Below are 139,355 nucleotides of genomic sequence, written 5' to 3' on the forward strand. Positions count from 1 at the left end.
GGCTTGATGACCCCTAACAACAATCCCAGCGTGAAAATTCTGTGATCTTCTGAATGTTGAGGGGAATAATTTACCGATACATGGGTTGATAGGATGGGGACTTGAAATCGCCAGTGTGCGGTCATGCGGTCACAACGGCGAGAAGCTAACGAGACTAACGGCAGTGGGCAAACGTCTACAGTTACACCATACCTCGATTTATAAAACTGCAGGAATATTGAAGGGGGGCTCCGCCTTAGCGTGCTCGATGTGACCCCTCTGGGCAGGGCCTAGGGCTGCTCAGGGCTTTATGTTCACGGCGGTCTGATGCACAGTGGGAAGGGAGTTCAGTGCCAGGCTGCATGGATGGAAACAGAGTGTCCAGATCAGGAGCCATCACAGCCTGTAGCCCTTGCCATTTTCGGATGCCGCTGAGTGTGGTGTTCAGCTCATTCATTGACGGCTCTGTCGTTAATCTTTTACCTGTACCTGCTAAGTGCTGGGTGCCAAGGTGCGTGCTGGAGGCTCTGTATTATTGATCAGATGCAGTGGTCGAGGGAGGGCATTGGCAGCCCAGGACCGGCCAGAAGGAGAGCGGGCGGGGCCGCAAAGACCTGGAGCTTGCTGCCAGTGTGACAGCGGGAAGAAGTGGGGATGCTCTGCTTGGGAAAGGGAAGGCTCAGGGGCACACGATGCTGCCTTCTTGCTTAGGAAAGGCTGGCACCTGGCTGAGGAATCAGGCCTCTGCTTTACTGCTCCAGAGGGAAGAACTAATTCTATGAGCCAGAATAATGATGATGATGATAATTAAAAGAAATATTATCTACTATTTATTAAGTGCCAGGCACTGAATCAGGCCCTGTGCACAGATCACCGACGCTGCACACTGTTGGGCATTTATTGTACTCATGACTCAGATCAGGAAACTGAGGCGCAGGGCATTTAAGTCACTTGTCAAGAGGCAGAGCTGGGCTTTGATACTGATGGGACTGAGTTTGTGGCCCTGGTCTGCCCCATACCCCATCCACGTCTCGAAGGTGGGGAGCAGAGGCGGTTGGGTGGGGCTTTTAAGGCATGGGTTTATGGGAGTTAGAGCTGCGAGATGATGCCTGGGTAGTGTCCAAGCAGAGCTAGTTGGCTGCCTTGCAGGGTCTTCCCCAGGGGGCTTCAACCGAGGGACAGAGACTGGCTTGCTCTTCTTGGGCTCCCTGGCTCCTAGGACAGCCCTGGAGGGAGGGAGGCAGTGTGCCCATTTTGCAGATGGGGAAGCTGCGCTCACAGGGGCTGAGCGGCTTGCCCAAAGTCACATGGTCCCTAAAAGATAGATCTGGGACTCAGACCTGGGTCTTGTGACCCCATCTCATGTATCCTTCCCACTGCCCCACTCTGCCCTCCAGCGCTTTGCAGCAGTCAGACCTTCTGTGGTTTACATCAGTCTTTTGCCTGGATTCATGCTGCCTGCTTCTCCTTGCTCCTTTGCTGAATCTGACAGGTTGCCTGGGATGTCCCTTGGGTGCCAGAGCTCAAGACTGGCCTCAAACTAAGGCCTCAAAACTGAGCTCAAAGGCAGCCAATATCCAAGCCGATGGAGCGGTGGTACCACAGTTGGTGCGCACGCACATGTGTATGTGTGTGTCCTGGAAGGGCCGTGAGGGGGGCTTGAAATCGGGGTGGGGGCTGTTCGTGATGTGGTGTAGGCTGGGATTCCTGGCAAGTTGGGGCTGGTGGAGAAGGCTGACGGATCCCGAGGGAATAGTGGTCTCTCTTCATGCCCCTTATCAGCCCTCCCCTGGGGTTCTGCTATCCCTTTCTGGAAGGCAGGCAGGGAGGGAGCAGATTAGGGAAGTTAATTACTCACATAATTCACCCAGATCAGACAGGCTTTCTGCCTAGGAGATGCTCTGCTGATGGAATGAGGAAATGGCTGTATTTGCCAGTTCTGGTTACTGACGGAGGGTATCGGAGGCAAGGGAAGCTATCGGTACAGCCTACCAGGCTCCCTGGGGAGCTGATGCCTTGTTCTTGGCCTTATGTAGTGAGCTCTTCTCTCTCTCTCTCTCTCTCTCCCTCTCTCTCACCCTGTGGTTCACTCTCCACAACCCTGTCCGCTCCCAGCCCCCCGCCTTTTTCTGGAAGCCCTGGATCCAGCCAGAGGAGTTGGCTGGGGCTAGATGGTCAGACTTGGCTCATTCACTCAACAAGTGCTTCCTGAGTCACAGGCACGTGACTGGATGCTAAGGGGACACAGCAGGAACTGACTCGCGCTCAGCTCTCTTGCAGCTGACGGTCCATTTGCAAAGATGAGCCCTGCCCATTAGGGCTGCACAGGCTGAGTCAAGACCAAGTGACCGGGGATGGGGAGGGTGGGAGGGCAGGTGTGTGTCAGGGTCACGAGGAGGGGGAGACCTGTAACTGGGCCATCAACCCGAGGAGCCTCCCTGCCAGGGGAGGGGATGCTGACGGAAGCCTAGTAATCAGGGCAGGCTGGTGGAGAGCTGAACAGGGCCATGGAGCCCTCCATGAGGCTGGGACAGCCACTTGGGGGCCGGGTCCATGACAGAACAGGGCACGCAGGGTCAGGACAGATGATGGTGTGCCGTTTGGAGCCGTCTCCAGGGCTGATGGTGGGAATGCTGGGTATCTACTTTGTCAGCTCGGCCGGGGAGCGGGCATATCTGAAAGTGAACAGTCCAAGGCTGTATCTTTGATGACACACGAGGCAGGGAAAGAGAAGCTTCCCCGGAGTGACCTAATCCTACATTCTGTTCTGCCTCCTGCTGGCCCCTCCCTGCGCACGTCTGTGAATACGGGCTGGGGCTGACAGAGTGGTTTTGGCAGATAGGTCCCTGCTGGAGAGGGGAGCTTTTGGCCAGGACTGTCTTCCCAGCTGGTGTGACTTCAGATTCCTGACAGAAATGTCTCAGGGTGACTTTGGTGATTACGTGCACATGTGTCTTCAGGAGATGAACCAAAGGGAGCAGTGGGGGTCTCGCGCCCAAACAGTGTCTGGGCCTGGAGGGTTTTGCTGGTCGGTCTTGTGGTGCTGCTTGAGTCGGGAAAGGAAGGGCTGCCAGGGGCCCTCCGAGTTCAGCACGCTTTAAGAATCCCTTGGACGTTTTATTAACAGAGGTTATCATGGTCCTGCTTCCAGAAATCCTGACTCCACGAGGCCAGGGTGGGCTCAGGAATTTGCCTTTGGTCTCAGAATGCCCAGGGATTTGGAAGTAGGTGGCCTGGGAACCTTACTGAGAGAAATGTGTTTGGAAGGGAACTTGGCACTTGGAAAGGGCACGGGACCAGGGCTGTGATCCCAGTGTGGCCCCTCAGTGACGGGCCTAGTGCAGGTCTCGTCCCCTTGGATACGGTGATGTGTGTGGCCCTTCTGCCTCCCAGGACTTCAGTGAGGGCGAAATCCTGGCTTAGGTGAAATCCCTTTGTACAGTATATACTTTTCTGTAGATGTAAGTTGCTATCATCGCTTTTACAATTACAATAAAAATGTTGCGAGGAGTCCGCCTGGGTTGACTGAAGCCAGGGAAGGGGAGGGGAGGAGAGGAGAGAAGTGAATTGGATGATCTCCGAAGACCCATAGCTTCTGGGATCTTTTTCCAGCCAGAAAATTCAAGGAATTGCCCTCTCCCTCCCCCTAATCCAGGTCGCGAATCTATTTCTTTACCATGTGGGTGGCTACTTCAGTCTTGAGATAGATGGGTAGCAAGAAGAGAGATCCCCGAGCTCCCTAATTACAGCAGCTTCTGGATCCCCTTTCCCCTTTCTCTGGTGCTGATGTTGCTTAAACTGAGAAATTAGAGCTGTGTGGCAAGCTCCTGGCACAAGTGACCCAGCCTGCCCTGGGTGGTTTTGCTGATGTCCTGTGGCATGAGGCTGGGATGGGGTTAGCCTCTACTCAGAGTTTCCTTTCTGTGTATCACCTCTCAAGCCAGCTCCTGGCTGCTGGCTGTTCCATGGAAGGGGGTGGCTTAGAGCAGGGCCTCCATGTTGCACAACGTCAGGGGACATGCTGCCCAGAGAACACAGTGTCACTCTTCCCTTGGAGGTGGGTGGTGGCAGCCCTCTCAGGAAGGGTCGCAGCCTGGAGCATCCTTGTTTTGTTGCTAAACTCTTCTGCTTCCTTTCTCCTGTGGTCTTTATTACCAGTTTGGGTGCCTGATGAGGTCACTTGAAATGTATATGTTTTGTGAAGAATGATAATGGTAACAGTGATCACGACAAGTTTGTCCCCTGACCACACTTGGTTTAGGAATACACGTGGAAGCAATAGTTCAGTAAACAAGTGTTTGTCGAGTGTGGCTGTGTGTCCTGCAGTGTGTAGAGTCACTGAGGGGGACTGGAGTCGGGGAGAGGCGTGGAGAGAGGGACCCAGTGAATAAGCCATTCTCAGATAACAGGATGCCAGCTCCCTTCATTCGGTCTGCATTTTTGGTGTCTCCTTGCAATGTCTGGTCCTGGGAGATGGGTACCGTGCTAACTCCAGCTCTGCTGGAATTTCGAGGTTGTCCGGGTGGGGCAAGGAGTTGTTTTAATGTGGAAACACAGGGGGTCATGTTCAGAAATGGAATCTGGGTGTGCCTAACGCAGCTCTTGACTCACTTTCCCCGTGGCTGGTGGGTTTGAGGGTGTGGACCGGGAGTCTCCCGTCCCTCCACGGAAGGTCTGGTGGTACGCAGTATGCAGGGTGGCCGACACTCCCTTTCTGAGCTCTCCAGGTCAGCACTCTTAGTGAGTTAGCTGCTTCTACCTTCAGCCCGGGCCTCCGGCCCGCTGTGGCTACGTGCTACAGCTGGGCCCGCAGAGCTTAAAATAGCAGTATGAGCTGGCTGCTTTGCATGTGGGGAGCCCGCCTGAGGCGTGATGGGGCAGCTGCTTGGAGTTGGGGCTCCACTGGCTCCAGCCACTGGGGTGGAGAGTACTTTTGGGGAGTTTCTTATAGGCTCAGGGATGGGGGAACAGGGGTGGTGGTTTGGGGGCTCAGGTGTGGGTGGTGCAGAGGGGAAGCAGGGAGCTTGTCTTTCCTAAGACCTTTTAAAGGAATGCCTCGAACCTGACCACAGAGCCTCCTACCACGGAGCTCAGAGGCCTTCGGCTTGGTGTCCTGTCTGGCCTTCGCCCTGGCCCTTGGTACTGCCCAGGGTTAGCCATGTAGGGCCCCATTCTGGCCTAAATGAGGGGAGAAAATGAGGCTCAGAGGTGGGGTTGAGGGTGCTGCTGTGCCTGGTCATGGTGGCAGGATCAGCACAAGAATGCAGGCATCCCGAGCCCAGTCGGGCAGGCGCTGACCACTGGGCTCCCTCACTCCCTGGCTGCCTCCTCTTGGGAAACCAAGATGGCACCCAGAGGATCGGGCAGGGGCGTCCTCCAGGCATTCCTTGGTCCAGCAAGTGCTTACTGAGTACTCGCCCCAGGGGAAGCTAGCGAGGAATGAAACAGACCCAATCCCCGCCCTCACGGAACTTCATGGGGAGAGAGATCATAAGCAATCAGTTAATGGAAAAGTAGAGGCATACCCTGTTCAGTTGTGTCGTGCTCTGGTGCACTTTGCAGATACTGCATTTCTCACAAATTGAACGTCACGGTAGTACAGGAGCTAATTTCAGTTGTCTTTCTCTTGTGATTAGGCCACCTGTGGGACACCCCAAAAGACCAGACAGAGGGCTGCTCCATCCCTTCCCCGTGACGTGTCTGGCCAGCATTCCAACTCCCACACCATAATCGTGGGACTTTTCCTACCAAGGGGGAGGACAGGACGGGGCTGGGTTTCTTCTCCTGGCCATGGAGTTTTTTCTGGAGGGAAGGGAGCTGGGCTGTGGTTTGCTGGAGCCCATGGGCACTGGCTCTCAAGAGCCTATTAGTAAATGATAGGAAAATTTGCCAGCTGTTAAGGCATGGGTAGCCTGAAACTGGCCATGATAGGAGGATCGACACTGTGGAAATTGGCAAGGACTACAGATCATGGCTTTTCCCACCATCTGTGGTCCTTGCCAGGAGAGCTGGTTGTTACATATTTCTCAGCCCACCCCCAGCTTGTCATCTCCCCTCTGTGGCTTTGGAGGACTGGCCTCTGTTTGCTCTCATTGGGTAAAGCACATACATGTGTTCCTGCTGTGTGAAGTCAGAAAGAACGAGGGACATGCTGGCTGAGGGTGTGATGCGAGCAGGTGTTGGCCATGCTGGTGTGTTACCCAGGGTTGATGGGGCTCGTCCCCCGCTGCCACGCTGTGGGGCTTCTCTGTCACTCCTGGCTGGACCATCCCGATGCATGAGTGCTCTCTCATCTCATTCTGTCCCTTCCCTTGACCTCCTCCTGTGTACAGAGCACACCATGTGCGGGCCTCCGTAGGGGTCAGCTTTGTGTGGCAAAGTAGGTCCACTCGCTGTAAGGGAAGATCTGTAGGTTAGAAGTCAGGAGACATGGGTTCAGTCCCAACTCTGCCACTAACTCCTGTGCCTCTCACGTGCGCTCTTAAACATGAAAACCCCTTGAACTAGCTGGGTCACAGGTCTCTGCTCACTGTGTTCGGGCATCTGGGACCCCTCTCCTCTGCCCTCCTTCAGCGAGGATGGGGGCTTAGCATGCATCCCATCTTTTCTAAGAAGCCTTCCCACATAGGCCAGGCCTCCCTGGGCAAGTCCTCTGAGCACTCAGTCTGTAATCCCTACTCTGGCATGTGTGTGTGCGCTTCTGTTGCCGGCCACCCTTTCATTTTGTTGCTCTTTCCCCATATGGACCATTAGGTACTAAAGGTTAATGCTCCCCAGTAACACCCACAGCGGCGGGCCCAGGATGGGCATGTCAGGGGAGCTCAGGCAGTCATCAGTGATTAGTAACCAGTATAGCGTCCTTTGTGGAGTTCATATGAAGCTGGGATGGTTCCAAAGTGTGTGTGTATGGATGGCAGGTTCTGTCCATTGGATAAAGCGTTTTCCCAGGCAATGCCTCATCTGGTCCTCACAATTGTATCCAGCCCCCTGTTCACAGACGAGAAAAGGGAAATGTGCTTATTCACTTATTTAGACAATATGTACTGTGCTCAGAGAGCTATAAGCCTCTCACCCAGGTCACACCAGTAGTCAGTGCCAGAGTGAGGCCCTGGGCCCCAGCTCTTCATCCTGCCTGGCTCCCTACAGCACGAGGGTTTGTCCTGGGCTCTCCCTTTGGGAGGCAGACAAGGCTGCAGAGTCGAGTGGAGCGTGCATTCATGGAAGGATCGGGGATAAGCCAGGTTGGATGCTGGTCAGATCCAGGCTTTGGGGGTAGAGGGAGAGAGGGGCCGTGCCAGTGCTCAGTGCCTGTCCCCGCTGTGTCCGGCCGACCAGCTGAGGCTGCAGGCTGGCATTTCCTCTGGCAGTGGTGTGGGGGAGGGGAAGAGCAGGTGTGCCCTGGCATCTGGCCCGACTGGGATATGAAAGCGCCCCTTGGGGCCAGAGCTTGGGGGATGAGTGAGACGCAGCCACCAGACACACTGGGCCTCGTGGAGCACAGCCGCATTCTCTGAGCTCCAGGCTGGACATCCGAGCCCTCCCCTGCTTCAGGAGGTGGCCCAATCTGGTGGGTGACCCCATAAAGGGCCTCCAGGAGGGAGGACAGATGCTAGTGATTTAGCAAGGTGAGCCTCTACCAGAAAGGCTGAGGGCAGTGTCAGGCGTGTCCAATGCATGGGTTGAGGTAAGTACGTATGGTGGAGGCGGGGGTGAGGCTTGGGGCCATGTGGATGGTGTTGAGGGATTCGGTTAATTTGTCTTCACATTTCTGGAGTGTTCTCCACATACCAGGCTAGTTCTGTAAGAGGATCACAGGAGTGTTCATCCCCTCAGGTCTTCCTGTTGTCTTGTTGGAAGACTTCGATGCAAACAGCCATGGTACAAGACAGAGTGAGATTAGTGCCCCAAAGAGAGGTTAAGAACAGAAAGAGGGCCTCTTAGTTTGGGGGATCTGTAGGATCAGAGTTTCATTCATGGAGGATGTGACATTTGAGATGAGTCCTGACCCGCCTACTACAGACAGAGATGGGTGGGGGAGCCGTCCTGGGTGGAGCCGTCCTGGTCTCCACCAGAGTGTGGAGACGTGTCCAGAGAACTGTGAGGAGCTCCTACTGCTGGGGGAATAGGGCACAGGTCAGAACTCATGGGAAAAAAGGCCCGCAAAGTACAGTGTAGAAGGTCTTAAATGCCAAGCTCGAGTGTGTGTGTTAAAGCCCCAGGGTGCAGGCAGCAGATTTGGAGTGGGTGTGAGGGGGCAGTATGGCAGCCCGGAGCCCTGTCTCTGGTCTGCGATGGTGGCAGCCTGTGGCAGGGGCCATTAGGAGGAGGACGGGAGGCAGTAAGGGCACTGTGGCAGGTGGGAGGCGGAGTGAGGCTGGCAGTCTCCAGGAGGGGAGGTCGTGACGGGGAACGTGTGTGTGTGTCAACTGCATGCTGGGCATGTGTTGGGCAAGTCTGGGTCAGGGGCCATGGCTGGGTACGTGTCACGGAAGATTGGGTTACGGCAGCTCTGCTGGGACAATCTGGCAGGCTTTGGAAGCACATGCAGGACTGCAAAGAGTATGGTTCGTGACCATTCTCGTCTCCGCTACTTGGGAGACGAGAGAGGTGTGGGGTGGCTGCTTCTCTGAGGGCCCTCAGCTGGAGGTACCCTGATGGACTCGGCTGCACAGATGTGGGGCCACGGGCAGAGGCAACAGAGATGCCCTGGGGTTTTGGCCGGCGCTGCTGCCTCACTTTACCGAAGTGGCTGATGGGAGTTTGGGGACCACCAGCGGCTTCATGTACCATGAGACTCGTGAGTCCTTCGACAGCCAGCTTCTGCCCGGTGGGGTTGCCCAAATATGACTTCCCTCACCCATTCAGCACACAGCGCTCCCTCCTCAGCTCAGGTGGAACTCGTGCAAGCTCCCTTCCTATGAGGGGTCAGAGCCGGCGGAATCGGGGCGTGTTTCCCCCATCTTCTTTAGAGCATCCCGAGTGCTCCGCACACGCTGCTCTTCCTGACAATGGTCCTAGGCCCAGCGGAGGGGTGGAGGGATGGAGGGAAGAGAGGAGGCAGCAGGTGGCCGTTCCTCAATCGGTGGATGGGTCCCAGCTGCAGGGGCTGGCTTCGCAGGCGGGCAGGACGCTGGGTCAGAGAGAGCTGGCCCGGCCGGCAAGTCAGTGCCCTCCATGGGGTGGTTCAGGAATATTGGATTTGCTGGGTCAGTGAATTTCCACTGGTGCATGGCAATAAACCTCAGGCTTCATCACACTTCCCTGTGCCTGGCGGTCTGGCCTTATCTCATGCTCCCGGAAGCCACCTGCCCTCTTTGATAAGTCCTTATAACAAATCCTTTCTTTCTCTCCGTCTCCCTGGAGTGAATGGCTCAGTGTGTGCGCATGTGAGGGTCCGGGTACATCTGTCCAGCACAATGCCTTGCACACCAGGTCCTTTTAGGGGATCTCACAGGGATGCTGATGGGGCTTAAAAGAAAGATGGTGCTGGTTGGGGACTTTGTTGGGAAAAAGGGCCTGAGAACCTAGGGTGGACAGCGCCCCGGTGGGCCACCAGCCTGCGATTCCAGGGCTCGGTCTCTGCTGTTTCCTCCCATTCTGTACACCTGCTCAAAGAAAAGACTGTTGTCCTTTGGAACTGGCCATTCTTGCTCTTTGCATAAAGACTTCCCTGCTCTAAGCCAAGGTCCATTTTTCTACAATGTGGCTCTCCCTCGCTCAAGAGCCCTGCTGAGACCCTTGCTGCTTCCCTCACATGCTCGGAGGTGTTTAAGAGCTCCTGTGTGGGAGCCACTGTGCCAAGGCACAGCTGGTGCTCTCAAGGAGCACATAGACTCGGGCTCGGGGAGGTCAGTGAACAGGCAGTGCCGTGCTCTGATGGACTCTGGAGCTCCAAGGATGGGCCTCAGACTTCAGGAAGAGGCCACATGGGTGCCACGCGGGCAGTGAAAGCCACTCAGAGCGTGTGGGGAAAGGGAGTTCCAGATAGAGGACACAGTGACTTTGATGTGTGTTCATCTTGGTGGGCATGTAGGTGGAGGAGGGTGCAGGGGTTGGAGGTGACAAGAGGAGTGGGGGGTGGCGAAGCCCCTAAGCATCCAGGGTCATCTCTGCTCCAGCCCCACCTCCCTCCCATGTGGACTTTCTGCGAAGCTTTGTTTTTGCTGGACATGTGGACATGCCCTTCCCGGATGTCTGGGGCACTCTCTCCCTCTGGCTTTCTCTAGCCGTTTCCCCTTCCAGCAAACTCTTCCTCTTACCTCTGCCTGTCTGGTCCTGCCCATCTTCCCATTTCACAGGTGGGAATAGCAGGGCTGGAAGTTGGAAAAAGCCTTGAAGCACCAACTAGTCCAAGCTCCTTGTTTTGTAGTTGAGGAGCTAGAGATCACATAGGTAGCTGGTATCCTGAGGTATTGTTGCTTAGGTGGCCTGAGGTGACCATACAACCGGAAGGCCCTTCTTTGTGATCCCGGCTTGCCGTGTGCACACCCTGCGATGAGCTCCCATTCATTTGTTATCAAGTGTTAATTGAGTCCCGCTGCTGGTCAGGCGTTGTACTGGGTCTGCAGTAGTGAGAACAGACCCAGTCCCTGCCGTCCTCAGTTTGTGGTCAAGTAGGAGAATCAGGTCGCAAACTGTCACTCAAGGAAATGGGCTTTCAAACTGGGACAAGGGCTAGGCAGGAAGAGGCGAGTGATGCCAAGACTGTACCATTGATGGGCAGGGGAGCTGCAGTGTAGTAGCCTGCAGGGGCAGCCAGCAAACCGGAATAAGCTTCCTTGAAAATCTTTGCAAGAGCTCAGGGATGAGTAGCAGTAGGTTGGGCAGTGAGTTGAGAAAGGGTGTTCTGGGCAGAGGGACGAGCATGGGCAAAGACTCTGAGGAGAGGCGAGTTCCGAGGGTTCACTGACAGGGGCATAATGAGCACGAGGAGAATCCTGGCCAACGGAGCTAGACAGGTAGGCTGGGGCCGGGGGTGCCAGACCTTTAGGCTGGATCAGGAATTTGGACTGCAGTAGTAAAGTAGACTAATACACACACACACACACACACACACACACACACACACCCCTAATCTCAGGAAACAAGGGAGCACAGTGAGGGAGAAGACAGTGTCAGCTGCCCTGTGAAGAGGACCTTGGGGCCAGGGTGGGGCTGAGGCTCTGTCCCAGGCTGCAGCAAGAGCCCAGGTGAGACACGGGGTAGGATGGGGTCAGGGCAGTGCCCGTGGAGACAGAAGTAGAGGGTGGCTCATTGGATAGGACTTGTGTTTGATCAGAGGGGGAGCAAGTGGCACTAGGGAATCATGCGTGAATCTTGGGTTTCGGGCATAAACAGCGGGGTGAATGTTTGGCTGTTGATCTAGAAGGGGAGGCTAGGGCAAGGTCAGTTGGTCCAGGGCATGTGGAATTGGAGCTGCCTGGGAGGCAGCCAGTGGGGCTGCTGGATGGGAGCTGGGTACATGCACTTGGGGCTCAGAAGCTGGGACAGGCCCAGGTGAACATTTAGGGGACATCAGCAGGTGAATGGCCCTGGAACGGATGGGATGGCAGGTGTGTTGGGCAGAGGAGAAGGGGGCCCAGAACTGAGGGGGAGGTGCTTACCCCTAGAATTGGAGCCACTGACTATTGTGCATTGATTATGTGTCGTATCTTTGTTCCACTGCATTGTACTTCAGTGGGGACTGGGACCGTATTTACTCTAATAATTATGCCAGTAATCATAAGAGTGCTTCAATTCCTTTGAACATTTCTGTTTTGGACATTGTGCTGTGTACGTTGTGGTTTTCACCTTTAATCTCTGTCTTCTTCCTGCCTGGGGGAGTGTGCATTATCATCTCCATTTTGTGGTTGGGGAAACTGAGATACGGGGGGAAGTGGTTGTTCTAGGTCACCCGGCAGTTCTGGAGTCACCTGCTCCAGAAGGGGTTTGGACACAGATCCATTTAGTCCCAGAGCCCCGAGGGTTTCCACGCCATGACTTCGCTAGAGCCCGGCCCTCCATGGCGGGGTGGGATGGCAGGTTTGGACAGGGGGCATTGATGCCATCTGAGCACACGCCATGGCTTCTCACAGAACCGGGCCCCGCTGGCCCACAGCCACTCGGGCATGTGGTATGTGCTGAGTGGTGCTGGTGTTCCTGATGGCCCAAAAACACCTTCCACCTGGTTCCTCACGATCTGGAGGCCTGACGCGCAGCACTCCTGACCGGGTCATGAGCAGTACAGTTGGTCGACAGCCATGACCCTGTCTCCTCAGAGCGAACTGCCCGCAGGGTCAGCAGCACATGCTCTGACCAGGGTGCTCACCTCACCTCTTATGTGTGGCGTGTGGACACACAGCTAAGGGACCCTTCACAGTCATGGTTTCTCAGTGGCCAGGAGTGGTCCCGGACAGGGCTCCTCACAGCCAGCACTTGGACTCTGAGACGTGACCACAGCTCTGGGGAGCTCACATGGACTAGAGTTCAGCAGGGACTCAGCTGGAGGGGGACCTGCATGGTCCTTAGGGCTCCTCCAAAAGGCGTGGCCCGCCGGGGATGGAAGGAGTCCGTGCGCAGCTTGGCCTCTGTCTGGTTCCTGTTGGTTTTTCCTGTTTTCGCCCTCTTGCCTTTCCCCAGTCTTCCTCCAAAATGGCCCCCGATCCAAAGCTTCTTTATCTATCTGTCCCTTTCCTCACCGTCCCGCCCTGCTCTGTGTGTTGGGGATATGGCTGTGAACAAAATAGTTGACCTTGTGGCCTTTCCAGTCTGTTATCTGTAGTGGGGAAACTTAAATTTCCTGAGTTCCCTCGTCAGATTCTGATGGCCTCAGATAGCCTGCTTTCCAGGAACAATTCCATAGATTTCTGGCTTGGGTCCCATCCTCTGGTTAATCAACTTGGGGCTTTCAGGCTCTCCTTAGAACTCAGGACTTCGGTATGGTGGTCTTCCCTTCCCCTCTACCTGCTGACATCCTGAGTACCAATCCCGTGGTGGTTCCTGTGATAGGCCCCCGGGTGGTGGGAGGTTGGGGGTGGTGCAGGGACGAGGTGATTCAGACACAGCCCCTCCCTCCTTCAGGAAGCCCAGTGGCCAGAGCAGAGGCATGTGGGCAAACTATAATTGCAGACTGAACAAACATCTGGGGACTCAGGAGGGAGGATGAGCAAACCTCTCCCCAGAGAACGAAGTACCAGGTCACCCTTGGTATGCTGTCCTGAGCCATTCTAACGGTAGACCCTTCCTCTGCAGCCAAACCCTCTTTGCTTGTGTGTTTTCCTTACGAGTCTCAGAAATTAAACACATAAAAAAAAAAATAAAACTACCCCTAGTTCTTTTTTTACTCTGATCTTTTCACTGGCATTGTTACTGTCCTCCCTGAATCCTGGCCAAGTATGGGAACGCATGACCTTGTAGCTATTTAATTTCCCTGGCATAGAGCCTTGCTCTGGCCTCAGGACCCTCCTAACCTTTCCTTGCCTCCTGAGCCTTCATGCACACATTGTGGGATATGGGCCCCCTGCTTAGGGACATTCTTCTCTTTTGACACCATTGGTAAATTGTTTGTTTAGCAATTAAAGCATTTTCTGTATTGCTGAAAAAGATCCCAATTTTGGAGTTTAAAAACTGGGATGGGCTAAGACTCCCTTCTCCTACAGCGGTGGTCCATCTCACATGTTCCTTAGGATAGCAAGTGCCACCTCGTGTCTAACCTAAATTCTCCGCAAGGCTGCCCCGTTTGAAGCTTAGAGGTACAGGATACCCCATGAGCCATGCATGCTGCCGATCACAGAAATATTCAGTGCAGGTCAGGAAGGGGATCTGTGTGGGCCCATGAGCTCTGATTGCGTGTGGGTGAGTGAGAGACCAAAGCTGAAAGTTCTGGCTCACGCTGCAGGCCTGAGAAACTCAGGAAGAGGCAGAGAGAGCTTGGCATTTACTCTGAGCCCACATGTCCCCGGTTGCCAGTCAGCAGAGACGTTGCATGTTGATTTCCCCTATTCACTTCTCTTTCTCCCCTCTGGGAATTCTGGATTTGCTTCACTTTTTTTTTTTTTTTTTTTTTTTTTTTTTGGGGTTTTTTTTTAAAAAAAAAAAAAAAAAAAGGCAAGGCAGCTTGGCCCTGTTCACATGCTCAGAGATCCTCAAGGGCAGGCTGTGTCTTCCAGCTCCCCTGAGCATGGCGAGTGGCTGAGGCTCAGGGGTGGGCAGGAGACATGCGGACTCAGGCCGCCTTTGCTCTCTGGTCATTACTTCTGCACCCACAATCTCAGAAACTGGGGCAACCGCAGTGGCTGATCTTCTCACCTCTCCATGCTGCAGGCCCAGCTTCCTAGGGCACCGGTGTTGTCATGTGCTTCCACTGCTTGGGAAGCTCCAGGATGAAGTCCAGACTTTTCCTGTGTCATGCAAGGCTGTGCCCAGTAGCTCACTTTGACTCCCAGGCACCTTCTCCTGCTCCAGGCAGGCCTGGCTCCTCACTGCCCCTCAGTGTACCAAACCCACGCCTTCCGGGGTGCCCTTACACCCCTCTCTCCCTGGCCACACCCACTCCAGGGGTAATAAGGGACAGCTCTTTGCTGGTCCTGTCATGGAACTGGCTGTATCGTTCTTCTCTGAGCTTCTCTATGTACAGTCTTGGAGTGGGGGCAGAAGGCTTTTTTTTTTTTTTTTTTTTTTTAGGTCCTTTTTTATGAAGTCCTTTTCTCTGTGACCTCTCATCAGGACATGAAATTTCAGATTCTCTGTTGTGCTTTTAGATTCCGTCTTTTAGACTGGAAGATTCCCAAGGTTGGGAACTAGGTTTTGAGTCCAGGAGAGTGAAGAAATGGGCTTTGAAATCATACAGTTTACTTACCTGTGAAATGGGAATAATAACATCACTATTCTATAGGGTTGGCAGGAGGACTCAGTTGCTGTGTGTGAAGCTGGGTGCCTGGGATGTAATGAGGCCTTGCAATTCTCTGTTGTTCTTATCATCCTGATGATGACTAAGCTGGGTGCCCTGATGGGACATCACTGAACTTTGTTAATGGACTGAAGACCAGGCCTTCAATGCCCTCCCAACACGGGTGGCCAGGAGTGACCAGAACTCTTATACTGAGCAGCCTCCTCTTCTTACCTCCTCTTTCATCCTGGCCCATCAGGGCCTCCACTGCTGAGGAAATAATTACTGGCCTGAATCCACTTATAATCAGGAATGAAGGAGGAACGATCTAGGGACAAGGCAGACGCTATTCTTACTGAACAAGGTGTGAGTTGATGAAAGAAAAAAAAGAGAGAGAGAGAGGAAGACATTAGGAGGGGGCCAACCTGGGAGGGCCCGTGCTGACACCGAGTCTGTCTGAGGCTAGTGACACCAGGCCCTTGAACTTGCTCAGTGATTACAGGGCTCAGATTGGTCTCGCATCTGCCAGCTCACTTTATTCTGCCGACACCTCCCGGGGGGTAGGCTCTATTAATCCCCATTTTAAAGAGGAAGAAATAGTAGCTCAGAAAGGCAAACCACCTTGTCCTTGATCATACGGCTCAACATTGAGCTCAGAGTGAAAAACAGGTCTCCTGACTCACAGTCCAGCTGGTAAACGATCTCTCCTGCATCAAAGAAGTAATGTTATGAGAATGAAGTGGCAGCCGGGAGCCCCTGGGAGCCGGTCGAGGCTGAAGAGGACAAAAGGCGTCAGCCATTCCAGTCAGGTGGCAGTGGGGTCAGTCGGGAGCCAGCCAGACACCTGCCTCTCATCTGTGGATAGCATCCAGAGGGCTGCTGTGCCCAACCAGGAGACCAAGGTGCCATGGCCATGACACTCCCTAGGTTTCACTATTGGGCTGCCCTCTAAGTGGGGAAGGGGCTTAGAATAGTAACACCATTGCAGGTCCCTTTAAAGAAGCTGAGGGCCAGCCCCTGCTGCCTCTGAGCCAGAGAGGGTGCAGACTCCATAGAGGGCCACCCCAGCCGACCTGTGATGAGGGTCTTCAATTCGTGGGAATAAGTGTCCCTCTCTGCCTCCACCATAGCCAGTTATGTCCCTGCTCACCACCTTGGACTAGATTGTGTGTGTCTGAAGGGCAGGGAGCAGCACACCTTGTATCTGTCTCCTCAAGGGCCTGGCCCCACTCTCAGCACGTAGCAGGTGTGGAATACATGTCTGATGGGATCCAGGTTGGACATATCACACTCCTGCTCCCCAGGGAAGGCAGGAATTCTTCTATCCAGCCATCGTTGTCTAGCGCCTGCTAGAGGCCAAGCCCAGTGTTGAGTGCTGGGGTACTGAGCTTCATAAATACGAAGCCCCTCTCAGGGGCTCTCAGCACTCTCTTCCTGCTGGCAGAAAGGAGACGTGGGCTCCTCACCGCACCCCCCCCTAAGTCTCTTAGTTTTCTTTGTTTGCCAACTATGGTCGCTCCTGATCAGCTGTGCAGACTTACGCACAAGCCCAGGGGACACAGGTGCAGTGTTTTACGGCAGGGTAAAGGGCTCCTCCTGGGTGTTCCCTAGCCCCTAGCAAGAGCATTCTTCGTGCTGTTTCCCTTGACCAGCCCCTTTTGTGCAGTCCTCACGGGAGAGGACCCAGCCTGGGTCCAAGAGCACTCCAACGTCACCCTTGGCACAGGCAGGATTCAGAGGGGCAAGGCAGGACACTACTTCTGCCACCTACTCTTCTCAGCCCAGCTGGGGTCCCAGCGAGCACCGCATCCCACCCGGGAACGCGGGGGCGGTGGGGGTTGGGGGGGGCTCGCGCAGCTGCAGGAGTCTCGCGGAGCCGCGTGTGTGCTGGAGCGTGCGCGCGCGCGCGGAGGGGGCGGGGAGGCGCCGCGCGCCCCGTGGAGGCCCCAAGCGCCTTTCCCACACCTCGCGCCTTCCCTGCTGTCTCTTTTCCCTGCGTGCGGTAGCCAGATCCACGTGTGCAAAAGCGTGTGTGCGTGTGTGTCTGTGAGTGTGCGCGCGTGTGTAGCGGAGGGACCGTGTGCCTCGGGTCGAACTGGCCCCGTGTGCACAGGGGGCGGCGGCCAGCTCGACAGTGGCCGCGCTTCTTTCCTCCTCCTGTCCTCCCCAGCCCTCTCCTCTGGTTTCCTTGGGTCGTTGGTATCTCCAGCCATTCCCTTTCTCTCGCCGCCCCCTTTTCTCCCGTGGAAGAGACCAGCGCCTTCTGATGAAGGTTCTGGTTCACCCCCAGCTCCAGAGCCCTTGACATTTAGCGAGGGCTCCCGGCGCACTGGTATAGGCACACAGCAGAACGCTAATCCTATTAAAGATAATGTGTCATTGGGGAGGGGGAGGCTGCCCGCCCCCTGGCAGGCCCAGTGCTCATTGGTGGAATGCAAAGCAGGGGGGCGGGGCCGAGGGCCCGGGGAGGGGGCTCCGGGCGATTTCAGAGTCGGGAGTCGGGGCTGGGATTTCGCAGGGAAAGCCCAGCTGTGGCAGCTGCGGCGGATCCCTCAGCACTGCCCGCCGCGCGCCCGGGCAGCCAAGGGCCGGCGAGCAGCTCCGCAAAGTCGCCGAGCGAAAGGAGGCGGAGCGCCCGCAAAGTGGCCGGGCTCAGCGCCGGGGCTGGGCAGGGAGAGGTGTGCCCGGGGACCTGGATCCTGGCGCCCTTGTGCCTCGCGTGGAGCGGCCGGTGCACCAGGAGGCGAGCTGACGCGCTGGAAAGAGAAATCAAATTGCAGCCTCCCCAAAGACGTTAAGTTACGCAGGCCAGCCAGTTCCCGGAGAGCGTTCGCGAGCGCGCGTAGAGCCGCGCCGCGCCGCGCCGCACCGCAGAGCCCTCCCGGGCCAGTCGGCTGGGAGCGGGGCGCCGTCCGAGAGGCAGCGGCTCCTGAGCACGGGGTCTGGCCGGGAGTGCGCCCCGGTGCAGAGAGGGGGCGTTCAGGGTTACGCCAGCCCACCCGCAGCCCGTGCCCGACTTGGGCGCCCCCTCCGTCCCACTCCGGGAGCGATGCCCCCCGCCCCTCGCGCCCCCCGGGAACGACGCGAGCATGGAGAAGTCGAGTAGCGAGGATTCTTCGATCCACCGGAGTCCATCTTTGGACAGCAAGGACTCGGACTTTGCCAAGCCGTCCACCTCGGGCCGCCCGTTCGGCCGCGGCTTCACGGCCGGCGCTTTCTATGGCACCGCGGGCTCCCGGGGACAGAGCCGCGCCGAGGCTGGCGTCAAGACTGACAAGTACAATGCACCCAAAGGCAGCAAGTACGTGGTGTTTTACCTGGACCTGTCCTTTGTTTTTCTCCTAGAATTTAAGAAGTGCAACATGGCCAGGGGCTGCCTCTGCTGCTTGAAGTACATGATGTTCCTCTTCAATCTGATATTCTGGGTAAGTCCTTGCCTTTAGCTAGCTCTCCTTTGCCACCTCTCCTCTTCGGGGCTTACCGTAGCGTCTCCCCTCTTCCTCCGTGGTGCTGCATTGCCCTGCTTTCTGCACAACGGTAAGTGTGTTTTTAAAAAATCGCCCCCCCCACTCTTTCATTCATCTTTCTCTCTCCTTGGTGGCTGAATGGAGGCTCCGAATTGCCTGTCTTCCAGGAGAGACTTTACTCCTCGGTGGCTGGCAAAGTTTGCCACCACCTCCTTCCCCTGGCGCAAGTGCCCCCACCGGGTAACCTGCAGAAATCGGTGTGGGGCCAGAATTTTTAACAGCTGTGACCTTGAGTGGAAGACAGGCACAAATGTGGATGATTTTCAAGTTTCTTCTTGTATTCTTCTTGAATATACAAGAAGACAGTATGCCCGGTTTTGGGGGCATGAGGTGGGGGCTGGGAGGGATGGCAGAGATCACTTCCTCTCCCTCCTTCAATGAGTCTTTGGAAGAGGAGAGGAGCCCTTGTCCCAAGCCGGGAGATGTGTTTGTTAGCCTGCAGATCTGCCCCTGAGTTAGGGCATGTGTGGAAAAGGAGAGTGAGGGAGGGTTGCTGCCATCGGGCGGCAGGCAGCTGCTTTTGAGGGATTGCAGTGGACTGGGCAGGGAGCGGGCTGGCCACGTGCTCCCACCATGGAACACCAGCCAGCCCTCCCAGGCTCCCAGAGCCCCAAAGACTGGAAGGGACAAAGGGAGTGCCCTGTCCTCGGTGAAGGATGATTTTCTAGAGAAGGGGTCGGTGAGTGGGGCAACTTGGAATGGCTCTCGGTTCTCTGTGCTTCTGAAGGCCATGGGCACACACGTGTGCATGTGTGCAAAAAGGAATACAAGTTTGGCAGATTTTAAAACTTCTTAAATTCCTATCTCATGGCTCCTTCGTCGTGACTGCTGCCTCCGGTTTTCTTTGCCAGAGCCCCAGCGCAGTCCGCACAGATGTTTGGCTCTGCCCCACGGCCCGTCAGCCGCCCATGGTCCAGAAGAAGTGCTGGGGGCAGGAGAAAGTCATTCACAGTGAAGCTGCTTAGAAGCAGTTGTGCTTTGATGTTGAACACTTGTGTGAAGTGACCAGCTTTAACTGACAAAACTTTTTTGGGCGTGTGCGGGGGGCGGTGACTGTTCCCACAGAAGGGGATAGCTCAGGGCTGGGTGGGAAGAAGAAGGAATCTAGTCTTGGTTCTGTGTTAGCTTCTCTTGTGACCTTGGGCAAATCGCTTTATCCCTTAAGAACTGGGTTTCCTTTCCAGTCTCAAGGTAGGGGAGTGGAGGCTGTTGTGATGATGGCCTCCCTCATGTCTGACCTCATTAGTTATGGGATGTCCTGCATCCTTTCCTTCTCTCTGGGGAGGGAGCCTCCTTTCCAGCTTGGGGCGCAGGCTGCTACTTCTCTTCTGGGGAGCCCAGTTGGAGATTGTTTGAGTTGAATTTCCCTGGGTGCCTGCGTGGTCTGGGGCCCTGTGGGCACTGCTGTTAGGGTGTTAACCTGTCCTGTGCTGAGGGTTTTGTGGAAACTGGGGCAGAACCATTGGAATGTCAAGAATGATTTCATGGCCTCCTTGGGCCAGGTGCTCCTGGTCAGTGTCAGCCAAGCAGTGGTGGGTATTTGATGTCTATGATTTACACGAATGCTGCCTTACTCTCATCGCGGAGTTTCCCTCTCTGCCCTTGTTCGTAGTCTCAACCCACCTTTCTGCCTTGCCCCCACCTCTGCATATCTTACCACTCACTAGGAAGCCCTTGATAGGGAAGCGTTAGCAGGGCCTTGGCCAACACCTCCCACTCAGCAGCCCTCCTCCCCACCCCCACCCCGCCGCCTGCTGGCCAGAGTAGGTATAGCTGCTTGTGGCTCCTTCCTTTTCCAGCTCAGTTCCTACTTAGTTTCCATCCCCGCACCCCCATACATGGCCCAGGGGTCGGTGCCCTGCACGTTGGAGGCACTCATTATAAGTTTTTGAGTGAATGAATGGATGGCCAGAGTGGTAAATCCACATCTCATTGTGTGGTAGGGATTCCCGAGTCCCGCTCGATAGGGAAGAGAAGTTAGTTCTCAAACTTGCCTGTGTCGAAGGCTCTCCTAGCAACTTAGCTGTGGGGTGACAAGCAACTCTTTTCATCTTCCCTTAAGAGCTTGGCAGAAGTTAATGAGCTGATTGATGGAGTGGCTTTCTTTTTTTGGTTACAGCGAGAGACCTTGCTGTCTCTTCCTAATTAGGAGCTACCTACCACCACTCTTTTACCAGGCAAGGAGTCTCTCTCTCCAAATCTTTGACTTTTCTGATCACTTAGTATTTTCAGAATTCCCGTGACATGCTACGAGCTGGGAGACATTGGATCTCAAAGACCCAGTTCTTTTATGCTAGTCACTCGTGAGATGATGAAGTAGGAAAGGTGGAAATTTAGCAGAAGAGCAATGGAGGCTTGCACGTGTAAGAGGGCCTGCTGTTGTGTTCCCTGGGAGGTGGAAGGACGTAGCGGGGAGTTAGCCAGGATTCGGGCACAGGGCAGGTCACTGCGCTTTACTTGAATGAAGATGTCCTGCAGGCAGGTGCTGGGCCTGATATGAGTGAGGGAGCAGAGGGAAGAGCCAAAGCAAAAGGGTGAAGGTGTCTAGGCCAAGGGCAGGTGGGGTGGGTGATGAGGCAGGACCACTGGGCCAATTGTTTTTCTTTCCAGTGCACACATGAAGACTGGAGGGGAGTGAGAGGGTCGGGGTGAGGAGGGATGCAGGGCTGGTCAGAGCCCAAGCCCTCTGGGACCCAGAGCAATTGTTAGGACTTAAGTAGCGATCACTTTTTCTAGTCTCATGGCTCAGATCCCCCAAGGAGGCTTTTCCGAGGCATTAGAGTTGAACCTGAGGCCCACAATCAATAGAGATCTTCCTATAGATCCTGGAGCCTACCTGGTATTTCTCCAAAGCCACCACTGCTGCCACACCCCCCTGCCTCCTCGGAGCCTGCTGGGAGGATTCCCAGGGCCCAGGAGAGGTGCAGCTGTCACCCTGCACCCCCTCACGGGCGGGAGAATCCTGGGTCCTGGCCACTGGGCGGAGCTTCTAGGGTTCTGCGTTACTGAGGGCCCGGGTGACATCACCAGGGGCCGGTGGGAGGCGGGGCTATGCGGCCAGCGCTTCTCCTCCTTACCAAGAAAAAGACAGGTGACTTACCAGCTGCTGGGCACCTGCCTGTTGGGGGCAGCCCCCTGAGGGGCCTGTATACCAGCAGTCAAACCCACACCCCAGGGTGTTCCCCCAGCAGTGGAAAACCCCGGGGCGGTTCCCTCCATCAGCTCCATCCCTGGGTCCTCCCAGGGCCATCTGGGGGATTTCTCTAGAGAGAGGTGGAGTGAATCGGAACCTCTCCAGGAGGGCAAAGGAGACTCAGAGCTTTAAACCCTGGACAGGGCAGAGAGAGAGCGCAGGGGTGGGCTTTGGGTGCTGGGGGCCTGTGTCCACCTTCTCCACACAGCAGATTGTGATCCCAGCCCAGCTCCTCCCAACCCAAATCCAGCTCTTATCTGACATGGAGGGGCCAGGGGCGGGCCTGGGGTTGCTGGCATAATTGCCACTCGGGATAATGGTCACTTTTCATGGTTGCCAGCAGAGCTGTCCCATCACTTCAAATCAGGGCTGGCAGAACAGTGACATTCCGGCTCCATTGGAAAGTCTATTCCTTGTGGATTGCTTTCTTAATAAAGGCCAGTTAGCCTAGGAGGCAGTGTTCAGTGTGTCTGCTGGAACAGGGGAAAGGTTGGGGCAGGGCTGCCGCGCCTAGGGTGCTGGGTGGACGCCCTGATTAACCTCCCCTAAGTGGGGTCAGGCCTTTGCGGCTCGGCCCCTCATAGGCTGTTCACTTGCTCTCTCGGTGGTGGCCACTTGGTTAAGGCGGTCTAGCCACAAGGGAGGCTTACGTTCGCTACTGGCGTGGCTGCATCGTGAGTTCCTCTGTGGGCTCCCTGGCTCCCCGCTGCTCCGTGTGGCCCAGGAGCAGAGCTGGATGGCCTGGGTGTCCTACTGAGCCTGTGGGATACTTTCTGTCAGGGAATGGAAGTGGTAAGCAGGCTGAGGGGTCTGAACAGGGTCTAAATGGGTCTGGGACGTGGCCTCTCCAAGCAGGAGACTGGCCGAGCTGGGCAACAAGAGTTGGAGGCTTCCCGAAATGCTCGGGCGTGAGGCATCGGGCTGTTTCCCCAGAGCGCCCCGGCAAGTAGGCCTTCTGGGTGGGTCAGGCAGGGCTCTGCGTGGGGAGAGGGGGCTGGTGCTCTGAGACCCCATGACGTGGCTGTGAGGGAATGCCAGCTCTGTGTTCACTTCCTTTCCAAAGCATTAAAAATTAAACTTCCATGTCTTAATATCTATTTTTAAATGATGTCGGAGCCAGCACTGGTGTCAATCAAGAGGGGGCGGGGAGGAAAAGGATGGAAAAGAGGAAGTCCCAGCTGCAACAGGGTGAGCGCTGTCCCCACCTTGAGGGAAGGGCCACAGGTCTGTCCTCCCTTTGGCTGGCCTGCCAGGGAAGAGCCCCGAAAACGCCACCGACCTTTCCTGAGGATGGGGGCCTCGCCCTCCCCCTGCCATGCCTCTGTGTGCCTGGCTGCCCTTGGCTGAACTTGGCAGCGGACTCTGGGGCTTGCTGGGCTCTTGGGGTCCCAATTGAGCCCATTCACTCATGCCGCAACTATTTACTGAATGCCCGCTGCGTGCACAGGAGCCTCCAGTTGGTGAGAACAGGCTGACTGGGCTCGCGGAGGGCATATCAGCTTTCTCAGGCCAGGAAGTCGCGGAATCGAGAGGTCATCTGGACTGTCCTCCACCAAGCATTTGAACACAGGGCTAAGGGCTACTACCCAAGGCAGGGGTTAGAGTCAGGCCATCTCCCCCTCCCCAGAATTCTAGGGAGGGACAGCAGCAGGCCTGGACCCCACCCCTGGGTGGCCTGACTTGACTTGTCCTTCCCTCTCCCCCAGCCCTGCATGGTGGCTGCCCGACGCTCCCTCTCTAGAATGTTTGCATCCATCAGAAATAAAGGGGAAGGGGGAAAAAACTGTCTGAGTTTCCTAGTTTGGAAAAAAGACTTAGTGAATTATGTGTCTTTTTGTTTCTTCTACTGAAAGGGCTGACTGATGCACTATGGGTACTGGGCCCTGCGTGCACTGATCGAGCGTCTGCTGTAAGCCAGGCCCTTGAGCTGCTCAGAGTCCCATGGAGGAGTCAAACGAACAGTTCTAGTTCTGAGCAGTAGGTGCTCAGTTGAGTTACTTAATAGAAGTAGTTAATACTGCTTAGTAGAGAGAAGATACACGAAGATATCAGGGCAGATTCAGTGACACCTGGATTTTGCAGGATGGGTAGGAGTTTGTGGGCTAGATGAGGGTGGGGTTCCAGGCACAGGACAAGGGTGGACACAGACGGAGACAAGTTGATCCAGAGCCTGTGCCTGGGGAGAGCTTGTAGCCGAGGGGGAGAGACAGAGGGTCCTGTGCCCGTGAAATGGACTGAACCCAGAGAAACAAAGGGCGCCATCAGTCTGGGTGGTGGCTTCCGGGTGGTGAGTGTGACGTGGCTTCTGACGATGAGGGGGCCCTCCCCTGCTGTGAAGTGTGCACCCGAGGCTGCGGGTGCTCTTGACTTTGTCCCCAGGGGTCGGAGGAAAGGGGTATTTGGTCTTTCCGGCAGTGACCACCATGACAGGCCTCGCTGTGTCACTCAGGCTGCAAGCTGTTGCTGTAGGTAATCCAGCTTACAGCCATGCCCCCGTCCTCCCCCTCCTTCCGGCCTCTCCCTTCCAGCTGCGATATGCCCGCTTATTTGGTTCCAGTTAGGAAGCTTTGAAGCTGAGCTAAACCCGTCGGGCAGAGTTAAGTCTTCTGAGCCAGCTTTGTCCCTGCTCACATTTGAAAGCTAATCTGCCAGCAGAAGTGGGGCTGGGGGGTTGGGGCAGGGACAGTACAAGTGGCACGTGGTCCAGGGGATGAGCCGGTCCGTAGCCGGGGGGCACGGGACAGGATGGAGGTAGGCTGTTGCCCCCCTACTCTTTCTCTAAGTAGTCACGGGGCTTCAGGGGATACCTAAAATATCTTTTAACGTCACGAGTCTGCGGTTCCGTCTGGATGGACTCTGCCTTTTCTTCCTTTGGGCTCCAGCAAGCTTTGAAGTCTCCCAGGGGACCCGGAGAAGCCCTTGGAAGGGAAGCCTGTGGGGTTTCAAGTCTTCTCCCTTGTGTTGGGTGGCTTAGTGCACTGGGGCCCGCAGGGAGGTCCTGCTGTAGTGGGTTTTGGGGCCGGGGAAGGGGACTGACCAAGAACAGAGACATGGCTACGGCCTTCAGAGCTTTCTGTCTGCTCTGAGGTTCTTCATGACACTGTAGATTCAGATCAACCAGAGACCTTTTGTACATGCACAGAAGCCATGTCCCCTTGCCTGCCTGTCCCTCCCTCCCACCTACCGACCTACTAAGTCAGAGTCTCCAGGAACAATGCCTGTGGTTTGAAGGTTGTCATACCTCTTGGTGCCTGGTTTTCTTTACGCTTGATGGTATCAAGTGTCTTCCAGGTCTGTGATGAGGCCCAGATGAGGCCGTGGATGCATTCTGTAGGAATGCTGCTTAGCTGGGCCTGCGGGATGCACAGGGAGCCCCTCTCACAGCGTCGGATGCCCAGAGGCTTGAGCAACAGTGCTGGGCAGGGCTTTGGAGCCCTGCAAGGGGCCCCACATGTCTCTTTAGGCTGGGGATTTTTCCAAATGTCTTCTGGTCTTAGGGATATGTGCTAGAAATGGGGATCCATGAAGTTTAGGAAGATCTGTTGGGAAGGAGGATGGGAAGGGAAGGCGGTGGGGGAGGGGTGTGGTCTCAGCTCCCAGGGCCTGCAGTGGCACCCACCACCCTGTACACTTACCTCCCACCTTTCTGGGCGAGGTGGCCCACACTCTGCCCCTGCTTCGCTTTGTTGCTGGTGCAGTGAATTAGGTCGGCAGCAGGCCAGCTGGGCCCATGGTCCTAGTGCAGGGTCCCCATGGGCCTTTGGCTCTGGGTGCTGGAAGGGTGGGTCCCTCCCTCTGGCACACTCAGTGTTGGACTCTGTGGGGCAGATGGGCCTGTGACCTGAGCAGACTGACAGGGCACATGGGGTTCCAGGTCCAGGTCACTTTACTAACCAGAAAAACAGCCACTTAAAAATTTTTAAAAAATGTTGGAATACATCATATGAAATTCATGTAGTTTAAAAAATTACATAAAGAACACATACCAACCATTCAACTTAAGAACGAAAACACCAGGGGCACCTGGGTGGCTCAGTTGTTGAGTGTCTGACTTCAGCTCAGGTCATGATCCCAGGGTGCTGGGATCAAGCCCTGCGTTGGGCTCCCTGCTCGGTGGGGAGTCTGCTTCTTCCTCTCCCATTTCCCCTGCTTGTGCTCCCGTTCTGGCTGTTTCTGTCAAAAAAATAAGTAAAATTAAAAAAAAAAAAAAAGCTAAAACACGAGCTATATCCATGAAACCTTTGCGAGCCCCTTCCTGAGCATGCCCCCAACCTGTCCTAGAGAGAGCCATTATCCTGACATTTTGTGTTTGCTATATTTTTTTGTAGTGCTTCCGCATATGTGAGCATCCTTAAACACTGTATCATTTGATTTGGCTTGGCTTGTTTTAAAACGTTTGTTAGATGGAATCATCTGTTTGTTGTTTTTTAATAGAGAGCAACTGCAGATGAGAGGCGGGTGGTGGGGCAGAGAGAATGGGACAGAAGGAGAGAGAGAATCTTAAGCAGTCTCTGTCTCATGACCCTGAGATCGTGACCTGAGCCCCATATCAAGAGTCAGACGGTTAACCGACTGAGCCACCCAGGTGCCCCTGAATTTTTTTTTTAATTCAGTATTATATTTATTGATTGGTTCACGTTGGTATGTGTGGCTGTCATGCACTTATTGTCACTGTTCCATAGAGTTCTGTTGTCATTCTTCTGATGATAAGCATTTGGATTACTTCCTTCTTTTTAAACATACTTCCGTGAGTATTCCTGTACAAGGCTCTTGGTGTATGTACGCAGGGGTTTCTCTAGGACATGGCTTGTGGAAGCATCTGTGAAGGAGCAGCTTCATAACTTCCAGTTGTCAGTCATGGCTCTGCTGTGGATGACCACAACTTAATACTAAGTCTTGGTATCAGTTGGGCAAATCCTCTCATCTGATGCTTTTGCAAGAATATTTTGGCTGTTCTTGGCCTTTGGTTCTCAAAAGAGATTTATGCAAACATAAATTTTGGGATCAGTTTGTCTAGTTTCACCAAAAATCAATTGATCGATCAATCAACCCTTCTCCCACCCTCTGCCAGGCAAGCAGCCCTGTTGGTGGTTGGACTGGCTTTGCGTTGAGTCTATTGATCAACTTGGGGAGAATTACTATTTTTGTATTTCCATTCATGAATATTAGTTGTATTCTCGTCATGTGTTTGTATTCATGGACATGGTATACTTCGTATATGAGGCCTTCTTTAATGTCTTCTGTAAGCTGTCATAACGTTCTCCATGAAGGCCTTACATGTCTTTTGTTATCTAGAGACTTTGATCTTCCGTCCTTTGACATCACGCCACCCTCCCCTCAGAGTGCAGCAGAACCCCTGTGCGCAGGAGGACGAAGGCAGGGCCCCAGGAGGACACCAGCAGGCCTTCTAGCCACTCCTCCTCATGGCGTGGTGGGGCTTCGTAGTTGGCCAGGCATGGCACTGGGCACTTCCCTAGTTGCTTTGTTCCCTTATCAACTCTCCACAGCAGCTGATGAGGTATGAGGTGAGGTAGGATTTTTCATATTTTGTCTCTGAGAAGTTGGAAGCTCTAGCAGGCTAGGGATTTTGCCCCAAATCAGAACTCGAAAGCGACAGAACTGGGATCTGAAGCCAGGTTCAGAGCACCTATTCTTTCTACGACCTCTCTGGGAGGTCATCCCAATCCAGCTCCTTCCTCTGCTGACTTTAGATTGTGCTTTTCTTGGATCTGTGCTTCCAATCTGGCTCAGCACAGCCCTTTAATAACAGGATCAGAGTTATGCATACTTGGATATGACCCACTGACGATTTGTGCCTTCCCTCTGCCAGTCCCAGCGCCAAACAGAAGCGGGTTAGAAGGTGACCACTTAGTGATGATCAGGGCCTTTCTCAGATCGGTAGATGGTCAGTTCTGTACAGTCTAGGTTGTTCGAGCTATTTTTGTGCAGTTAGGAGAATACCCCAGAATGAAGACTGTTTCCTTCACAGCTTCCCAGTAGCCTGACCCTGCATATCGTGCCACTGAGTATTTCAGATTCTGCTCACCTCATCATGGCAGGGTTTACCATATGGCAGGGTTCTAACCGTATGGCCCTGCTTGTATGTTTCGTATCTGGTCCCTCCACTCTGCTAGCATCTTCTAGACACTTTAAATCCTTGCAACTACCACGAGTGGGCAGTGGTACGTATGTGTGGATGAGGACCCTGAGGCTAGAGGCATTGATCACCCAAGGCCGTGAGCAGGAGGAAGAGGGTGGGAGGGGCCTTTGTCTTATCACCTATGCCTCGCTTGCTCGTGATGGGTGCTCAGTACATGTGCGTTGGTCTGTGGGCTGACCGAAGTGCACAGGAATGCTAGGTAAGGGGGCTTGGGCAGGCTCCTAACGGATGCCTTTTGCAGGTGATACCCTTTGATTATAATTGGGGTTTATCTAAAGGAAAGGCTCCATGCTGTGGGGGCACATACTGGCCCCCGGATGGAATATCCCACGTGGCCAAACAAGACCATGCAGCCACACGTGCTCACTGCCTTGGAAGGCGGCTTTGCGACCAGCAGCCTATCACAGCAAGCCCTTGGAGGATGTCCGCCTGCACAGTGGTTCACCAGTGTGCTCTTTCCTGCATGTGTCACGTTCTCCCCGAGGGCTCTGGAGAATACTGTTGCCTCCATTACTCTAGTTCCCAGAAATGCTGCCCACTTACGGGGTTTGGTGCCCTGGCCCTTGGCTGGCCATTTTGTCTTATGATGTGGTTCTGGGTAGGCTCGTGGTGGTCTTAACATGGTCGCTGCACGATGAGTGATGAGCGCTCGGAAAATTCCATTTGTCACCCTACGCCTCAGTTTCTCTTCCTGTTGGGGAGTTAGAAATTAAGTGGGATGGTCTGAAAATTGATTTCTGGTGTGAGGGAGAAGTGGGAAGAGCCTGTGAGAGGAAAGGCACGATTAGCTTTGTCCTCTGGCAGGAAAGGAGAGGAGAGCGCATGGGTTTAATTGTGTTTCTGCCCGTGTCAGAGCCTGCAGCTGGTGTGAGGGGAGCTGCCAGCCACATTGGAGCAGAACCCGAGTGCAGTCCTGCTCGGTCATGGCAGGCTTGGCCCGTGTGCCCATCCGGGGGCTCCGTGTGGTGCGTGCTCAAGTGGGATGGCCCTTCCCACTACTCGTCCTCCCCCAGGATCAGGGCGGGGGTCGTCCTTTCAGACTTCTCCGGGCTTGAGACACCATGGTGGCAGAGGACATACACTGCTTGCCCGTCGAAGCCAGAAAGTGTGGAGTTGGGGCAGTCAGCCGGTGTCTGCCTCTGGGTGAGGAGTCCATGGGGGGCAGGGACAGTGGGCCAGGTTCTTGTGGGGCTTTAGTTCCTTTCCTTCTTCTGGTCTGGCTCTGCACTTGTGTCTTCCCCTTGGGTCGCTAAGTTGTGAGTTCTCAGAGCTCCACTGCGCTCGCCCCCTAACAGTGTGCATGGATGTGTAGACGTATATGTATATGTGTGCATATGTGTGTGCACATATGTGTATAAACACACATCTGGCGTGTATATATACATGTGTATATGTGTGTGACTATATAAACTTCAGAAACATTTTCATGATATGAGTGTGTGTGTGTGTGTGTGTGTGTGTGTGTGTATTTATATACACAGTTCACCCTTGAACAACATGGGTTTGAACTGTGTGGGTCTGTTTATAAATACATTTTTTACAGAAGAGTACTATAAGTGTGTTGTTTTTTTTTTTAGCGTTTAGCACATTTAATTTTTTTTTAAAGATTTTATTTATTTATTGGACAGAGAGATCACAAGTAGGCAGAGAGGCAGGCAGAGAGATGGGGGGGAAGCAGACTCCCTGCTGAGCAGAGAGCCCGATGTGGGGCTTGATCCCAGGACCCTGAGATCATGACCTGAGCCGAAGGCAGAAACTTAACCCACTGAACCACCCAGGTGCCCTTCTCGTGATGTTCTTAACATTTTCTTTTCTCCTACATACTTTGGTGTAAGAACACAATATATGACACATACAACATACAAAATGTGTGCTGATCCACCCTTCATGTCATTGGCAAGATTTCCAGTCAAAAGTAGGCTATTAGTAGTTAAGTTTTGGGGAAATCAAAAGTTATACTCAGTTTTTTTTGTTTTATACATGTGTAAAATGCATTTCTATTAATAATAGCATTTTGTTCTCTGTGGGTAATAGTTCTATGTAAGAAATTAATAACCACAATGTGCTATAATTAATACGCTCTGGAAAGACACAAGTATAAAAGATCTTCCTAAGAAATCTAGTAGCATATTTGAATATGCAGATTCTTGAGTGGGACAGGGGTCGGTGTGGTTCCGGGGTCAGTTGTGAATTCGGTTAGATTCCCTCCGAGGGTGTGTGACCCTTGGGTGTAAGCTGGCATCCCCGTTTTTAGCTTACTGTTTCCTGGATGGCTTCTGGGGCTCGTGGGTTGCAAACACCACACCCCAACTGTGGCAAACTCAAGGACACAGAGACCTGCCTTTTTATCTCTCTCGGTGACCACAGCCTGGTAGTGTTGTTTGACATTTGGGGGTGACCCACTCTGGTGGGCATCTGTTGTTTTCACTGGCCTGGCTTTCTTTTCCCTTCTCTTGCTGTCTGCAGCCCTGTGTTTCTATCTGCTGAGCTTTCAGTGTCTGTGTGGAGACAAGGTTAGCTCATGGGTTAGGAAGGAAAGCTGAGCAACAGGCCACACACAGGGACAGGAGCCAGGGCTGCTCTTGGTGTCCAGGTACCACAAGCTAATGATGACCTTGGTCATGTTGACTCTGTCCGTTTTTGGCCCCTGGGGCTCACTGCTCAGGAATTGGCTTCCCAGGACAGAGGGTCTGAGGCTGTATTTGGCCAGGGCTGAGCAGAGCACCTTGACCAATGGGACAGGGCTGTATGCACCAGGGAGGAGGGGGATTCCCCAAAAGAAAACAGGGGTGCTGACACCAAAAGAAGGGGCAAAAGCAGAAATGGTAGATGTCTGCTGAAGGGTTTTGCCTCCCAAATGCCAGATGCCACTGCTGGGATTTGCTTATCCTCTGGAAGTATCCTCCCCACCTCCTGGGGAGAGAGGTCAGGAGCAGATGGGGAATGGGGAGGCTAAGACCCACCCCCTCCTCCTGCCGCCATCCAGCAGCTTAGGCTGTGTTTGCCCAGCCACCACGACAGCCTCTGGTGCCGAGATTTGGCAGCCTTGGTGCTCCTGTGATCTGCTCTGTGCCTGGCTGGGCCATCTGGGTATGTCTGAGTTGGTCGGGGATAGAATCCCCGGAGCCAAGACCCCTTTGGGGCATCTCGCAGCAAACCATGCGTCTCTATTCCAGTGCATCAGCCCCTTTCCACGTTCCTCCGTCCTGAGCCTCCGAATTCCCAAAAAAGGGATCAGCCAGTGAGTCCTGAGTTGTGTTCATGGTTCACTGACCCCACGCTATGTGTTGGAGGGGAACAAGAGCCCACTGGGTCCCTGCTCTCAAGATGCTCGCAGTCTCACTGGGAGGAGCCGATTTCTGGCCCAGAGGGATGTGAGAAGGCAGTGGAGCGTGCCCGGGGGCGCCCATGTATGCAGCCGGCGTCTCCAGGTTAGTGCATCTTATAGACGTCCTGCATGTCCCAGCCGTGGGCTCCTCTTCCAGGATGCTGAGGCAGCGGGGACCGCACTGAGTAGGTGATGTCAGGGTTCCCGTGCACGGCCTCTCACAGTAGTGAGCACTTATAAACAGTACATGTTATTCCATAATCTAGTGTGTTTCCCGCTTGCCTTGGCTCCCGGGGAGCATGCACAGTGGCAGCACCCAGTCGTTCGGGTGGGGGGCTGGGCGGGCAGGGAAGGCTTCGTGCAAGAGGCAGGACTGGAGCTGATCCTCCACAAAAGAGTGGTATTTCGACACGTGGTGAGGAGGAGGCATGGCCTTTCGGGTGTGCTGGAACATGGGGAGAAGGGGAGCCAGAGGTCAGCAGGACCTCGCGGTCAGGCTCACCGCGGCCGTGTGTACAGACCCGATGAATGAGATGAGTGTGGAGGGCAAACTCGTCCTCTGACAGATGCACGTTGGGGTGGCTGCCTCTCGGGCACGGGAGAGGACGGTGCATCCTGAGTAGCCGCTGTGGCCCAGCCCAATGCTCAGTGCCCTCCTGACCGTGGAGGGCGGTGTCCGTGTGTCCTTGTCCAGCACCTGCCAGCTGTCTTCTGAGCAGGGTGGGCTCGACGGAGGGGGCGGGCTCTCAGGGAGTGTTTGAGGGCAGAAAGGAGAGGGCTGGAGGACCCAGAGTGTAGGAGATGTACAGCTGGGGAGAAGGCAGGCGAAGGGGTTCTGGGTGAGCAGAGGGGGGATGGGGAGGGTGGCGGAGGTGGTGGCAGGAAAAATGAGGTGATATTTGATGCCAGAGAAAGGGACTCAGACAGAGGGTTTGAACCAGATCGTGGCGGGCAAGGAACGGCTCCAGCAGAGCAGTTTGCTGCTCATCGAGGACCCCTTTGATGACAGCACTTTACGTGGTACCTGGCAGAATGTTAGAGGCTGCGGGGTGGAAGGTCTGCGTAGGTAACACCCTGGGGTTTGGAGAACGTGGGGAGCCTGGCCTGGGCTGGGCAGGCGGGGGGTAGGGGGATCCAAGGAGATTACAGTGGCTGGTGGAAGGATAGTGGAGCCTTTTGTGCTCCATCCAGTGTGGAGCAGCTCCTAGTGTGTTCTCTCTGGGAGGTCAGGTGTGCTTTGGGGCCTGATGGTGCCCCCTACCCATGCAAAGGAGGCTTCTTCCCCTGCCTGTGGGCAAGAGCTCGTGGGATCCAAATCAGAGTGACAGCTTGTCAGGCTGATGAGCCTGGGTTCTGGGCCAGGGCTCTGTGATGTCTGAGCCATTTGGGATACCCATCGTGACCGTTCCCTGGGGCCTAGGGGGCCTGGTGGGGAGGAGACTGGGGGACCCTCAGGAGGGCGGGGGGAAGGAACGTTGATGCTATTGGAAGAGCTGAGCGCACAAGGTGCTTGATTTGTTACCATTTATGGCAGCCAAAGAGAAGGGCGCGAGGCCCCCATCCCCTCCCCTCTCTGCCTCAAGCCCCCCTTCGTCTGCCCCTTTCTCAGCCTGCCTGGTGGGAGGAGGGAAGTCTGTGTGAAAAGTGCATGTTTCATAAAAAGCCGCTCTGTAGAGGGTGGCGGGTCTGAATCAGGAGCTGTAGGAGGAAGACTGACAAGATTCTCAGCGTTGCTGATTTGTTTTCTCTCTTAAGTGGGGCTTCTCAGAACTTGCTGGGATTGGGGGGCAGGGTGGGTTGGATGGCCCCTCCAGCAGCCTGGAAATTCTGCTGTACCCAGCCATGGATCCTGCATTTCCTCCGCATTTCTAGAAAGGCAGAAATCCTGCTGTTCATGCAAGCCACACACTGGCGAATTCTTGTTGCGCTTGGGATCAAGGGGGCAGAGTGAGAAAGAGCTGGGGATGGGTCACAAACACCCGAGTTCTGAGTTCCAGCGGGGTTGCTGACTGGCCATGTGACCCTGGATAAGTCACTTCCTTCCTCTGGGCCTAAATGTCCACATCTGGACAGTGACAGACTTGGACCAGCCTGTCCCTAAGGTCCCTTCGGGCTCTGATATCCTATGATTTTATACATTTCTTTTGCTGCCTTTGTGTTTTCAAAGAGCTGATGATTCTTGAGATACCTTATCTTCCTTTCCCCATGGGAGCCTTGGTAGAGGGGGGGACCAAGGAGGGTTCCTTCATAGCTCACAAGTGGGGAAACTGAGGCTGGAGTGAGGGAGGACCCACTAAGCAGGGCTGGGTGTATCCGTGGTGTGCTGGAACTCACTGTCTGAACATCACAAAACAGCCCCAGATTCTGCTCCACCCAGAGGGTCATGTGCTGGCAGCCAGTGGCAGCTCTGCCGTGGGGCTGGGTGTGTGTGGCTGCAGGTGTTCCTGGGTTCCAGACCGAGCGTTTACTAGGGGGCTCGGACTCTGTGGACCTTGGTTTTCCTGCTCAGTGGCAGGGAGAGGCTCTCTACTGCTCCCCATTTCCTGCTTCAGGGTCATGGCTGAGTCCAAACAAGAGATGGGGACAGCCACAGCAGCTGGCTGGTTTTGCCTGCCCGCCATCCCCGCCCCCACCCGAGAGGGCTGTCACCCACTAAGCAGGTAATGAGGGGTGGGCCGCTTTATTAAGCACCCTCACCAGGGGAGAGTAGCTCAGCACCTTGTTTGACACACAGAACTGTCTCGGCTCCCTTCCTATTGTTAGAAGCCTTAATTACGATTGTTCCAATTCCGCCCTCCAGCATTCATCATTAGGAAGAGCTTTCTTTTCCCTTCCTGCATTCCCCGCAATCGGCTGAATAGTGTCTTCGCTGTTCCCTTGCACTACGGTGCCTCCCACCTCTGTCTCTCCCCTCTCCACCACCTACCTCTATCTGGGGCAGTCCCCAGCACCAGCCGCCTGCCTCCCCGTCCCCCGGCCCAACCTCACAGCCCCAGCTGCCAGCCTTGGAGAAAACAAACAGCCCCCTACCCCACCCCACTGAACTCAGGGCTCCAAGCTGAGGAGGCTTTCCCTTCAAGGGGCCTCTTGATGGTGAATTCAGGAACCTGCCTGCCCCTCTGTGTGGTCATGAGGATCGGCGGGGTGGGTGTCGTCAACTAGAGAGCATGCACACATTTCCTGGGGGCTCGTTTTCTGTTTTGGGGACTCTTTGCCGTTGCTGGCTGTACCTCCATTTCCAGCCCAGAGCCCCTGGGTCTGTCTTTTCTCTGACTTTGTTTGAAGGACCCTTGTCTGGGGGCGGCAGTGGGGGGATGGAAAGAGCCTTGACTAGGAGCGTGGGTTCCCCTCACAGCTGTGCCATGGCCCCCCGGGAGGATCTTTGACTTCAGTTTCTCATCTGTAGAACGGGGACGCACCTCAACACATGGTTGGCCAACCTGGAGGAGTTGTCAGGAGGATACCTTGAGATGGCGTTCATGAAGGTTCTCTGAAGTCTGTGAAGGGTGATGCTAATGTAGATTGTTTTTCTCTTCCTGACTCCCATCGCCCTCTGCTTCTGTTTCGGCCACCCCCTCTCTGCCTTCCTGTTTGGGAGTCCACCATCAGGCCCAATGGTGGTTTCTACCCTGAGGCTCTTCTCCATCCAGGCGGCCACCTTAGGTTTGTGGGGTGTGTGTAATCGCTAAGTACGCGATTACAGCTCCCACAGGCTGCCTGCCGAGGCACCCCACCATGGTTGACACCCCAGCAGAGCCGACTCGCGGCTGTCCAGGAAGTGTGGCGGTGGGAGGCGGACCCCCTCTTTATCTCCAGCAGCCCCTTCCGGCCTTCCCCAAGTTCTGTGGTGGGTCAGTGGGGAGAAAATGAGTCGGCTGGATAAGAACCACATCTGCCTCTCCAGATACATCTAGGACTGCTCTGTCTGGCTTCGTTAGGCTCATTCCTTCTGTGGGGAGTTTACAAGATGACCTGTATCTCAAGATCCCAGAGAGCTGGTTTCATTTTCCCAGTGGCTGATTCATCAGACCCACTGTTGCCTTGCCCTTCCTGAGGGCAGCTGTGGTCTCTGCTCCCCTCCAGGGTCTGTCTTTTCTCTGGCTTTATTTGAAGGACCCTTGTCTGGGGGTGGGAGTGGGGGGAGTCCTGTACTGGGGATAACCTCTGGGGAGGCCCTTCCCCCACTGGGCCCTAGGGCTGGTGTCTGAGCCCAGCTGGTAAGGCTGGCGCTTTGACTGACAGGAATTTGAGCAAATTTGCTTGCTTGGGTTTATCTGCCCTGTGGGGATGCTCAAGCCAGGCCAGTCATCCTCAGAGGGACAAAGCCATCTGGTTTCTACTCTAACCATGGAGATGTGGAAGTAGGTTTTGGGGGCAGGGCGCTGAGCAGAGCTCTCACATTTGCCCACATCACTGGGGATGCCTACTGAGGAAATGAACGGCCCCTTTCCTTCCCCAGAGGTGTGGGGTATACCCACCCTGGGCACTCAGCCCGGTTAAGGTGAGTCTGTCTGGAGGCCGGGGGCTGGACAGGATGAGTTGGAGAACTTTCCAGCTTCAGTCCTCTCTGTGGTCAGTATTTTACACTGTCTCTGAGGAAACTGAAGAACATCGTCTCCTCAGGAAGGTTTACCAGAGTGTCAACAGCCTTGTTTTGCTTGTAGGGAGACTGAGCTGTGGAGAGAGAAGGTGTTACAGTGAGGGTCCCGGTCACACAGGGAATACATGAGGTTGCTTGTCTGTAGTGGAACGTACTGGAATGTGGAATGCCCAGGTGGGCATGGAAACTGATTTGTCTTAGGTATTGTCAGGGGGTAGCCTGGCTTCTAGGCTCTGCGGATCTTTCTCTGCTTTCCCAAGAAAGTCCACTGGGGGCCGGTTTCTCCACAGAACTACAGGCAGAAGTGTGAACCTCCTTCGCCGAGGCCCTCACCTCCAGCTTGTCGACACAGACATCCACGGCCCCTTGCTTCAGTGGGCTCTGGGGTCTCTCTGGGCACACGGCGGCTCCCAGGGCCCTTGGGAAACTCCGGGCCAGGCCACTACCCCAAGGGCCCCCTTGGGTCCTGGGTGAGGGTAGGCTGCCAGAATGGGCTTCTGAATGTGGCTGGAGAAAGGCCTGGAGAAGGAGAGGGGAATGGGCCCAAGGGCTGAGAGATACTTCTGGAAGGGCAGCTTGTTACCTTGCTATTAATGCTTAATTTGCGGGGGTGTTCTTCCTTGTCTTTCTGTTTGGTTTTCCAAAACTTGTGTTCATAATTCTCTCCCTCCCGGGTTCTCTTCATTTTGCTGTATTTTGGAGATAACTAAGCGACCTTTCCACGATGCCCCTGACCCAATGCCTCAGACATCGAGTGCCAGGACCGAGGAGGCAGGGCAGACCTGGGGAACCCTGCTGGGGAGGCAGTCGTGGGTCTCTGTGCCGATGTCCTCTGACTCGGTTGGGGGGTTGGGCTTAGCTCTTGCCTTCTAGGTGATGGGAGAAGGAATTGGGGAGCAGAAGCAACCCCACCACAGCCCGCACCTGATTTCTCTGAAGTCTGTCTGCCTCATTGAGGCCGTGGTGAGGGGCCATGGTGTGGGTGGATGGCCTGGTGTTTGAGAGGAGAGTGAGGGGCGAGCCTTGGCTCCAGACGCTGTGCTGATGTGCAGACACGTCCCTCTCCCTTCTGCCAGGAAACTGGAAGAGGCTTTTTCTTCTGAGAGGGAAGAAGATCAGAAGCCACGGAGACTAATTTCGCTGGCTTTTAGCTGTCCCTGTCTATCTCTGTAGCCACCCTGCCCTCCTGCGCCCTGCCTTCTGCCCGGGGTCCTCTAGCTGTCTGGTTGGCGAAGTGAAAGGTGGGAGGGTGGCAAGGACATTGGCTTTACAGACAGACAGTGGGCTTGGCTCTTGGCATCAGTGTATCCTGTCTGCAGGAACCTTGCAAGGGGCTTAATTAACTCTTGGAGCCTTGACCTCCTCATCTGTAAAATGGGATAATAATAGAGCTGGTTTCTAGGTTGGCTCCAGGAGTGACAGACACACATATGAAGAGCTTCAGCCCATTGTCTGGCACGTGGTGGCTGCCTTCGGGTCAGGCAAGGTGTGCATGGGCAGGTATGGCTGCTGGGGTGGGGTAGCCATGCTCCTTGGCAGGGCGATATGGGGAACATGTGTTCAGAATTAGAGTGTGGGTGCCTGGTTTGTGTTCTCAGCCCCCACTTCCTCAGCTGGGCCCACTTTCTCTAGGCTTTGTTTTGGCTCTCTCCTCAGCGGAATGAGGCGAGTCATTGTGTCCCTTCTTCTTCCCCCAGCCTCCGGCAGGGCAGGGAGAGCTGGACAGATGAGGAATGAGCTCCCAGCCTGAGTGCTTGGAGATCTCAGCCAGAGATGGGGGAGGAAATTGAAGGTAGGCTGTTCTGTGCTTTTAGGATACTCTCTAGGGACTCTGTGTTTAAACTAGGGTTGAAACCTCTTACTGAGCTCTCAAAAGAGGGGCCTGGAGGACACCTCTGCGGCCTGCATTAGCCAGAGACCCGGGTAGGCAGAGACCTCCTGGCTGGCCTTGCTGGTGGGGTTGAGGCAGGTCTATGGGGAGACCCAGTGTCCCACTTCGGGCCATGGCAGAGACAAAGTGAAAGACAAAAGCAGAACCTGAGCAGGGAGGGGGGGTGTGGGGAGGAAAGGAGAAGGCACAGGGACAGCTGGCGGGGCGGGGCGGAGCGGACGCCGGCAGAGCGCCTCAGGTAGCCAGCACCAGGGACTGAGCCTTCCTGGTCCCTTCCTCTCCGCAGTGATTAAGACATCACCAGCTGCTGGTGTTCTTATTTCCACTGGCTCTCCGCTGCCAATAACAAATGCATCTGGCTAGAATCTGGGTCATTAGAAAAACAACCTGATATTTCTCTTCTTCCTTCACTCCTTGGCAATCCGTGTCCTGGAATATAGCCGGGATCCCCAAAGGAGGGGTCCAGAGGTACAGGGAGCCAGGGCAGATATTTGGCTGTCAGGGCCACTCAGCCCCACAGACAGCCATGCTCGCTGGCTGTCCGGGTTCTGTCGTGGTCAAGTGCGGGCCTTCAGTGGAGAGTGATGGGCAGGGAGCGGGGGTTTTTCAGGTGGATTTTCCTTCCCATTGGCAGGCTGGGGGGCGGATGGCATAGTGGCTACGGTGATGACATGAGCACAGAGTCGCAGTCGGGTTTGGAGGTGATCTAGTGAGATTCCCTAGCTGCTCCAGGCTCACCTTGTTTCCACCATGAATGATGACAGTGACGCGCAACCTTCCCCGGGGTTGTCGCATGGGGTTGTCGGTGGGGGGTGTCCCAGCACAGCGCATGAGGAAGGATAACTCTGGCTCAGTTTGCCATCCTGATGATGTTGCCTCCATGGAGTAGCACCTCTGGAGGGAGCTGCGTTGATCCGCCACGGGGCCCTGTGTTGGGCTGGGCACCTCACCAAGGCTGACCCGTGGGAGAACGGATGGAGAGAGGCCTGTACCTCCCATGCCAGGAGCAAAGGATCGGCTGGACAGGTAGCTCTCCTAAACTGAGACCTCTTTTAAGATTGTAAGGGTTTGTTTGTACATTGGATTTACGCATACAGATGAGCAAGGAGAAGTTGAGGGAAGGTGGAAAGGATGGGTTACATAAAAGGAGTAAATCAAGGAAGTTTCTGGGGCTCGGCCTGAATTCTAGTTATCTGCAGCTTCTGCTTGTGGGAGCTTACCTGTGCTGGGCTCTCTGTGGTCCCTTGTCTGGTTGATTCCAGAGGCTCCCTTGCTCCTAACCACTCCACAGGCTTCCCCCGCTATCCAAAAGTAGAATCTTCCTATGAAACCTTTCACAGGCAGAAGTGGTATAAAGCGGAGAAGCAGTTACCATTGATTTATATGGAAATAATTCCTGAGCATTCCCAGATGCAAAAAATAGCCTCTTAGGCTTTTCTGATACCTTAGGACACATCTTGCCAACGGATGCACAGAATAAATGGAGATAAAGCACAGATGTTCACAGATAGAGTTCAAAGCCCTGGCAGCTTGATGCCAAGATGCTGAGTATAGTCCCAGGGATGGACTCGGTGGGGCCCCTCTCGCGGCTCCAGGTGTGCTCTGTCTCTGGGATGGCTGGCTGCAAGACGAACCCTGAATGCTATGTTCACTTCTTCTTCTTCTTTTTTTTTGTAAAAGCGAAAAATCCTCTTTGGATTTCTTTCAGTTAGTGAAAATAGGTTCTGATGTAGGTCTTGTATAAAAGCTAAGTGGCACGCTGCGAACTTTCAAAAAAATGGGATACGTAAACTGCCCTTTTTCTGTTCCAGGCTGGTAATAGACCAAGGATTGTGACTTCGGGTAAAGCTGTCAGGGTTGGGAAGGTCCTGGATGTCATTGCAGTTGTCCTCTAGTGGCGGTGGGGTGGCTGGGTGGCACCTCACTGGGAGGCTGCAGGTCTCACGGGTGGGGACCCACGTGGCAGGTGCCCCTGCCCCAGGAGCCAAGACTCACTTTGCCCGTCCCTCCAGCAGAGGGACACACCAGACACACCCAGAGCTGTGTCACAGAGCAGCTCAGCAGGTGTCAGCTGGGTGCCTCTTTGGAGTAGTCAGAGGTGACACTTTTGGTAAACCTGGGCTGTTTCCTGGGAAGTGGCTTAATGGCCATCTGCAGAAGAATCTGGTATGGAGGTGTTTTCCTGGGACTGGCAGGAGGGCCCAAGCACCGAGACTTAGCCCTGCTGTCCTGGCCTGTGGGAGCCATTCCTGGTCTGCCTGGTGGGGCTGTCTCTGTGAGGCCAGGGTGGCCACACCAAGCCACCAGCAGAGGGGCCTCAGGTGGGAAGGGTGGGCCACTGCCGGGGTCTGCCCTTCAAAGGACAGGGCCCTTCTGGTCATAGATCTTAGAGGAGGGACACGCTGGCCTTTTCCCGGGAGATCGTTTCTGACTCCAGAGCCATCCTTCACCCAGTGCTCTTTTCTGAAGATTCAAAGAGCTATTTCAAGTCCCCTTTCATGGCTCTGGGACAGGAGAGCCCTGGAGACTTGGCATCAGGTTGACCTTTTGCAAGTGGAGCCGCTCTTGGTGGGTGGGGGAGGGGGGAGAGAAGCCCTGGGGACACGGGGACCTGTACATCACCCTGAACACACAGTTGGGGCTTTCTAGGGCTCCCTTGCCTGCTAGCGGTTGGAAGGATGCTCTCTTGTAGGACTACTTCCTAGGATTTTCACTCTGTCCTTAACAGCTCTTTTCCCTTGTTTGTCGGTTCCTTTCTTCATTCGTCCAAGTACCTCCTGTGCCGGGAAAGACAAAAATGGGGCTGGAACACAGTCCCTGCCGTGTCATAGTAGACTGCCTTGACGTATTGAGACATTATTTTTTATTAAAGGGAAATATTAGAGATATCTGAGCACCTAATTGAAGCCTGTCTTTTGACGTGGAAAAATGTGTTGTTTAAAGACCCCTGAATGAGAGCGTATTGGAAAGAGAGTGAGCAGCTGTCTTAGGTGCTCTGTTAGGAAGACATTTCCTTAGAGCCGTGTGGGGTTCTCCACTGTCTTTTCCTGACAGTTCTTCCAATAACATTATTGAACTCCTGTGCCCAAGGCAGAGCCTGGGCTTGGCTCTGCTGAGATGCAGAGGGGAGGGGCATGGCCATGATTGCCCTGGGAAGAGGGGGATGTGTGCATGGGGATCCCCACTGCCTGCCCCTAGGGCCCTGGCGCCATCCCGGCTGAGGCCCATTTGGCTTTGGTATAACTTGCCCTTCCAGAGTCAGTAGCACCAGTGGCTGGTGGGCTCCAGAGCCCTGCCTGGGCTGGACTATGGCAGTGGCAAAGGGGTGGGTGGCAAGTTCTTCCTGGGCATTTACCAGCACAAGTCTCCAAGCCTAATGCTTTCCCCTTGCCAGGCTAAGAGTATCCTCCCACCCCACCCCCAGCACCCCACGGATCTGTATCTGGGAAGAGTCACAGGGGTCTTAGCTCTTGGCCACATCTCCTGAGCCTGATGCCACCAAAGTGACCCCGATGGGATCATGTGTGGGTTCCTCTGTGGTGGATGGCTCATTTTGTATCTTGGTGCCGGAGGCCCACATTCCTGCCAAGAGCATGCCGGATCCAAGGGCCCTTTCTCTAGTGGGTCCTCAGGAAATATTAATTGACCAGAGAGTCAAGTTCACCAGAGCTGGTCTCTGGGTCCTTGTTCTCCCACAATTTATAGTTCTCTTCTTAAATCATCCTCAGGCATCGTGCTGGGATGCAGGACAAACCGACTTCTCTGCACTGCGGGTTTTGTCCTACAGCCGAGAGCAGAGGAGGGCCTTAATCACAGCTTTGGCTCTTTGGACCTGGGGAGCTGCTGCTGGAGAGGCACGTGGAGGCCAAGGCTGACAGATGGGTGGGGCCTGGACAGGGGAGCACGGGTCCACCTGGCGGAGATGGACCCGCAGGGGCCCAGTGCCCGAGCCCCCCCCCCCCCGTCTATTAACTTCCCATTAGCATGCGGCACTGGCGTTGCCTCGAACAGTTTGATTTATGCCACCGAGGTTTTGCTTACAAATTAGAAGCCGCTATTGTGCTAAGTCGGCTTTAAAATCGATGCAGAGTAATTGCAGTACACGGGTAGTTGGATGATGTTAACATGAGAAATGTGCTGTCATCGTTATCCTCGGGACAAACACGACCAATTACGGTGAAATCCCGCGCCCTTTCCCTGGCTAATTTGAACATAGCTCAGTGCCAAGCCCTCCCCTGGCATGGCCAGCCTTCAGTGGAGACATGTCCTGAGTGGATTTGTTGGGAGTGGGGCCGGGAGTGATCGAGTTGACGTCCCGTGGAGGCGTGGGGCGGGGACCCCGTCTGCTTCATTGCCTGTTCTGAACTGGCTTTCGTGGCGTGTTTTCTCTGTGGTTTGCTGCCACGATGCTTTCAGCCTGGAGCCACAGCACTAAGAAGCTTCATGGATGTGGTGTGTGTGTGTGTGTGTGTGTGTGTGTGTGTGTGTGTGTGTCAGTCCTGCCTTAGAGTAAAACAAAGTGCTTGTGAGGCTTGCTGGGCACTTTGCACCCCGCCTCCCTACTGGTTCCTATGGTCACTCCTGTCTCCTCACCCATAAACTGGGGAGATGGCACTGCATTCGCACTGGGATCCAGTGTTGGAAAGGAGAGTGGGAGTCCGAGTGCGGGAATGCCGGAGTGTGGCTCTGCCAGTGGCAGCAGCCGTGGCTTGTTAGAATGATTTCCCGGTGGCTGATGGGGCGGCCAGACCTCAGGAGGGTTCTCCGTCTTCTCTGCACGGCGGAGTTGCCCAGTGGATTTCAGGCAAAATGCCGATGCTGACTTCCGTCTTCAGAAACTTTGGTTTAATTGGGCTGAGGCATGCCCTGGCCATCTGGATATTGGAAGATCCCCCCCGACCCCCAAAAAAGGATTCGCAGGTATAACCAAGGCTGAAAACTGCTGCTTGTCCACTTCTCTATTTTCAGATGGGTGTGTGCTGCTCTAGGTAGGACCTGTACTGATCATCGTTACGGGTCTCTGGAAGAAAGAAAGGTTTTCTAACTGACAGGTAGCAAGTTCTTCCATCTAACCAGAAGCCCCAATGCTTTGCATTCTCCTGCCTCCTCCTCCCTTAGCTGAGTGTGCGTACCTGACCCCTCCATCGCTCTGTCTACTGTCCATGGTGGGAGCATCTTCTTTTTCCTGGGACTCTTGCTGACTCATAAATGGGACAGTGAGGCTTTCCATGGGGAGTGTGTCACTGAGGGTTGTCTTGCTCTCTTGGCCGTTGTGCTTGGCACCTTCACAAACCAGTGAGGTGGCATTCAGAGTTCTCAGGGTCCATAGGGTATAGGAGGGAAAGAGCCCAGTGAGTCCAACCCTCTCTTTTTATACAAAAGGAAGCGAGGACCCAGAGAACGAAAGGCACTTGGCCTGTGGTTCAGGGCAAGTTGGGGGCAAAGGCAGGACTAGAACCCCAGGCCCAGGCTCCTAGTCACAGCTGTTTTCCTGCACCATCCCAGCCCTGCCTGGAAGGAGGTGGCCCCTGGACCCTGTGTCTGGGGACGCTGTGCCCAGGGAGGCAGGATCCCTCCGCATGGATGGCTCCGAGCAGCCATGCGTCTGAGACAAGGCTCAGTGCCCGCTCCCTCCCAGACACATGCATTGCGCCAGGATGGCCGCGTGATGGGCTGGGGGAATGACAGCTGTCGGGTCTGGTTTGACGTCAGTGCAGGCCCCCTGACAGATTCCCCAGTTCTGTCAGCTTTGCTGTAGCAGCATGCTTCCTGTTTGGAGAAAGCAGGTCTGCCTGAGATCAGCCCACTGGGCGGGTGGGAGTGGCGGCTGGGGAGCAGAGTGATGGTCAAGTTTACAAGGTGGCCTTGGCGGGGCGGGGAGGGCGGTGATGCTCATCCCCGTGTGGGAGTCAGGACCTCAGAAATCATTTGCCATGGCTCAGTCCTAACTGAGTGTGAGTGTCACCTTTTCCTAGTTCTGTGCTGGGCACCCAGGAGAGGCACCCAGCCTAAAGCTGGGGACTCTTGGAAGAAGGCGTTCATCTGCACCCAGAGTGAAGGGAGGAGAGTGACTTCGGGCCAGACAAGGCTTTGTCAGCCCTCCCCACTGGGAGGCCCCCCACCCCCAGCAGTGTGGGAGTCTGGAGGCGCTGGTCAGCAGCTCTTTGCGTCCCTGCCCCTGAGGTGAGGACAGGGTGGTGGGCAGGACGGCACACCCGAGACGGGCCTGGCAGCTCCAGGCCGAGCAGCAGTCACGTGTGCGCCACGCTGGTCTGGGGGCAGTTTGCTGGCAGCTGCCGGCAAGGCAGGGCCCCGTGGGATGTTGGCCAGTGTTGCCTCCTCATGAGAAGATGAGCAATGTCTCCCTGCGCACTGCCTGACTCATGCTTGGTTCCGGAGCGTTAGAAAGGTGGGAAAACAGCCCCCTCCCCTCTACAATAACAGGAAGACGGGGCAGAGGGATTGCTTTAAGTCTGGGCAAGCGGGGCAGAGGGGGGCTTCTTTTCCAATAGGTTATGTTCATCAGAGGGACTGGGACCCGGCCAGTCTATAGTCCCGGTCACCAGGCAGAATCCCTGGGAAAAGTACAGCAGTTCTTTCTCGTCTGGGAGAATAAGCCTGGGTCCTGGGGACCCAGAGGGACGGTTCTTCTGTGCTCCTTCCTGCCGGGCCACGTGGGCAGCCAGCTGGGAACTGGTTCTCATTTCTTCTGACCACAGTAAAGCATGACAGGCCCATCAGCACACATGGGGAGCTGGAGAGGGCTCAGAGTCACCTGTCTGCCATCTCTCCCACCACCGTCCATGCTGGCGCGACACCAGAGCGAGGTGGAAGCTGGGGTGAAGGAGGGCGCAGGGGGTTGCTCTGGCCGAGGGTTGGGGGAGGAAGTCTATATGTGAGGAGGAGAAAGTGGTAGCAGGAGGGGATGGCAGGAGCAGAAGGGAGGGCTACTTCTAATTCCCAGAATCTCACATAAGGGGAGAAACTCCTTTATAGGCCAGAGAAGATAACCATCCGTTCTTGGTGTTTGGGCTTTGAAAGGAGAAATGTTTCCAGTTTGTCCACAAGTTCAAAGATACTGGCCAGGATATTTCTTAGGGAGCAATGAACTCTTGAAAGGTCAGATCCACATGTCAACAGCCTTAGGGGGCCCGCCTCTGAATCCTCTGGTCATGAGGTCCTTAGGGGCTCACCTAGTCTCTCCTCCTCTCTGGGTAGAACACTGACCACCCTTTACCTAGATGTAGAGAGTCCCACGCCTCCCAGCTGTGTTCAAGTTTTAGGGCTCCCTCCTCGTTTGTGACCTTAATCCTTTCCAAGGAGCTCAGAGGTTTCCCACATGGTTGCCCTGACAGGAGAGGGGGCTGGGTCCTCCCCCCCATGATGGGCAAGATCCTGAGGGGTGGTGGGGGCCACCCAGCACTTCCCCAGTGGGTCCAGGTGGGTGACGGAGGCCAAAACGGAACCCACTTGCGCGGTTCTCTGCCTGCGGATACCGTCTGTACGCCAGCGGAAAACACCACCATGGGCATAGCCACATGATGGTTTAATGGTGAAAAATTAAATGCGAGAGCTGAGGCCAGCAGTAATTTTAACCAACACAGGGAGACTAAGAGTCCCAGAGCAGCATTAGAAGTCGTCTGCCATGCATGTGTCCTGGGTTTTTTCCGGGCCCAAATGTGTCCCCCAAGTATACACAGTCTGGGCTTCCTTGCACTGCTGGGGGAAGGTCTGACATGCTCGCGGTGCGTGGTTCCCGTGGCCTGTATGCTCCTGGGTTCCCTGAGAACCCGAGGGGACAGAGCTGTTTTCAGGGGGCAGGGGGGAGGGGTGCGGGCGAGTGGGCATGCGGCACGCTGCCACCTCCTCCCTTGTTCTCCATGTGCCCTTTGCTCCAGCCGGGCCTGTCCTCCCCACACCAGACCCCGTGAGGCAGGTCCTGCTTCCCTAGCATCTGGGGCCCTGCGCCCTGGGGGCTTCATGATCGGGAGGGATCGCGCCCTTTTGTGTGGGCCATGGTGGCCATAAGCTCGGCTTCCACCAAGTTAGACCTACCCACAGCTGCCCCTTGTGTGGTGGCTCCGTGTGCAGCAGACATCTCCCATTGCCCTTTTGCTTCTCATGCGGCCTTTCAATGATATGACAACGGCCGCTGGGGCTTAGTAAGCAGCTACTATGTGCCAGGCACTGTGCTAAGTGCTTTATAAGCATTAAAAAAAAAAAAAATTCTCTCCTTACAGCTGCCTTGGGACACAGTGCCAGTACAAGCCCATTTTCTCTGTGAGGAAATGGATGCCCAGAGATGTAGGGGAACAGGGACGCACAGGTTATACCTGAGCCGTTGGGCTCTGGATGCCACACCCCATCCTGTCCCCATCTCTCTAGCACACAGGCTTGGAAGGAGGTGCGTCTGACGCTAGTGCCTGCCCAGAGCCCTGGCTGCTGGTGGGCTGCAAGCGGCACCTGTTCCCAGGTGGCAGTGCCCATGTCCAGGTGGCAGTGCCCATGGCCACGTGACAGCGCTGTTCCCAGGTGGCAGCTCCTGTCCAGCACCATGTGGTAGCACCTGTGTCCAGGTGGCTGTGCCATTCCCAGGTGGCCGTGCCATTCCCAGGTGGCAGCACCCATGTCCAGGTGGCAGCACCCTTCCCAGATGGCAGCATGGGTGTCTGGGTGGCAGTGCCCATGTCCAGGTGGCAGTGCCCGTGCCCAGGTGGCTGTACCATTCCCAAGTGGCCATGCTGTTCCCAGGTGGCAGTTCCTGTGTCCAGGTGGCTGCACTATTCCCAGGTGGCAGCACCCGTGCCCAGGTGGCCATGCTGTTCCCAGGTGGCAGCGCCCGTGTCCAGGTGGCAGTGTCGTTCCCAGGCGGCAGCACCTCTCAGCCTGGGCACAGCTGATGCCCAAGCAGGTTTCTTGATGAAAACTTACTCCAGTTCCCTTCTAGGATTTTCAGTGGCTACTGTAACAAGTTACCACAAATTTGGTGGTGTGAAACAGCAGAAATGTCTTCTCACACAGTTCTGGAAGTTAGAAGACTCTATCAAGGTGTTGGCAAGGCCACACTTCTCCGGAGGCTCTGGGCGAGCCCTCCTCCTTGCCTCTTCCAGCTGCTGGCGGCTGCCGGCGCGCCGTGGCTCATGGTTTTCTCACTCAGAGCTCTTTCTCCATGTCAGAGGACTCGGTCTCCGCTTCCACCTCCACATCACATTCTCCATGTGTCCAGTTTCCCTCCTCCTCTCTCTCGTGAGGACACTTGTAATGCATTGAAGGGCCCAAGAGTAATCCAGGAAGATCTCCCCATTTTAGGATCCCTAACCTGACCACATGTGCAAAGACCTTTTCCCAATAAGGCCATGTTCACAGGTTCTGGGGATTGGGCTGTAGACCTGTCTGTCCACTACCCGGGGCATCCTCAGGTGTAGTGAGCATGGGAGGTAGGGGTTTGTCCTGATTCAGACCCGGGCAGAGGGGAGCAACTGCAGATCTGTACCTGCACCCCCCGCCAAGGGGAAGCCAGTAGAACCAGGAAGGTTACTCTTACCACTCAGTCTCCTCATGCCATGGCCTCTTGGCTTGGCCCTTGAGCGTGCCTCAGACTCTGATTGTGCCCTGGGCGTGCAGCCTTGCTCTCCCTTTTTCCCTTCCATCTCTAAACTCTGGAACCTTGGGGCTGGGGGAAGCACCCATGGGTTGTCTTGCCCTGGCAATCACATTCTCCTTACCTCCGGCCCCATTGCCCTCTACAGCCTTCCTGTCTGGGGGCTTACTGGCAAGGGGCTTTCACCAGGACCTGTCTATGCAGTGACAGCTGTGGCCAAACAGAAAACATGGTACAGAGGGCTGGATGTGTGGAGTGTTTTGCCTCAAGGTTGAGCTGGGTGCAGGTTCCCTGCTGCATTTTGCTGAACTCAGAAAGAGAGGGGGAAGCAGGCTTGTGGTGGCATCTCTGTCCCGCTGGCCACAGCCCGGGCAGAATGCAGATGCGGCCCCTTGCTGGACTCCCAGACCCAGCCCAGCAGCCTCTGCTCTAGCAGGCAGGCCCTGTGGTATCCACTTCTATTGTGGGAACATTTGGGAGCTCTCTGCTGTGGGAGATGTTAGAGCCAGTCCTGAGCCCCATGGGCTAGATGAGTTTGCCTCTGGAGGTTCTTGAGCAGGAGATAGGGACCTGACTGTAGGGTGTAGCTCCTTTCCTCATTCTCAGCTCATTCTCCTTCCTTCCTGCTGTTGCTGCCTCTCCCAGCAGCTGCCCCTGGGGACCTGCATTGCCCCCACCCCCACACTATCTGTGCCCTGCCCAGGAGTGCCCTGAGCCTGCTTGGCCTTTGGTTAGAGATGCTAGGGACCTCAGTAGAGGTGGCAGACATCACAGGTTGTCTGAGAGGGTGAATGGTTTTGTGGATTAGGAGGCAGGGTCAAGTCCCAGCTCTTTCTGTGTGTGCCCTGATGAATAATCCTGCAGCCCAGCTTCCCTGTCCCTTGTGAGCCTGACCCTGCTGTCCCTGTCTTACCATCTCTTCTCTCCCCGGCCTTCTCCTGCCACCCACCAGGCAGCCCTGTCTGTTGCACTGTTGTGTGCACTGGGGTTTTCCGTTCAGACCCTGGAACTGAATGTTTCTAGAGAGCAGTAAGGCACTTGCCTTGCACCTGCCTCTGCAAACAGTAGGTGCCTACTGAATGCTCTTCAATGCTTTGGACTATAGTCTTCCAAATGGGGTTGGAACAGTGGTTTCTCAGCCCTTGAGGTTTTTCCCAAGCTGCTGTGGGAACCCAAAGGGGCAGGGGTCCTACCTTGTCAACTATTCCCCCATCTTCTCCTTCCCTCTCCAGCACACTCCTCTTCATTATTCAGCCACTGCTTCTGGTTCTCTGAGCAAGTGCCAGTTTGTTGGAAGGCTTGCTTATTCCTTGGTCACCCTAGAGAGCCCTTAAGGGTGCCATGGGGCTTCCCTGATCTTATTTGGAGGCCCTAAAACAGTAGGATCTCTGTGTACCCCTCTGTGCCTACAGATGTTGAGATGGGGTGGGACCGCGGGGTGTGTGTTCTCAGGGCCCAGCTTGACCTCCAAAAGCCTGCTGTCCCAGAGATGAAGGACACCTCAAGCTGGGGACAGTTCTTGGTCAAGAGAGTGTGCACTGGGTGTGTAAGGATTGTGGGTTTTTAAAAGTCCTTTAAATTTCTCACCAGGTAATGCCATACATTCTTTCTCTCTCTGCCCTGTGGAGCCTCTTATGCCTGCAGAAGGCAACAGGACAGCAGGTGCAGAAATGAGAGAGGCAGATGGGAGTGAAGGGGAGCAGGGACAGTCCCAGGTTCCCTGGCTCTGTGACCTAGGGCCAGGCACCTCTCCTGTCTGGGCCTTAGGATTCCTATCAGTGCCCTGACCCTTTGGATTCCTACAATTGGAAGATTCTAGTTCTGTTGCCACCAACGCAGATATTAAACATGACTAGAGATGGGGAATGAGCAAGGCTGGCACTCCTAAGCCGGGCCTCATTGTGGCCTTGGCTGGCACAGAGCCCCTGGCTTCGGCCCTGTTGCACCAGGGAGACATGCCATGGGTGAGAGCTTGGAGAGAGTTCATCAAATCCAGGCGTTATAACCTGGCCTGTCTCTACCCCATGCCAGGCCCACCCTAAAGAGGTCAACCTCAAGGGGCAAAGACAGGAGCTGGGAGGGGTGGGGCGGGTGGAAATTCACGTGGAATTGGCCAGCCTTGGTGCCAGGGCAACAGATGTTCGCTTTGGAGCCTGGATGGGGTTCGCTCCAGGCCGTGGGCGGGCGGCGCCTTCAGATGATCTCCTGGGTCAGGTTTCTTGTTGGCTCTGGGCAGGGCCTTTCACTTTGGGGGCCGTCTGGCCTCCAAGATTCCTCCCACCCCTGCCTTTCCACCCGCTGTTGCGTGCGTGCCTAGCCAGCAGAGTTGGCCGCTGTGCCCCCGGCGCTGTGAGCTCTCTGAGCTTGGGGCCGGCTCTGCTCCGGGCTGTCTCTGGCCAGGAACGCTGCTCCCCTCCACCCGGCAGCTTCCTCCTCACCCTGAATGCAGGAGCACAATCACGTGCGCCGCGGGAGGGCCCTGGAAGTCTGCGGGACCTCAGCCCTAGCTTCTCCAGAAGTCACCTTCATCTGGTCATTAGGGGCACTCCTGGATCTCCCTCTTTGGCACCGTGCTTGCGGGCCTGAGGGCGGTGAGCTTCGGAAGTGAAGTGCACACGGGCTTTCCAGCTGCCGGAATGCCCTGTGTAACCGGGTACCTGCTCCTGGCACACGTTCTCTCCAGACCCCCAGTTTCCATCATAAGCTTGCTTCTCTTTTTACCATGAGATTGATTTATTTACTTGCTTTTAAAATCCTCTCAATAGCCAGAGGATATGAAGCCTATGTAACTTTTTTATTCATCAAGGGACCAGAATGCTGGAGTGTACGGGTTTGGGTTGGACTGTCAGAGCTTCTGAGAACCAGAGCACGGCCTCTGCCCCGACTGCCTGCCGCCTGCTCCATACCATTGGTGCCATTGGTCCAGAGAATCCTGAACTAGAAGAATTCCTTTTTTTTTTTTTTAACTTTTAAAGATTTTGTTTATTTATTTGAGAGTGAGAACACATGAGCAAGGGAGGGACAGGGAGAAGGAGAAACAGACTCCCTGCTGAGTGGGGAGCCTGATGCAGGGCTCGATCCCAGGACCCTGATATTATGACCTGAGCCAAAGGCAGAGGCTTAACCGACTAAGCCACCCATCAAAGGGCATTAAATCAGGCTCAGATGATTCAGCTCCATCTTCTCCCCACAGCCCCCTGCGTTGGATGCCCACGGCCTCCTGGGGCTGCTTGCTCCCTTGGAGGACATGTTAGATGTAGCTAATTCTCTCGTTGGCCCTTCTCTGTCCTCCAGAGCTACCCAGAAAGGTTCCCCTTCCTCTTCTCAGGTGGTAACCGCTGTCCTCTGCAGTCTGCATGCCCCTGCTGCTCCTTGTGCTTCTCAGCCACCAGAGCAGGGAGAGGAGACCGAGGGAGAGGTGCCCTGGAGTTGGTGCTGAGAACCCACATGCTCAGGACCCCCCACCCCCACCTTTCCCTGTTGCTACGTAACATTGGCAGGTTGGCTCGCTGACTTCTTGAGCTTCCACAGCCGCGTTAAAGTATTAATCCGATAAGCTCACAAGCTCATTAAGTTATGTCATGAAGTAGTATTTGATAAATATAAAACACATGTATGAGTTATGAAGCTAATAGAAGTAACACCCCTGGATCCACCGCCTGAACTGAGGCCAGGTCCTCGCCACTACATTGCCCCGGTCATGTCATCGTTGGTCCCCGTGTTCCCCCGGCCTCTCCCCTCAGAGGGGACCCGTCTCCTGACTGCCTTGGTTTGGTGGTGTTGCCACATGTGTGTGTCTCCAAGCAGCACATCTATCGTTTTGCTCGCTTTTGAGCGGTATTCGACGGCCAGGAGCTCTGTGTAGCTTTCAGTAGCTTGCCTTTCTTTGACACAGTGTTACACTTCGCAGATTCATCCTGTTGTCTGTAGCTGCAGTTCGCTCATTTTCCCCATCTTCGTGATACTTCACCGTGCCCTGTGTGATCTGTCCTTCGTTACCTGTTTTGGCCGTCAGGGGTTCCTTCAGGCAGCCCTGGGTCTGAGCTCGCAGCCGGCTTCAGAGAATCACGGTCCCTTCCCAACAGGGCGGGGATGAATGGGGGGTGTGAGTTGTGTGTGTGTGTGTGTGTGTGTGTGTGTGTGTGTGTGTGTCTGGGGCTGAGACGTTCTCGCAGATCTAATTTACTGCTCCACTTTCCCATCCCGGAGCCTCTGCCAAGTGCCTATAAAAAAGATGAAATATTTAGCTAAGATCGGGGAAGGAAGGAGTGAGGCAGTCTTCTTCATTAGCCTTGGTGTTGAGGACGTAGTTTGGGTAATTTCCTTCTGTCCCATCCCAGATCTAAATCCTGGCCATCCTTCTACATCTCCTTTGTCGTAGTCCACGGTCTGAATGAAATCATTCTGTTCCCGGAGGCAGGAGCCTTGCGTCCCTCTGAACGCCTCAGCAGCAGTTACCGTCCGGGCCGCAGCTGAGACTGCGGGACTTCCTGCCTCATCAGCGGCTTCTCTTCCCAGATGTGTCTCCTTCCCTCAGCCAGATCATCGGTCCCCTAAAGGCAGGACCCTTGTCTCCCAATCCGTGGTGCCCCCTGCAGCCCCGGGCATGGTGGTGGGCACTCACTAAATACTGTCATTAATTGCCTAATTAATTGGCTGGATCCGCTTTAGCCACATGCGTGTCCCTGTGAGCCAGGCTGTGTTGTCTTTCCCATTCCTTACTCCATGCCGCCTCCCCAAATACCATTCCCAGAGCCACTTCTGGGATGTTAAGATACCTTTTTTTTTTTTTTTTTTAAAGATTTATTTATTTTATGGGGGGGGGCGGGCAAAGGGAGAGAGAGAATCTCAAGCAGACTCCCTGCTGAGCATGGAGTCCAGTGATGGGCTCGATCGCACGACCCTGAGCTCATGACCTGAGCTGAGATCGAGAGTCAGACCCTTCACCGACTGTGCCACCCTGGTGCCCCTGGGAGGTTGAGAGGCCTTATGTGTGGGGCTTCTGACTTCCCTGTGCGGTGGAGGGGTGAGTTCCAGACCAGGGCTGCAGGCAGGGCAGAGCCTGGAGCAGTGTGCTCTGTTCCCAGTGCTCACTCTGCGACCAGCTGCTGTTTGCTGTGTACTGCTGTACTGCTCCGGGAGGGGTGCATTCCTGGCAGGTCCGCAGGCGAGAAAAACAGCACTGTGGTCTCCCCATTTTCTCAGGCAGCAGGGGAATGTAGTAGTGGATAAATGACCTCGAGGGTCAAAAATGTAGGCAGAGTGAATGAAGGATGGAGTGGAGCAAGGGGAGAATGAATGAGCAAGAGAGCCCATGAGCAGCATGCTGTTATGGAAAGAACCCTGGCCTGGAACTTGGAGACCCAGGTTTTCCTCCTAGCCCTTTCTTTACTATTTGTTCAACATTGGGAACATTGCTTTATGTTTTCTTAGTTTCCTCACCTGTAAAATGGGGCAAAAGTATGTACTTCTGGGGTGGCCCAGAAGACAGAAAGAGATCATGTCTGTGAAAGTGCCTCCTTCCCTAGAGGTCATGTCTAATGTAACCGGGGTCTCGGGGTCGGCAAGACTGGGTGGGATGGGTGCATGCATGTGATTGTCAGCAAGTGACCACTGCGTGCCATCTCCCAGCCTCCGGTCACTGATGTCTGTTTGCGGATAGAGAAAGTCTCCCTGGAGCTGGGTTTGCATGATAGCCAGAGTGTTGGAAATAGTTGTTTTCCCATCATGTGTGAAGGCTGATGGCTGATCGCACCTTCCCGGTTCCCGCTTGGGGCGAGCAGGTGCCTATCTAATCAACTGTGGGGGTTCAGCCTAGCTGCTGGAGCAGCATTTAACTTGGGGGAGACCAGCCAAGCCTCTCAAATAGAGACTCGCGAAGGCCATGCCTCAACTTTCAGGGGGCTGCTGAAGTCAGAGAGGAGTGGAGGGACCCGACCCAGGGTCCCCCAGCTACTTGGTTCTCATGACTTGAGGCTGTGACCTTCCCCAGGGATAAGAACACAGCCTGCTACATCTTGGTCCTTTTAGTGTCCTCGGCAAGCCCACGCTCCTGCCAGATCAGTGCGCCCGAAGGCAGAAGACCTGAGTGCAAATTCCCCATCACCGTCTCTTTAGCAGCCGCTCTGTGCCTCCGAATTGCGTTGCCTGATGTCTCTGAGCTTTGCCCTCCTCGCTGGTAGAGAGAAGACGGTAACGCCTCGAGGCGTCGATGCGATAATATTATCCTTTATCAGGAGCTTTCTAAGAGTGCCGGCCACTTTGTAAACACTTCACAGACATGGTTTCAGCAGCAAACCTGAGAGAGAGGGAGAGATGGTGTGGACCTCCGTTTTATGGAGGAGGCAGCTGCAGCTCAGAGAGGTTAGAGAACTAGTCCCAGGTCCCACAGCTGGTGATTACAGAGTTGGTTCACACCCAGCTGCTGCTTGAGCTCCTCCCGGCCGCCACATTGCTCCTCTCAGTAAATAAGATGATATGTAAAGAGCGTCTGGCATGCGGTTGGCTGGCTCTGAATCTGACCAAGCCTGTGGTATTTACTGAGAGATTAGCTGGGGCTTTCTGGGACCGGAAAAAATGGGGTGGGGGCAGAGAAAAGACTTGTAAGCCTGGGTGTGTGCTCCCCAGCCCTTGTAGGGGAATCATCTGTGCGTCCCGGCCTTGGCATATTTTTGGTAGTGGACCGGTGACTCTTCTCCCAGCTCAGCAGGAGGCAGAGGGCCAGTAACATCGTGCAGGCGTACGCCTCATGCTGCAGGGTTGTAGGAAGCTCTGCGTGCTCGGATCCCGTCACAGAGGTCGTCGTGGGGCACACTCTGGGTTCCTCATACTGCAGGGAACATTTGAGAAGTGTCCCACAGATAAGGTATGAGATAGCAGTGTGGTGTGAGGGCTGCCATGGATGGCCCATCAGGGAGGGCTTCCTGGAGCAGGTGGGACCACTCTTAAGCATGGATGGAGCGTGCCAGGAGAGGAAAGGGGCTGAGGCAGTGAGCTGTGTGGAGAGAGAGGGGGCATCTTGAATTGGGGCCAAGGGCTCATTGATTTATCCTGGTCAACCTTGTCTCCTTCAACACATGTGTAGAGTATTTATGTTGACTTCACAGATAGTCCTGGGACCTTGCCTCCTCGTGGCTCACCATCAAAGACAGATAGGCCGATGCCTGCTTTGGGGAAATGTGACCTACAAAGCCCTCTGCCAAGCCACGAGCAGGAGAGAAAGTTCTGGTCCCTGCATTTGGCCTCAGAGCAGGGAGAGACCTCAGACGGGCTAACCCCCTCCTGCCAAGGACACTCCCGGAGATGGACTGCCAGAGCAGGCTGGGCTGTGTCCCACCCTAGGAAGCCTCCCCTCTGAGGGGCTCCTGGGCACGCACGTTCCTCTGTCAGGCCTCCTTGTTGGGCAGGAATTGAAAGCCTGACTGATCTCTCTGGAACAAATGGCAGGCTTAGGGTTTCACTTTCTGGAAGTCTCCTCGATGTCCGGTCAAGAGAGGGTAGGGTCCATGAGCCCTCCATTTCCAAAGCCAAGAGTAAGCATCAGCACCCCCTCCCCCACAGCTGTCCTGAGTCTCTACAGCCAGCTGCTGACTGCTGCGGAGGGACATTACTGCCGCCATCTGCAGCCCGTCCCCTTGCACGAACTTTGCAAACAACCTTTTTAATCATGTTTACAAACTTGGCACGTGCTTGCCGCAGGTTGGGTTCCTGTGATGACAGAGGGCTCGGCAGTGAAGCCGGCAGGTTGGGTTTCAAACTCTCAGCTTCCCTGAGGACCCTTCCTCTGTCTTCCCACCTTCCCTCCTCTCACCAGCCGTGCCCCTCCCCCACTGCAGGAAGTCTAGGATATTCCCCTGTTTTTGCGTGATGTTTTCAGTTGACACTGTGATTGTCTGTCTCCTGTAGGGAAGGTGCATTCTTATTTCACAAGTAAGAGAACACAGTGATTGGCCTAAGGCTGATGGTTAGAGGTAGCCGAGCTGAGCTTCGAACCCACGTCCTCTGTCTGTATCCTTTGCTCTTCTCACTTTGCTGGACTCCTCAAATCCGGCCCACATGACAGCCTCCTTCCCTAGGCAGCGCTCAGGGATCCCTGTGGTTCCACCCCCCCAGGACACGTGGGGCCGAGCACGGTCTGCAGCTGCTGGCGCGAGGGGGAGTGGGGGTGGTACTGCTTTGTGCTGAATTGTGGTTGTGGCTTGTGTTTGTTCCCACGTGCCCTTCGTGAATGTCATGGCACTACCAGGACCGGCTCCTTCCCATTGCGAGCAGGAAGACCCAGCCCCAAATGGTGCTCTTCCCAGGGAACTGTGTCAGCTTTTTATGTCTCCTGGGGAGAGCCTTGGCTGGGAGTTGGGACTGCTGGGTTGAGACCCAAAGCCAACTGTCCTTTTATGCCCTGTTCTGGGGCAAAGTCACGTGCCCTCATTTCCCTGCTTTAGGGACGGGGCTAAAGATTATTACTTCAGACCTCAGTCCCTAGCTGGGCCGTGTATGGATGCATTGGTTGATGTCTGCTAGGGCCATTTAGAACACAGTTGCTGATGGACCAGTTGATGCTTAGCTCCTGGGGAACGTGGGACACCAATGGCCACCAGCCCCTGGGCACATAGGCTGCACGTGTAATACCTTCGTCCCCAGGGTGTTTCCTGCTGTGTTTTCTCTCTAGTGGCCTCAAAGGCCTGGTACTCCCTGAAGAAGGCCAGGAAGCGCCCGGAGAGAGGGAGGTGGGTTTCTCTGCAGTCACCCACATGGCAGGACGCGGTGGAATTAGACTGGAGGGGTCCCAGTTCATCCTGTGATCCTAGGAGCCTCCTGTTTTCTGGGCCTGTCGCCCATCATTCTGATGGGAACGCTGCCTCCCTGCCTCTGGCTTCTTGTCTGTGAAGGAGCACACTCACACACTTCCGGGAAGGGGCACACCCCTCGCCCCCTCTTGGTTTTTGTTTTTATCCCCTATCCCTGTTCCTATGCTTATTGGGCCCGTGTTCCCATTTCCCTAACCCCTCCCTGTGGGAGGTGTGTTTGCCGTGGGAATCACCTAATCCCCGCCCCATGCCTGAGTGTGACACCCATGGGCAGGCTCCAAGAAGGAGGTAGGGGGTTCTTTTTAGCCTTTGCAGAGTAGCAGCAGTGGCTGTTAGAAATCTGTCCCCTGGCTCTGTAGAGCTTCCACTGGTCCTAAGTGGAGAGAGGTTAGCTGTATAGGTGAGTACCAGCAGCAGTGTGGCTGAGGCTGAAACCCATGTGTTCCCGTTCGTCGTCGGCTGCCCTAGACTTGGCCTTGGAGGGTCATCGGGAGCTTCCAACAGCATCTGGTAGGGAGGTGTCGCAGAGGGAGAGTGGGGGAGAGGAGAACAGCTAAGAGTTTGGAAGTTTTAAAATGGCATAAAGGCAAGAGAATCTTGATTATATTCTAGGGTGTGAAGAAGGAAGGCGTCCCCAGCATCGTAAGAACAGAGAAGAGGTCTGACCAAGTGGGGCCAGGTATTATGAAAGAGCTCCTTGTTTCCTTCTAACTTCATTGTGGAAATTTTCAGACAGGTGCAGAAATAGAATAGTGTAAGGAACCCTCATGTACCCATCACCCAGCTTCAGTGGTTTCCGGCTCCTCTCCTCGTTTTCCTTCTGGGGTGTGTTTGGATTCAGAAGGCCCCACTGCAGGCTGAGGTGTGGGTGGTGTGGACAGGGTGGGAGAGGAGCAGCCCCAGGAGGATCGTGGACAGTCCACAGGAGTCAGAGCTCTGCCCCGGGGGCATTTGCTGTAATCTCCGCTCCCCAGCTCTCCTTGGTGAACAGCAATGACTTTTACTAATTGAGTGCTTGCTATGTGTCAGGCTCTGTTGTAGGCTCTTTGCATGCTTTACCTCACTGAATCCTCACCATGATCCTATGTCAGCATTCCCATTTTATGCTGGCTGTGGAATGGGGGCTCAGAGAGGTTAGGTCACAGGCCTAAGCTCACACAGCTGGGCAGCAGGAAAGCAGGGGGATTTGAATCCAGGCTGCAGGCCTCCAGAGCTCTTGTTCTTGTGTGTTGTTACACGGCCCCTCAAGGGTGTGAGGGTGGGCAAACACATCAGAATTGCTTTCTGTGTGGCCCCTGTGTGACTTTTGGGGTAGCCCAGTGTTCTGCCTGGGCAGGGGTGGGATCTCTCCTGCCCATTAAAAGGCTTGTTTTTATGCTTAAAGGGGATGGTTGATGGATCTCTTCTGCCAGATGGGCGGGTGGCATCTTCCCCCACCTGCCTGTGTCTGGGCTGGTTGGCCTCATCTGTCTGTGGCCCTGGAATGACACTTACATGGTGGGAGGTGCAGCAGGAGGGAGGCTCTGGGCTTCCTGGCATTAGCAAGGTGCCAGGTTTGTGGAATAGACACTTTCCACTGCCAGCCTTCGGAGAAGGGAGTTGGGGAGGCATCTAAGCCATAAGGCTGTGTCTGAGGATTGGGTGATGGTTTTCTTCTCTTGCCCTAGCCTGCATGGATAGCACCCATCTTTCCCCGGAATGTGGTGGTGGGGTGGTGTCTAGGCCACCCAGCCCGCAGGCATCTCTCCTTCCCTCTGCTCTACTCCATTAGAACTGAGCCCCTAAGTCCGAGAGAGATCACTCTGGCTTCCAGCTGCCCTTTGAAGCTTATCATGACACTGATATGATTTTTTTTCTTGTCTCCTTGGGAGAAAAAGTTATTGGGTCTATTCCCCTGCTTTCCCACTGATGACCCTCAGATGGTAAGTGCCCTGCCTGTAGAGCGTAGTTGGGAAGACCTCCTTTTGAATGCCACTCTGCTATTTAGCCTTGTGCGTTGTAGCCCGTTATCATTGGCATCTCCCTCTTTACCCTTCTCATCCCAGGACAGGCGCCCAGCATGTCGGGCCATTCGGTAGCATCCGTGGTGGCCACTGTCTCTGCTTGTAGAGCACCCAGGGGTGTGTGGTCTACACTGAATGGCTCACCTGATTTGCGTGGGGATCCTGAAAAGTAGTTATCATAGTTTCATGTTCTAATTCCAGAGCAGATGAAACTGAAGCTACAAGAGATTAAGTAACTTTCTCAAGGTGACACAGCTGGTGCCTGAGGGTGTAGGCATTTACACTCAGGGCTGTCTGGGTTGCTTGAAGTCCGGTGTTCCCAACCTCTGCCCCACACCTATCTGTACTGTACTCTGGTATTAAATACGAGCATAATATTAACTCCTGTGATAGAATGTAGATTTGATATAACAGTAACACCAAAATGGCATGGACGTTTGAGAATTGTGGCTTGCTGGCTGTTGCTGTAATTAAGTTTGTGTAAGAAGAAATATTAGTGATCAATAAGCATGAGAAGGAACGTCACTAGTCATCAAAGAAATCCAAACTGTGACGATGACACACTCTGTTCTTTTTGTGTTTCTGGTGTGCCCAGATTTTCACACCGATCACTGCTAGTGTGAGGCAGCCCTTCAACACAGAGCTGGGGTTGGGGCAGAGGGAGGGAAGGGTCGGGAGGAGGGCAGCATAAAGTTCTGCACCCTTCGCGCTGGACAGCTTGGTAGGGCAGTATGGAGAGCCGTCCTCTGACCAGTGAGTGCACTTCGGAGAATGCACTCTGAGAAACTGATCAGAAGCGCTGTCAGATGTCGAGTGTGAGTGCGTTCATTACAGAGCAATTTGTAGTAAAGGAAAATTGGGAACAACTGGAATGTCTTACGTCAGGGGAACGGTTAGACCGAGTACAACTGGGGGTGAGCGTGTTTGGGGAATGATTCCATGTGACGGGGTGGGCGGAGATGTTCTCGGTGTGGTGTACTTCGCACACTGTAAAATGGGCTCTTTGGCGAATGGCTCTGAGCACCACCTAACGCATGCAGTCTCGTCACAACCACTGCACAAGGGGGATTCAGGTGAGGAGGGATCGTTCACTGCCGTGGGTATACAGCGAGTTCCAAGATGTGAGGCGGGATCGTTCACTGCCGTGGGTATACAGCGAGTTCCAAGATGTGAGGCGGGATCGTTCACTGCCGTGGGTATACAGCGAGTTCCAAGATGTCAGAACACGTACGTGTGTGTGTGTGTGTGTGTGTGTGTCCGCATAGGACCGGAATGGCTCCACGGAATGGAGATCAAGCAGAGGAAGGGATGGCCTGCCTTCCTTCAAGGAGGAATGGGCGGCCTGATTTGGAAACCAGGGTTGTCCTTCGGTTTCTTGCCTACAAAATGGTGATGCCGGGCGCTGGAGCTCTGACTGGTGCGCTTAGCCCAGCCCTGGTCCGCTCCGTGGGTGTGGCTCCAGGCCTGTGACAGGCCCTGACCTTGGGTGGAGGTACTGGCCTTGGGGTGTGCCCAGTGGGGCTGGGGAGGCGGTTGGCGCTGCCAGCCCGGGGCTCTGCTGTGTCACTGGGCTCAGTATAGAATGGAATGCTGCTAGCCACGGCCGTGTCCTGACCAAGAGCCGTGGAGGGCAGAGGCTCTCCCCTGCTCCCTCCTCACGGCCTCTGCCAGGCAGCTGCATGGAGTTGTGGCTCTGCATGTGGGGGCTGCTGGCCTTGGTGAAGAGGAGAAGCCCCGGCCTCCTGAAGACCTTTCTTCTTCTGGGCAGGGAGCAGTCTGAATCGAGAGAGAGAACGTTCTGCCTCCCTCCCTCTTGCTGCCTCCCTGCCCCCTCTGGTGTTACTCAGGCCACCTTCTGGGGGTCTTTCTCTCCGGTCTCCATCAGTCCCCTGGGGTGGTGTTATTATGAATTTGATCCCAACCAGACTGCTCCTCAGCAGGCCCGGAGGAGCCTGCATATGGGACACTGACCCCAGTGCTTCGGAGCTGCATATGCAAAGCCCTGAGCTAGGGTGGGGGAGGTGAGGGGGCAGCCTGGGAGGGGGTCTGCCCTGCATTGGGGCAGGCGTACCTTCTGCCTCGTGGCCAGGCGCTCTGGGATTGTGCCCAGCCTGCCCCTTGTCCCGGAGCTTCCTCTCCCACCCATCCTAGTGACTACAAGGGCAGCTCCTGTTCTGGGGAGGAACAGCTCCTGGGAGTGGGACATGGCCTGCTCAGGCTCCCACCGTCAGTTCTGGGGAGGGTCCCTGACAGCCAGGTGTTCTGAACCCCACTCCTTGCCTCCAGCTCCCCAGGACAGGGACGGTCCCTGCCCTTCTCTGATGCTCAGCTGCTGGGATGGGACTGCACGGGGAATGCAGTGGTCAGCAGGGCTTGCCTATGCCCTGGGTGGAGGGGCAGGCTGCTGTGGTGGGGAGCCCCAGCTTCACCCTGAAGGTGCTGTGAGGTCTGCTGAGCTCTGCCTGGGCCTGGGCACCCAGTGACGATGCATGGGATCTCCAAGGACCCTTTGTGCTCAGTCCTTTCCTTGCAGGATTTCCAGCAGCATGGACTGTTGGGAATCATGTGTCCCTCTGGGATGGCTGCTCCCTGTACCCTGTGTCCATCCCCTGTTGCCCCAAAGTGACATGTGAGCCTGTCCTTAGAGGTGAGGCATCCAACAGGAACTCTGGAGGAGGATGGAGAGTCCCTGGGCCTCTTAGCACCACCTCGGAATCAGCTTTAGAAAGTCTGGGTTTGGGTGGACTGGTATTTTGGGGGATGGAGTTCAGGATGGGCCTTAAACCCCAAAGCAAATAAAGCTGACTCATTACGGAAGCAGCGGTCAGGCCTGTGCTTCTCCCTATGTTAGTGTGTGGCAGTTGGCTTCTGCTTCTCATCTTCTGCTGGCCTAACCACCGTGTCTCCTCCCTGCTGCCCAGCATCCGTAGAGCAGCTCTTGTGGGCCAGGCATGGTGCTGGGCCTCTGCCTCCATGGCCTTGTGGAGTTCCAGTTCCAGCCCGAGGTGGCCGGGCTGCCGCTGTCCTTCCTTTTACACGTAGGCTCAGAGAAGCTAAGGAACTCGTCTGGCGTTCAGAGTAGCTCTGGGCACGGCAGCTCTGTCTGGCCGGAGGCGCTCACATCTCCCAGAGTGGCCCCACTCCCCTCGTGCCCAGACAGCTGAGCCTTGAGCTGCGGAGACAGGGCCGACAGCTAAGCCACTTAGTGCAGGTCCGGATCCCAGCCAAGGCAGCATCCGTCCCGGGCATCTACGAGGGGTGAAGCCTGGCTTCAGGCCTTGCCTCTGCTGTCCCCCACTCCAGCTCCCCCTCTGTTGGCCCTCCTTCGCCAGGTTTGGGTGAACATGGACATGAACGCCCCATTGCTTTCCTGGCCCCTCTGATACGAGTTCTCAGGCTGGCAGAGAGAATGGCCCTGTGGCCTCTGATGGGTGGCAGGGATGCAGGAGATAATTGGGTTCAAAGCCACTGTCTCTGAGAAACATTCTGTGATTGAGTTACCCCTGCCAGCCCTTAGGGGTCCCCAAATACCCTCTGGTTCTACGCTCCTGGGAGCCAAATTCTTCCTGGCCAGGCCTTGGCGGGCCAGTCGAAAGCACTCTGGCCTCTGTTTGCCATTCCTGGGCCTCAGGCAAGGCTGTGTCCTCCCAGTATGCTAAGGCTTACACCCAGCAGGGCCTGTGTGGGGCACTTCACCCTACACAGCGTACTCTGAGGAGACTGATGCTTCAGTGACGTGATATTTTACCCCAACGGTCTGCTTGGAGGCAGGGAGATTACTTTGTCTGTGGTTCAACTTTCTTGCCCCAAACTCTTATCTTGTCTCCATGAGACTCTGCCGCAGGGACCGTGGTCCCCATGGAGGAGTGAGTTTAGGCAGGTCTCATCCCCACCCTGGGCCTTCCTGTCTTTCCCCAAACCTTCATAGCCTTGTGACAGCCATTCCCGCAAAGAGATGTAGGGAAGTCCCACCTGCTGCTTCTCGGCACTGGCTGGGGAGGAGACCAGGGCTGGCCGGCCACAGCCCTGGAGCTGGGTGCCAGTCCTCCCAGCCCTCCGTGGAAGGAGGCACAGGGCACAGATGTGGGGGCAGGAGAGGCTGCTGCTGGTGTGTGCTGGGGCTGCGGCCAAACGCCCACCGAGGTCCACTTCGGGAGGAGGGACTCTCGCACCCCCTGTACCCCCTTGGTCCCTGTGCTGCAGACAGACAGCATCGGTGGCAGCAGGGCTCACCAGATGGTGAGCCCCCAGTGCCCCCCCCCAAAGGGGACCATCTGCTTGATGGTGTCTTTAGTCATGGGTGTGAGAGCCCGCATAATGGAGGAAAAAGCATGAGTGGAGCCAAATCTTGCTGGAGTTCTACAGCCGAGAAGGGAGAGTACGTGGTTCACTAGGTTTGCGCCGCCCTTGACAGACTCTGGAACATTCTCCCTCTGAGAGTGGCTGGTCTCTTCCCTCTTTTTCCTGACGACAGTTGACCCAGCTTTGTCTCTCGGTATCCAGCACCAGGCTCTTGGAGCTCCATGGGCCTGCTTCTGCCAAGTCTCCCTCCCTCCCAGCGCCTTTGCTTCTCCACTCCATGGCACCCAGGCTTCTGGGGCAGACACATGTGTGGACTGCTTTGTTCCTGGGATGGAGGGAGGAGGATAGACCTCCCTGAGCCCAGGTGCCATCCATGCCCCCTTCCCACCCCTGGGAGGGGCTGCCCTCTCTGCCTCTCGCTGGCGGCGTCTGGTTCTGGAACTCAGCACCACTCTGATCGGACCGTCCTGAGGCGGCCAAGCGAGCGAGCAGATTCCTGGACCAAGGCACGTTTCTTGCACCTGCTAGCCGGTGCAACAGCCCCGGAAGGTGCCAGGCCCATTTCCAGTTCTCGGTCTCCTGCCAAAGGGAGGTGCCTGGGGGGTGCAGGAAGGACAGACGGATGTCCTCAAAGCTGCTCCTGGGCTTCCGCCCTGAGAATGGAAAGGGAAAGTTGACTCTTGCCACAAGAAGTGTTTTTCAGTTTTCTTTTTATCAAGCCACTTTCGAGTGTTGCAGAGGAGGGGAACAGGTTGAATGGAAGCCTAGTTGTGTCAGAGGGAAAGGGAGTGAGATAGGACAGGGTTTGCCCTCGGTTTGCTCTATGCCCATGGACAGCCTCTCTGGGCCCCTGCGGCCTCTGTGTAGGGAAAGAGCTGCCTGCTCCCCTGTTCTCCCCACTTTGCTTCCTTACAGTATGTTGGCTGCCAAAAGAGTCACAAGGGGGGTGAGGGAGGCCTCAGCTGCATCTCCCAGCCCCCAAACATCCTTTGCTGATGACCCCAAGCTGCAGCAGGAGGGGCCGCGCCGCGTAGCCGACATCAGGATCGATTCTGTGTCTGTCTTGTGCACTTCAGTGATTGGTGGGGGCGCTCCGGTTTTGTGTACTTGAGTTTCTGCTGGGCAGGCTGGGCCGTTCTCCTTAGAATCCAAGGAGCACGGAGGCTGTCCCCCTGCCCCGGCACCCTTCCTCTTCCCAGCTTCAGTGACCCCTCCTGGGACTCTGATGGGCTCAGTATAGCCAGCCTGGGGATAGGAGGACTATGTAGCAGGAGGGATTGAACCCAGGTTACCTACTGAGAATGCTCCCTGGAGTGGAGAGGGAAGAAGGCACGTGGACATTTGGCAAAATCTCCCACTTGGAAGGTCTGGGATTCTGAGTCCGTTCTCCTCTCAGCGCCAGGGAGTGGTAGCCCAGTTGTTGCAAACCCCTGTTATCTGGGTCAGTGCACCCACATCCTTTCTGACCATGCCCTTCAATTCTGGCCTTGTAATGGCCTCATTTGGGGCAGGGCGGAACCACACTAGGATTGGTGATTCTTCTGAACAACCCTGGGGCCTTCCCGGCTCCCCTTTCCGAGTGCTGCTGGCCACCCTTGCCGGCCTGGTGTTGGGTGGCTCGCGGAGATGGCTGTGGGGCTTGGTGCTGAGGCGGTCTCTGCTCCCGAGGGTGTAGGTAAAGAGGCTGAGCCCTGCTCTGCGGGAGTCCTAGGTGACATGGGGCAGCCTCCAGGATAGACTTGTCTGCGGCGTGCGTAGGGCTCCTGGGTGATGGTGGTCTGAGAAGAGCGTGGTCCCAGGGTAATACTGGGTGGAAGGAAGGGTGTGGGCTCGGCCAGAGCAAAGAAGAGGAGTGCAGGGCTCATAGAAGGTGTTTGAGAAATGTGGATTGCTTTGGACACTGATGAGTTTATTGAGAGAACATCTTGGGAATGACTGTGGGCCTCATCTAGGACCGGCCAACGGGCAGTGGGAGAAAGCAGAAACAATCTTACCAAGGCCCATGAAATTTACTGAAGGTGGAGTCAGAGAGAGAAGATTCGTTCTTCCGGTTCCGGCTGATGGGATTTGCTGGCCCACGTACCCGTCCGGGAAAGAGTAGAGTGGCCAGTCCTCTGTCTTGTGGGGGTGTAGGTAGGTCAGCATGGAGGCAGGAGATGGGCCCAGAAGCCCTCTAGAGGTCTTTCTTGCTTCAGTTCTCTAGATCTTCAGAGCAGAGAAAGCATGGGGAGGCCTGAGAGGACATCAGGCCAAAATGACTGGCAAGGTCTCAAAGCCTCCTCGGAGACAGACTTGGCAGGGGAAGGAGACCCGGAGAGGAATGGGGTGCTCCAGTGCACAGAGAAGCACCCTGGGGTGGGGGGCACCCATGGAGCAGGTGCGGTCAACTCCATTGCCCATGGCGTTCTCTCTTCTGTTCTGGCTGGGGGGGACGGGCTGGTTTGGAAGGTTCAGATCCCCTGAGCTGGCACGTCTGCGTAGCTCCTTCTGCACTGCTCCTGGAGCCAGCCCACGACGAGAGGAGGTGCTCACTGCTGTCTTCTTGTGCGCCGCCCCCTGCGCGGTTCGCTTCCCGCCGCTGGCTCCCGGGCTCACAGAGAAGCCCCTTCACTCTCTTGCAGAAATCCCCCCCCCCCCCGCCGGCCTCCTGCAGCCCTGCTGCCGGTGGGCTTCGGTTGCTGGAATGGGTGGTGTGTGCAGTCAGTGCTCCCCTGCCGGCCTGGCCCCTAGAGGACGCTGGAGTAGAAGTCTCCTCTTACTGGAGTAACAGCCCGCCCGATTTCCTCCCCTCCCAGAGCCATTCGAGCAATAGCCACTTCATTATAATCAGGGAGCAGACGGCCTCTCCTCTGACCTGCTGTCCCCAGAGATGTTGATGAGCAGTCCCTTACTGGGCACTCACACCTGTCGTTTCTTCTGCGGGAGTTACTCCTCTGAGGGACTGCGGTTCTCCGTGCACACACTCCACTTACCTGTGACATTGTCCTCCTTTTTAGGCTGGGTCAAGGGCTCTTGTTCCTGGTGGGACCTTGTGGGGTGGTGGCTGGGACTGGCAGTGTGGCTGCGTGAGCCTGGGCTGTGGGCAGCCTGTCTCTGGGGAGAAGATCCCACTCTCTTTCTTTGAGTTTTGAGATGTTGGGCCCTCCTGGTTTTTCTCCTGCTGCTCTGCTTTGTCTGTGGTTGCTTCTCACTCTGAACTCATGTCCCCGAACATTACACCTCTGGTCCATTACACCTCTGGTCCATCCTCCCTCTTGCTCTTCCCCCTCTCCCTTGGCAAAGCTGTCTAGCCCCTTGGTTTTAGCTGTGAAGCCCGAGAGTAACATCTCGCGTGTATAAAGTGCTTTGTGGTTTGTAGTGTATCTTTATGTATGTTACGTTTGCCCTTTACGACAAGCCTGTAGAGTGGAATAGTTCCTTCATCTTTTTCTGGATGATCAAGCTTGGGCCCGGCATGCTGAAGCCACATTTGTTTGGGTTACACTTGGAGGCCACAGAGTGCGTGGCCAAACCATGTCTTCTGATGCCGGCTGCACAGCCCTCCCTCACCATGCTTCCCACCGAGTGCTGGGGTTTCTACGTGCACCTTCCACCGGTTCCTCAAACCAGTTTTGTCTTCCTGCTTCAGAAGCCTTCCTTTGTCCTGTTGCTTGGCTTGGTAACAAGTCCCACCACCTGCCCAGCTCTCAGACCCAAAATTCTGCCTGCCCCCGCCCCATCTGTCCTGCACCTGTCTGTTTGTACTGCCATTTCCATAGGTCAGGACTCCTTCACTCCTTGGGTGCTCATTAGGTTCTTTTCTGATCTTCCTCGTCCCCACTTTCTCTTAGATCATTGTGTCACAACTGCTGGGTTCTTCTTCCTGGTGCCTGAGCCTTGTTAATAGCCCCCTCTCCACTTCCACGCAACATACTGCTGCTGTCACCATCCCTCGGAAATCAGCAGAGACCATGCTCCCCATCCCCATCACCAGGACCTTCTGAGCTGGAGTAACACTCTCTTAGTGACCTCAGGCACCCTGTGGACCACCGCTCCCTGTCTCTGCTCTCTCTCTGTCACACAGCACCCTGGGTAGCCCCTAGGAAGCACTCAGACATCATTTCCTGTTCTGCTTCCTTCCTGTGTTGCCGTGTGGCTCATGCTTTCCTTCTTGTCCACGGTTCTTCCCATCCCGCTGATCTGTACACATGACAACCCCATCCCCACTCCCTTGAAGATTTGTGCTACTCCTCTTCTTCCGTGAAACCTTCCCAAGCTCCTCCAGACAGAACCTCTGAACTCCTTCCACGTTCTGTCTGTCAGCAATCCTTACTGCTTTCTCCTCGTGCTGGGTTATTTACGTGTGCCTCCAATCTTGCTGTGGGCAGAACCTCGGCTGATTTATTGGTGAAGTGAATGTGGATTCTTGTTAGTGGCTGTTTCCTGCCCACCTCCCACCTAACATGCACTGTCCTTGGGGTTCACGTATGTTATGTAGTATAATTCTCAGATCATCCCTCCGCAGAAGATCTCCTTCTCTTTATTTTGCAAACAAGGGAACAGCCCCAGAGAGGTAAGGTACTTCACTCAGAGCCTCTAAGTGTGAGTGGTGGAGCTGGGATTTGGACTCTGGATGTCGGACACCAAAGCCTGTGTGCTTTCCTCTCACCCCGTGCCTCGTGGGGGAGCAGTGTTGATTGCTTCCATGGCACGTGGGGAGGGCTTCCCGAGCTCGGTGAATAGCTCATCTGTCCGTTTGCCGTAGGGCCAGCCAGCGTGAAGGTCAAAGTGCTCCAGCTACCCTGCTTCCTTTAATGGCCCGGTGTGGTTCTGTCACCCTGGGTTTATGAGTGGCCTTGATCTTACCCATATTTTTGTCCTGTGCCACCTGCATGGTAATGAGCCCCTTGCCTTTGCCCAGGTGTAAAGCTGAATTGCCTTTTATTTGTCCTGAGATAATTTTTTTTAAGCTTCGAGTGATGCCTGAGTTTCTATTTCGGGATCTGTTGGACAGATCTGTGTCGGCTGTCTCATTGTCCTTCAGGATTTTTGCAAAGTTTGATCTAATACCCTGCAAGCTTTGTGTTTCCAGAATGAGGAGTTCGCTGCTTTTAGAATCTCCCCTCATGCCTCACCTTTTCACTTGCTTCTTGTGTGTCTGCTGTGTTGGGTGTGTGCGGGTGAGTGGCCCACCACAGTCAGGCATACTGGGGGCCGGGCTCTCGTGTCCCTTCCCCAGCCCTGCCTGTCCCGGCACAGGCCTGCCCTGGGAAGCCTTGTCTCTGCTCCCACTCCTGGGCCCAGCCTGCCCATGCCGAGGCCAGCTTCTCAGCAGTTGTGGAGGTGGCCCGTGCCAGGGTAGCTGGCTCACAGCATTGCGCCTATGACACCAGAACCCATTTCGGGTGCTGTGACGGAGCACCTGAGGTATGCAGTGCTCGGTTGTGGGACTCCTATGCCGATCACAGGCTGCCAGGCCCAGGGACAGCCAGGTTCATGGCTGCAATGGGCACGGCGACCTGCCCCGAGAAGGGGCTTGGCGCCCGGGAGGGATTAAAGATGGTGCAAAGTGGACGGGGTGGCAGGTGGGGATGGCCTCCTGCTCCAGCCCTTGGGTTCCCTTGTCCCCTTTCGGCCTTGCCTTCCCCCTCGGCTCCCTTTCTTCATCTTTCTTGCTCTCACTCGTATTTCAGGAGTCACCACAGTGATGAGTATGCTGAGAAGAGAGCCTGGGTGTTGGCTCCGTACCCTCGTGGATTCCTTAAAGAGGCTGCCGGCATATTAAGGGTCAAAGGCTGTCTTTGGAGATGGTTGTGGGGGCTTGCTGGTACGCAGAGCAGCAGCAGGGGCCCCTCCAGGACAACGGGGAGGAGAGAGCGTTCAGCATGCACCTGCTGTGCCCCATGCCAGCAGCAGGTGTCCCGCACCCGAGAAACGAGGAGATCTGGTGCTGTGCTGTCCCAGCCACGATGAACGGCACTTGCATGGGGACATTCTTCCCTTGCGGGTGTGAGTGTGCCAGCCCATATGGGGAAAGGAGGGTGCAGGTCTCTCACTAACGATGGGAAGGGTCCGAGAGGGAAGAAGGAAGTTGCTTCATCTTCCCAAAGTTTATTTCTGGTTATAAAATTAATATGTGATTGTTGGAGATGATCGGAAAGGATAGAGAGATTAAAAAATACAGCATTAATTAAAATCACTCATAAGGCCATTTTTCAGAGATAACCACTGTTCACCTTTTGATGAGTTTTTAGGCGGGTTGGGTAGGCTGGGGTGGGGTTGGGTGAGGAGATTTTTGTTGAAAAGGACACCTTTACTTATACAGAATGGAAAGACATGGAGGCCAATGGGTTCTTAGCCCCCATCATGCCCCTGGGCTGTTGGGGTGCCCCACTCTGACAGCCACCACTAGCCGAGTTCCCCTCGGGATGGGGCAGCCACTCAGCACCACGCTTGAGTACTCCTGGGCTCAGTAGTACTCAAAGGAAAGAGGACACTGCTCTGGGAAGTTCCTAGTTAAGGGGGGAGTGGACAGTGACTGGGACAGCAACAGGCTCATAGGACAGCTTCTGCCCCAAAGCAGAGGTTCCCAGCCGGCAGCCGTGGCATCTCCTCCTGGACTTCTGGGGGGCAGCCACCGTGTCGGTCCGCTCTGGATCTCTGGGTGAGTGAGGCTAAGAACTCACCTTGTAAGTTCCAATTCTGGGTGCCCGTTCTACCCTGCAGAGCTTCATGGAGTGAGCTGGACAACGTGGGCCGTAGCGGTCCTTCTTGTCCTTAAAACCCGCACCCATGTGCCTTGCCACATGTCCGCCAACCCCCCGAGCCTCCACACCCTCATAGGTGACATGGTTTTTACACGGTCTGGTACCGGCGTGGTCGGGGAGAGGAAGCCTTGGGCAAGGCTTCTGGGAGCAGGTGAGACGAGAATGGTGTTTGGAGGGTACGACGATGGCAGTGAGATGGGGAAGCCCATTCCAGGCCAGGGAATGGCACGCAGGAATGTTCAGCCGCGGCAGGTGTGCGCTCATGACTGTGTGAGCGGGAGCTCTGGACGGGGCCAGGCAGAAATCCCAGCCCCCTGGGCTCCCCCCAGCCCCATACCCTTATATAGCCTTCCTCATGCTCCCAGAGCTCGGGTGTGGGGATGGAGCCCCTCCCCCTACTGTACTCCTGTGGGGAGCCCGCAGCTAGCTGGGTGGGAGCCCACTCTCTCAGGATCATCTTGTCATCACAGCCGGAGTCAGCTGTTGGTTTGGGAAGCCTTCCCTGGTCCAGTGTTTCGCCGTGCGCAGCCAGAAATATAACCCTCCTGTTAGCCAAGAGCATTGGATCTTGGCAGGCATCCGTGTGGCCTATTTTAAACCAAAGGGAGCCGAGAAAGGTGCCTCCCAGGCTGAGCCGAGGACCCTTTTCTTACGGGCCCAGTGGGGCTATGGGGGTCTTGTCGCTTTCTCCCTCCACGGGCTGGTGGACAACAGTCTTGTGGGGAGAGTGCAGGGGATGGGAAATAGGGCTGTTTCGGGGCCTCTAGAAGAGGCTTTATACGATTACATGGGGAGCCCCAAACAGCCCCTGGGAAGTTCAGTTCGTTAGCTCCCCTGTGCTGTTGTGGCTATGTATGGGTGACCTGTTTGTCACCTGGAGAAAGGGGGCACACATGGACCTGCCCTCTCTCTCAAAGAGCTCCTTTGACCTCGGAGAGTGGGACATCTCCTGAGCCCCTGTCATCCTGCTGCACTGGCCAGAGTCCCAGGCTGAGCCTTCTCGAAGCAGACCCAAGTTTGTAAGCAAACCAGATAAAAAGACAGCAGGATTCAACTGCTTACACGGCTGCCCGCAGGGTCTGTGAATGCTCCATCATGATCGCTTGTGAAGGATCCGGCAGGGGCCAGTGCTGCGGATCTTAGCATCTGCATCTAACTGCCTGAGCTTCCCACTGGGCCAGTTTCTTAATCTCTGGGAGAGCCTCGGTTTCTTATCTGTAAATGGGGATGATCGTGATCCCTACGTCATTGATCTTAGTGGGGTGCAGCGCATTAATGGGTCTGAGGGGCGGGCACCTGCTGCGGAGACGGGCCGCGTGAGCTTGGCCACCCCAGTGGCTGCTGCTGGGACTTCTGTAGCCTGTGCGGCATTCCCAGAGTATCCCCATAGACCGTGCTCACAGTGGGGCTGCAGCCTGGAGAGGACGGGCCACTGATGGGCCCAGGATCATCTTAGGTAGAAAATAGGCATCCTCCATTAAGCATCCACAGAGCAACACGTAAGGGTAGGAATCTGGTTGCTGTCCCCAAGGAGTTCCGTCATAGGAGGTTGGATGTCAGTGGTGGTGGCGACGGGGTGTTCATGCCAGACCATACATAGGGAGGGGCCACAGAATGTCCCTGGGGATCATTCTGTCCACTGTGCTCTCGGCGTGGCGTGCTCTCGGGTGGGCACATGGACGCTTAGAGCCCTGGAGATTCTGATGCATGGGTCTGGGGCAGGGCCTGGGCATCTGCGATGTCACAGACCTTCTTGGGTGACTCTGATGCCCAGCAGGGGAGTGGAGGGGTAAAGAGGGTGGAGTCGCCCAGAGCTGGGGACAGAGCCTGACCGCTTGGTCTCAGGTGATGGTGCCCACCTCCTCGGGCTGGTGTGGTACTGAGTGGACTTTCAACACCCAGCCCAGAGCCTAGTGCATAAGCCTGTTCTCCAAACAGTGACAGCGGGGGTGATCTTGAAGCATGGGCATGGGGTGGGGGGCAGGGGGCACTCTTCTGTCAGGCCCTGCCTTGCCTTCTTTGGACCAGGTGCTGCCTGCCTCCAGGACTCCAGCTTCTTTCCCGTACCCCTTCAGTCTTAGACACCCTCTTCCTTGTCCCCACTGCAACTTCCCCACATTGGAGGCCCAAACGCGGGGGAGGGGTGCTCCTCATCTTAGAGGTAAGGAGGACGGGGGCCTTGGCCCCCTCCTGGGTCAGGGCGGCAGCTGCCTTCTCAACTGGCTTGTGCCCGAGCTGCAGGCCCCACAGCGGCACTCAGCACATCTCTCCACCAGAAGGAGAGCTAGCGTGAACGGGTTGGGTCTGGCTCATGCATCTGCGACGACGCTGATGACTGCGGCAGTGACGATGATATTATCCAGTGCCTGTGGGACCTTTACTGGGTACCAGATGCTGCTTGAGGTGTTTTCTGTGCCTTAACTTATTTTCGCTTTGTGACAACCCTGGAGGAGGTACCGTTAGCGAACCCATTGAACAGATGTGGTAGGTTGGGTCACCAAGGAGCTGTTAACTGGGGAGGGCCTTGTATCCCTGTGTGCCTTTCCCCAGTCTTGGTTCTTTTCGTATCGAGTTCAAACCCGTTTTCAGGAGTGGCCCGTGGCCGGGGACAGGCGTGGACATTTCTCTTGGCAGTCTGTAAGCACCGCGTGGGAGGGATGCTGCGGGCATGCCTGTGGAGCGACTGTTGAGCGAATTGTGTTTGCTGGTTTCCAGGTGACAGGGGAGAGGTGGCAGCTGTCCCATCATCAGGAGAGCCGTGCTGACGCCAACCTGCCCACCCTGTGGGCTTCCTGCTGCCGTTGTCAGCTCCCCTTTGTCCCCCAGAGCCCAGAATAGCCATCCGCAGTCAAGGGAGACAATGAAGAGGGAGGCATGTGGCTGGGCTGGAGGGCTGATGGGCGCAGGACGGTCAACCTTGGGGCTTCCGGCCTGGCTTGGGCTGTTCCGCCAGCTCCGGGCTTTTTATAGCAAGGCTGCGTTAGGCGAGCCCAGCGAGTTTGTGCATGGGCCGCGTCTGATGGCAGCATGTGGACCCTTTGCAGAGGTGGCCTGAGGAGACGTGGCCCCTGGGCTGACCTGGGTTTGAGTCTCTGCAGCAGCTGACTTGCCCTGCCCATAGCCAGTCAGCCAACTGAAAAAGGAAACGGGCCATGCCCTACCCTGCTCTATTATTAAACTTTTCTCCAGCACTTTCTCTGCACTCAGCCCTTTGCCACCATATTTGCGAGATTGTCCTGGTGCCACCCCAAGGCGATGTGGCCATGGGAAGCCAGGATAGGGAGGATAGAACGGGTGCTGGGTTTGGTTTCCTGGGAGCGTCATTGGGATTTCCTTTTTTTTTTTTTTTTTTGGTGGCGGAAGCATGACTTGTTTGCAGAAGGAACTTCTTCAGGAACCTAGCCCCATAACCCAAAGTCATAGAGCCTTTCCCTTTAGGTTACTCTTAGCATAAGGCAAGTGTCGACTAGACTGGACGGACACGCTGTTGGTGAAATCTTGGTGCAGGCCAATAAACATACCCTTGAGGATACGCCGGTACTGGGAAGTCTGAGTGTTCTCATGGGCCCAGAGCAGAGTGTCCGGTTCAGTGGACATGTGGCCTGTGCAGAAACAAAGCTGGATTTCCCTTTCATATCTCCGAGGCGTGGCCATCTGCTCTTACTCTTTCCTTGAGTGGAAGGGCGGTCTTTCCCTCGCCTATCACATCCTTGAGGGCTGGGCTGTTAGCTGGTCACTCACCCCTTCCTTCCTTCCTTCCCTCCATCCCTCCCTCTCTTCCTCTCTCCTTGCTTGCTTCCTTCTGTCTAGGAAGTTGAGGTTTACAACAGAATTGAGAGGAAAATTCAGAGCTTTGTAGCGTATCCCTTGCCTCCCACACATGCAGAGCCCTGCATCACTGACCAGAGTGGTGTATATGTATTTTTTTAACCAAGAATCAACCTGTGTTGACTCAACAATCATCCAGAGTCCATAGTTTACCTTAGGGTTCACTCTTGGGGGTGTGACTTCAGTAGGTTTGGGCAAACACACAATGTCACATAGCCATCATCGTGGTATCATACCGAGTGCTTTTATTGCCTTAAAAATCCTCTGGGCCCCACCTGCTCATCCTTTCACCCCTGCAACCACCCATCTTTTTGCTGTCTCCATAAAGAACGTCGTATGGTTGGAATCACACAGTATGGTCTCAGATCGGCTTCCTTCACGTAGCGACATACACGTTAAGTCTCCTCTGTGTCTCTTCGGGGCTCAGTAGCTCGTTTCTGTTCAGCACTGAATGCGATTCCATTGTCTGGATGGAGACCTGTCCCCCAACTAGACCCATTCCCCCATCAAGACTCACTTACACAAGTGTCTCCACTCCCACTCTCTTCGTGGTTTTGCCCTTGCTTTCCATTTGTTGGGTGTCAGGAGCTGGGGAGGTGATGAATGAGGAGGGAGGAGAGTGGTCGGGGTGCCGGCGGTTGGAGGGGGCAGGACAGGCAAGCCTGAGGCCTAGCGGTGAGCTGGTGAGAAGCCAGGGAGCCAAGGCCCAGCCAGTGGGGGGCCTGGTGCTGCCCAAGGGGTGTAAGACGTTGAACACAGCCCTTGGTGCCTTGCAGGGCCACTCGGAACCTGGCAAGGCCCCCCTGCAGGGGTCTGGCGCGGCCGAGTCCCCAAGGCCGAGGCCATAGGCCTGGTGCTCGGCACCTCACTGTGACGGGAGGTGTCTGGTTCCCTGCAAAGGCGAGCAGGTTATAAATAGTGGATGACGGGCTGCTGTAGTGTAATCGTCGATTTTGAGAGTGCCCTGGCGAGGGTTAGGAGGGATGGACGAGGTTAAATTCGGTCCCGTTGGCTGATTGGCATTTCTGGAGCGGGGTGCTAATCCCTTCAGGAGGTCAGATAAGCTCTCTCGCGGCGCCCCTGATCTTGACTTTGAGGCCAAGTTAACTCTTTCAGGGGGACTGCCAAAGAACCCCAAAGTCATGACCACTTCACGTTGCCTAAAACAGAGCAGAACGGGGCTTGGGCAGGGCCCATCCCAGGCAGGGTTGGTTCCTGAATTACAGAATGCACTTTGCTATGTGGCCATGACTCCAACCAGGCCATCCAAACGGAGGGCTGTTCTGGGACAGCCTTGTGGTTAATGAGGACAGAAGTGACTTCTCCCTGGGAAGTAGTGGAGGCCTCAGGGAGCCTGACTTTGCTGAGTATCAGGGGTGAGGCAGGTGGAAGGCTCTACCACCGGTTCTGTGTGCCAACAACCCCCATAGTCCGATGAGTTGGGAGACCCCTCCCAGTCACGTTTTCTATGACCCGTGAAAGTAAAGGCAGAAAGCTCCCCTCCTACAACTCATTGGGCTTTTGGGGGTTTCCTGCCCCTGCCTGGTCTGCTGGAGGCACCATGCCTCACCCTGAGTGCAGAGTTAAGGGAAGCTCCTGGCCCTGCTTTTGCCCCCCCAGGGGCTCTGGGGCAGCAGGTGGGTAGTTCTTTGCAGCCAGCTCTGGGGGTGCTCGGTCCTTCCTCTTCAAGTGCATGGGGTTCTGGCCCAGCTTTCCTCTCCGAGTCTGACCTGCTTCCCTCCCTAAGCTGGGGGTCCCGCTCTGTTTCCTTCTGTGATGGATAGGCCATGCTCGCGGGTTTCTTGGAACCTCCTCTTTCTAGGACCATAAAACCTGGTCCCCGTGGAGTGTCACGGCCCCCAGTGGGCCGTCTTCTGCTTTATGGCTGCTGGATCTCGGCAGCGCTCACTCCCCCGTCACAGAGCTGTGGCATCCAAGAACAACAGCAACCGCTTGTTCCATTATAAACTCAACTAGCTGAAACCCGCTGAGACGCGGGGGGAATAAATTATCCCCAACAAGCTCTCCTGTTAAAAGCCAGGGCCCCCTCCACTGCTCCCACCCGGCTCCCCTTTGCGGGCATCTCAGCAGGGTTTCTGGAGCCTGCCTGCTGGCTGTCCCCTTCCAATGCCCTTCCTGCCTGCTGTGATGGCTTCTCTCTAGCCACCGAGTGTGACAGTCAGGAGGCTTTGGGCAGAGGACTAAAACTCCCGGTGCCCAGAAGTGGAGAGGATTGGATTTTATTCTTTCAGTTTCTTTCTGTTCTTTGCCCGAGAAGGATACCTCCAAAGCGGTAGGATCTTAGCTGGTCTTACAGGGTGACTCAGGATGGGGGGATCATCCTGCCAGACAGGGGCTCTCCGGGTGACGATGAGTTGCTCACAATGGGTGTACTTGGAGATGAACCTGTGGTCAGCTCGTGGGGGACCGTGGCTGCTTGGCCAGAGGAACTTGGGCTCCTCATGCACGCAGTGGGGCAGGCTGGGGGTGTAGCTGAGCTCCTGAGCGTAGAGATGACATGGTAAAAGCCGTCTTAGGAAGAAGAGAATAATTGCGGCAGGGAAGAGAGGGGTGCTGGGGTGGTGTTGGCAAGTATGGGGGTGTCAGGGTCCATTTGAGAGCTGACCATCTACGTGCAGCTTGACGCTGTCTTGGGCCGAATCTGCACCCCCCTACACACTGTCCTTGCCCACAGACTCCGGGGGTTCGGGAAGGGAGAGCCTTTGTGGCTGAGTGCTGTGGGCCCAGGATGTGTTCTCTGGACCCGGGAATATAGTCTGGGGCTCACAATCTCTGCTGGGATGGGGAAGGGCAAGGCAGGCCCTCCTTTCCTAGAGGGAGGCAGACCTCATGGAGCATATGTGGTGTTGCTTGTCATCTCCTTCAGTGAGCAAGGAAGGGCAGAGGGAGCCATGGCTCCTTCCCTGTGGTTCGAGCTGCTATTTGGTATTTGAGATCAAGATGTCCGGTGAGTTGGCTCTTATCCTCCATCTTCCTCCTCCCACTGAGGTTGCAAGCAGCTTGGGGTGACCCCAGATCCCGAGCACTGGTGGGTAACACCAGTGACCTTTCTCCTGGAACCCCAGTGCCTGCTCCATGGCGTTCTGCCGTGGCTGGGAATGACAGGTCGGTCCGGGAATGACAAGCGGCGTCCCTTGGTGACTCCCAGCTGCAGTTCCCTGGAATCTGAGTGCACCTGGTGTCCGTGGGCAGTATGGCGTGCTCCCGGAGCCCTGCGGCAGCTTCGCCGCTCCCCTCCCCACTGCCTCTTGGGCTTCAGGTGAGGTCCCGAGATGAGGTGGCTGAGGCGTAAGTGATGGTGACACCCAGACAGCCCAGCACCTGAGGAGAAGGAGGATGAGCTCATTTAATTAGAAAGAGCGTGTGGGTCTGATTAGCATCCTTAGAAAAAGAGAATTTTACATGAACGTCTGCTCTCTACCCAGCCCTGTGTTTGTACAGCCTTGTGAGTTTGGCCTGGCCTCCGTTTTGTAAATGAGAAGTTAAGGGCCAGAGAGATTAAGTAGCTTTTCTAAGGTTGGTGGCCAGGGTGCGGATTTTAACTCACTCGAGGCCATCGGCTTTATAGCCCCTGTTTCGTCTTGTTCTTGTTTGTGGGGGCTCTTTACATCCCATGGCATTCTCTCAGCACCCTGCCACTGCTCCCAGGATCTTGGGGATGCCCCAGAAGCTTCATTCATGTGTCCTAAATGCTACTTTGGAGGAAAGTTCTCAAGGACAAAGGATTTCCAAGTCCTGGTCTCCTCTTTCCCTTCCTTCCTCCCGTCCCCAGATATTTATGGAAACTTTATGGCGGGCCTGCCGCAGTGCGGTGCCCAGCACAAGGAAAAAGTCAGAGCTCCCTCATCTCCTAGAATTCGTGTTCTTATAGGGAAGACAGACATTCTAAACAAACACTCCAAGTCATAACAGATTGTCATACAGGATGGGAAGGAAGCAAGGGAAACTTGAAGGGTAAGAATAAACCAACCACGTGACTACCTAAGGAAGAACATTCCGGACAAAGGAAACAACAAATGCAAAGTCGTGTGGGGCTCTTTGGGAGCCGACAGAGGTCGGTATGCACAGAGCGAGGACGCGAGGAAGGCAGAGGCCAGATCCCTCCGGATCTCGCAGGCTGCGGGAAGGATTTGGAATTGGGAGTTTGAACGAGAGCCGTTCTGGCTGCTCTCTGGAGAAGGGGTTAGAGGAGGGCAAGAGTGCAGGCGGGAGAGCAGAGCAGGTGGGTGGTGGTTCAGGAAGAGATGGGAGCCGTGGACACGGAGAGAAAGGGACGGACCAGAGATGAAACTTGGAGGCAGAACCGGCCACATGGGGGAATGGAGGGCGTGAGACATTAGGTAGGGCAAAGAGCCAGTGGTGAGTCTTGGGTTCCCCGTGGTGGGAACATCAAGATTTCTCCCTTGAAGCTATTAAGGGAGAGATGCCCGTGAGGCATTTGGGTGGAGAGAGCAAATAGGGGAGTGGGCACACGAGCCTGGAACCCAGAGAGGGGACGCCCACTTCTGCCCTGCAGTGGTCCGGCCAAGCCCTCTGGGGTCCTGGGATGCACTCAGTGCCGCTTGACATCGTTTCTGTCATCATCTGCTTAGTGATGACCATGGAAAGAAAGCAAGATGATTGCGTGACTGAATCACACAAAAGAAGAACCTTGGTAATCCCTGTGGTCACGTGCCTTGGGAAGGGGCGTGGAAGTAGCCGCATTTGACAGGACATGGCTGGGCTACTGAAGAATTCGGATGCATCTGGTATTCATGGACGGGGCTTGCTTGACCCCTGCGGTCCTTGACAGGGTGAGTGGAGAATCGGCTGGGCACCAAACAGAACAAATTGTACCATCTCGGTCCCATCCTGCTGGGAGCTTGCCTTCAGAAAAACATAGCTCTGACTTGAAAAATGTTGCCTTTTGGGAGCCTACTCTCTGTGAGGTGCTGTAGGAGAGGCGAAATGAGAGTTGGCTTCGGAAGCCACAAGAAGCGAATCACCACAGGGCACAATGTGTCGGGTACCGTGAACTGTCGGGTGTTGGAGAGCACGGATGTGGAAGGATAAGGGAGGGGAGGGCAGAGACCCTTCCTGGGAAGGACGGGCCTTGCTGAGCAGTAGGGGGTGAAGGGAAGGGCATGGTTGGTGGGGGAAGAGCTAGAGGAGAGGTATATGGGTCAAAGGCATGGGAATATTTCACAGAAGGAGGGGTACCCACATTGTAGGGGACAGTCGTGCACTAATGACGAGAAAATGAGCCCATGAAAGGTCTAGAATGAACACCTTGCCAAGGAGTTCTAGCCACCTCGTGGGGGCTGCAGAAGCCCTCCAGGATCTGCACTATGGGGCACCATATGCTCCGGGCAGAGTGTTTATATTGTGGTGACAGAGGAGGTGGGGTGACCAACAGGGGCGGCTCCCAGTGTTCCAGCCGAAGGGGTGAGAGCAGGAAGTGGGCTCTGGGCCTGGAGAGGGCGAGGTGGTAGCAGGAGATGGGCAGGGATACGGCCGGCGGGTCTGAGACGGATGAGATGCAGAAGGGCAGCGATGACCGTGACCGTAGTGCGCCTCGATGATGTGAGGCTGTGCTCTTGCGCTAAGAGCTTTACAGTTTAGCTCTATTTAATTTTCACAACCACCTTGTAAGGTAAGTCGACTGCAACACAGGTGGATGTTTTTGGAGCTAGCACTCTTCGCTCCGTTCTACAGCTGAGGGTCAGAGTCACAGAGGCCAACCAGCCCCGTTACATTTGGGAAGGGTAGAACTGGGGTTCACAACCCATGTGTTCGCTCCAGAGCCTGTGCTTGTAGCCGCTGGCCACAGATCCAGGTTTTAACTCCAGAAGGGAAGAAGGGGTGAAGGAAACACGTCCCCAAGGCGGGGGACATGTGTGGAGAAGCACATTTTCAGGAAGGCAGGATGGACACCCCGATCCGGGAAACATTCAGAGCACCAGCGACGCCACGGAAAACAAGTACCGTGGTTCAGGGCAAGCAGAGGCTCTCGGGTGTTCTGTGGCCCAAGGGGCGGGGTGGGCACCGGCAGAGGGGGCGTGGTCCTCACCTGAGTCCGGGGTTTCCAGTGCACCCAGCGTCATACCCACAGACAAACACTGGGGAGCCCCAGCATGGACTCGCACCCCTCCCAACCAGCAGCAGTTTGGGCGCTGGCTGAGCACCCCTCCTCTCTGGGCCTTGGCGACCCACTTCTGCAGAAGGGGTGGCATCTGTAGGACGACCTGGGAGACTGCTTTGGCAGAGAGGTCAGAATTTTCCTGAACCGAAGCCAGGTTCTCGCTCCCCTGAGCAGCTGGTACCACGGATGTGAACGGTTCTAGCTCCGAGTAAATTTTTCTTTCTTTTTTTTTTTTTTTAAGTAACTTCCACTTCCGAAGATGCGAAGCTGCCATGCAAACGGGAGCGGCACATCTCCCCGTTAATTTGAGGGTGTCTGTTTTGTGGGTGCTCCTGGTGGCAGCACCCTAAACCTCTCCACTCACAGTGTTATTTTTTTCTATTTCTTCTGACTCTCGTGTCAGCCTGTATCTCAGAAAACGCTCTTTGGAGCGCTTAAGGGAGGTGTGGAGACACAAAGTGCAGGCGTTTGCATTCTGCTGTGTCCGCGTCCCTCTCCGGCTCCTGCTCTCTCTCGCTCTCTTTTTTTTTTTCTGTTGAATAAGCAAAAGCAAGAGCAAATTTATTCCTCGGGATCTCGTATGAAAATGCGTAGTAATTGTTTCTTTTTGCTATTGTCAATGCGTTTCTGTTCTGTTTGCTGAACTTCATTCTCAGCATCCTGCCAACTCACAGTTTAACGTGTAGGTCCTTCCCCTCTGTTTGCTCGTTATAAAATGGCATCGTTTGCCTCCTCCAGGTCTTGGTGAAGGGAGCGCTTATCTGTGTGTGTGAGGGAGAGGGGCAGGGGTGGGAAAGGCGAGGGAGGGGCCCCTGGGATTTGGGATTTGCTTTAGAGCAAAGCCTAGACTTGATCAAAGTCCTCCCTTTACTCTGCTCCTTCCAGGTATGGGACGCGCCTGAGCTCAGAAGTGATCGATTCTGATTTATATCCAGGTTGGGGTGTAATTAGCAGTCTTGATTTAATGTCACTGTGGCCTGAAACCTTGCCATCTCTGCCTTCTGTTTGAGTGGATGTACGTGGCGGGTTCCTGAGGCACGGTGCTGAATGGGCATCCGACTGAATCCTTGGCAGGGGGTTGGGGGTGGGGCAGTAAGTCTTCTGTCCCAGTGTCATCCATTTCTTTAACTGGGGGTTTAGATCACAGAGTATGGGTAAGCGTAAATGACACAGCCCTTCTTGGGCCCAGCTTGGGGTCTGGCACCTTCCCTCTATGCTCCGTTCTGCGAGAGAAGTGGCGCCCCTCTTCCTGAGGTGGGGGGCAGGAGGCAGGCCCCGCGGTGTGTGAGCAGGTCCCACAGCCTCGAAAGCCTTGGCCTCTCCCCCCAGAGAGTGGACTAACCCCGACTAGAGGGAGGCTGGAGCTGAGATGAAATCCCAAGCTCTTAGGGCTGGGAGGGATTTGGGATATTATTAAGCTTGGGCTTTTGTTTTAGTGGTCGGGGGGCAGAGAGAGGCTGGGAGGACAGATCCAGTCACCAAGGTTCGCAGGTGTCCCGTGCACCGTGGTGGGTCCTGTGAGGTCGGGCTCACCACGCGGCTTCGACTACATGCTTACCTGTCGACTAACTCCTGAACACAGGCAGAGCCGTGTGCCTCTCCATGTGTGCTGGTGGACAGACAGCTGGCCTGTCTCCCGCCATATGCCTGGCTTGCAGACGAGTGCCGGGACTGAAGGGGGTTGTATACCGTCGCACCAGGGTTGGGGAGGCACTCCTGTTGCTGAGCTGAAAACAGGCCTTGCTTCCGCGTTCCCATGGCCCTCCCTCACTCGGGCTCGCTCAGCCGGTATCATCCTGGCTGTTGATAACGGGGCCCTCTCTACACCCAGTACTGAGCTCAGGGCCCGGGCAATGCACAGAGAGCTGTGACGGGAGGCACCTGTGAGCAGCTGTTGTAGGCTGGAACACACACCCGGCAAAGGTCAGCACTGGCAAGGTGGGAGAAGGTCCTAAGGCTGATGAGTTGTCAGACCGTGGAGCCACTGTAGAATGTTGTGGTCAAGGCGGGAGGGGAGGGGGTTGGCCAGACTGGAGGAGGAGGCGGGACATCAGCTGGGCCTTGAAGGTCCTGGGTTGGATCGAGAAAGGTGAAAAGGAACCCAGTCTACCTGGCTGTAGGTAGGGAGGGGGAGAGGCTGTGAGCAAGGCATGGAGGCAGAGGCCTGCACGGTACACTTGGAGGGGCTTGGTGGTTCACGGGGGGTGTGGGGAAGCTCCACAGGAATGATGTTTTTGCTTTTAGAGGTGGCTCTCTCATGTTAGTGATGGGGCAGGCCGGGGTCTGATTAGATTTAGCTCATCTCACGTGGTGACTGGAATCATTCTTTTGGCTCTGAGCATTGCTGAGAACCTGATGTTATCAGTGACTGACGCTTGCTTACCCGCCCTGAAGATGGAATGGGTCCCAAGAGAGGCACGGTGACTTCCTGTGTCTCCCCCTTCTCTGAGAAGTCTGGGTCAGACAGGGCCCTAGAGATCCAGGGAGAGGAGGCTGTGAGCCCTAGTCTTGCTTTGGATTGACTTTGGGCCCCTCTGGGTCACAGAGCGGCTTCTGGCCCGCCCACCTGCCCGCCTCAGCCCGCCTCCTCCTGAGCTGGCTTTCCGCTTATCTTAATTTATTGATGAAAACTTGTTTTACGGTCCAGAGCACAGACGGCAGCAGCTCCCTGCCAAAAGAAAGCAGCTCACAAATCGGGAAAGTGAGCTGCCTCCGGAGATGGGTGGCTGGGGAGCGGGAGGACGGCAGGGTGAGTAAAGCATGTCTGGGCAGACGTGCCGGGCCCTATGGGGGGAGGACGGCCCGCCGAGGCCGGGCGGGTGGGCTGGGGCTGGGACAGCTGGGCTCCCCCGCTCGCCACCGCTGGCCCCGGCTGACAGCCGCCCCACCTGGTCTCTGTGACTGCGGCCCATAAATACTAATAACGACTCCTGTTTGTAGCTTTGTGTGCAGCACCACGCTGGGAGTTTATTTTCATGAATCTCATTTAATCCCAACTACGGCTCTCATTGGTAGGTACCACCGATCCCCCCATTTAAAAGCCGGCACTGGGAACGTTGTTTTCTGAGATGCACCCACACCCGCAAGGGTGAATGAGGGCGCTGGGAGTTGGAACCCAGTCTCCTTGGTTCCAAGGCCAGAGCTGTGCACAGCCTTCCTGGACCTGGATGTCAGCCCCGGCCGGGTAGTCCTATGTCATGGTTGGCTTCTGTCTCCTAGACTTGCTGGGTCCAGCTGGCTTGGATGTTCCTGGGATAGGGACCCCATCTCTGGCTCGTGTGCTTTGGGGGAGCCTGGTGAGAGACTGACGGCAAAGGGCTCTGTGAACAGGTCACCAGTCAGGCCTTCCTTGTTCGTCCTTTCTAGAAAGTGGAGAGTCTTTGAGTTGCTTCTGTGAGTTGCTCTGAAGCTCCATTCCCTGGGAGGGGGGGTGGGTCAGATGAAGCTCTTCTGCCGACCACATAGGCTGGTTACAGGCACTGCATGAGAGGAAGGCTTGACTCCCTTGGGCTCATTTATAAAGCGGGGTGACCCCTCCTCACGAGGCTGTTGGGACTGTGTGTGTGAGAGAGACCGTGTATGTGAAAGAACATTCTAGAAAACAAACGGCAGGTGATTGTGATTATTTTCACCATCTCCCCTTTTATGAAAATACAGGCTCAAAAAGAAGGCCTCTTGAGCTCCACATTAGTTTATTTTGTTTCTTCTTGCAGAGGTAAAACCAACAATTTCCATAACTGGTGAGATCAGTGAAGTAGGCATATTACCATGGCTGGACTTTGGCAGCCCCAACCCATGTCCACGCCATACACACACCCTGCCCGTCGATGGGACATGTCTTGCCCTCTGCTCGCTCCCTGTCCTCACCCGCCTTCTCTGCCCCCCTACCCCGTTCCACCCAGCCATGGCACGCTTCCTTCCCTCCCTCGCGGCGGACTCTCTTCCTGGGTCCCTCCATTCTTCAACACTCCCTTCCCACCTCCCTTGACTCAGATCGGCCTAGAAAGTTGTTGAAAAGGTTTAACAAAATGAGGTCTTGGATTTTTCTTATAGGAGTCACAGAGAGGTTTCAGCCATAGGATTTGGAATTATATCAAATTGGATTAAAATCCCAGGCCCGCCAGCTCCATGTGGGCGCTTAGGCGAGATCCGTAATCTCCAATCCTTTGTTTTTCCGTGTGCACAGGGGAGGGGAGGGTGATGATAGTAACTTTCTTGTATGGTGTTTGTGGAGAGGGGTTGGCACAGTGCCTGGCAGGTAATGTGGGCTCACTAAACGCTGGCATTCTCATCAGTGCTGTTCCTGTCTTCATCATCGTCATCACCCCTGCCACCATCCACCATCACTGCCTGTTCTCTTCCTGCCCCTGCCCCCAGGCACAAGTAGGCTTCCAGGCCATGGAGCCTTGCTTCTGCACACCGTGCCACAGCCAGCCTGCCTTCCTCCAGATACAGACGTGTGTAGACGACATCCTTTCTGGCCAATTTGGGATGACCTAGGTCTGCGCAGTGGGGCATGGCGTGTCAGAACACGGTTTCCGGAGCCCGATTTCCTGGGTCCCTTCACCACCTAACCTCCCTGCATCTCTGTTCTCTCACCTGTAACACAGGGAGGACAAAAATATCCCCGCCCCCACCACCAAGAGGGTTAAATGAGGCCAAAGAGGCAAAGCCCTAGGAACTGCGTGGCGCCTGGTCAGTGCTGGAGAACACTTGCGTGTTCCCGTCCCCAGCAGCATGGCGTCGAAGGGCTAATCCAGGGAGGTCAGGGGCAGGGACAAGGAGTGAGGCCTGGCCAGACCATGGACAGGCAGCTTTCAGGGGACGGCCCGAATCGCATGCACGTGGACAAGAGCAGTAGGGCGGGCCGTGGTCTCCTGTCCTGCCAGGAGGACGAAGACATGCGCAGGGCCTGGCATGGGGTGGGAGGGGTCTCGGGGGTTCACTTAGGTTGCTGCTGAGACCACATCTGACAGAGGGACGTGACCATCACCAGCCTCTGTCCCGCACAAAGCCTGTCAGAAATGCCAAATCCCGGCATGGGTGGACACGCTCCCATCTGGTGGAGTAAATAATCAGGCTGTGGGCATCGGATCCCTGGAGAGAAGACCAGTCACGTGGCGGCCACGTCCAAGGGTTATAGCGGAAGTGTGCGTGGGTGGCTGTCCCAGGGCCGCAGATGGGCCTGGTGCTCAGCCACGATCTCTCCTGATATCTGTACGTGTAATTACAGAGTGTTATTTGCCGAACTTCAGCCGTAGATGGTTATTAAAAGGGCATGCATTTGTCATTGCCGGAGAGCCGCTGCTCAGGGACATGTTTGCACCGTGTGACGTCTCTTCGCCTCTCTGGGGTGGGGCAGGGGGCACCTTTCCTCAAACAGGAGGATGGCACCCACCCCCCTTGTCTGTTCTCCAGGATGAGTTATGGTCTCATCTGGGCTCTTTGCCGGGAAGGATGTGATGGGCATTCAAGGGATCCTTGGCCTGTTCCCCTGCGTTTTCCAAGGAGTTTGAATAATAGCACAGGACCTTGTATGGTATTTATATTCCAAGGAACAAAGTGCTCAGCAGGCACAATCCTATTCATCCTCTCTGTGTCCCCGAGTGCCGGAGAGCTGCTTTCTCTCTCCGAGACCGTTAGCAGCAGAGCACCGTCCCCAAAAGGCCAGGTGGCCCACCAGAGCTGCGCAGCGCGTGGCTGTCCCTGAGGCCACCGCCCTGAGATGCGGGCGGCTGGTGGTTCTGCCTTCTCTGAGAAGCCCCGGTGGCTGCCCGTGTCACTGTGATCCTTGAAGGCTGGTTTCCTAAGCACATCCCTGCCTCCCACGGCAGCCCCAGCCCCGGCTGCACGTATGCCTCCACGCTTTGATGCTGTCAGAAGTGCCTTTCTCCCCAGATGCACAAAATAAAACAAATGCGGGAAGGAAAAAATATGCTGGTGATTGGAAAATCCTTTCTCCAGACTCCTTTGACAGGCTCTTCTGAGTCCTTGGCGCCTTCCCTCCCAATTTACAGCGACCTTGGGAGTGAAGAGCTTGCCTCTGACTGTGGTCCCGTGTGGGTCTGCCCCAGGCTCAAGGGCTCAGGCCATCATGGCCCCAGGGGTACAGATAAGGAGAGCTACACCCCAGCACAGACAGCACCCCTTCCTGCACTGGCACCCTGCCTGAGTATGGTACTGGGTGCGGGTGGCCTCAGGCTCCGAGCTGTTTCCTATCAAGCGTTGACAAGTTCCGGAGTTTGGGGAAAAGACATGTCCAAGGGTCATTGCCCTTCCCTCCCCTCCCCCAACTGTCCCAGCAGAGGGCAGTGTGCCAACTGGCTCCAGGGACAGAGCCTCTAGAAGGGACCAAGGACAAAGGACTGTCAGCTTCCCTCTTGGGAAGTTCTTCCCATGCCTGCCCCTGTCCCTTCTGTGTTTTAGCCTCCTTCTTCTTGTGTGTTCCTAACGAGGGACATGAAGCAGCTGTGTGTCCTCCCAGGAGTCCTCTGTCTAGGTCCTCAAGCAGATTTCGCTGTCAGGGCCTCCGACCTCCCGCTCCAGGACACAACAGGATGGTGGGGTCAGTTGGGCTTGGCTGCAGATGCTCCTGTGTGAGTCCCTTCTGCCCGGCACCCTCTCTGCATGTTTGGCGGCCACCAAATGGCTGTGACGGCAGTGGGAATTGGTTTATGGACTGGTGAGTGATTGCTGCTGCTTTACGAGGCTGGCTGGGGCTATGCATCACCTGCTGCACCTCAGCATCCCGGCCACACATCACTCCGTGGTCCTTCTGGGGGCTGTTCCTCAGGCTTCCTGCCAGGAGCCTCTGGCCCACTTCGGGGCTCCCCTAGGTGCTCCAGGGCTTGTCTCTACCTCCTTTTTTATTTCCCCCCCCCCCCCCCCCCCAAACCCCCTGCTCGGCTTGAGAAGTAGGAAGATGCTGGCACCTGAGGAAATTGATCTGGGACCTGCTGTCCACCTGAGGCTTCCAGAGGGTTCTGGGGCTGGGATGCAGGGGGAGCTGTGGCAGGTGAGCCCTGATGTTCCATGGGCCTTTCTCCCAGACAGAGGAGGAGTTGCACAAGACCAGAGTGTAAGGGGGCTGCATTAGAGTAATGCAGCATGGACCCCCTGTGCTGTCCAGGCATCAGATGAATCAGGGGCTAGGCCCACTCTCAGAACCCCCACCCTGGCCTTTGAAACCCAGGGACAGACACAGACTCTCCCTGCCCCCGGGCGGATCAGCCTGGAGTCCAGCAGATGCCTTTATTCAAGTGAGCCCCTGGGTGAGACAGATGCCCTTCGTGCTGAGGCTGGGAAGCCCAGACAGACGGGCAGTGCTTCCATAAGGCTGGCCTCCTGCCCTCCCGGGGTCAGAGGACACTGAGCCCTCTGTGCTGCTGGCTGGGGGCCAGGACTGCTGGTGCCTGGACCTTTACCCCCAGCCATAGACCTTCAGCAGGGCTGTCCTCAAAGTCTCAAGGGGATTTCCTCGTCACAGACTCTGATTTTCGTGTACTTCTTAGAGTTTGGGGGATACATGCAATACATGAGGTATAGCCATAGGACCCACTCTCCACGGATGGGGGCGGGTCTCATGAGCGGGTTACTATGGTCTCAGTGTCTCCACAAAGCTCACTGGGGAGAAGTGGACTCTGGAAACATCACTGAAGAGCTCTGTGCATCTCTGAGCCTTGCAACAACCAGACAACAGCACCCCTGAAGTTGGGCGTGTTTAAGTGCTCTCTCCTAGAACCGTCTGAGAAAATAACCTCATTCTGCGATAATCAAAATGTAACTGGGTTTTAGATATGCAAATGCTTTATGTAATGTTTATTTGGAGGAAAATTCAGCTCAGAAATATGGGTGCGATCTCCCTGTCACCTGTGTAAGCTGGTGATATTGGGGGCTGCGAGGTGAAGTTGTGAAGAAATTGGAGGCTTTGAGAGAAAGTGTGGGGTCAGAAAAAGAATGACCGAGGAGTCATGCTGTTTCACTTTAAATTATGCACAAGCTCAGCGTGAGCCAAAACCATGGGGGGCTGCCCGACAAGTCTGGAGGGCTGTGGCTAGATTACTAGAAGTATAGAGCCCAGAGTGTAGGGGGTGAGAGGGGTATCTTTGTACTCCATGCTGTCCCCTGCATCGCAGGAATCTGACTGCAAGTGTGGGAGAGGGATGAGACAAAGATGTAAAAGCCATGGAATAGACTTGGGAGGGCATGGTAGATACAGGTCTACAAATACTTAAAAGCCTGCCACACCTGTGTTTGGTGCACTGCTTGAGCAAAACTAGGACTGATGTATGTCAGCCCCAAGGAAGTGCATTCTTGAGTTACTAAGAAAGAATTCTTGATGAACCAGAATTGTGCAAAGGCAGGGTGGTGGGTATGGATGGATGCTGAGCGTTGGGACCCTGGTGCGCCAGTGGGGACTAGTCTGCCTGGGGCCAGGGACAGCCTCACATGGAGACTTGTCACCCAGTGTCCACTTCGCTTCTGTGCTCTGATCTTCCTGCCTGCAGGGTGACTTTGGCAAAGACATTGTCTGGCCCCCCGGCCCCTGCTGCGGGTTATGGCCCTGACACTGAATGAGCTGCAGGAACCCTTGGAAGCAAGGGGAATCGGCAGTACAATGACCGCCCCCTCCTGGGGCAGATGTATTTTCCCTGGGATGAAGTTCTTGGCAGGCTGGCTTCTCCCAGGGCCAGGCTGGACCATTACTAGCAGCACGTCGGGCTGTGAAATGAAAGTCGTTCTGGTTTTCTTTTTTATTCTCCACATCCACTAATTTAGTAAATGCCATTAAATGCTGCACTTGTCTGTGGCTCATAGAGTGCTGCGGAGTGCTGAGACCTAGTGTTTGAAAAGCTCCAACGGAGCAGTGGGGGTGAGGCTGGTGGGGTGCCGGGGCCAAGTTGGGGGGCTCTGCAGAGACACAAGAGGCCACAGGGATGAAAACAGCCTGGGGGGCTCTGAGGGGAAGCGGGGTAGATAAGCAGGCGGCTTACACAGGCAAGCGAGGGGCTATGGGGAGTCAGTTGGGAGTAACTTGGGGTACTTGGGGGTTCTAAGAGTAGACATGAAGAGATGATGGGGGGGATTTTATTCAAGTGGGTTTGTGTGTCTGGGTCTGGTCCTGTTCCTAGGCTGTGGCCTGCTCAGGCCCTCCCACCCCCTCCTACCCATTCATCCGTCCATCCATCCATCTATCTGTCCATGGGGCAAATGTTGATGTGTTTGAGGCATGTTCTAGGCCCTCCCATGGAAGAGGAATAGATGAACATGAACCTGGTCCCAGCAGCTGGTGTTTTAGTAGGGGTGGGTTACTAGTCTACACAGAAGGCTGGGCAGGTCCCTGATGGGCTGCCCTGGGGCCAACCCTGGCACAGGAGGTCACTCTCGGGGCAGGCCACCCCTGCATGGGGGACAGATTGCTGGCAGCAGGGAGTGGCTGTCTGCTGTGCTAAGTCAGGGGTAGAAGCTCAGAAGGGAGGTTGGTTTGAAGGGGAAATTATAGGACTCACCCCCAGAGAAATGGGACGCCTGCATGAAAAATACATAAGGACATGAGGCAGAAACACGTATTAAAACTACAAATCAATAGGATTCAAACTAAAGAGGAGGAAAGGTGCCATGGGGACATTTGGCTAATTACAACAGGCTTAATAAATGAGGCAAGCCTGGAGTGCTTGTCCACTGTATGACCATAGCCTGGCTAGGGCTCAGTTTGCCCGGTGTGCGTCTGGTGGATGGGCCCACGGGTGACGAGGAAGGTCCTGAGATGGCCCTTGGAAAGGGCCTGAACCTTCTCCCTTCTGCAGTCAGCGAAGGGCTGCACAGGAGAGCCCTGCAGCCATTGCCAGGGATGAGGCTCTGTTCTAGGCTTTGGGGAGTTAGCAAGGAATGAAACTGACCCAAACCCCTGCCCTCACGGAGATCAAGGCCTCAGGCAAATGCAACGGTAGGAGCTTGTTTTCTCACATTTGGATGTGGATTTATTTGGGGTGCGGCATTGAAAACACTTAGAAATGCCCTCAGTTGGGGCGAGGGGCAGGGAGCAGGAAGGCTGGGTAGTCAGGACGGTCGCTGGTCCTCCCCGGCTGGAGAGGGGTGCTAACCAGGCCTAGGCCGTATCATGTTGGCTGATGACCTTGGGTCGGTTGGTGCTAACCTTGGCTAGATCCTGGTTCCCTGAGTCACCCTGCCTCACCCCAGAGTCTCTTCCTGGCTTGGGTTTGACTGTGGCTTGGTCCTCTTGGCTGAAACAGCCCTCTGGTTTGGAAGGGAATTTTCCCGAAGGCCCCCAGCTAGTTCTCTGACACTGAGTGTTGGCTGTGCCACTGCAGGCCTCGTCTCCTTCCTATGCGGGGCACCTTCCACGTGGGCTCCTCTCCTCCCTCCTCTTCCCTCCCCCATTCCCGCTACACCCTCCCCAGCCCCTTGCTCTGGCTTCAGAGGTCTGCTTCCTGTCTTCCTGCCCTCCTGCCCAGCATACCTGTTCTGCCCTCAGTTCCTCACTCTTGCCCATCGCCACACACCAGACATCGGCCTCTTCCCTGCCCCTGTCCTGGTTCTCACCAGCTTCCCAGATGGAGTCTTGTCACCTCTTTACTCCTCTCACGTTTTATTGTCCCTTCCAGAACCAGGATGCTGCTCCAGCCCTGGAAGGGGACACACCGGGTTCTTCCTGTGATGGCTGTCTTCTCGCAGTAGCCGGGGGTGGGCTCCTGGCATGGGGCTGGGGCTGGGGCAGGGTTTCTTGGCTTCTCTCCACACTTGGGGCTGGGTTGTTCTCTGTGGCAAGGGCTCTCTGGGCATCACTGCTGTTTGGCGGTAACCTTGGGCTCTCTTCACTCGGATGTCAGCAGGAGCCCCCCACTCCAAGCTGCGTGAACCAGAAATGTCCCCAGACATTGCCAGATGTCCCCAGAGGAGCAAAATCGCCCTGAGTTGAGAACCACCGGGCAGGGATGCGATGGCATCGTGTCTCAGGCTTGGCTAAGCCCTTGCTGGCAGGGACCTAAGAAGTTCTCTAGTCTAAAGCCCACATTTTAAAGGAAATTGGGCCTCAGAGAGCTAATGAGTTGTAAGGTCACACAGGGCAACGGCCTGATGAAAGCAGCATCTTGGAAAAAGGATTTAGGCTGCTCCGTCCGTGCACGCTGAGCTGAGAAACAGGCCAGAGGCAGGAAGGGGAGCGTGGCTGGGACCTGGGCCAGAGGCAGGAAGGGGAGCGTGGCTGGGACCTGGGCGTGAGGCAGGGGCTGAGGCAGTGCCTTCCCCCTGTTGGCCCAGGCTCAGTGTGCACTCAGAGTTCTCCTGGAGCGAGGGTCTGGGAGAGGCCCCACACCAAAAACCCGGAATCCAGGTGTGGGTCCAGCCTGGCAGTGGGATGGCTGCGTGTCCCCTGTTGCTGTCCTTATCTGTGAAATTAGGGCCTGATTGTTTTCTTCCTGCCTGGGGGGTCTGCCCATGGGTCTGAGAGGGGAGCAGAGGCTTCATCTCAGCAGGAGAGCCCTGAGGATATGGAAGAGCGGCTGTGGGGTTTGCAGGAGGCCCCCCCCTTTGCGTGGCTGGGGCGTCATTCACTCAGCAGACTTTGTGTGCAAAGCCCCCTACACCCCAGGACTGAAGCACAGGCAGTGTGTGGGCACTGCCCCACCTGTAGGCAGCAGGGCTCACCTGGGACCCAGCCCAGGGCATGGTGGGACCTCAGACCAGGAGTGAGAGGGCAGCAGGAATGGGGCCAGAGCCACGGGCCCTTCTCCTGTGCAGGAAGGAGGCTCCAGGGTGGGGGTTTGGGAAGCTTGTAGACCAAATCAAAGAATGTGGAGCATGAAGTCAGAGATCTGTTTTGCAAGAGATGACCAGGTCCTGGGAGTGTCTGAGCCATGAAGGTTTTCCCAGTTAGAGGCTCTTGGACCTCATGGCTGTTCTCCCCAGGAGGGAGAGGGAGAACAGTACAGAGGCACCCCTGCCCAGCCCACTCCCCGTGGGAGCTGGCTTCTGGGGCAAGGTGTGCCGGGAGAACTTTCCAGGGCCAGGGCGGGTCCTGGGAGCCCCAGAGTCCCCATGGCGGGGCAGTGGCGGTGTCCTGCATCTCCAGGGGTCCCAAAGCCAGTCCCTTTAGCAGGCTCCTCAATCCCTGGGGAGTGACCTGGCAGCCGTGGGCTTTCCTCTCAATCATTCCAGTCTCTGGCTTTTTGAGCCATAAATCTTCAGCATGAAGATCATGAATTTCCATGGTATGATTAATGAAACAAAAATTGAGACGGCAGTATAGAAACTGACCAGACTGAAAAAAGTCCCTGTGAGAAGTTGGAGGACTGTTTCAGAGCTTCTGACCCGGCCTGGATCGCCACCTAGTGGTCACAGGGGTGGTGGCACCCACCCCCTGGAAAGCTCTGTGGATGCCCGTTGAATGGGTGGATGCCCACACCTTGGGAGCCTTGACATAGTTCCATTGGGACTGCTCCTGGGTACAGGGGCCACAGGAACCCTCCACAGCGTGGGTGGGCAACCCAGGAAGCTGCTCCACTCAGTCCCACTCCTCCCCGGCTGCTTGAGCCATCTCTGCTTTAGGAATGCATGGAATACCCCCACTTCTTTCATCATGCCCCAGTCTGCATCACCTTTCTGGTTCTTCATCTGTGAAAATCCTACTCATCTTTTAAAGCCCAGCAAGTCCTGTCAAGCCTGCCTTGTACTGCTGCTCACCAGTCCTCCAGAGCCGCCTGGTAGAGGTCACCACCAGCCTGTGCCTAATCCCTGCCGTGGCCTCCTGATGGCTCCCCTGGCTTTCCCCATTGCCCCCTCCCCTGGGGGCCATCCCTGAACAGCAGCCAGAGTGATCTGTCGGAAACATACATCATGTCACTCTCCAGCCTTCCCAGCATGCTAAGAACACCACTTGCCTCGTCTTTACTGATGCCTGCAAGATCTCACCCCACCTGTCCCCTGCCACCCCCCTCCTGGTCCCCTACCATGTGTCACCTCCTTCACTCCTTGCAGCCACATGGCAGCTTCCCGCTCCCAGGGAGGGCCAGCCTCCTTCCCAACTCAGGGCTTTTGCACGTGCTGTTCCCTCTATCTAGAACATTCTTCCACCATGTGCCCTCCTTCATTTGGGCCCTTAATATAATAAATGCCACCTTTCTTAGAGGGCTTCTGTGACTACTGTGTCCCCTGAGACTTTCTAACTCCTTGCCATCCTTATTTTTCTTCATGGCACTGCTTGAAATCGTGTTGCTTGTTTGCTTATGGACCATCATGTCCCCTATAAGAAGAGCCTGCTCATTGGAGTGGGTGGGGCAGTTTGCCTGTGCTGCTCATTCCTGCCCCCCACCCCCAGCACTCAGAACAGGCCTTGGCACTTGCTAAATGGGGGCTCAGTTTGGGTGTGTGGACTGAAAGAGGGAAGAAAATGCCGCCTCCGAGCAGCCTCTCCCCCACCCCCACCCCCGACCTTCCCTGCATGCATGTGAAAACCGCTGTCTGCCTACTCACGGGCTGCCTTGTCTTCCCTGGTCCTTTGGGGTCTCTCTCTGGACCTAGAGCAGCTTGAGAACAGGGGTGCACTCGATTTTTGGGGTCACAGTGTAACTCCTGGCACCCAGGAGCTGCTCGGTCAGGGCCTTCCTGAGACCGGCACCTGGTGCTGGCAACCCACTTCCCAGGCTTTCTCCCCTTTAAATTCTCACAGCAATCCTGGAGGCAGGCGATTGTATGCTCTTTGGGCCTACAAGGCGTTTGCAAGGTCGCACCAGCAGGAAAGGCTGGAACTGAGGGGTCAGGTCCCTGTCTGTGCCCCGCACCCCGGGTCCTTGCATGTCTGCTTTCCCCCTGCCTGGAACATTCTCGTCCCCCACCTGCCCCCAGTCCGCCCGTCCTTTGGGGACTAATTGCCTCCTCCAAACGACGTTACCGGCCAGAGCAGAGTCCCAGGAAGGCAGGGCTCTGAAGAGGTTGTAGCTCTTCTGGCTCAGGAGGCAGCAGGCTGCAGGGATGGGCTGGCTGATGGATGGGCTCCTCAGACTCCGCATACCTCCTCGGAGCTGCCGGGGCGGGGGGGGGGGGGGGGGGGGGGGGGCGGCTCTGTGGAGCATAAAATCAGGCAGCTATGGAGACTTGCAACCAGTGAAAGCGAAGTGTCCCCAGGTGAAGCCAGCGGCGTCGCAGCCCCAGGGGTGCCATGGAGAGAGCCAGTTTTCCGGCTCACGTGGATGGCTGGCTGAGGCAGTGATGGGTTTGCATGGCCTGTGTGTCAGCCAGCGGGATGGGTCCCCTTCTCCTGCATCTTTGGGAAACCTATTCTTCAGGCTCCTGAGAACAGCGGGCCTGTGGCCCTTGTGTACAGGGCAGCAGGACACAGGTGCCTGGGGGTCTGGCTCTGAGCTTCCCCCCACTCCCCTGGTCCTGACTCTCTTTCCCTGCCCGCTGTGCCCCACCTCCTGGACTCCCTCTTGAATGCTGGGGCCTCTCCTCTGACAAGTGGAATAACCGTGACCCCCTGTGTGTGTCTGGGACCCTCTGTAGTTGTTACAGGATTTTGCCTGTGTCTTTCAAAATCAGATCCCCAGCGTGATTTAAAATCGGATCCCCAGAGTGACTGTAGGAGGTTTGTGTCGTGCTGTTTGCCGGGCAGGAAAACTGAGACATGGAGAGGCTCAGGGCTTGTCTGGGTTTCACAGCTGATGTGCACAGGCCCATGGCCCTATCTGACCTGTAGCCCTGTTCTCCCCCTTTCCCAGTCTCAGAGTTGGGGCGTGGGGCCTTGCAAACTTTGGGGCCATGGGGATGAACCCCCAAGCAGTGCTGATCTAACGGCTCTCCTTTCTCTCCAGCTCTGTGGCTGTGGGCTGCTTGGCGTGGGCATTTGGCTCTCCGTGTCCCAAGGCAACTTTGCCACCTTCTCCCCCAGCTTCCCCTCGCTGTCTGCAGCCAACCTAGTCATCGCCATCGGCACCATTGTCATGGTGACAGGCTTCCTTGGCTGCCTGGGGGCCATCAAGGAAAACAAGTGCCTCCTCCTCAGTGTAAGTTGGACCCCAGATCCCTCCAGCCCCCGAACTTTGATATCCCTGCATTTGAGCCACTGAGATGGGCAGGGCCTGGGACAACCATCAGCTTCCTGGATGCCCAGCCTGAGCCCGCAGAAATTGTTTCAAGAGTGTTCCTTGCCTGACCACGCCCCTCATCCTCATGATTGGGTATCCCTGCCCTACTTATCCCTCCCACTCCTTGATTGGCTCTCTCCTGTATCTCCCTCCCTTACCTCTCTGGGATTCTGCAGAAGTAGCTGGCCTCTCCCACACCTGGGAAGCCCAGTCTAGGGGCCAGTTGTCCCCTGCCCCCCTGCCATCCTAGTGTGCACCCCATCCCCAGCCATGGCCACTACGATGTGCCCACACCTAGGCTTTCTCTTTCCAGTTTTTCATCGTCCTGTTGATCATCCTCCTAGCAGAGCTGATCTTGCTTATTCTCTTCTTTGTCTACATGGACAAGGTGAGCCTTATGAGAGGGGAGGGGGCATATGGGCGGTGGGGTGGGGACAGGGCCAGCCAGAGGAGAAGCACTGACAAGGAGGACCTCTGAGGAAGGGAGAAGGGAGAACAGAACTAGGGGAGCTAGGAGAGGCCCCAATGAAAGGTTTGGTGGGGGCAGTGTGGGGAAGGCATCTGGGGGGGCATGGGTGGCTTATTGCCTATGTAGACTTGGGAAATAGAATCCTCTGAATCATTGGCCATGGACTGTCTCTGGCATTAGTGAGCTCCCCATTACTGGGAGCATTCAAGCATAGTTGTGTTGACCCCTTGGAGGAGGGATTCAGGTGTCTGCCCTCAACCTGACAGGTGAATGAGAACGCCAGGAAGGACCTGAAAGAGGGTCTGCTGCTGTACAACACAGAGAACAACGTGGGGCTGAAAAACGCCTGGAACATCATCCAGGCCGAGGTGAGGAGCCAGCCGGGAGGAGGGGGTGGGTCCTCAGACTACCCAGGGCGCCGGGAGAGCTGCTGGGGCTCCCCATACAGGGAATGCCTCTGGAGAGGGGCAGCAGGGGAGTGAAGGAGGGTGAGCGGGATCTGGACACAGGAGTGCGTGCCTTAAATGGGCATAGGGAACTAGGGAGGACAGATCCTCTTTATTTCAGCAACAGGGATGCCTCCCTGATCGTGGGTTAGGCAAGGAGGTCCCTGTTCTAAGAGGAAAACAAGTCCGTGCAGCCCAGAGCTCCATAGCAAGCCCTGGAATGGGGGGTGGGGGCAGCAGCTGGCTTGGGACTGTCCCCAACGCAGAGCAGGTAGGGTGGGGCGGGTGAACAGAGGGCTGAGCGCTCCTGGTCCGGGGGGGGGGGGGGTCGTTGCCCAGCTCAGAGAGGCAGGTGGGCGTCACCTTCTCTGTGCTCTGGCCTCCAGGGAGGGGCTGTGGCTTCCCTTTTAGGGCGAGAGGGATGCTCTTTTCTCCTCTGCTGACCTGCAGAGAGGCAGCGTTTGTAGGTTGGCTTGGGGGGATGGGAAGGCACAGAGGGGGACAGCGGGCTGCGGGCACCTGACCCATGGGCTCGCACCCCCAGATGCGCTGCTGTGGTGTCACCGACTATACGGACTGGTACCCAGTGCTGGGGGAGAACATGGTTCCTGACCGCTGCTGCATGGAGAACTCCCAGGGCTGCGGGCGCAACACCACCACCCCTCTGTGGAGAACGGTGAGGCTGGACACCGCTGCCTCGGGGCCTCCTCCCAGAAGCCTGGGTGCAGGACGGTGTGGCCAGAGGACACCCGGGGCGGGGGGCACTGGGGACTCCAAGAAGTTGGCTTAACAGAGGTGGGGTTGGGGACACAGAGGTGGGGTTGGGGACACACAGGACTGAAGCCGAAAGGCAGGTGGGCCTTTGGGCAGGGGGTTGGACCCACAGCTGGGAGTGTCAGAAGGTAGGGGTTGAAGGGGGTCTGAGGGTGTGCAGTGTGGCCTTGTAGGTGGAACCCGGGGTGGGGAGGGGGGGGGCCAGCTCCAGGGCGGGAGGATGAGGGCTGAGGGACAGGGAGGGACAGGAGGAAAGGGCAAGGGCAGGGGCAGGAGGGGAAGTGAGGTGGGGGCTGGGCAGGGGGTGGTAGTCACTGTCCTGTCCTGCCACTGCCTTAACCTGCGGTCCCTGCTCCCCAGGGCTGCTATGAAAAAGTGAAGATGTGGTTTGATGACAACAAGCACGTGCTCGGCACGGTGGGGATGTGCATCCTTATCATGCAGGTAAGAGGGTGGGCTGGAGCCGAGCCCCACGCCCCCCACACCCCCCACACCCCTGCACGCACACCCCACTCCCCTACACTCACACCCCATGCACCCTATGCACCCCCCGCACACACTCCCACTCCCCCCCACATCCCTACACGCACCCCACACTCCCCCCACACACCCCTACATGCATCCTCCCACACACCCATCCTACACTCCCCCACACACACCCCTACACATACTCCCTGTACCCTCCTTGCATGTTCCTGCCCTGCTGCATCGAGAGGCCTTCCCATTCACTGCCTGTCCCAAGCCAGCAGGCACAGCGGGGCCCAGCTTCCTCTGCATTCCCTCCGAGTCTTGGGCCTGGTGTCAGAGTTGCACGAAAGCCCTGGGTGGGTTTGCATGAGAACATGCCTGCCCTCCTGAAAGTGGTGTCCCCAGGTAACAGGTCTGAGCACAGGCTGGTGCCCCATGGGCAGCCTTCCTGGCCGTGTTGCCTGTGAGATGTGCAGGAGCTGGGCGGGCTGCCTTGCTTCTTTGCCTTAGTGTCCACTTCAGTGTAATGGGCACGGTCATCATACCGCCTCTTCACATTCAGTGGTCGAGCAGGGCCAGGCGGCTGGGAAGAGCTCCAGCCCAGACGCTCGAGAGGAACAAGGAGGGAGAACCTGCCTCCCTTCCTGAAGAGAGGCCACTGTGGCTGGAGGGGGGCCAGAACCCCCTGACCTTTCTGGGACGAGCCTTTCCTGGTTCCCTCCCCTGTATGGCTCTAGCCATTTCTGAATGGCTCCTCCAAGCAGGAGTCTTCAGTGCCGGATTCCCCTCGGAGCCTGGAACTCAGCTGGCCAGCCGTGCGAAGTGGCCCACCTGCAGGAAGTGATCTTTCTTGCTCTCAGCTCTCGGGCCTGCAGGTCTGACCATGTCCGATTTATGGAAGAGCCTTCAGGCTCAGCAGACGAGCCCGCTGCCGTCCTCGCGGTGCTCTGAGAGGACGTGTGCGCACGGGGGCAAGCCTCCGTTCAGCACTGGGACCAGGGTGCCCCTCCGCTGCCTGTGACCATGCCTGGAGCCAGACCAGCTAGGGTCTCCTCCAGTTAGGCCCCGACACTGGGAGCGCCAGCGACTCGGCACAGCCTTATTGTTCTTGCCACCTTCCCGTCTGCCGCCTCAGTTCCTTGGTAGCTACCACTTAGGACACGTCCTTTGTGTGTCTGGTCCTCACCACAGCCCTTGGCAGTAGCCCCATTTCCGAGCCTCTGAGAAGTGTGTGACATTCTGTGCTGGCGGCTCTGAGGGGCTGAGCTCCTGGGTGCACAGCCTCCTGCTGGCAGTCCTCAGGCCCACAGGTGGTCGTCCCCGCTCATTCCGGGTGCCGTGTGGCAGACCCCCGCTGCGGGCTCCCGTTCCAGGCCCTCTCCCCATGTCTTTCAGATTCTGGGCATGGCCTTCTCCATGACCCTCTTCCAGCACATCCACCGGACTGGTAAGAAGTACGACGCCTGAGCCGGCTGGCTGGGAACACCCTGGCCCGCCGACATGGACACTGTGCCCGGGAAGAAGATTTGAGCTTTGTATCGCCTGCCCGCGCTCTCCAGACTGCTGACCCCTGCACCCACCTCCCCAGCCCGCCCGCCCCCAGCCCACCCCGCCTCAGCCTTCTTGGTGGGTGGAGGGCCAGGGAGGAGGAGGCGTGGAGGAGGCGCACACAGACCTTGGGGTGCTGGAGGCGCCTGGATTCCCGCATCTGTGTATTTGCCAAAGAAGACAGGGCGGGCCGGGTTCGTGCTCCTGGAGCCCCCCAGCACGGATGTGTTTCTGCCCCTGCCCTTCCTCACCCTGCCACTTTGTCCCCGTGGGGGTGGGGGGCAGAGAGCTCCCTGCTGGTGGAGAGACTGCGTAGTGGAGGCCACTGGCGTCCACGGCCACCCCCAGGGCGAGAGCTTGCAGGGGCGGGGTCTGACTGCCTCTGGGCGAGGCCCCTGGGAGCATCTTGCCCAGGCCTTTTATACCTTACAGTGTAACTTTTTTATTTTATTTTACTCTGATTATGATTATTCAGGAGTATTATCTCTCAGATAAGTTTAGGGTTAGCTTTCTGATTTGTAACTTTTTACTGTGTTGATTTCTGTAATGGTTTGATTTTTTTTTTTTTTTTCCTTGAGGGTAGGGGACAGGTGGGGAGAGAGGATGTCCATCAGGTTTCAGTCAGGACAAACCGCTGTGCCACGCTCAGGAGGCCCTGTGGTGAGGCACGCGGGGGCCAGGCTCAGGATGTGCTGAGCAGGAGGGACGGTGGGCGGGGCGGTGGGGGCCTGGCGTCAGTGTCCCAGGGGCCTGGGAGAGGCACATGCGAGGAGGGGCAACCTGTGCAGGGTTGAGGCGTTTGCTGATGCCAGCGCCTGTGGCCAGGGCATTTAGGGGTCCTCTCGGGGGCTGGTGCAGTGCTTTACCAGGAACGTGGCCAGGGCTCTTGTGGGTCCTTATTCTTCATGGATGAGCAGTCTTTCTTGTTTCCCTTCTTCCTTCCTCCTGCCCTCTGCTGGAGAGGGAGGCTCCCCCTTCCGCCCCATGTGGGCATTCCCGCGACAGGTTCTGCAAACCCCGGTTACTTTCACAGACATTCCTGCTAGAAACTCTCGGACAAATACCTCTCTAGTTCAAATGCTGCTCACTTTCTCACATTGCTTCTGGAAGGGGAAGCGGTCCTTATGTTTTGCTGCTCAGACAGGGGCAGAGGACCCTTGACCATCAGAAGGGGAAGGCAGAGCTGGGGCCCTCGATCATTCCAGCCACATTCACTGGGCAGCAGAGTCCCTGCTGAAGGGGTAGGGGGAAGATGGCCATGGGGCCCCAGGACCCCCATTCTCTTCCTTGGAGTTCACTGATGGCAGAGTGGTGGTAGTCATGTCCTCCAGGGCCCCCGGGAGAAGCCCAGAGAAGTCATACTGGGTCTTGCTACAGCTGTAGGAGGAAGCAAACAGCCTGAGCTGAACAGGCAGGGTAGGGGGTCTGATTGCCACTGGGGCCCCCATAGGACTTAACGCTGGCCTGAGGGAGTGTTTTGTAGTTTTGAAAAAAATAAAGTCAAGAATTCACACAACAGAGCTCAAAAAGGCTGTCCACTAGCCAGCTAGGGTTGGCGGCCTTCCTGGATGGGGCCTCGAGTGGGGCAGCTGCCTCTTTCCTGCACCATTTGGTTCGGTCCCTCAATTTCCCACCAAACCCACGTCTCCTCTCCAACCTCCACCTGTCTTTTCCAAAAGCTGAGGCCTGCCCCCGCCCCCCCCCACCTCCCGCAGCCAGCAACGCCTCCACTCGCCTAAGTAAAATGCAATCAGGACCAGAAGTACAGAACTTTTGGTGTGTTCAGGATTCCGGATTTTGGGGGTTGGGGTGCGGAGAGTAAGGTGGTCTCAATGAGTCAGGCAGAGTAAAGACCACCCCCCCCCACCCCGAGACAGGCGCAGAGGTGTCCCTGGGGAAGGTAGGGAGGTGGGTCCTTGGGTGGAGGATGGGGCAAGCACACATGTGAGCCCGACTGCCTCCCAGGTCTTCCGGTGCTGCCATGTTCCTGGTTAGGAGACACAGCTGTAACCCTGGGGCCTCCCTGCCGCAGGGCTCAGGGCAGACATGCCACCACGCCACCGCGGACCGGACAGACTGGCAAACAAGCCCCGGAGTCGCTGGGTGGGACGCGGTGCATAAGGACTGTGTGCTTGGGGGTGGGGTGGGACGGGGTCGGTTCGTTCATGCCTATCAGTGCAATTTCAGTTTTTGTTCAAATCCACAGCAAAATCCTAACACCTGCGTGCAGGGAAGGTGTATAGCCTCCCGGGCAATCTTACGTTTCTGGAGCTTCAGGGTTGTCCTCTGGCCCCAGAGCCTTGGCTGTAGTCCCCTTCTCCCCTCCAGTGCCCCTTCCCACCCCTCACCTGTCTGTCTTCTTCATCCAGAGTCCCCAGACTGCCTTTCAGCCTCACCCCATGTGGGGCTGTGTAGGCATTCAACTAAGTCGCCGCTGGCTGGAAGGCACGAGTCTCGAGGGGTGCTCTCCCAAGCCCCCGGTCCTTCCCGCAGGGTGGGACACAGCCCACGGAAGGCAACGTTGCATGATGTCTGTGTGGTGGCCTTCTCCGTTTCTCCCGACTGTGATCTCGTTGGGGCAGGGTTCCCTGAACGAACCCTCTCACTTGGGGGTTCCCTTGCCAAAGTCCAAGTGAGTTCAGTCAGCTCTGATGCAGGCAGGTTACAGATTCGACAGAAGGTCAAGGTTCTATAGCCAGCTTCAAGGGAGTGCGGGCCAGAAACTAGGCCTTTTCCTGCAGCCATCTTCCAGAGGACGTGGGCGAACAGGGACTGAGAATTACCCTTGGGGGTTGCTGGCGCAGGTGTCGGGGGCCCGTCTCCACCTCCACGCCCCAGCTGGAGCATAGTCACCCCCTCTCTCCACCAGCATGGGCCTGCATCTGGGGCTTTCACCCCAGGGAGGTGGCTGACCCCACCCCAGACCCCCACACGGATGTTATGGTGTCACGTGGACCCAGGTGGCCATCCCTCCTTGCTTTGGTGGCCCCAAAGCAGTCCAGGTGGCTGGAAATGACTGTCTCCGCCTCTGCAGCCCCCTGCCCACCCACACTGGTGGAGGTGCTAGCTAGCAGGGCCCTGGTGTAGGGCGGGAGCTGGGTGCCTGGAGCCCCCCTTTGTCCCTCCACCCTCCCGCATCCGGCTTCCCAGGGCCCTGGCCTCCCATCTCGCTCCTGTGCACCTCCATGAAGCCTGGTCCCTTCCGGGCCCCTGAGGGCTAGAGCTGGGGGCTCACGCCCACAGGGGAGCAGGGAGCGTGGGGAGCTGGAGGGAGGGAGAGCCGGCCCAGCTCGCTTGCTGGGTTCAGATGCACTTTCCTGCTTGAGATGCCCTATCTGTGCGCTCCCTTCATCCTGGTCCTGGCTTTCTTGAACACCATGTTTTTAGCATGTTTTTAAATAAAAACTGATAACGTGTCAAAAGCACAAACAGGCGGTCTCCTGGTGGGGTGTTTGCGTTCGTGTGGCCACAATGGTGTCTGGACTTGTGGTGGGACACAGACGCGGGTCAGGCACTGGCCCTACTATTTGCTCAGGATACCCCACAGCAAGGACTTTCTCTCCCCTTCTCAGGCCCAGGTTCCAGGCCTGCTGGGCACAGTGGGGCTCAGTCCCCTCCGGGGTGCCCCTTTGCCCGGTGACTGAGTGCAGGCCTGTCCGGGGACCAGTCCCAGAGGCCCAAGCTCTCAGCAGGAGAGGTCAGCTCCCCTCTTGGTGTCTGTCACTGGTCACACGCTGCCCGGCTTGCAGGAAGGTCCACAAGTGTGTTGGGGGAGGGGCAAGGAGTATGTCATTCATGGCTTCCCTGAGGGGCAGGGGCCATCGGTTTTAGGTACAAACTCTCCCCAGTCCCTCTGACGTTCCTGGGGTCCATTTGGGCCTGAATGTCTTCCAGGAGTGGCGAGAACTTACAGCATAACTTGGCCGAGGCTGTGCTCTCTTAGGTGGGGGCCCTGAGACAGTATCAAAGAAGGCACGGGAACAGCAGGTCAGGAGTCACCAGACAAGAGGTGGAACCCCAAGGTAGAGTGGCCTCCTGGGTCCCTAGCTTTCAGCCAGGGGGCCACTCTACCTTGGGAAGTAATCTGGAAAGGGAAGTCGGTACCTGGGGGGGTGGTAGTGAGTTATGGAACCGGGATGTGGAGGCTCAGGGTGGTGGGCAAACTCCCCCCACCCCATGCCTCCGTTTTGCTCTGGAATGGCCCAGGAGCAGCACTGAAGACTCCGAAGAAACAAGAGGGAAGTCAGATTAAGTGACCGACACTTTGGACGCAGACGTAGCGGCATCGCAGTGGCCCTTCTAGCGCGCTCAGCAAAGAGGAGAAGGCGATTGATTGAGCTGCCGCGGTTTTGCTGAGTTTAATGACAGCAGTGGAGACGGACTGCCCTGGCTCCTTAAGCTAACAAAAAGCAGAACCCCATGCCGCAGGGCTTGCTGGGGCCCAGGCTCTCGGGAGCTGCCTGTGGAATGTCCCTGCTGTGCCCGTCCAGACTGCGGGGCAGCGAGAGCCAGGCCGGGCAAATGGTAGGCGCTGCTTTCCCTGGCTGGCCCGTCACGCAGAGCAGGGCGGGGACCCCCTAGAGCAGGGCTGCACAGTGGTCTGTGGCTGATCTGGGTGGGTTGAGCCTGTGGCTCAGAGATTTTCCTTCTGGTGGCTGCGGAGTTCTAAGACCTAGCCTCGCCCAGCATGCTGAGCGGAGCTGATCCATGTGGGCAAGGCGGACCGGAGCCGTCACTCCGTGGCCTCAGGAACCTCCTTGCCCTTTGCTTCCCTCCTTGAACCTCCCACTGACGCTCCCACCGGAATTCCTGGGATCCCAGCGTATTCCCAATACACGTCTCTTCTCTGGAAAGGGACACCAGTTCCTGAAAAGACTCGGCCTTCTTATTACAGGTTGGCAACTCAGGGAGACACATCAAATTTGACCTAATCCCCAACTTGGGGGTTCTCTAAACCGCAAGTAGGGACTCATGAGCTGCTTTCAGTGTTTTAGAAGTCCAGTGGAAATTGCTCAGAACCTCTTCACGGGTGCCCAGGCTAATGGGAACATAGCCCTCATAGCTCTGGCTGCCCTGGACAAGTCCTCAGTGCAGTGACGTTGTTGGCACCTTGCTGATGGCAAGGGTCAGATGGAAGCTTTCCTCACCGCCCTCTTCACCCCTGGCTTGATCCAAAGGATCCTCCCAGGTCCGGGTTCCTCACAGCCCCCTCTCCTTTGTGCTCAGTCCTTGTTCCATTGGGTTTCAGCCCGAAGACAGAAGCAGGAGGAAAGGGAAGTAAGGGGTTCTCATGTATTTGCTTTAAGAAGAAGGTAATGGAATGATCTAGGCTTTTGGACCCTGTGTCTCCTCCACCCCCAATGACCGTCTCTCTATTCTCAGTTGGGGAGAGGGAGTAGGAAACAGGGTCCCAGCTCAAAGTGAGCCCACCTTGTGGTGACATGACAGCTTGGCATTGGGGCTGACATGAGGCATTGGCACCTGCTGGGAAGCAGTAGCTGTGGACAGGACAGGGCCAGCTGGTGGAAAACTTCACAGACCTTGCTGCTGCCCACCTACCCGAGTCCCCTACTGGCTACCAGAGCCTTTCTAGATGGCACTGACACTCACCCACTGTGCTGTGCAGGAGGCGGGAGCCCAGACGGAAGCTTGTCCCTCCCAGGCACCCTCGTGTTCTTCCACGCATGTGCACATGCACGCACACTCACAGTGGTGCTGGAGGAGACCAGATGTCTGGGTCCAACAACATAGGTGACCTTGCATGGGTCCTGGGCGGGGTCCATTCCCTGTCTAATATGCAAGCCACCAGAGGGCTGATGCTGCAGCTGTTCAGGGAATGATCTTGACCCAGGGTGCCGGGGAAACCCATGAGAGCTGACCAGGCCTGCAGACGAAGTCTGCTTACATAGCAAGGGAGCAGGCCCTTCCAACTTCTCCCCAGGTCAGAGGCTCACTTCCCATCTGCTTCCCCAACCCACCCCAGTCTCACCATCTTGGGACCCCCAGCTTTCCCAGGGACTGTTCAGGCTGGCCCTCTTACCCACCCCACGAAGTTTCCTAGACAGATGAGTGGATGAGATCGAATGAATGGTTTGTGTCATCAAAGCATTGGCCTGTGGCTCCACACTGGGCAACCTGATGCCCTCCACTCCCCTGAATACTAAGATTGAAGTCTTTTTGCATTTGGAGGAAAAAGGGTCCCACTCTGGATTTGGGGATGGGGACGAATTCGCTGGTCCAGGTGCAGAAACACAGTCACTCTGGAGTGAGATGGGCTGGGGGTCCGGGTAGCGGTTAAGAGTGTGTGTCTTGGCTTCTGACACTCAGCCGGGAGCCTGAGGGCCAGCCGCTGGGGGCCCCTTGCCCCCTACCCCGCACCACACGCAGCCTCTACGGCAGCCAGCCCCGGGTGATGCCCGCAGCAGGACATGCAAATGGCAGGTGCACAAACAGAGCCGTTCGTGCATCGTGGTGAGTGGTGCAAGGACACCGGCTGGCCACCGGCAGAGAGCTTTCAGAGGAACGCTGTCCAAGCCACTTGTTGGAGCCTGGCTCTTGCCTGCAGAACGGCACGTGTATAGGCGAGGCAAGGTCTGTTCAAACAAAGAACAGGTGGGAACCAGACCAAGAAAAAGGGTAGGCAGGACCCCAGTCAGTGTGGTCAGTGGGTTTCCTAACAGGGCTCCCCCTTCCTCTCCTCCTCCCCATGACTAATGTCTGCTCCAGCACGTACAGCGGCTTGAAAGACATCTGATGAAATGATGATCTGAGATTTCCCTGCAGAGCAGGAAAAAAGCAACAGAAGGTAGTTCTAGATACAAGTCCTTTATTGTCGTGCCTCCCAGCAGGTGAGGCCAGGCTTACACAGAGGCCAGCTAAGGACAGGGCCACGTTCACAAAGACACAGTAAGTTCTCTATATGCAGTAGGTTAAGGCAACTTCTCAGTTTCTAGAATATTGTGGCGACCTGTATCCATGGGCCAGCCGGTTCCAGAAGCCCGTCTCGCCCCCTACTGGGCCGCCTGGAATTACTAGTGGCACTTGCACGGGGTGTCTCAGGGGCGGAAGCAGGAGGGGAAGGGGGCACACGGGAGGCTGCAGGACAGGCAGGGCGGGACCCTTGTGCTACACTAGAAAGTGGGGGCGATGAGAACGGAGCCGAACTCTCCCAAGGCACACAGAAGACGGGGCTGGGAACCTAATCTGCTCCCTTCCAGGAAGATGACCCAGGCACCTGGTCTCCCAGCAGGGTCACAGACCCACACAGAGGGCAGAGCAGGCGCCCCAAGAAGGCACGGCAGAAGAGGCGCATTCGCGGTCTGCACTTGCGCAGCGAATGGGCTGGGCTCCCGCCAGACATCCTGGGGATGCTGAGGGTTGATGCGCATACAAAGGAAGGTGGCCAAGCGTCCTTGGTGGGGTGGTCTGAAGCAGCGGTCCTCAGAGGGTGGGTCCAGGGGCCAGCAGTGCCAGCATCACCTGGGAACTTGTTAGGAACGCCAGGTTCTCCGCCCAGCACCTGCAGAGGTGACGCTCTGGGGGTGAGTCCTCTGGGTGACCTGATGCATCCTTTGGCTTGAGAACGTCTGGTTCTGAGACATCACTAGCACCCTTGGCCACGTGAGCGCCACCCAGCAGTGATACAAAGGACGCGTTTTCTCCGTAGCTAGTCAACCGCCTTCCCCTGGTCCTCCCCTTCTCTCCCCAGGCCCCCGGTGGCCAGAAGTGGAGAATGTTTGCAAGGCTAAAAGCAGGGTGGGTGGGGATGAAGGTGTTTCAGTCCACTTACTCTGCCTCCAAACCCTGGGGTGGACCAGAGGGACCGATTCGAAGACCCAGCCTGACTGCAGGGTACAAGGATTCTGGGAGCACATCACTGCCCCACCCCCAACCCCAAGGGTTGCGCTGGTCCTTCCAGGCCTAAGTGGCTATGACTGTGCACTGGCTGAGGGGCCTGAAAAGATTCCAGGCCATCAGCTCTGTGAGACAGAGACCACACTGTGCACCCCCCACCCACCCTGGAACCCTGCAACAGCAATACGGGGAGGGAAAGGTAGCTGAAGGTGGTTAACACGGCACCCCAGGGGGTCTCCTCCCCACCTAGGGTGGCTCTGAGTGCCTGTGTCCTGAGACTTTTCCCCTGGGGCCCCACAAGGGGCAGGGACAGGTCTTTGCCATGCCCTCAAGCCAGCCCTCCGTGCCCCGAGATGTGCTCTCTCCTAGGTGCGAGATTCCGCATGCCCTGTGCGGTTCCCTTGCTGAGGTCCCGTCTGCTCTCACCAGTGTCAGCACCGGCACCCGAGGCGACGAGCAGGCCATTCCCCTAGCGGTGGTCCCCAGGGCCCCCGCCTGCTGCCTGAGCCACCCCACTGCCTGGATGTCCATGGGAAAGAAGCCAGGCCGCTCTGCTGACTGCAGATGCCGTGGTTTGTCTGCCCTGGGAAGGAGGGCAGGCTGCTGCTACTGGACGGTGACCCCCGAGGGACACGCTGTTCCTGAACGTCAGCCTGACAGCTTCCTGCAGAGACGGAGAGCAGGAGGACACCGAGCAGCAGGGGCTCCCAGCCCAGCTCCCCTGGCTGCCACCCGGCTGGGGGTGCACGACAGCAGCCACGGCCACTGACTTGCCCATCTCTTAACAGCTCGGAGCCTTGATTTTGTTGTCTGTAGAGTGGGAGACTGTAGCTTGTTGTAGCGATCAGTTTGAGAGAAAGCACTTATGTGACTAGCACATGCTAAGCGCACAGTAGGCCCTCAGTAACCACCAGGACCTGGACGCTCCCCTTTGGCGAGGCCTGAGCACTGCTCCCCTCAGCGCCCCCCCCGCCCGCCCCCCAGATGTGGGGCAAGGCTCCCGGGAGATGTAAGGAGAAGGAAGTTTCATAGACCTTTGAAGCAAGTCTCATTCCCTCACCAAAGGCTGAATTTCATTCCTGCCTCCCCAAGAAAATGAATGAGTGAAATGAATGAGACGGGTCATCCCGAGTGGGGGACAGGCCATGCCCTCTGAGGGTGGCTGCCCCAGGGCACAGGCAGAGGGAAGGGTCAGGATGTGTGACTCAGGCCGCGTGGTTTCCAGCCACTGCCTTGGCTTCTCTTCTGGGTCCCTGTGTGCTCACGCACGACTGATAACAGCTTTCAACAGTCGTGATGCCCTTCTCTCTCCCTCCAAGGAACTCGTGAGCACGTCAGCCTCCAAGCAGTGTCCTGGGTGCAGATCTGCACCCTCTCAAGTAGGGCGGGCGCCTCCTGGGCTCTGGACTCCAGCCTTCAGCGTGTCCTGAGCCAGAGTCAGCTGTATCCTGGGCCTCTGTTCCCTCTCACTCTGCCTTCCCTCCGTGCGGTGGGCACGGATAAGCAGAGGAGTGTTCTCTAAAACTCTGGGTCGTTCTGTCTCTGCAGCTTGGACCCTCTGTCCTCCTGCTGCTGTCAGGGTGGGACAGTGCCCAGTGTAGAATCACAGCTAATCCCACCCTCCGCCCGGATGGCCTAATCCCACGTGGGGCCGGGGCCAGGATGTCTGCCAATCACCCCATCCCACCTCCACAAGCCCCGCTGACCTCAGGTACCACAGGACCTAGACCTTCCCAGGGCATCGCTGCCTCCTGCAGGCCCCTCCAAGAAAGAATGCATCTTTCAGCCCTCCCTGTCAGTCTGCCTCCTAGCCCTGCGGAGAGCTTGGGGATCAGTCATTTCCCAATTGCCTGCACGAGTCCCAAGGAGTTGGAGGGTAGCAAACATAGCCCCTGTACTGTTTCTTCCAGCCTTGGTGCCGTCCAGGATTTCTGGAAAGCTGGTCTCCCTGTTAATGAGTTTGCATCAGCAACCCCAGGGCCCTGGGGGCAGAGGGGATAAGCCAGCTGGGGTTCCAATAGCTCCCGGAGGACCTCCAGGGTCGGGAAGTCATCTGCCCTGGGAAGCTGGTCCTCCCTCTGTGCGTGTGCGTAATCCGTGTTCTGAGGGGACAGAGCTTCTGTCCAGCTGGGGGCTGTGTTTGGGGGCAGCAATGACCTGTGTTTGGGAGAGAGAATGCCCTTCACCCAGGACTGATGCAGGTTACCAAGAGCTGTGGTCATCACACTGGGACCTGGAAGGAGTTGCGAGGCAAAGTATGACTTTTCTTGGCCTTGATCTTAGCAACAAGGGGCCACCCTCTCATGGTGGGGGTGAAAGGTTCCCCAGCATGGGCAGCACGGGACCTGGAAGATATAGGAGCTGGGTGCCGGCTTCTCTGGCTACAGGCTACCTACCTGGGACAGCTCCCCCTTGGGGGAGGTGGGGGTCCCCATGCCTGACTTTCAGGTTGACACCTGTTCTTTGGAAGACTGCCAGCATCTGTACTGTCCATTTTCCAGGGTTTTCCTTTTGTTCCATTCTCCCTTAGTATTTGAGAAAGTTCTTCCTGAAAAATTCCCCGCCTGATTCAGGGAAGCAAGGGAGAACGAAGGAAGGGACTGCATTCACTCTGGGAAGCGGAGCGACGGCTCCTGGAGGCGTCTCGGTGGTGGCCATGTGGCCAGGGACTGTGGTCCCTGGAAAAACGGGGTTCAGGGCAGAGCACCCCTCTACTCAGAGCTGCTCCTTCTCCGTGGCTCTAGCTTTGCCGGGTCTGTGATTTGGCCTAATCAGGAAGGGTTTTTCACTCCCACCAACAGGAAGAGCTGGAGATCATTTTAAAAACCTGGCATTCCTGAGAATCAGGCCATAGAGAGGAGATCCCTGAGGGGCGTATTACTGTGGACTGGGGCTCAGGGTCATGGTCTCCTGGGGGACTTCTCCCAGGGATGGCTTCTGGGCAGTACCCAGGGTCCTGGGGCAGCATGTGCCCGTGTGGTGGCCACTTTACCTGCCTTGGTCCCCTCCCTGGCTCTGCCACCAGCCATCTCTGCCTAACCCCAGCTCCAGGGTCCTAATTGCACACCTAACTGCTGGGCACTACGGGAAGGAACCAGTGGCCCTGGAAGGGCACTCCCTTACAGGTGAGAAGGTGTGGGGGGTGGGCACATCAAAGGGCTGGGTCTTCTGAGGGCAGAGCTGACCCTAACTGCCCCCACCCTAAGTATTTCCCAATGGGGAGAGAAAAGGACTCCAAGCACGGATAAGAGGAGGGGTGCTCAGCACCAGTGGGAGCTCACGTGCCCAATGCAAAGAGTCCCAGGGGGGCTGGAGTCTTCAGACCTTCATTCCAGTTTCCGGAGCTGGGAGGGAGCAGAGGCTCTGATTCTCACCCTCCTGCAGTCCACGGACCCCCCACGGCTGGTGAGGGGAGGGGCACTGATGGATGGGTTCCGGCTCGGGGATCCTGGCAGTGAGCATGTGGAAGTGGAGGGAGGGAGCCGAGGGACCCTGGCCTGGCGGGGAGAACCACAGCGGTCAGGGTCTTGGGCACTTGGTAGGTCCAAAGGGGCTCGGCAAAGCGGAGGGGCTGTTTCTGGGAGTTTCTGGGCAAGCTGAGGCGGACTCCGCAGGCCTGGAGGGTGGGATCTGGGCCCCTGTCCCTGGGAAGGGCCGTCAGAGGGGGATGCGGTTGGTGGTTAGTAAAAATGCAGCTGGAGCCTCTGGTGTAAGCAGCAGGTAAGAACCATCCCGCAGATCTGCCGGGGGGAGCAGAGGGGCAGAGAGAAGTCAGAAGCCCAGGAAGCTGCTCTCCCTGGACTGCCCTGGGCGCACACGTGGGGACCTTGACAAAGGGCAGATTCCAACTCGGGAGGCCTGGGGTAGGGCTGGGAGATTCTGCATTTCTAACAAGCCATCCACTACGGGTTTGCGGCCGCCAGAGATGGTCTAATTTAACTAGATCCTGCAGGGTCTTCGTTCCACTCCTCACGGCTGTCTGAAGCTGTTCTTCTCTAGGACAAATTCTGTCTGTGTCTTGCTGCTCTCAGACTCCAGAGCAGAACTAAGGCTTGTAGTCAAATCTCTGATGGACAAAAGCCTCAGGGGAAACTGAGGGACACCCAGAGCTGTCACCAACTCGCCCTGGAAGTCAGCTTGCAACGCGGCCCACGCCAGCCCGGGGAGCCGGCCTGACAGCCCCTCGTCACGTCCACTAGCTGAACAAGGAGGCATGAGAGCGTCCTGCCCAAAGCAGGATAGTCCAGGAAAGTCACCGTCCCCCTGCAGGGCCTCACTTTGCTGATCTCTAAAGCTGGGGCTGTGTCAGGCCCAGGAGGCCCATGACAGTGGTCTTGCTGTGACAGCGATGCCATTGGATCCCGACTCCCTGCACACAGGGCGGAGGTGCCATGAGGGCAGCCCCGTGACTCTCCTGTGGCACGTGGGCAAAGGTGGACTTCCCTAGAGATGGGGAACACGCCCCCATCGCTCCCAAATGTTTCCAACAGCTGCTGCTGACCGGATCTTGCCAGAGCATGTCTGGGGGCGCCCGGAGCTCTGACCAGTGGGAGGAGGGGAGGCTGGTGGAGCCGCCTAGGTGCTCGCAGGCATCTGGCTCCTCCTTGCAAGGCTGGCTTAAGGAGGGGGCCCAGGGGAGCGCTGCTTCTCGCCCCTTCTCCCGCACTCTCCATGCCTGCCTGGGAGGATGGTGGGGCCCTGCGCGCACAGCTTCCAGCTTTCAGACTCGGTATTCAGAGCTGTGCTGATCCACATCTAGACTCGGGGCCCCAAGCTGAAGGCGGCCCGCCAGGTCGTCTCCTCTCCCACAGGCTTTAGCAGGGCCCATCACAGCCAGGCCACCCAGGCGTCGTGAGGCACGCCCTCTTCCCTGTCCCCGCCTTGTGCTTTGATGGCTAACCTGTGCGGTTACCTGGATCTTTCTGGTTCTTGCTGAGAGGGAGGCCATATGGGAAGAGTTGGCCCAGCACAGACTTGTGGCCACATCTTCTATGGTGTATGGTCCGTGCCAGGGGCTTGGGGGAGTGGAGCTTCCTCCCAAGGAAGGCACAAGAGCGGGGAAGGTGTATGGGCCAGAATCTTATCGTGCGTGTCCACACACACCACCCCCACCCCCCGACACATGCAGAGGGGTCAAGGATGCACTCATCAACACACACGTGCACACACACAAGCACCCTGATTCGTACAGAGAAGTACTGGATGCCCTCCGATCCCTGAGCGAGCCCCAGTGTCTCCTTCCTGATGGAGAAGCACCAGTGGCTTCAGGTGGCCAGCAGGATGAGCAGAGAAAATGTGGGACAAGTTGAGCGCAGAGGCAGGAAGGGTGGGGACTGGCTGGGGGTGGTGCGTGACCCAGCCGGTGGGAGCAGGGCTGCATGGTGCCCGGCGCCCTCTCCTGACAGCCTGCCTAGGTACAGCATTTGTCCCTGATGGGGCCATTTGAACAGGGAGGGGGTGTGCTTTCAGGTTCTTTTGAGATTTTGGGGCCAACACCTGATTGTTATCAAGAGCATCAAGGAAGGGCCAGGGAGGTCCCAGGAAGCCAATCCAATATGATCTTTCAGTTTCCCTTTTAATGACCTGCAGACCCCAATGTTGGCTGTCTTGTGAATTTTCCTGGCTCTGTGACATGTTCCAGTCTGGAACCTCGGGGTGGGAGTAGGGTCGTTTCTCTTTGGGGCTGTGGGAACTTGGGCACAGTTATATCCCTCTCTGAGCCTCAAAGCTCCCTTTATCAATAGGAAAACCTCCAGACTATTCACTGGTTGACAGCCTACCCTGGAGAGATTCTTTAAAAACGAGGATGATAGGAACAACATCACAGTTCCCCTTCCATACCCTGAGCCTTTGAGAGGCCAGAAAGTGGCTCTCCTGAGCCCTCAGGATAAAGCTCTTCCCCCACAGCAGCCAGCAGGGCTGTACAAATCCAATTTCCTCACGCTACCACTCTTCCCCCTCTTGATTCTTCTTGTCAGACTCCTTCAAGATTTAACTATCACTTCCTCCAGGAAGCCTTCCCTGACTGCCCATGACAGGTTATAGCCTCCTATGAGCTCCCCCAAACACCAAGTCTCACACTTGCACAACACCCCTGACTGCAGGCGACAACCCATGTTCTGTGCGTCCCCTCCCTTGAGTGAAAGCTTGCTGGGAGAAGGGGACACATCCTGCCCACTTGTGGGCCTGGCACCGGGTGCAGAGCAGCTCTCCCTTCAGCCCCTGCGTGGAGGCTTCCAGAGTGTGTGTGTGAGCGGGGCAGTAGGAAAGGGAGCTGAGCCACTACATCCTTTCAGGACAGAAGTTTCCCTGCCAGAGTCCGTCCATAAGAGGGGAAGCTGGTGGCTGTGTGACCATGAGCCAGTGAGTACACCATGGGGCTGGATGTCTTCAGAGGCATAGGAACAGGGTGGGCCTAGCGTTCTCTACCCCAGGTTCACAGTGGGATCGCCTGCAGGGCTTTAAAGAACACCCACGGCCAGGCTTCATCCCAGACAGTCTGAGCCTGATCCCATACGACCAGGGCTCACTGCATCTTCTAGAAGGAAGAGTCTGATTTGGAGGCACCTCAGTGCCCCAGTTATCCCTTTCCAGTCTGAAAATCCCGAGTCGTGAATCCCATGCCTGGGGTGGACAGAGGGGCCCTGCAGGATCTTGCTGGAAGGAACAGGTGCATGCTCGGAATGTCCAGCTGCAGCGTGGGAGGGACGAGCCGCCTACCAAGGGCAGGGCGCCCCGCTGCAGTGTCCTGGCCAGACCCCCGGCTTTGCTGCACCTGCAGCCACACACAGCTTTGTGCTGAGCAGGGACTGCTGCTAGAAAATTCCCATTGTTAACAAATTCTCCTGTCTGTCTCCTTATAAATTCTACCCGTGGCTCCTGTCTGTCCTCTGGTTCCTCCTGGGAACGTCCCCTTGCCCCCCGACCCCGAACCTGCCTTTGGGTGCTTAAGGACTTCAGTGATGGTGCCATCTTCTCCTGGCCCCTGACCTCTCCCACGTCTGACTTCCAGGCGCCCCGTGGCTCCTGTCACTCACATGGGCCAGTGTTCTCAGCCTGGCTGCACACGGAACAGGGAGCTTTACAGGATGCTGGTGTCTGGGTGCCAAGCCCCAGATGGTGTGATTTGACGGTGCTGGGGTGTAGCCTGGACAGTTCTAAAGCTTGCCAGGTGGCCCCCTTGTGCAGCCAAAGTTGAAGCCTGCGGCCAGGGAGGCTCTGTGGAGATCCTGTGTCCCTCTTGCCCACCACCATTATTGGTGTCTGGTCCACACCACCACGGGGCCACAAGACACTCGTGGCCAAACCCCAAACAGTCACATTTTCTGCTTGGCATTCACAGCGTTTACAAGACGTGCTTTGAACTTCTAGAATATTGCAACACATGAGTCTCACTGAGGCATCCACACCTAAAATCATGGAACCTTAGAGCCCAACCCCTGCTTCAACCCGAGCAGCTCCTCCCCATGTCTCATCTAGGTGAGACTTCCGCAGATCAGGAAAGACTGCCTCTTCAAGGAAGGCTTGAAAACGTCCGCCTCCTCTGTTTTATAGGAAAGGAACCCGAGGCTCAGAGAGGGAATGTGACTTCCTCAAGGTCACATACTAAGAGGGGAGGCCCTCTGACTTCATAGCAAGGTCTCCTCTGGTCCTGGAGACCAGGGAAGCAGGACACCGCCTTATCTGAGCCTTGGGGGTCTTGGAAGGACCAGGCTGGGGGCATGGGTGGGGAAGGTGCCTGGCGCCTGCTCTGGTACACGAGGACTGGGAGCCCGGGCCCAGGCCAGGCCTGAGCCCTTCCTCCCTGCTGGCGGCCAACCTGGGCTTGGGGAGCTTAGTTCCAGCATTGGCCAGCAGAGGGAGCTGTGACCGAGGCTTGGCTGCGGTAGCGCCAGCAGGAGCCGGAAGGAGGGGAGAGGCTGGACAACGGTGGAGCCCACAGCGGAGGCCAGAGGAAGCTCCTTCTGAGGGACAGTGAGCTGAGGGGGACTGAGATTTCATGGGGGTGTGTGTGTGAGGAGGAAGCCTCTGCAGGCCCGCCGGCAGCCTGCCTAACAAGATGGTCCCTTGGGCAGCATCTGCCTCCCCCCTTGTTTCACCTTGACCTTAGGCTTGGGGTACTGGCAGATCCCTCCCTGACCCGGGCCTCACTGGCCCTGTCCTCAGCTTCTACAGGCTGCCAAGGCCAGAGAGGTCAGGAAGAAAGGGGTGGAGAATGTGGCCCCGGCCTGGTCAGTGTTCACGCTGCACAGGTCCCACACACCTGAAGCAGACGGCAGGTTTCTGGAAACTTCAGTGGACCCAGGGGCTGGAGCACACAGCAGCCCTTCCTCAGGCCCCGGGGGCAACTGCCCAGCTCAGTATGTGCGGCAGAAGGCCTGTGCTAGGGAAGTGCAGAGAGGGGGCGTCTGATGTTCCCCCGGGGCTCCTGGCCTGCCTGCGAACCAGTGGGGTGGAGGGGCAGGAAACAACTTTCTGAGAAGGCTTTTTCGAGAGACAATGTGCCCACGTGGAAATGAATCAAATAATGATGGATACCATTTATTGAACACCTGCTATCTGCTCAGCGATGAGCCAAGTGATTTACATATATATTGCTAATCCTCTCACCGAACTAGGGATAATTAGCCCCATTTTACAAACGAGGACCTGGGGCCCAGAGATGGAATAACCAGTCCCGGGTTGCCGGGTGCCCCCCTCCAGCGGGTAGAGCCCCGAGGGCGAGGCTACTGCTAGATCCCCCGGGCACACAGGCGGACGTGGCCGGGCCACGCAGTGATCTGGGAGGAGCCCCACCACGGCAGGTTCTCCACGCCAGCTGCTGCTACAGCCCCGGCTTTGCTTTCCACGGAACTCTCTGCTGGGGCGGGGTGGGGGTGGGGCTGGAAGGAGCTGGGGAAAGCAAAAGACCAAGAGCCAGGAGACCTGGGTGCCTGTTCAGGACGTGACACCCTCGGGAAGTCTTTCCTCTGGGTCTCAACTTTCTGATCTGTAAAATGGGAGAATGTGGACACTCGCCGGGTGCGGGTCTCAGGATGTGGCGGGGATCCGATGACAGAAAGTACCTGAGACTGCTCTGAGGTCTGCAGATAGCTGGACAACAGCCGCGTGCACTTACGGGGAGAGCTTCACGTGTGCCGGGCACAGAGAGTGGGTCACATTCATCACCTCATTCTGATCTAGACCTTATGTGTTGGGGACATGATCCCCATTTTGTGGAGGAAGCCGTGGTGGGGCAGGGATGTAAGGGCTCTGAGGGGCATAGGACCAGAGGCAGGGTTGGCCCCGAGCCTCTGATGCCCCAGCCACTGCTCTCACCCGTCCCCTGGTCAGTGCCTGTGGTCCTAGGAGCGGGAAGGGCCGGGCAGCCTGGAACTCCCTCTAGCACCCGCTGGGCCCTTGCCCCCTGTATCTGCCCCACCCCAGGGTGCCCCTCCTGACTCCCCTCTATGGACCCTGGACTGGAGCCACTGCGAGAGCACCACTGACATCCTGGGGGGTAGCGGGGGGCCAGATGGAGCCCTGAGACAGCAGAAGGCCTAGCTCAGAGTGGAGACCTGGGTATGCACAGGGAGCATACATCCATTAGTACATGTGCATGTGCGCGCACACACACACAGGGACGAGTGCACGTACATGCACATACACATACGTGCACAAGCACACCTATACACACATCCATGCAAACAACCCCACGTACGCTGAGACGCATGCGGACAGCCCGCGGCCCACACACACCCCAGCCGGCTGTGCATACACGCCCACGTGCGCACACACACGGTGCAGGAACATACCTGAGCCCACACGCATGCACACTCCTCCCAGGTCTCTTACAAGTTCAAGAGGGCCCCCAGGGCCCCCAGGCATTTTCCTTCATCTTTTCTGGGGAAAAGAGTGACTATGTGAGTCACCCTTGGCTGCTGAGGGAAGGTGGGGAGAGGAGGAGGGGAGGGGAGGGCAGGGCAGCACAGGGGTGTGCAGATGGTAGGTGATTTGCTATCCCCGCCAATGGGAGAGGGGTTCCCAGATCTTCTAGACACCCCCCTGTCCCAGGTCCACCCCCCCACAGAACTCACCTGAAGACAGGCCACCCCGATGCCCACCGCCCCCATGAGCAGCAGGTGGTCAGCCAGGAACTGTTCTAGCTTCGTGATGCAGCCTCCCTGTCAAGTAAGGGCAGGTGACACAGGGTGGCCCAGAAGCCGGCGAGGCCGGGGAGGGGAGGGCTGGCAGGGGAGCTGCAGTCCACCCAGCTGAAGGCAGGCAGAGGCTTAAATGGTCTGGTCCAGCCTTTCAGTTGCCCACAGGCTTTGCAGGTGACCCAGGGGCCTGCCACGATGTCTCAGAATTCCCCAGGGCTTTGTGCAGACCATTGAGGGCCTCTTCTTGCCTCAAGGCCAGTGTGTCCTGTGCCCCCGGTCCCCGTGTCCCTGTCCCTTGCGGGTTGGGGGAGGGGGCTCCTGGATGGCCGGGACCTTGGGCGCTTACCTCCACCTTGTAGATGTTGGAGGGATGGGCCCGCTGGCCACAGCGTGTCACCACCGTCTTGCAGCAGCTGTCCGGCACCTGGCGGCCCTCGGCCTCCCGAGACAGGATGTAGGCGCTGTGCTGCCAGTCGGCAGAGCTGTTACTCCCACAGCACTTGAACTGGAGGCAGAGACAGAGGCTGGGGGCAAAGAGCGCACATGGGGCCCCTCCGGCCCCTCCATGGCGGGGCCGCAGGACACTTTATTTGGATATTAACCCAACCCCTCTTTGTTCTCCCTGTGAGTTTTCCTGTGCCTATTTTGAGCAAGGAGCTGGTCTCTTTGGGGCCCTTCTGTCCCTGCAGGTACAGAAGCCAGCTGAGAGACCCCTTCTGGCCACCCAAGTCCTATAAGGAGATGATGCTGGGGGTCCTGAGGGCAGGGAGGGTCTGTGAGAAGATGAGTGGGGAGTAGAAGCAGGTGGGTCCCTGAGAGAGTGGGGCTGTATATTCCTGGGCAGAGCCCAGGGCAGGGCCAAGACCATACAGTGGCGGGAGTCACCCAGGGGGCAGGTACCCAGCCTCGCTAGAGGCTCCTGGACCCTCACTGAAACCCTGAAGCCTCAGAGCCCTCAGACCTGCAAGGACACAGAGGGTCCCAGAGCCCCAAAGCGGGCAGGTCAGTGCTGGCCGGGGGGCTCCAAAGCAGGAAAGTGCCCTCCTGGACTCCGGTGACACACAGGACATTGCTTCTCTCTTGCCCTTCTGAGAGGAGGAGTGGAGACCCCAAGTCCCCACGTGAGCCACAGAGCCAGCTGTTTTGAGGCCATCTCTGGTGTGTGGGCAGCAGGCAGGGTGAGAGGCACCCTTAGTTACCAAGCATGTGCTAGGCACCTACTGTGTGCCGGGAGTGAGGCCAGCTGGGGCTCACCATGAGCCATGTGGTTCCCGGCTTTCTGACGCATCTCGGTGGCTTACTAGGAGAGACCCAGGGAGACGGGGCTTCTGAGTAGCTCCGAGGAGGAGGGGTGAGCGGCTCTGTTCATGGGCCCAGAAGGGCACAAGGAAGAGGAGGAGCTCCCAGGAGTCTGGCAGGACGGAAGGGCACACGGAGCTGGGAACGGCAGGGGGTGTGCCAGAAGTCATGCGGGATTATACTTCTGCGTGTCCCCTGCACAGGTGACTCAGCCTCTCTGGACTTCCGTTTTGTCACCTGTCAACGGGGCTAACGATGTACCCCCACACCGGGTTGTGTGAGGGCCAGGAGAGGTGGTTCTGGGAAGCCCAGAGAAGAGAGCCCTGCAGGGCTGAGCTGTCAGGAAAAGACTCCCTCTCGTGACGCTCCTTTCCTGAATACAGGTGTGTGGGCGCCATGGGACATAGCGGGGCGCAGCCCACAGCCCAGATGCTGGCCCTGGCCTCAAGCCACCGCCTTCTCGGGGCTGTCTTCTCAGGCCTAGGCTGCAGGCCAGGGCCCAAGTTCCCTCATGCCCCCTGGTTCTGGCTGTGGCTGGCACGTGTGGGGCGAGAGCCACATGTTCTGGTGCCCATGGAGGCCCTTGGCGGTGGCAGACGCTGGCTCCCAGTGGTGCCCTTCCTCATGCTGTTCTCCACTCTCTCACTGTCCCTCCTGTACTCCCCACAGAGGCAAACCCAGGCCCTCCTTCCTGGTCCCCCCAGTTGGCCTCCCCAGCTCTTTCCTCCACTCAGAGGGGCCTCCCAGCCTAGCGCTGGCTGCCCGTGCCTGCTGTGTGTGGGGCTCCAGGCAGAAGTCCGTGAGGGCAGGGATTCAGGCTCAGTTTCTCATTAGGGAGGCCCCACAAGTGCAGACTGAGCTTCGGACAGGGCTGACCAGCAGGGTGTGCGTGGGCTGAGCACGTGGGTGTGGGTGTGGGTGTACCTGTGTGTACATGGGGGCCCTTAGCCACTAGAGCAGAGCCCAAGAGACGCCTCTGTGCAGAGCCTACTGGGAGCTAAGCCAGTCTTGGGGAGATGAGGCAGGTGCCTCTCCCACTGAACTGAGATCCCCTAGCGCTCTGAGCCCCAGTAACCTCGGCTCTGCCGACTTCCCTAGTATTCCTGGCAAAAAGACCTAGGCCTCAGGCCCAGGGAGGGGTCTGTAGTTACAGAGGTGGCAGGCTTAGGCTAGGGGTGGGTTGGCAGGGAGAAGGGGGAACAGAGCGGGCAGGTGGAGCTTCCTCAAATTCGCAGACCCCAAACCATCGGGATCCTGGAGCCACACTGTCCCACAGAACTTTCTACAATGATGGAAATGCCTTTTACTTTTACTTTTACTGCGCTGCCCAATTTGGTGCCACTAACCATGTAAAGGCTATTGGGCACGGGAGTGTGGCTAGTGACTGAGGAGGTGACGTTTATATTAAATTTAAATGTGCATGGCCACAACATGGCTAGCGGCCACCCTACAGCCCAGAGAAGGTCTGAGCTCCATCTGCCCCTGCTCTATCCCTGGCAGGACCCCGGGCCTCGCTGGAGGGATTTGCTGAGCCTCTTCTTGGAAAGACCCCCTTTCTGTCCCGGGGCTCACCACTGGGAAGCTCTTACAGCGGCCGGACTGCCTGTTACAGATCCCACCTGAGGGACCTCGGCTCTGCTCCCAGAGGAGGAAGCAGGCAGCACTGCAGTGGAAGGAGCCCAGATCCCTGGCCAGGAGGAGGGTCCTTCCCCTCGCACAGCTAGCTGGCTGCCCACAGGGGCCCAGCAGAGAAAGGCAGCAGGGGTGGGGCTTGGAGGAAGCAGTGAAGGGTGGCTGTGGGGCCGGGGGGCTATGGTGGGGGGCCGGGCACAGGAGGGGGCAGGACAGAGTGTGGGTTCAGTACACACTTTTCATGGCGGTACAGACTTCTGCAGATGTGATCGTACTGAACGCCCAACATGCCCTATGAGGCTGCACCTTAGAGGCAAGTAAAGCTCAGAGAAGGTAAGTAACCGGCGCGGGGTCACACAGACCGGAAGAGACAGAGTGGGGATCTGGACCCACGTGTGCACGGCCTTCAAGCTGGCGGGGCGGGTGCTTACGTCCTGCTGGAGACGGTCTACGGATGTTGTAATGTCTGCGGCTCCGGGCTGCCTGTAGTTCTCGGCCAGAGTCCGGGCCAGGTGCTGCTTTAGTTCGTCACTGAGCTGGAGAGTGGAGAGGGAAGGCGGCATCAGCGGAATCGCTCAGGCCCATCTTGCCCCCTAGGCCCACCCCAAGCCAGGCCAGCTCATTCCCAAGCACCAGGCATGCTGAGCGGTGTGAGGGCGGAGGGGTCCCGGTGTAACGGGAGCGTCCATAGGAGACGGCACGGGACACGGGGTTCCCGGGGAGAGGGTGCATAAGCTGGGGCCCTGATGTTAAGGCCAGAGAGGAGATGGGCAGAGCTGCGATGTGGGCTGGGGAGGGGCCGGTTCAAAGCCAGTGGGAGGGCAATGATCCTGGGCCCCGGGGAGGGGGAAGTTTCAAATCTTTTTTTCATTTGATCATGAGGTGATACTCAAAATATTTACAGTTGTTACCCTGTGGGAAGCCAACGGTTGTACGGGTACTGGCTTAAAATAACCGGTGCGGTCATCTGTCTCATCCCGGTCATGATCTCGAACCCCTGACTCCCAGCACCCAGTGGGAGGGCACCTGACTGGCCACTTTGTCCTTGACCGACGCAGGTAGGCGAGGCCTGGGGTGGTCTTCATAGTCCGGCAGGCAGCCCTGGCCCCAGCCTTGGTCCTTGGATGCCTGACAGCTGGTTTCGTCCTCTATCTCTGCTTTGGAGGGGAGACGGGCCACCCCACCTCCCGTGGGGTGTCCCCACTCTCTGACTCCCACGCTCAACACATCGGCATCCCCAGATGGGGCAGATAATTGCAGGAAGTGGGACAAGAAGGAGGACCTGATGTGCTGAGGACTGACAGGGCCTGGGAGACAAGACCCCCCCTGGGGTGTCACTGCCCTAGCTCCCCCATTCCTGTTCACCCCGCCCCATGCTGTTGCCTCCGGGGTGGGGGGGGGGCGCTGATGGGGAACCTAGCAGGACACTTGCACTCACCCTTTGGTAGTACAGGTGGGCCAGGACCCCCGCCACCAGCTCAACCAGGAAGATCACCAGCAACAGGCAGAAATACTAGGAGAAAGGCGTGAAGGTCACCACAAGGATCAGGCCCCAGTAGGCAGATGGTTCTTCCTATGACAAATGTCTCCCCCAAGCAGTGAGGGGGGTGGGGTGACCCGCGAGGAACCCCATCACTCATACCATCTTCCACCTCTTCCCAACAGCTCTGGGTAGACTTGCCTTTCCCAGCTGCTGGCATGGAGTTCCCCACTCACCCCGTCACCCACTGGTCTACTGTCAGTTCCTTAGTCCACCCACCCATCCAGTGCTCATTAAACACCCACTACGTGCTGGATATCCTAAGTAAGATAGTCATAGCCCTCAAAGTTATGGGTCGGCGGGGGCGGGGCACAGATAAGTAAGTGATTATAATGCTGTGTTACAAACATTACAAGGGGGCAAGCCCCAGAAAAGATGGGCGGTCCTGGGTGGAGGAAGGCAGTCAAAGAAGGCTTCCTGGAGGAGGTGACACCTGAATGGCATCTCTAAGGAGGAGCTTCCAGGTGAAGAAGGCAGGAAGCATGTGCCAGGCAGAGGGGAGAGCATGTGCAAAGCCCGGAGAGCGCAGAGGGACGTGGAGGGAGCAGAAAAGGCTGGCAGCCATCAAGGCTCAGGAAATTGCAAAAGGCACCTGCCCGGGGAAAGGTTTGGGCCCTTCATGGCCCTGTAGTGGGTTCTAAATTCCGGTCGCCACCACTGCCTGGCCTTGTCCAGGCTCGCGGCTGCTCTGCACGCTTCCTAGCCTGTGGGCTGGTTTCCTGGCTGTGCTTCCGGCTGTGACCTTTCCTGTCTCTGCGAAGCAGGAGGCTCTGGGACACTGTTCCATCCTGGGGTGTTCTTGCAGGGGCCAACAGGTCAGACATGTGTGTTAGGCCCATGTGGCTAGGAGAGGACGGGGAGGGGCTCCAGGCAGGGGAGAGGGGACAAAAGGAGGGGCAGAGGAGGAGGAGCAGGGGAGCACTGCTGCCTGAAATGGGAGCCCTCTGTAGCAGCCCAGCAGCGACCCATGCCCCATGCACAATAGTTGGCGACACCTCCTTCTCCCCCAGGCACCACCCGTCAGCCTGGCCATGGTCACTGGGATCCCTGGATTGCAGGACACACACAGCCTCTGAAGGAGCCCTGAAACTCCAGGGATCCTCCAAGTAGGGGAAGAAATGCCGGCAGGAGGGGACGTGATGAGAAGACAGCAGGCAGGGCAGGGGCTGTCGGGCCAATTGGGGGGTGATGTGAGTCCACGGGCCTAGAGGCCTTGCCTGACTATCTCCCAGAGCCCAGCATGGAGCCTGGCATGGGCAGGACTTAAACACAGAGGGAGGAGAGGATATTTCTTTTTATGAAGAACATTCCGTCCACGGCCAAGTTAAGTCAAGTCAACTGCACGCCTCAGCCCCAGCCATTTTACTGAGCCCAAGGTCTCTCAGGCTCACAACTGCCAACCCCCCAGGGTGAGGGAAGCATTCCAGGCTCTGAATGATGGTGGCAGGCCTGCCCTTAAGGCAAGAGTCCAAAAAGAGGTCCCTGGTACCTCCTCCCCTATATGCCCCGGGCTCCGTGCCGCCCCAGGAAAGGCCTCTGGCCTGCATGTCCGAGCTTGGTCCATCCCCCACCAGGATCAGGCACCCCCCGGCCACCCTTAGGTGAGGCTGTGGAGAAGGCTGGTGCGGTGGAGTGTGGAGGACACAGCAGCCTTGTCAGCCCTGTGCGGCCTGTGGATGGAGGCTCAGGCTGTCTACAATCTCCTAGGCACCGGGGGTGAGGTCTAGAAATGGGGGAGGAAGCTGCAGGCCCACGAGGGCCTATTTCCTGGGCCTTGGGGGTTTCTCAAACCCCGGGAGAGGTCTGCTGAAGGAAGGCCCTGTGTGCCTGGGGCAAGGGAACGTGTGGGGTGCTGTGCAGGTCAGCAGGCAGGGGCTGATGAGAGGCCTGTGGACGGGCCCTCTCTGCCTGAGGTCTGGAAACCTGAAGAACGGTGGTGGAACGTCAGTGGGCTCTGGTGGGCCTTGGGCTCTGCCACCTGCAGGCTCTGGGAGACACGGGTCTGGCGTCCCAAAGAGAACACGTGGCTCTGAGAGTCGAACGAGCTGGGTTTTGGCTTCCTCAAGTCCTGCACACAGTGCAGCACCTGGGGCCACACGTGGTGGCCGTACCTATGGGACCGAGCCGTGGATGGGGAGAACGGCCCCTTCGATGTCCTGTCCACCCCGAGCAGCTGGAAGGACCCAGAGGGAGGAAATTAAGCTTCACGGTGGTCTGACCTGCTTCCCACTCCCAGAGCTTGTGGGTGGCAGACAGCCCGAGGGGACCCGGACTTGTCAGCCAGTGGCCTGGGCCAGGCTGTTCCTGTCCTGAGACAGCCCAGAGCGGCACTGACATCCGGCAGCTCCTCTCGGACTCGGCTGCCCTTCCTCTCACTCCAAACTGCCCCCCACAGCCCCCTGAGCCCAGCGCTTGGAGGCTACCCCCCTCCTGCCACACAGGACCCTGCGTGCAGGGACTGCCAGTCGGCGGCGCCCAGGCTCCCCGCTGCACCCCCAGCTGCCCTCTGGGGAGCTCGTAACTGAACGGGACCATGCTGGCCGCTGAGAGCAAGGAGGACAGCATCTTGGCGTCTGGCCGCCTTCCCTCTGTGGGGGTGGGAGAGGCTCCTCTCCCCCTCACTGCTCACGATCCCTGATCACGGAGGACTGTCAGCTGAGAGTCACGCTGGATGGTGTCATGAAGACTCGGCAGTGACATGCCACTCCCCGGGGAAGTCACTGCCACCGTTGGTGCTGACGCTGCGCTGGGAAGGGGGTGATGGGAAGGGAGAGACCTGAACCACATCCCTGACGTCACGGCAGCCTGCGCTAGTACATGCCAGCCCCTCAAACCTCTTGGGAGGCATCACACGGGCTACCCCACTGGACGGAGTTGTCAGGAGTGGGGACAGGGCTCCCTCCCGCCCAGGAGCCCCAGCTGCTCAGAGGCCCTTGGGGTTTTGGGGGGCCGACAGCGGGCTGCCAGGGAGAGGACAGGCTGGGTGGCTGGCAGGCATGGGCACGGGCCCCAGGCAGCGGCTTCGGTGGTGGGAGAGCTGCAGGTGCGTGACTCACCTACGCGGGGGAGGCCATGAATCACGGCTCCCAGGAAGCAGGCGAAGGTTCATGCTCGATGGGATCCTCCTGCACGGAGGGTCCTGGCGGCTCTGCCTCTGGAGCTGGTGGGCTGGAGCCCTGGGGAGTGGGGCCAGGCTAGTGGGGGTTTGCCACGAGAGGCCACGAGCTGTGACAAATGCCTTGCCTTTGCCACTTCACCTTCCACTGTTACCAAGCCTCCCTGACCCCCTCAGTGTGCTGCATCACCCCAGCATGTCTCCGGCACAGGCTAGCAGGCCGCAAATCTGCAAAGCACTGCTGTACCTGCGCACGGTTCCCTAAACACGGGCCGAGCCGTCCGGCCTCCGGGTGTTTGCCCGCAGTGTCCCCCTGCCTGGAATTCCAGGGCCTGCCTGTCCTTCGTCACCCAGCTCGGCCGTGGCTTCCCCTGAGCCCTCCCTGGGTCCACAGTGGGTGCTGGCCCCCAGCCCACAAGGTGCTTCATCTGCTCCCCCTTCGACACAACATTCTGCATGGCTCCTTCTCCCCAGCTAGACTTTGTCTCATCCCTGCATCAGCCCTCGGCCTGCCACACTGTTCCTCATGGGCGGGGTAGGCGACGCGACCTTGCCTACTACTCTGTGGAGGTCTCCCTCGCTTCAGGTGTTATGGCCCCATCTCCCCAGAACGCCTGTGGGCTTCTGGTGCTTTTGGGTTTTTCCCAGTGCCCGGAATGGGGTTGGGTCTAGACGCACGCTCGGTAAACGTCACCAGATCAAGATCTGTGGGTGCCCTTCTTACCAAGCATGGTGTAGGGCCGAGGGGACAGGCCATCGCATGCCGGCCCCATGCTGGGGGGGCAGGAGCTTGGCCATCTTCTGATCCGTGGGGGGCACGGAATTGTTACTGTAGTTTAATTGATACCGGTGGTTCTCAAGGGGGCACGATTTTGCCCCCAGGGGACAATATGGCAATGTATGCAGACATTTTTTTATTGTCACACCTGGGGAAAGGAGGCCTCCAGGCATCTTGTGGGGAGAGGCCAAGGATGCTGGCGAACATTCCCCAGCACACAGGACAGACCCTGTGGCAAAGAGCGATCTGGACTAGAGCGTCACAGGTGCCAAGACTGAGAAACTGGTTTACACATTCAACTTCAGATCTGAAGGCTTCTGATTTGCGTATGTGCCCCTCTGCCCTCTGGGAGACATGAAAAGGAAGGTCTGAGGCAGGCTGTCTAGTTCCCGAGAGGCCTGGGACTAAACACAGACAGAAGCACGTGAGGGGCTCCCTCTGTGCCTGCCTTGGAGGGGACTCTAGCAGGAAGTGGCTCTCCCTGACTCCAGGAAGGGCCAGGAAAGCCTCCAGGGCTTCGGTTCCCAGGCCCTGGGGTGCTGAGGGCTGTCGTGGGGATGCTATTAGCCCAGGTGCCTCCTGAAATGTCACAGCTGGCTGTCCCCTGGCTTCCCCCATGGGAGCCCTGGGAGGGCTAGGCCACCGCTGGCTCCAGGAAGCATGAAGACAGCCCCAGGGGTGACAGACCTCAGACACCCTGTGTGTAACTCGGAGGTGTCCCACTTCAGTGTAAGTCAGGACTTACTGGGCCCTGGGCTGTCCGGCTGCCCCGAGCTAACCAAGCCAGGGCAGGGCCCATGGGCCTAAGGTGCAGGAGGCAATAACCCAGCTCAGGGTGCGCCGCTGCGCCCAGCAATTGCACTACTGGGTATTTACCCTAAAGATACAAACGTAGTGATCCGAAGGGGCACGTGCACCTGAATGTTTATAGCAGCAATGTCCACAGTAGCCAAACTATGGAAAGAACCTAGATGTCCATCAACAGATGAATGCACAAAGAAGATGTGGTATATATATATACAATGGAATACTATGCAGCCATCAAAAGAAATCTTGCCATTTGCAACAACGTGGATGGAACTACAGGGTATCATGCTTAGCGAAATAAGTCAATTGGAGAAAGACAACTATCATATGATCTCCCTGATATGAGGAAGTGGAGATGCAACGTGGGGGGTTTGGGGGGTAGGAGAAGAATAAATGAAACAAGATGGGATTGGGAGGGAGACCGACCATAAGAGACTCTTAATGTCACAAAATAAACTGAGGGGGGCTGGAGGGGGGTAGGGAGAGGGTGGTGGGGTTATGGACACTGGGGAGGGTATGTGCTATGGCGAGTGCTGTGAAGTGTGTAAACCTGACGATTCACAGACCTGTACCCCTGGGGCTAATAATACATCATATGTTTATAAAAAAATTAAAGTATGAGAAAAAAAAAAGCAGAGGAGACATCGCCCTCTACAGCGGAAGGTGCAGAAAGGCAGCCCTCCCACCAGGGCTCAAGGGAGAGCCAGGAACCCTTCCTTGGCAGGGTCAGTGCCCTCCTCACCTCAGTGGCCCAGAGCGCACAGAGTGGGGGCCCTGGGGCAACGAGGGCCTGGCCCGCTTGTGAGCACTCCTGCTGCCGGAGATGAGCACAGCCGCACTCACCATGTGGCCAGGCAAGCACCGACGACCTCAGCCTCCCGGGAATCCCGAGACACGTGCACCGGGAGACAGAGCCGCTGGTCTGAGGTCACACGGCAAGGACATGGCTGAGCCCTGCACTCAGGAGCCTGCCCCCAGTCCTTCCAGAAGTAACCACGGAGGCTTGGGCTGAGACAAACCAGGAGTGAGACTTCTACAGGAAGTTCTTGTAGCCCCTGTCCCCAGCGCCCTGTAGGAACGAGGCCACTTCAAACTCCACCACAGTGGACCCCGAGCATGGAAGGAACCAGGCTGCTAAGCACAGAAGGAGACCCGAACATTCATCCTCCCTCTGTACCCTCCACCTTTTTTTTCTCTTTAATTTTTTAATGGTACCGTTTGGACTAGAAGCGAAGTTGGATGTTTTCTAAAGCTATAGATCCAAAACGAAGCTGGAACAGCACAGCACTGTCTAAACCAAACCAACACTTTCTTTAATGAGAAGCTCGGCGGGAGCTGTGTGGAAACATTTCTCATGGTGACACTCGGGTGATTAATTAGGGATTGACTCTTCAGATGGACTAATACCTCATCGGGGCAAGCTGGGCCCCAGACACCATTTCTGGGGCATTGTCACACTTGTGGGGGGGAGTGGGGCACGAGTCCAGGCAGCTTGGCACCAGCTGGGGCCCTCCCTGCAGTTAGTTTTAAGAACTTTATACAGTTGGGCTTTTGGAACTCCTCCTTGGGCTGATTCTGCCGCAAAGAAGGGAACTTCGCCCAAGCTTTCCGTCCCCTGCCTCCTCCGCTATTCCGCACTATCAGAGACAGAAACCCAGAAACGGAGCCACAGCTGGAAAACTGAGGAGGCATGGCGGCCCAGCAGGTGCTGGAGGGGGTAGAGGCCCATTCTCAGAGCGGCGCAGCAGGGACGAGGAGAGGAGACGCAAGCTGCTGCGGAGGTTAAATTGCAGGGAGAAGGGCAGAGCCAGAGGCTCCCCGCGTGGCTGTGTCTGTGTGAGAGAGGGTGCTAGCGGCAGGCTAGGGTCAGGGAGCTGCAAACAGCCAAGGCCCAGCTGGAAACAACGGAGTCAGCTGTTTCAGCAGCGATGACCGCAGGGCACATCATTTTCTGGCCATTAACCACCGGCCGGAGGCAGTCAGGACTCAGAGGTGCTGCTGCCGGACTGTTCGTGCAGGAGAGAGAGGATGTGGGCTTGAGAGCCTGAAGCCATTCCTGTAAGGAGATGTCACTGTTCGGAGGATGAAGGTGACCTCTAGCCCTGCGGGCCCCAGCCCAGTGCTCACAGCCCCCACCATCCAGCCCCTCAACCCTGGGGGGCAGGAAGAGGCCAGGCTCCTGGGTGGGGCGGTGGGGGGGCATGGCCCAGAGAACTCAGAGGCATGCTTCTGCCTGACAGATTGGGCACGGGGGGAAATGGCTAACTGCTGCTTCCTGTTGTCGCCCCAGAAGGACCCAGACGTTTCCTGTTGGTATCTTCTCCCAGGCTGTAGGAGAGATGGGGTGCAGCCCATAGGACCCTGTGCAGGTTCTGGGGCAGATGAGAACAAATGAGATTGCACATGGGGCCAGGGCAGGACCACAGATGGGGCCTGTGACAGGTCCCCAGTGATGGTAATTCTAGGGCAAGGTTGGCTACAGGGGAAAGGGAAGGCTGAGCAGGAGAAATTCCTACCAAGTCTGGAGGTTAGGAGAAGTCCTGAGGCTCAGAGAGGTCAGAGGCTCTGACTGGATGGAAACAGGAATTTAAACCCCCCAGAAGGTTCTTTGCTTTTTGATACAGGTGTCTCTTGTTCCTCACTAGACTCTTCCCTGCTTCTCGTGCCTTGTGCCCAGTAGAGCAGGAAATTCCGGGAATGGGCTTTCCCACAAGGAAAACTGGCTCAAACAGGCAGGTGGTGATCGGTTTCCACCTGCTGCAGCCTAAGAGAGGGGGATCTACAACCCAGGAATGTTCCAGTCAGAGTAGAGTGATGCCACACAAGGTGCCCTGGCCTAGGGGTCTGGTCCAGCTCGCCTCTGGGACTGGAGGCTGTGTGACCCTGGGCAAATCACTCACCCTCTCTGGGCCTTCTGCATAAAATGTGGGGCTTAGATGGGGAGAAACATCTCTGTGCTGCAGCTTCTTCAGTCTGTGATGTGTAGGGGCTTTGCCACCACCCCTCCACCCCCACCACCCCTGCTTCTCTCCTCCTTACTCACTGCTTGTCCTATCTGTCTGGGGAGTGGGCCTTCCTTCTTCACCTCGGGGCCAGCCTGTCCTCAGGATGCCACATTCTCTGCTCTCCAACATGCCATGAGTTTAGTGGGGCAGTTCTTAGAAAGGCTTGCGGGCCTGTCTCAACCAGAGCCGACCAGCGGCTAAGGCTTCTGGCCGCAGCTGTAAAGCCACACACTCCAATCAGCCTCATCAGGAATGAAGCCCTTTTGCTGCCATCTCTCTGCCTCCTGGGTCTTCCTTTTCAATTGATAGTCAACTCCTCTAAAACCTCCGTGTGATGTGCAGGGAGACGGAGCGGAGCACTGCAGGCCAATATGGAGGTACGGCTTTCCCAAAGCCGGCGCCACGACCCGGCAGGAGAGGAGCCCAGCAGGACGCCTGTGCAGCCACCACTTCTGTTCCAGGCACAGGAAGGCCCGTGGCTCCACGACGGGAATGAGGTGTGGATCAGAAACCTCGCCTCCTGGATGGGAAGGGGGGGGCTCCTGCGCTCTGTCTGTACCCAGGGCCCTTGGTAGGGCAGGAAACTCTCCGAGCCCGACAGTGGCCACTGCCTCGGCCTCACTGACCATGTATCTGGGGCCTCAGGATGAGGAGAGTTTCAACTACAATCAGCTTTCCTCAGCGGCCAGCCATCCTCGTGGGTGTGAGCTCATGCCGTAAGAGACACTGTCACACCAGTGGGGAGGAAATGTCCCCGGGAAGGTCGAAACACCTGTGTGGACCCACAGGCTTCCAAGTAAGTTGTGAAGGGTTATGTGGGGTTCAGATCCCCTTCACACCCCCAGTCATCAAGGCCAGACTGGGCTTCATTAGGGGAGAAGGACTGTAGCATGTTTCCTTCCTTTCCCGTGACTAAACTCAGAATCTGCTAAGGAAAGCAGCAGCAACCAAAGGACAGAGGGCATCATGGCAAGCTAAGTAAACTCTTGGATTTGGGATACGAAAGGCTGATTTCTAGCAGCCATCCCCTGCCCTCCTGCCACACACACACATACACACACACACACACACACACACACACACACACACACACACTCAGTGTCTCTGAGTCTCCTCGGTCAGCCCTACTCTGAGGGCGAGGGGCACAGAGAGCCCCCACTATGGGATGATCATCGACCCACACACGGCCAAGTTGGGCTTTCTCCAGCTAGGTCAACGCGTCGTCTTTGGTACACGAACAGAGCTGCTGCCTGTCACGCTGCCCGCAGCTTGAAGCTTGACCTTCACTTTTGACTAGATCAGGTGACAGGCAGCCGGGTAACTGACCCGCAGTCCTCAAAGGGCTTTTCTTTTCACCTGGAATGCAAACCATAGGTCCTGAATCCCATGGAAAGTGAATGCCCATTCCTTGTGCTGGAAGCATGCAAAAGGAGCGGGGCGGGGGGCGTGCAAAGCCAGCCGGGGGCAGCAGAAAAGGCCCAGGACCAAGACTTGGGTGTTGACCAGGCTTTGCCAATTCCTGGCTCTGTGACCTTAGGCAAGTCTCTTTTTCTCTCTGGCTAAGGGGGTAGGTGGAGAGTTCGTGTCTGAGCACCCTGGCAGTCCCTTCTGCACAGCCCCCGAATTAAGTAAGACTGTTGAGAAGGAGGCTGATGGGAAAGATTTGCCAAGGTCTTGAGAGGAAGAGGGGCCGCATTCCATCAGGCAGTTGTGTGGCTGTCCGGCATGGAACAGGCCTCTCTCGAAGGACCCCAGCCGGCCCCAGCTGGGAGAGGTGGGGCATGGGTTGACTGACTGGATGGGTCTCGGGAGCCGCCCTCTTGCCTCAAGGCAGACTCTCGAGGAAATCTGCATCCTACTTCCTCCTAAGGAGTCTTGACAAGAGTCATTTTGCCCATTTCCCGGCCTCCCCTGCACCAGACCATACAGGGCCAGGAAAGGCTCTCTTGCTCTGACAGAGAGGAGTCGGGGTTCTCCAAGCCTGGGGCTCAGAATCCATTCTTTTGAAGCATGTGGGCAGCTGACTCAAAGGTCAACGTGCCACCAACCAGATAAGGCTGTGAGCACCATGCCTGGGTGGCTGATGGACACTGACAAAGTAAGGTGAGGCTGAGAAATGAGCAATGGGGAGATGCGGTCAACACCCAGTCCTTCCCGGGCAGTGGGATCCTTCCTCCATGACCAGCTTCCATCAAGGAAGTGGTCCCGCCCAAGCTGTGGGGACCTGGGAGGACTGGCCCTAAGCATAACTCCATTTATTTAGGTTCCTTCTCAAAGGAGCTTGGTCATGGTGATGGTGATGTAAATGATAATTATAGCCGCATTTGATGATCTTTATATAATGTGGTGACTTGTTTCCTCCTTAGAACACGCTCTCATCCTCGTCATACCTTACTCCCAGCAAAAGACAGGGATCCCAAGATGGCCAGAACTGGCCGAGTGACTTTTCCGAGTCCCAGAGTAAGTTGGGCAAGCTCTGCTACAACTCGCTTTTGAACCACAGTCCTTGACTCTAGACTTCCTTGCCCTGATGAACCAGCTCCGGATATACTGGATGGAAGTGTTGCAATCTGGGGTCTCCTCATTATCAGAAATTGGTTCTAGCACTTCATCTGTTCTAATCCATCCCCTCAATATAAAAAAGCCCATGATGAGGACCCAGTTTAGCCCAAACTATCTATCATCATCTTCATTTGGCTTAAGACATAAAAGTTTTCAGAGCCCGTATTCAAAACTCTAAAAATATCCCTTCCGATCAGGGTGGCGTCTGTCCTGGTCACCAGCCTTAGGCCTAGATGGCCTGAATTATCTGGGTCCCGCACGCAGCTTTTGCTAAAACAGAAGATCTGGTGTGAATAATTTAAATCCCATTCCCTTTCCCCTCTGCAGATTTCCTGTCCCTGATGAACGCTTCCCTCTTGGGAAAGGGACTTTAGGGGCTGCAGATATGCTAGGAAGAAGGGCTTGGACCGGGACGGATGTCACTACGCCATGTGAGCAGGACAGCCCCACCCGTCCCTGGCTCATTCTCGGGGAACGTTGGATGTCCAGCCTCGCCCTCCGCCTGATCCCGGCTGGACGCACATCACTTGGCTGGCTGGTCTTTCATCTTTCCCTTTCGTCTTTGGGGATCACTTTGTGCAAAGCCAGACTCACTGCATTCCTCCTCTGGAGTTGTCTTCAGCCTTTAGCTGAGGAAAGATTTCAAAGGGAAGTTAGACGAGGAGGGGGGAGAAATGAGAGCAGCAAGGAGCCTCCAGGAACTGCAGAGCCCTTTCAAACTGCCTTACCCACATCGCTTGGCCCCGATCGAGAGCCTGGCTTGGAAATTTCCTACTTGTCTTAGCTACCTTCATGGGGAAACAGTAAAGGGCTCAATGATTCGGGGGCTCAGGGGCCAGGATGGGGGTGACTCAGAACCACCACTTCACCTGTGTTTCTGTCCTCAGGATGGTTCTGTCTTTGGTTCTTTTGGTGGGGGGGGGGGAGCAAAGGGAGAAGATTCCGGGCTTTGAGGTTGCTCTTTGCTAGCCTGCTGCCCCCAGACCCCTGGGCCGGCGGCTGTGCATGGGCACTCTTCCCTGCCCTGGCTTCCAAGCCGGTGATGTGTCTGGTTAGTGACACTGGACCACAGAGGCCAGAGGCACTGGATCAGTTCTGGAAGTGAGAGCAGGCAGGGGCGGGCAGGGGGCTGAGGTGGAGCTGAGAAGAAAGAGGGCATCTAGCACCAGCCCCTGTGCCCCCAGCCCTGCCTCAAGGCCCAGGGGGATGAGAAGGCCTCTAGTTTGTTGACCTTCTGAAGCTCAGAAGGGAGAGCTGAGAGGTAGAGGTGCACTGTCGTGCAGGCAAGCCTGAGGCCCTGGCCTTCCAGAAGTCCCCATATCTTCCCTGCACAGAGTGTGGTCCCCCCAGGCAGGCTGGGACTGGACGCTGGAGACATCAGTTATCTTAATGGCTGGGCTTGGAGGGCGGGCAGGCCTTGCTCATGGATGCTACAGGATGGGAGTAAGGGAGAGGGAGCCGTGACGTGGCTCGCAGAGCAGAAGGCTGCCCGTTAGTGACGCTTAGTCTTTCCTTCTTAACTTCAAGACTGCCAAGGGGAAGAGCTCTTATGATTGGACTGGGCTCCACAGAAGCCGAGAACACTGAGCACCTCCATTAATGCCTGGGTGACCCACGCTCTCCAGCCCAGTGTTTTCGGACTCGAACATCTAGATGGAACGTTGGAGCCAATGGCCCTCAAGTTCCTTCCTACATGGGTTATGTTCTGACACACACTGTTATTGACATACTGTAATGAGCTAATAAGCGCAAGGAACTTTTAGGTGCCCCCGCCCCTACCCCTGGTCTCCTGCCCTAGTCTTCTGGCTAGGCCCTGCAGAGACCCCCCTCTTGTCCCCACCCAGGTCTCTGAGAGCAGCTGCTCTGCACTGACATCTGCAGATATGGAGAACGGCGTGCCCTTCCGCCCACGTTACCCACTCAGCCTCCAGTCCCCCTGCCCCCCATCCTGCCAGGCCTCCCTGGGATGTGTATTCTTGTTGGCAATTCTAACCAACTGGGCTTCACAATTCAGGTCTGGCACTTACTCCCTCCACACCTCTGGGGCCAGCTGGCTCATGGGCATGGTAGGGTACATAATGCCCCCTGGAGGCAGGCTGGCTGGGGGAGGGTGGTGCGGGGTGGGGGAAGGGAGCTCTGGCCCAGGAGACAGACCCAACTGCCCCTAGCAGTATGGCCTCTGGGAAATTGCTTAAGCTCCCTGCCGGCCAGCTTCCTCCCCTCAAATGCACACCGTGAGAGCAAGTATGTTGCCGGGCTGGGTGAGGAAGAACAGAGCTAGAGGCATCCGTGTTTAGAACAGGGCCTCGTGTTGAGCTCACAGGGACTGTAGCTTCCCAGGGCTCTTGTTGTGAGGACAGAGCCAGGACAGACAGCTCTGAGTGAGAAGGAAGGTTCCCCAGTGAGCATCTCTGTCTTCCTCCCTGGGCTAGAGAGGTGAGTTTGGTTTCTTCCATGATAAGATCGGCTCGTGGAAGGAAGGGGCAGTTGGTGATCGCACGGCTCCGCAGCCCATCTCTGTGGGCCAGAGGGCTCAGCCTGAAGCCCGAGGCCAAGCTCAAGGCCCCAGGTGCTAAAGGGTCAGGGCTGAGCAGAGGAAAGGCACACCCACGGAGAATGGAGGGATCAGGATCTCTCTGGGCCCGACAGCACTGGTCCCCATATGCCTCAGTCCCCATCAGGGCAGAAGCTTCTCCGCCAACCCTTTCTACCTGCCCAGTGACTCCACTCAGCTGAGGCCGATCAGACCAGGATGTCCTGCAGGCTCGCAAGGACGCATGCCGGGCCACGTGAGGGCTGGCTGCTGGTGTGGGGGTGGCCCGGGGCACACCTGTCCCACTGCTGTTAGGACAGCGCACGTCAAAGCCCACGCGCTGGTGGCTGGGTCCCTGTGGGACATCCCCCCACTGGTGTGCCGCCATCCCTGTGAGCTACACCTTGGCTCTGGGCTAGCCCTCAGAGCAGAATCAAAGATTTTTCTCTAAGCAGGGGAGAGCCATCCTACTGAGCCCGAACACAGGTGCTTTTACAGCCAGAGTTAAAAAACTAGGTCACCACTGGTGAGAGAGGTTTCCGGGGACGGCCCATCGGCTTCTTCCAGCTCCCCTGGTTGGATGTGCAAAGGGTACAGGGAAGCGGGATGGGGAGAGCACAGCCTTCAAGGTTCCTTCCTGTGACCTGATTCCATGCAAGCTCAACCTGATTTCTCAGGGACACTCGGACTTGTCCTGGCTCTGGCCCTTCCCTGCTAAGTCCACATGTTCTGTAGCCTCTCCTGCTCCCACTGGGCTTGGTCCTTGGAAGGACATTAAAGTGGGGAGATGTCACCCAGCTGCCAGGGAGCCTGGTGTGGCCAACAGTGCATGGGTGCAAGGGGGTGGGTCTGCCTTCTGCCCCGGCCGGTTCTGCCCTGGCTTCCTTTCCGGACATGATGAACCAGCTATGGATGGACAGTCTTCCCAGCTTCAAGGAGCCAGAGCTGCCCACAGCATCACCCATGACATCCTCTTGCCCTGACAATCAAATCTGTGTCTGATCAAGCTTCTAGATTCAACTCCCAGGAGAATACGTTAAACAATGTCACAAGGATATAATCAAAAAATCCATAGGACAGATGACCTGGTTCCTTCAACAAATAAATTGCAAACAAGGAGAGAGACAGAGAGACACACACACACACAAAGGTGGTGTAGCTGAGAGACTGAAAGGGATTCAGGAGACAAATTGCCCAATCTTAATACATGGGCCTAATTTAGGTTTCGATTCAAACAAACTGAAAAAAGAAAAGAGGAAGGGAAGAAAGAGAAAGGGAAATTTGAAACTGCCTGGTTATTTCATGATATTAGGGATCGACTGGTAATTGTTCTTAGATGTGATCATGATGTTGTCATGTTTTCTAAAGAAGGACCCTTCCATTCTAGGGGGACGCATTGAAATATTACAGACCACTCGCTGTCTGGGAGCCAATGGGGGAGAGGTAGGAAGGAGGGAGGGAAGAAATGAACCAGAAGATGGTAGCTATTGAGTCTGGGTGATGGGACAGGGGGCTTCATTATCACATTCATTTCTGCATATCTTTGAAAAGCACCATAATAAAATCTGGAAGGAGGAAAAGGAGGAAGAGGAGGAGCAGGAGGAGGAAGAGGAGCAGGAGGAGGAGGAGGTAAGTGGAAAGGTAGAGTAGAGGGGCCACCAAGTCTGGCTTAGGTGTTAAGAATCTGGAGACTGTTACCACCACCAGACCTGAGGGTGACTGTTCCTCTCTGGCTTTCCTGAGGCCTCAATTCCAGGGACCTCTACCGTGTGTGTGGGTGGGGGGGCGGTTCTCAATATAGGAACCTGACAGGGGGCAGAGGGAGGTCTGGGGGCTCCAGCAAGGCACTCACTGTGGAGAGGCAGCTCCTGTCCTCCCGGATGACGGCGCCGAAGCCCAGGAAGCCTGTCACCATGACCAGAGCCCCGGCGAAGATGAGGATGTAGGCGGACACAGCGAAGGTGCTGGAGGCCAGGACGCTGAGGTAGCCGCTCTTCTCTACCAGGGTCCAGACGCCCACGGCCATGACGGCCGCCCCGCCCACCTGCAGAAAAGTCCAGATCAGGGCAGGTGGCCGCTGCGGGCCCACAGCTGCCATCGACAGAGTGCCTACCACGTCCCAGGCACTTCTTTGTACCACCTCATCTGGTCTTTCAAAGAGCCCGAAAGGATAGTTTGGTCACCCATTTCACAGATGAGGAAATCGAGGCATGGAGAAGTTAGGAGACTTGTCCTCAGTCACACACCTGAGCAAGATGCAGGAATGGATTTTGAATCCAAGGCTGACTTCCAATTGTGGTACTTCTTACTGGGATGCTGTTGCATCCCCATGAGACACGACCCCCTTCCTCTCCCGGTGCTCCTTGGACTGGCCCATGTTTGCAAGTAGGGTGTGTTCATATGTGCCCCATTTCAGCCTTATGTTTGCCCATGGATGGAGCATACTGGGGCTTCTCATCGTGTCCCTTCTCATCTTTAGATGACAAAACTGGGGCCCACCAAGGAAAGGCCAGCTGCTCGAGTTCCTGCCTCTGGTTAGGGGCTGTTTGGGGTCGCGGCAGGGCCAGGACACGGACTCAGAGCCACACTGCCTCCCCCTACCCTGAACGGACACACGCTGCACCAGCTGGAGTCAGTCTGGGGCAGCAGGACTGGGAGAGATTTCTTCCTAGTTGATGATCCCATTTTTTTCCAGTCTCGAGAAGGAGGCAGGGACAGGGCACTGCTGACTGGCAGGTCAGGCCACTGGCTCCTGAGGAAGGTTACCTGGGACACAGAGCTGGGGTGGCTCTGTAGGGTAGTTCTTTCCGCACGGAGGCTGAATACCCTTCCTGTGACTTGTATGCTCAGCAGAAGCGTGTGTGTGTGTGTGTTTCCACATCCTCAAGGTGCCAGACGGGGTGGTATTAGGGTGTCCACCCAGGGTCTTGGTGGGGGGCAGGACTCCTGGGACCTCTGACCATCTCTGCCTTCCTCCTGGGAAGGCAGACTTCTGTCTGGCTCCCGTCTCCCTGCCTCACTTAGAGGTGGGTTCTCTTCCACAGACGGATAGGGAATCTGCCTCGGGTGTGTCCAACGCTACAGAAGCCCCCCCACGCCCCCGCCCCGTGCCGCCTGGCTTGGTCTATGCACGCTCATCCTGCCAGGTGCTTCCATCCATCCCAGAGTGATTCTGTAACCCACCCTGTCATTTCACGGTGTCTGTTCTCGGCACTCACAGATGTCAGCTGAGTGAGCAGAAGGGGGTTGCAGCTCTCACCACGGCCGGGGCACACTCTTCTGAGCCTTGCGGCAGTTCTGTGTGTGGGGGAGGAGGGCGGGGGTGAGGAGCACGTAGCTCCATTTGGCAGATGAAGAAACTGAGGCTTGCAAAGAAGAAGAAGGTGCTCAAGTTAACACCCTTAGAAAGCTTCAGAATTGAGATTCAAAGCCAGGTTTTCTGAAGGTCGACTGAGGACTCTGTCCTCTGATTCCACAGGTTGGGCTGGGTCTGGTGTGCTACTCACTTCACTCTTAAAATCGATTTTCTTCCAAGTGCTCTTTGTCCCCCTCAGCACCTCCAGCAGGTGAGAGAAACAGGTAGCAAGACATCACACAGCCGCGCCGCTCCAAATGGAATGGGAGAGGCTAAGGTGCTTGTTTCTTCAATTCCAGGATGCACGTCTCCCCCCACCCCTCCGCCAAAGCCCTCCCTCCCCCACTTTAACATCTCTACAAGGGAGATGCATCTTACAAATATACTTGGCCGCACGTTTTCTTGGTAGTGCAGAAAACAATGGCGTTATATCTCACAGTTGGCGGTATTTCAGTGAAATCCTGGACTATGATAGATTTTTTTAAAAAATTTTATTTTGAAATTCTCTGTGAGTGTAGGGTCTTTCTGGCCCGTACAGCCTTCATGACCAGGAAGGGGGTTCCTGAGTCTGGCTCAGGGGCACTGTGTCAAGTGAGGCTTTCCAGAAGAAAGCCTACACGGGTTCTTTCTGCGCCCCCTGCCCCAGTGTGGCTGAAAGGCTTGGGTGAGGGTCCCAAGTTTGCAGAGCTAACTGTGTGGCTTAAGAGTGTCAGTTTCCTCATCTCCCCAATAAGGGGGCTGTATCAGACTGATGACGCCCAGCCTACAACCACCAAGGGCTCCTTTGATTACTTTTTCCTGCGGATCTTATATTTTGAAGGCTTTTGCCTACCAAATACAGTACATTAATTAAATAATAATTCATTTCTCATTTTTTATTAATCAAAGGCACATGAGAGTGCCAGGAAGAGATTTCGAGTGGCACGAAACAGTCAATGTGACCACTTTGCATTGATCTTTTAATGGGTGTATCTCTTTATAGAAATATACACACGATCCATTATCCATTAGGTTTGTCAACCCCACAGGTGGAGAATCAGATTCAGGATGCCTCATCTGGGCATGTGTGGGCTTGAGTGGAGACACCCGTTGAGGGACTTGGAACCCAGTGAAAATCTGATAAGAAACTTTGGACACTCTGGCCAGAGAAACGATAAGCCACGTTAAATAATGTATTCAGGTTTGGGGTTTGAAGTCTAATCCTATAGCACGCAGTGAGCCCTGGTGTCGATGGGTCTCTAAGGCCACCAGTCAGCTAGGAGTTCCCTGAAACCCACGCCATAGCCCGGGGCCAAGAGGGATTTCTGGGAGGAGGGTCCGCGCAGGACTATTTTACGAAGTTCCCGGGTGGCTGCGGAGAACGACCGCGTGGGTTCCCTATTTAATGTGGGGTCCGAGTGCCCTGCCCCTCCCCCCCCCCAGGAGGTGGAGCGGTGATAAATCTCACAGAAGACGCTGCTTCCTGGAAGCTTTGGGGCCCCTGCCCTGGGTGTAGCTGCCTGGATAGCTCTTGACGCTTGTTCTGGACTTGAACTCCATCAAACTTTCCCTGTCTGGGTGAGGCTGTTTGCTTTGGTAGGACCTTTGAGGTGGAAGCTGGGGTAGTGAGGAGCAGAGTTCCCAGTCCAAAGGGATGAAAGTCCTATTAGGAGAAAAGAAAAAAAAACAACACGACCCATGGGGCTCCCAGCAAGAGGAGGTGGTGGGGGGCACATAAGAAATTCAGCCCCAGGAGAGGAGTACTATTGATCCCACTAATGGAGCTGCTCTCTTGCCAGTCACAGAAAGGACTGGGATCTTGCAAAGCAGGGAGAGCCCACGAGTTAGCCAGGGTGGCAGCAGGGCCCCCAGCCATGAGGGAGGGTCTGGAAGTGATCTGAAGGGACCCACTGCCCTGACTGAGGTCCAGAGGACATATTTATACTCGATCTGATGTCGCTGGGGACACCACCCCTTCCCTGGGATGTCACATTGGGTGGAAAAGTTCGTGTCTGCACGGGACATAGAGAGGGATTTGCCAGCAGGAACAAGAGGGTTTCAAGTCCTCAAGGGCTTCGGTCTCCTTCAGCTCTTTAGAAAACAATCTTGCATCCGGACAGGAAGAGTGAAAGCTGCTAAACGTTGGAACGGGTCACCAGAGGAGGACGGGGAGGTAGAAGTCAGCGGGCCCAGGTTCCAGCCCTGGCTATGCCCCTGCCTCGCCATGCAAATGGGTACCAGACACTTCACTCGGCTAAGCCTCAGTTTCTTCATCTGTAAAATGGTGCTGCGGGTTGGGAATATCTCCGAGGTCTCTTCCATGTGGGTAAAATATCACTGTTAGTACGGGAAGATGACTTTCTGCCAACATTCCTCCAGCAAGATGCTTCTGGACCAGTGGCTCAAGGCTTTCACTCCAGCGGTGTGGAGACTGCCCAGCTCAGCAGGAAGAGCAGTGGAAGGGGAGCCGCGAGGAGGACTGAAGGGGCGCGGAGAGAGACCTGACTCCAGTGAGCTATTTCAACTGCCGTTTGCATGCGGTTGATTCAACGGTATCGGGCTCTTTACAGAAACTGTGGAATATTAACTCTATTTTTCAAAACCAGAGCTTGTAGCCAATTAGCCAGAAAGCCCCGCAGAGGGTGAAGCTGGCCTTCTTGCCAACGAGGACCCCGGCGGTCCAGGAGGCGCAGGGCAGGTCACCCACGCCTCGCAGTTTTAGGAACTTCCAATCTATAGAAGAGAAGCATTGCCAGGAGAAGGGTTAGCCTGAGCTGCCACACATGGCTGGGCCTTGACAGACAGCAGGCAGAAGCAACCCCCCTCCCCCAAACCCTAAAAAGCAGGCAGAGAATATAAAAGTAATTGCAGGATTTTCTTTGTCAGGCTACTGAAGGGTTTCTGCGCTGGGATCTGGGGGCAGGACCGGTTGCGGAGGGGGGTGTGGAGAAGCAGGGACCAGGATGGCAGGGCTC

The 139,355-nt window shown here is 56.4% G+C and overlaps 2 protein-coding genes across 3 annotated transcripts in view; one reads left to right on the top strand and one right to left on the bottom strand.

The window, feature by feature from the left end:
* Positions 1-17,934: 17,934 nt before the first annotated feature.
* On the top strand, positions 17,935-101,188 carry LOC111159727 (tetraspanin 9). The gene is made up of 7 exons (XM_022522295.1): positions 17,935-18,270; positions 93,802-93,993; positions 94,388-94,462; positions 94,810-94,911; positions 95,534-95,665; positions 96,124-96,207; positions 97,627-101,188. The coding sequence occupies exons 1-7, from the start codon at positions 17,935-17,937 to the stop codon at positions 97,696-97,698; spliced, it is 993 nt and encodes a 330-aa protein (XP_022378003.1). The 3' UTR covers positions 97,699-101,188.
* Positions 101,189-104,594: 3,406 nt separating this feature from the next.
* Positions 104,595-139,355, bottom strand: part of LOC111159828 (tetraspanin 11) — a 62,967-nt gene continuing 28,206 nt past the window's right edge. Inside the window, exons 3-8 of one of the 2 annotated variants that reach the window (XM_022522465.1) lie at positions 134,899-135,090; positions 120,145-120,219; positions 119,138-119,242; positions 116,122-116,280; positions 115,710-115,796; positions 104,595-109,373 (exon numbers count right to left, since the gene is read on the bottom strand). In XM_022522465.1, coding sequence (XP_022378173.1) covers positions 109,314-109,373; positions 115,710-115,796; positions 116,122-116,280; positions 119,138-119,242; positions 120,145-120,219; positions 134,899-135,090 — 678 coding nt within the window. In that variant the 3' untranslated portion in view covers positions 104,595-109,313. Of the gene's footprint in view, positions 109,374-114,517; positions 114,819-115,709; positions 115,797-116,121; positions 116,281-119,137; positions 119,243-120,144; positions 120,220-134,898; positions 135,091-139,355 lie in introns of those variants that run through there. The other variant, XM_022522466.1, reaches the window with a different exon arrangement.

The sequence above is a fragment of the Enhydra lutris genome, unplaced genomic scaffold, assembly GCF_002288905.1.
Source record: "Enhydra lutris kenyoni isolate GAN:26980312 unplaced genomic scaffold, ASM228890v2 scaffoldscaffold69, whole genome shotgun sequence".
NCBI lineage: Eukaryota > Metazoa > Chordata > Mammalia > Carnivora > Mustelidae > Enhydra > Enhydra lutris.

Excerpts from the sequence above, each read along its gene's own strand:
- LOC111159727 (XM_022522295.1), top strand. The coding sequence starts at position 17,935 with ATGGAGAAGTCGAGTAGCGAGGATTCTTCGATCCACCGGAGTCCATCT. Across the intron at positions 18,271-93,801 it reads TCTTCAATCTGATATTCTGG|CTCTGTGGCTGTGGGCTGCT; the intron begins GTAAGTCCTTGC and ends CTTTCTCTCCAG. Across the intron at positions 95,666-96,123 it reads CCACCCCTCTGTGGAGAACG|GGCTGCTATGAAAAAGTGAA; the intron begins GTGAGGCTGGAC and ends CCTGCTCCCCAG.